General features: G+C 54.7%; 3 protein-coding genes across 6 annotated transcripts; 2 read left to right on the forward strand and 1 right to left on the reverse strand.

Moving 5' to 3' along the window:
• The first annotated feature begins 1841 nt into the window (after positions 1–1841).
• REXO1 (RNA exonuclease 1 homolog) lies at positions 1842–46777 on the forward strand. 2 transcript variants are annotated; one of them, XM_064396273.1, is made up of 16 exons: positions 1842–2155; positions 16993–18749; positions 22242–22343; positions 24583–24784; positions 25459–25622; positions 27724–27861; positions 29612–29735; positions 30809–30922; positions 32757–32894; positions 34880–34993; positions 35584–35657; positions 39307–39417; positions 39739–39854; positions 40035–40173; positions 43377–43497; positions 44451–46777. In XM_064396273.1, exons 1-16 carry the CDS (start codon positions 1966–1968, stop codon positions 44537–44539), a joined length of 3693 nt encoding a protein of 1230 aa, XP_064252343.1. In that variant the 5' UTR covers positions 1842–1965; the 3' UTR covers positions 44540–46777. The 2 variants fall into 2 exon arrangements, with proteins under 2 accessions (XP_064252343.1, XP_064252342.1); XM_064396272.1 differs by lacking the exon at positions 1842–2155 and adding an exon at positions 8344–8695.
• Positions 46778–54647: 7870 nt separating this feature from the next.
• Positions 54648–85769, forward strand: ATP8B3 (ATPase phospholipid transporting 8B3). 3 transcript variants are annotated; one of them, XM_064396483.1, is made up of 29 exons: positions 54676–54750; positions 55575–55701; positions 59466–59539; positions 60006–60097; positions 62466–62579; positions 63611–63709; positions 64126–64187; positions 64718–64790; positions 64879–64949; positions 66127–66209; positions 67469–67627; positions 68196–68284; positions 68855–69048; positions 69752–69960; positions 72065–72099; positions 73222–73378; positions 74027–74215; positions 74665–74777; positions 75629–75793; positions 76084–76195; positions 76455–76530; positions 76927–77065; positions 77475–77742; positions 78209–78432; positions 79302–79385; positions 80002–80244; positions 80436–80574; positions 80808–80938; positions 82668–85769. In XM_064396483.1, the coding sequence occupies exons 3-29, from the start codon at positions 59485–59487 to the stop codon at positions 82896–82898; spliced, it is 3606 nt and encodes a 1201-aa protein (XP_064252553.1). In that variant the 5' UTR covers positions 54676–54750; positions 55575–55701; positions 59466–59484; the 3' UTR covers positions 82899–85769. The 3 variants fall into 3 exon arrangements, with proteins under 3 accessions (XP_064252552.1, XP_064252554.1, XP_064252553.1); XM_064396482.1 differs by lacking the exon at positions 55575–55701 and having other exon boundaries at positions 54648–54750; XM_064396484.1 differs by lacking the exon at positions 55575–55701 and having other exon boundaries at positions 54648–54750; positions 80005–80244.
• Positions 85770–90459: 4690 nt separating this feature from the next.
• Positions 90460–116757, reverse strand: ONECUT3 (one cut homeobox 3). Its single transcript, XM_064396595.1, has 2 exons — positions 115728–116757; positions 90460–93224 (listed from the first exon to the last, which is right to left on the reverse strand). The coding sequence occupies exons 1-2, from the start codon at positions 116755–116757 to the stop codon at positions 92932–92934; spliced, it is 1323 nt and encodes a 440-aa protein (XP_064252665.1). The 3' UTR covers positions 90460–92931.
• Positions 116758–138378: the final 21621 nt, after the last annotated feature.

The following is a 138378-nucleotide window of genomic DNA, read 5'->3' on the forward strand; positions in this document are numbered from 1 at the left end:
GGGAGGGTTGGGTGTGGGAGAGATAAAGAAAACTGCCCCATGAACAGAGAGAACTGCCCCACCTCTGACAGATGGGGACAGAACACACACCCCCAGCACATCTTCCAACCTAAGGCAGCCCTCAGCTGACTGATCCCCACAGGCTCCAGGCCCCTGCTCTGAGCTCAGCCAAAGTGCTGTCACTGTGTGCCTCAGTTTCCCTGCTGGTAAATGCAGGTGTGGTGACTCCCTGGGCTGGGCCCTCATGGGATGTGGAACCATTTCCTGGCCTGGCCTCAGCCTCAGGTCACTGCCCAAACCCGTCCAGTGTCCTGCTGCTCTCCAGGAGGCCCAAGCCGTGCTGGGGCTCAGGGAGCTGGCTTGAGGTGCTCCCTGCTGGGGTGGATGGGCTGTGCTGGGAAGGTGCTCCATGGTGGTGTTAAAAACGGGACCAGACTCCCGGTACTAAAAGTGATTTCAGCATTTGTTATAACAAAAGAAAGGCCTAAAGCATCGGGCCTGCAGGCCGAGCAGGAGCTGCAGTGCCAGCGCTGGGGCTGCTTCAGCAGTGCTGTCCCTGATGCTCCAGGTGGAGCACACGCTCACTGGGTCCAATGCCCCTTTATATCCTGGTTTTGTCCTTTGGATTGGTTTCTTTTTGGATCCTTCATTTGCATGAAGGTTTAAGGGGCTTGATTGGCCCATTGCAGTTCTGTCCAGGCTGGAGGGTGCTGCACTTTACTCGGGTGTAATATGGTACTTTGAGTGCTGTATTCCTTATAACTACCCTTTTAACCCCTTTTACAACAACCAAACTAATAGTACATGTTTAAAAATTACCAACTGTTTTACAACCGCTTCTAACCTATTTTTAACAGTGGTTTATGCTAGGGACTGATCCATGCTGGGGCTGGTGGTCCGTGCTGGAGACAGCAGGCTGGGGGCTGGGGATGGTCCATGGTGGTCCATGGTGGGAATACTGGAAGGTGCTGGGGCTGTGGTCCATGGTGGGAATACTGGAAGGTGCTGGGGCTGTGGTCCATGGTGGGAATACTGGAATGTGCTGGGGCTGTGGTCCATGGTGGGAATACTGGAAGGTGCTGGGGCTGTGGTCTGTGCTGGGATCTGCAGGCTCTGCCGGTGTGCTCCTCCGTGGTCTGTGCTGGGGATGCTGGGCTGGCGGGCCACAGAGCAAGGAGCCCGTGGCCATCACTGTGCCCACAGCCGGGGGGCTCGGCAGCAGGGTGAGGTGGTTCCAGCCCCCAGCCAAACCCAGCCAAGGTTGGATTACAGAATCCTGGGATATCCTGAGCCACGAGAGAACCGCAAGGATAATGGAGTCCAGCTCCCGGCCCTGCAGACACGGCAGCAATCCCACCCTGAGCGCCCTGGGAGCGCTGGCTCTGCAGCCCCACCGGGAACGGGAGCGCTGGAGCTCGCCACGGGAGGCTGAGGGGAGGCTCCTGGGGCTGCAGCTCCTGCCCAGGGCAGGCAGAGGGGCAGGGGCTGAGCTCTGCTCTGGGACAGGGCCAGGAGCCCACGAAGGGCTGGAGCTGTGGCAGGGCTTGGCATGGAGCTCAGGGCAAGGTTCTTGGCCCCGAGGGTGCTGGCACTGCCCAGGCTGCCCAGGGAATGGTCCCGGCCCCAAGGCTGCCAGAGCTCCAGGAGCTCTCAGGGCTGCTCAGGGCGGGCTGTTGTGCTGTTTGTGCGGGGACAGGGGCTGATCCGCGCTCGCTGCCGATCCCCTCACGCCATGCCCGGGTCCCGGCGCAGCTCCCGCCCGCCCTCAGCCCCGCCCCGCTCTCAGGCGCGCCGCGGGCAGCCCTGTGCGGGCAGCGGCGTCGCGGGGTCCTCGCTGCCGCGCCCGGCGCTCCCAAGATGGCGGCGGGGCCGGTACCGGCCGTGTGAGGCGGGAGCGCGTCCCGGCCGCCCGCGGCTCCTCCGCCCGCCCGGCCCCGCTCCCGCCCCCGCCCCGCAGCCGGCGGGATGCTCAGATCCACCGGCTACTTCCGCGGCATCGACTGCCCGTTCCTCAACGCCGGGGGGTCGGGGCCGGGCCGGGGGTGCCGCAGGCCCTACTGCCACTTCCGCCACCCCCCGGTGGCCCCGGCGCCGTGCGGAGCCTCCGGAGCCTCAGGCGACCTCAGCGTGGGGCTCCCGCTCGGACACGGCGCAGGTACGGCCCGGCCCGGCCGCGGTGCCCCCTCACTGTTCCCGGCCCGGCCGTGTTCCCCCGGCGGGGGCAGGCCCGTGCCCGGCCCCGGCCCCTGCCGCCTGCCCGCCGCTCGGGGCCGCGCCGGCCGCTCCGCAGCGCGGCGGTCCCGGCCTGGGTCGCTGTGCCCGGCCGGGGCTGTCAGCTCGCCCGCGCTCCCGGAGGTTCGGAGCTGGGTCGCTGTGCCCGGCGGTGCCGGTGCCCGGGCTCGGTGCGGTCCCGCTGCTCGCCGGGGGTTGCGGAGCGGCGTCCCGAGGCTCCGTGCAGCCCCGACGCTGCCCGGTCCGTTGTTTGTGGCCCCGGGCACCGGGCTCACGTGGCGCTGCGGTGTCAGCGCCGAGCTGCTGACAGCTCCCGTTAGATGCGGAGCGGCAGGCAGGGCCCGGGCTGCGCTCCCGGGTCAGCCTGACCCCCGGGAGGGCCTGTAGGGCACTGCCAGCCTTCCCCGCGGCAGCCTGGCACGGAAAGCCAGTGAATCAGGAGTGCCCTGACTCGGAACAGACCCGCAAGGATCAATAGTGAGCTATTGTTGGCCGTTCTTCAGCAGCTCTTGTCATTTTATTTATACACGTTATTTGCTGTTCTGCTGATTTATTGGGAGGAAAAAACCTTCATTCTTCTCCCCAGAAGAGCCCTGCTGGCTTTCTCTATGTCAAAGCTTTGTTATTTCTGTTAGGTAAATGGGATAATAATGCTGCTGTGGACAGTCTCTAATAATCTGAAGCAGAAATTGCCAAAACAAAGCCTAGCTTGTGTGGGTTGTGTTTTTTTTCTTTTTTTTTTTCTTTTTCTTTTTTTTTTTTTTGTGGTGTGTGTGTGCTTACTTAGCTTTGGGTTGCTCTCAAGTTTGGAAGAGGATTAATTACCAGGCCAGCTTACCACCACTGCTAGTTAAGTTTAAAATAAAGAAGCATTCTCAGGGCTGTCATAGGCAGATAATGGTTAGAAAGACAAAGTTTTTTGGGTTTTTTTTTTGCCAATTTTGGTGTTCTTTTGAATTTTAAGAGCTCCCTTGAATGCATTAGGATGGTTATTTAGATGATATAATTATCTTTCAGTGTGCTGTTCCTGCACATCTTTAAATATTTGAGTGGAGTGTCAGTTTTGGAGCTGGAATTGCCCATTCTGGCCTGCACCAGGTGCTGCTGTGCTCGATTACAGCTGGGGCTGGGGCTGGAGTTAGAAATGGGAAAGGGAAAACCTCTGTGTGCCCCTGGGAAGTGTGTGAGGCTCCCAAAGCTGGCTGGAAGTGTTGGTGTGAGCTGAGTGTGAGAGGCAGGAAAAATACCCCAGTGCCCTGCTAGGCTTGGCCTGGCGTGTCAGAGCCAGGGGGAGCAGGCTGAGTTTTGGGCAGTAAGAATTTCCTACAATCATGGAATTGTAAAGGTTGGAGAAGTTCATCAAATCCAACCTTCAGCCGTTGTGGTCACACCAGCCCCTGTCCTCTAGAGCCACATCCATTGTTTGGACACTTCAGGGATGGGACTTCACCACTGCCCTGGGCAGCCCCTTCCAGTGCTTGATGACTTTTCTATGAAAGAAATATATTTTCTATATATTCTGTATTCTATGTATTCTGTATTCTATATAGTCTTAATTTCTTTGTAGAATTTCTTATAAGTTCTTATAGAATTTCTTATACATTCTTATTCTTATATTTATAATATTCTATTATATTATTCTTTTTATTTCTTAATAGAAATTCTTATATAGATTCTATTCTGTATAATTTCTGCATTTTCTTAATATCCAACTTATCTACAGCACTTAGAGAAGAGGTTTTTTGGCAGGTAAAGCCCCCAGTGTGGTTTCCCAAGGGAAGGTTCTGCCACTTGTGAAAGAAGCAGGATGAGGAGGCAGAGCTCAGGCACTGCTCCCTGCAGCCAGCTCAGAGCCCGTTCCTGCCTCTTCCCAAACTTGGCATCCAGCACATGGCACAGCTGGCATGACAGGGATCTGTGAGCTCTGTCTGAGCTCAGGGTTCGCCTCCAGCCATTTTCTAACGTTGGTTCTGTGTTGGCTCCCACCTGCAGAGCTGCCCCAGCCCTGGAACAGCAGCAGGAGGACGTGGAGCTGCTGAGCCAGGCCAGAGGAGGCCACGGAGATGCTGCCAGGGCTGGAGCCCCTCTGCTCTGAGCCAGGCTGGCAGAGCTGGGGCTGCTCCCCTGGACAAGAGAAGGCTCCAGGCAGAGCTCAGAGCCCCTGGCAGGGCCTGAAGGGGCTCCAGGAGAGCTGCAGAGGGACTGGGGACAAGGCCTGCAGGGACAGGAGCCAGGGAATGGCTGCCAGTGGCAGAGGGCAGGGCTGGATGGGAGATTGGGCAGGAATTGTTCCCTGGCAGGGTGGGCAGGCCCTGGCTTGGGGTGCCCAGAGCAGCTGTGGCTGCCCCTGGATCCCTGGCAGTGCCCAAGGCCAGGCTGGACAGGGCTGGGAGCAGCCTGGGACAGTGGGAGGTGTCCCTGCCATGGCAGGGCTGGCACTGGATGGGCTTTAAGGTCCCTTCCCACCCAAACCATTCTGGGATTCTGTGATTCCAGTTGAGAAATGGGAGATGAGCAATGGACTTGCTGCAGTCTCAGGCTTTAAGAACAGACTCCAGCAGGTCACAAAATGTTCCTGGTTCCTGTAGGAGCAGGAGACACTTTTGCAGTTATTCTGCAGTGCTTGGCTCAGCTTCCTGGGAAGATTCTGGCTGAAGTGCTCCTCTCCTTCCCTGCCTGCCCGAGGCTCCTGGCCTGGAAGGATCTGTAGGATTTACACTAGAGGGTGTAGTAGCTCAGCCAGAACCAGGCAACCATCTTCTGGGAGCATGTTCTCCATCCCCCAGGGCTTGCTCCCTGCCAGGGGAACTGCCTGTCTTGTTTTGAAGTAGCCTCCTAACCATGCACACGGGCAGCTCTGACCTATTTAATCACATCACTCGATAGAGAAGCTTTAAAAGTGTCATTTTTTTTGCCAAGGCAGGTGGGTTTCTACACCAAGAGCTACAGCACAGATTGGTGTTTTCTGGGATGGTGCCTAGAAAAAAAGGATAACATCTAAAGGAGCAGCCTGCTAAGCATATTGATTCGAGGCTGGGGCTGGCTTTGATGTTTGAGGATCACCAGAGGATTGGCAGGAGCCCCAAAACTCTCGGTGCAGTTTCGTAGCTTTGAAAGGAGCTTTTGAAAACTGCAAGTGGAGCTGGCCCTGGCAGGTTGAGGGAGGGGGGGCCATGCACATGTGCCAGGTGGAGCAGAGAGGATGTGGAAAGAGGATTTAGTGGGATGTAGCACTGTTCCCACCCTTTTTTTGCCCACCCTCACGGCTCCAGGCTTCCCAAGGTTCAGGTGTTGATGATGTTGATGATCCCTGTGTTGCACACACGGTGCTGGTGTGCTCCCAGGCTCTGGGGGACAGTGGTGCAGAGCCCTCCATGGCCCTTGGAGATCTGCAGAATGAGTTTTCCCTGACTGCTGCTGGATGTGTCAGGAGTTCCCTTTCCTTCCTGTCTGGAAGCAGGTCCATAAATACAAACATGCTGAGTGAGGGGCACGTTTGAGCCGGGTCTGAAACATGGAATGCTTGGTGTGGGAAACCTATTCCCATATTTAATTCCAGGAATTGCCTGTGTGGTAACAGAATGTGGGTGCCTTGGAGGTTTGTGAAAATTCTGTTCTGGCTGAGCACTGAGGCTGATGGGATTTTCTGTCCAGGACTGGGAATCTGGAGATTGCAAATTCTCATCCTGACTTGGCTGAAGTGCTTTTTCCATCTCTGAGACGACTAAAACCCACCTGCTTCAGAGCAGGATGAAAAGATTATTGAATGTGTGTGAAGTGCTTTGAAAGCGTGTGCTGTAAGGAGGAGGGAAGAGCTGCCTTCAGTCCTAAAAGCGTCTTTTCAAGAGCTGTAGAGGGGAAAAATAGGTCTCTCTTTAAAGTCGAGGTCCTGAGTATGCTGAAAGACATAAAAGAGGCATAATACAGCTCTTCATAAATATCTTAAGGTAGGCAGCCCTGGTTTGCTGGTTTGATGCTGTCAGGGGGTGTTTTGGAGGTGGATGTTTTTGAACCCAGAGCAGAAAGCTGCTTCCAGGTCTGGAGCTCTGAGCTCTTTTGTCTGCACTGATCACAGAATCCTGGAATGTGCAGAGCTGGAATAGACCCAGAGGGATCATCCAGCCCAGCCCCTGTCCCTGCACAGCCACCCCAACACCCCCACCCTGAGCAGCCCTGAGAGCTCCTGGAGCTCTGGCAGCCTTGGGACCATTCCCTGGGCAGCCTGGGCAGTGCCAGCACCCTCGGGGGCAAGAACCTTGCCCTGAGCTCCATGCCAAGCCCTGGCACAGCTCCACCCACTCCCTCAGGTTCTGATCCTTGTGTTCTTGTGGGATGGGAAGAGCCAGCCAGGCTTTCAGCACCCTGCCTGAAGTACTTTGTTCTGCAGTTTTCTGATGTGGTCCAAAGCTCCTGGAGAAGTTTTCTGGCTGTGTGGATTCTCTATCTGGGTGTACAAAGCTTTGCTGGTTAGACCTGGATCAAATCTGTGGAAGGTGTCAGGGACAGAATTCTGCTCCTCTGTGTGACTGGCACAGTGAGCTGCTGCAATACTGTTGGACTCAAGTCAAGTGTGGAGAAATCCTTGGGCTTATCTCCCCAGCTTTAACCCTGGATCCTGTCCCTGGTGCAGGGAGGCACTTCACCTCTCCCTTCTTCTGCCCAAAAGCAGCCACAGAGGATGGCTGTGACCAGGATGATCCCCCTGAGGGTGCTGGCACTGCCCAGGCTGCCCAGGGAATGGCCCCGGCCCCAAGGCTGCCAGAGCTCCAGGAGCGTTTGGACAGCGCTGCCAGGGCTGCTCAGGGTGGGGCTGTTGGGGTGGCTGTGCAGGGCCAGGGGCTGCCCTGAGCATCCCTGGGGGTCCCTTCCAATCCAGGACATTCTGTGGTTCTGTGATACTCACTAAAACCTAAAGAGGCTCTGTAGAAGTTAAACCCCAGCTTGAATCACCCCGTATGGTGAGGGCCATGCTCAGGTTCCTCACCCAGCACTCTGCTGGGGGCTGTGCCTGTTTGTGGGAGCAGCCCTGGCACAGGCTGGGATTTGGAGCCTTGGTGTGACTCACACTGCAGGCCATGTTCACACTGTGTTGTAGAAGGGATGAAAAAAGTCTTTCCCAGTGCATTTTCCTTCCTGGAACTGATGTTGTGCACGATCATCTCAGCAAAGAGCTTTTATTACTGTATTTGCTGCAGCAGAAGTGGAAGCCCAAGTGTTTTCAGTATCATTTCACTGGCAGAGCAAAGCAGGTGTTCAGTGTTGGGTGCTCCAGTCCGTGAACTGGGAGGGGGCATCAATTCTGCTTTCCCCCCCACATCTGTGTTCAGGAGAATAATTACCAAAACGCCACAGTGGATTTTATTTTTAACCAAGTTCTGAAATTAAGAGTGAAGAACCAGTTGGTGGTGAGGTCTTTTCAGCAGTTTGGGGTTCGTGGTGATTTCCCTGTGCTGTCGGTTGGGGCGTTCCTGTGGGTGGGCAGCTGCAGGTGCCCTCGTGCCCAGATTTCAGTGTGGCCTCACAGGACACTTCCTATGTTTGGTTTTTCTGTGGCTGTGGGGAGATTCCGCCCCGCATCTGTCTCCCCACGTGGGGCAGTTCCAGATGTGTGAAAAGCAGGAGGTGGGAGCAGATCTCCATCAAGCCAGCAGGATTTTGGGTTTGGCACAGCTGGAGTTGTGCCAGTGCTGGTGAGTCCCCGGCTCCTCTCTGCCCGCCCAGGAGCCCTGTGTCTGCAATCCCGGGATTGAAAAATTCCTCTCTTCCCTGACATTTGAACACTTCCTTTAATTTATGTTTTTACTCTCCAGCTAAGCCCGCCGCGCCAGCGGGAAGCACAATTCCCTAATCCAGGGCTTCCCGGAGCGCGTTCTGTGCGCTGGGCGAGGCGGAGGCGCCGGGTGCCTCCCGTGGGCTGGGACAGGCAGCGACAGGCAGGCCCGGGCTGTGTCCCTGCCCTGCCACCTCCTGCCGTGCTCCCCGGGCTGTGTCCCTGCCCTGCCACCTCGTGCCCTGCTCCCCGGGCTGTGTCCCTGCCCTGCCACCTCGTGCCCTGCTCCCCGGGCTGTGTCCCTGCCCTGCCGGCCCGGGGGCTGCAGAGCTGCGCGCTGTGTGCCGGGCTGAGGGATGGATGTTTGGGGAGCCGCTGCGCACAACGCGCCGAGCTCAGAGCCAGCCCAAAGCAGCCGCAGGTGGGGAGTGGGGAGAGCAGGAGGAGGAGGTGAGGAGCTCCCCCAGGGTGAGGGCAGCAGTAGCAAAGAGGAGCGCGGTGGGGAGGCCCCTGCAGACGCTCTGAAGGCCGCCGAGCTGGGAGCCGCGGAGGGCGAAGGCGGGCCGGGGGCAGGTCCTGGCCCGGCTCCCACGGAGCGCTGTGTCAGCAGCCGCGCACCGCGTGCTGCCTGCAGCCCGGCCGGCCCCGGCATGAACAAATACCTGCAGTGCTTATCGAGCCCGGGCAGCTCAGGTAACTCTTTCTGAAATTTTTGGCGTCCTGCGGGGTGAGGTGGAGGTTTGGGGGGTGCAGCTGGAGAGGAGCGGCTTGTCCAGGGCGGCTTTCACGTGGTCACCATTCATTGAGCAGGAGCCCTGAGCCGGGGTCACCTGCCCCTGGAATATGTGCACCGTGCAAAAAACCCACATTGGCTTTGGAGGGGTTGCTTTGTGAGAGTTTTCATTCCCCTGTGGATTTTGGGTTTTTACTGAAGAGAGGATTGTGCTGGGGGTGTTGGGGTCTGTGGTTAAAAGGGGCTGTGGAGCTGCAGGTGTCTGAGACCTAAAGGAGCTGCAGAGTTTTAATTCCAGCTTTTGAATTGTTTAAAGCCAGACAAGTTTAAAAAACAGCTTAAGTTTTGCTTTTAGCCTTTCATACATCACAGCTGAAATGTTTTCATGTAATACACCTTGAAAGGTGCTTTTCTTTAGCTTTTAACTTTGTTTTCCAAGTGTCCAGTTGTGACTAAGTTGAAATAGTTGGGCTTCTCTTCTCTCTTCTCTCTTCTCTCTTCTCTCTTCTCTCTTCTCTCTTCTCTCTTCTCTCTTCTCTCTTCTCTCTTCTCTCTTCTCTCTTCTCTCTTTTCTCTTCTCTTCTCTTAATTTTTCACCCACACTAGTTAAAGAATCAGACAGGTGTTGAGAAGATAACTTATCTGGAGCATGCCAGAAAAAGGGTGGAAAATTAAAGGACTGGTTGGTGTTGCTGCTTGTGACTGTGCTGGTTGGAGTAAGTTTTCAAGGTGAAGTTGAATGAAGTTACCAAAATACTTGAATTTTTTTTCTTTGAAAAGAAGACTTGCTCTGCTAATTGCATTTTTGAGTAGATCATTAGTTTTATCCAGCACTTTACACAGGAGATGTGGAAATGGTTTCTGGGCTTTTTTGTCAGAGGAAAAAAACCAGTCTCTGTTAAGTTTGTTTTGGTTTTTTTTTTTCCCCCAAACAGAATTTAAACTTTTCCTGTATTTTGAGGAGTAACTTTATAGCTAAAATGAGAGGGGGAATGGAAAGATCTCCAAAGAACCCAAACATTGAATATCCAGATTTTCAAATGGTGAGACTCCTTCCAGCCTGTGCATGACAGGCTGTGGGGTCAGGGTGTATTTTGGGTGCCAGTCTTTGTCCTCTGCCTGTCCTGGCCAATCCAGCCAGTTGGGATTCTCACATTCTTTCCTAAATTATGGGAGAAATGTGCCAGTGGTGTGATTCCCTCTTAGGAAAATGTCTCAGACCTTGGTGCTGTTTGCTGTTTTCCTGCAGTGTGGGTGGGACTGTGAGTGGTTCTGGGCAGAGCAGGGGGGCAGTGGTGGGTGGGTGTGGGTGGGTCATCCTGTCCTGGCTTTTGCATCCCTGGCTGGAGGTGGTGTTGCTGTGTGAGGCAGTGACAGCCCCAGGTGTCCTTGGGGACTCCCTGTGAGGCCACCAAGAGGGTGAAGCTGCCATGCTCCATGGCTTGAGGACCTTTCAGATTCTTGTTTTGCTGCACCAGAGACAAAACTGCCTGTGAGGAATGATCCTCACTTCCAAAAATGTAAAAGGTTTATTAAAACCTTATCAAAAATACAACAGAAGACTGAATAGAGAAAATATTATAGTGCCAGGAGCAGAGGATTTTTCCCACCATGTGCTCACCCACACAATGGAGGTTTCACCATTTAACCCTTTAGCTCCTCCCAAAGTTCTGTCCATTGGCTCCTTCTTTGCTGTCCAGTGGTGGAGATCACTTCCTTGAATCTCAATTGGAGCTCAGGTGCTGCCATAGTAAATCCCACCCTCCCAAATGTCCCAAACCCAGGCCACCCCCTGAGAACAACACAAGGGGGTAAAACACAACTATAAATCTATAAAACTTCTCTTAACATGTACACAGGATATTTGCCTTTTAATTGGGAGAGTCAAATATTGCATTACTCATCAATCACATGCCCAAAGTTGTGTTGCCTTGAATAAATTGAGGAGGTGGGTGCTGCATCCCAGGTTGATTCTGTCTGAGCTGCTTTGTGGGATGTGCCCTGGTGAGTTTCCTGCTGAGTGGTTCCCTGATAACACTTCCAGCTCTGGAAGGACACTCTGGAGCTGCCCTGGCTGAATGGAGCCCCTTGGGCAGGTCCCTGGCTCAGGAGATCAGGACTGGGGACAAGGCCTGCAGGGACAGGAGCCAGGGAATGGCTGCCAGTGGCAGAGGGCAGGGCTGGGTGGGAGATTGGGCAGGAATTGTTCCCTGGGAGGGTGGGCAGGCCCTGGCTTGGGGTGCCCAGAGCAGCTGTGGCTGCCCCTGGATCCCTGGCAGTGCCCAAGGCCAGGCTGGAGCAGCCTGGCATGGTGGAAGGTGCCCAGGAATGAGATGGGCTTTGAGGTCCCTTCCAGCCCAAAGCATTCCATGATTTCTCACTGGCACTGCCTGCCCTCCGTGTGGGATGGCTGAGCTGAGGAGGCAGCTCAGAGCACAGTGCAGAGGGGCTGTGTGGCTGCTCTTGTCTCTCGGTGTCACCCCTGGGTTCAGCCCCTGGGGACAGGTGGCCCCGCTGGCCACAACACCTGGGGAAAGCAGCACTGCCCTGCTGGGCTCCAGGAGGCTAAAAATACCTTGGAGTGAGAGATGACTGTTCAGATGTTTTCTCAGCCTTGCTAATATCAGACTTTCTTTTCTCATATTTGCACCCTTTTTTCCATTAAAGAAATGACTGTAGAGGTTCATGGTGTACTTTGAGGCTGTGGCACTAAATACCTCCCCTGGAGGGACAAATCCAAGGAGTGGGGTGCCCAAGGATTCTTCTGCCTCTCATGTATCTCAAACCTTGCTTCCTGCTGTTCCTTGACCAGCACAAGGTTATTCTGCTTTTAACATTTAATTTTATAATTAGATTTACTTTTTCAAAAACACAAAAAAGGACCACAACAAATCCTTGGACTAGGGTTGAATTTAAAGTTGAAGAAACATTTCTCTTAGCTCCCCTTCCCTGCCCTCCTAACCCATTTCCTCTGGATGATTATTTGAAATGTACTATTTTAAATCTCAGTGTTAATTATTTCCAAGTGGTTGCATGTTATTGTTAAATTAATTGTTGGAAATTTGCTTTGGGTCCTGGTGAATGAGCTCTGTGCCAAAACCTGCCATTTCTTGTGTGCTCTTTAATTCTGAAGAGTAGCAGAACTCAGGCTGTTGCTAAAACCTCTCTGAAACATTCTGTTCTTGAGGCACCACTGTCCCTTCTGTGAAGTGTTAAATGCAAAGCTCAGAATGATTTTCCAGTGGTGATAATTTTTCTGCAATCACAGGGGTTGTCCCTTTGCTGAGTGCTGGCACTGTAAACACAGCGAGCCCTTAAGCCAACAAAGCTGTTCTGATGATGCAGAATAAAAATGCCTTTATTTTTTCCTTTTCCAAAGAGTTTCCAAACAGCTTTCACCTTCCCCACCTCCCCATGAATGCACCTTTTGTTGCCAGCTGCAGGTGACCCAGGGCAATGGGTGACTTCAGCAGCAGCAGGGCTTGAAAATCAGAAAGAGCTGTAAGATCCTTGTGTCCAGCAGTCAGCCCAGCCACCATGGTCACCACTAAACATGTCCCCCGGTGCCACATGCACACAATTTTTGAGCTCTTGCAAGGACAGGGACTCTATCAGTGCCCTGTCAGGCTGTGCCAATGTCTGACAACCCTTTCTATCAAGAAATGTTCCCAATTTCCAATCTAAACCTCCCCTGGCCCAGCCGTTCCCTCTCCTCCTGTCCCTGTTCCCTGGAGCACAGCCTGACCCCCCGGCTGTCCCCTCCTGTCAGGAGTTGTGCAGAGCCACAAGGTCCCCCTGAGCCTCCTTTTCTCTAGGCTGAGCCCCTTTCCAGCTCCTTCAGCCTCTCCTGGAACTCCAGACCCTTCCCCAGCTCTGCTCCCTCCCCTGGACACCCCCAACCTCTCAGTGTCCTTCTTGTGTGTTCACTGCAAGAAATGTTCAATGTCTTTAGACCTGTGCTGGTCCCTCTGCAGCTTGGCCAGCAAAGCCTTTTGTTTGGAATTCCTAACTGCTGTAAATGTGAAAGTTTCTGATTTTTGCAGCCTTTTTGTCCTGCAGCAGCAGCTGAGTAGCTCTGTTGGATCTGGGAGAAGCCGTTGTCATGCAATTGTCCAGAGCAGCTGTGGCTGCTGCATCCTGAGGTATCCAAGGCTGGATGGGGCTGGGAGCAGCCTGGGACAGTGGAAGGTGTCTCTGCCATGGCAGGGGTGGCACTGGATGAGCTTTAAGGTCTTTTCCAACCCAAACCAGTCTGGGATTCTGTCTTCCACATGCATTCAAGAGCTCGAGTCCTTTTCCAAAACCTGCAGGTTTGTGTGAGCATTACAGCTCACCTGTCACACATTTGGGCTTTGCTGTGTTTAAAGCATCTCAGCTATGTGCTGTGGTAGGCTTGGATAAAAAAAAAATAGGAAGACTTTTCTCTGGAATGATTCACTGTAAAATAAGTTTTACCTTCACACAGGTGACCTTGTCCTCCCACTCTTCTTTAATGTCAGCTTTGTTTACTGCCTTGCCTGTTGCCCAAACTAGAAGGACCAGTGAGGAGTCTGGCTCAGAGAAGCTTTGTAATAATCCAGCTCCACCTTGGAACTGAAGCCTCATGTCCCTCAGTCATCCTGACAGTTACCAGGAAAAAAACCCATCAGCCTGGTTTTTTTAGGTAGAATCTTGTTCTGTGCTTCTATATTTTCTGTGCTGCAGTGGCTGATTTAAGCACAGCTCAGTTGGGTGTGTTCTAAAGCAGTTCTGGGTTAAATATAATGGTCACTGAGGTTCTGCATAGAGACCTCTGTGTCTCTATTAATATATATAAAAATATTAACGATAATATTAATGTCGATAACTTGTTTAATATTAATAACTTGCTTTCTATAGTATTGATGGTAACCTCACCTTCTGTTTCTCAGGAGGGTTATTTCATATGTGTGAGGTACATTAATTTATTAAAATAGTTTGTACTTTAGAAAGTGTTTAGTTCACAATCCTGCAAGGAGTTGGCATCTCCAGCCTCATTATCTCGTGATTCCCGAGGGTCAGAGCAGGCTCAGCTTTCCATCCCTCCAAAAAGAGTTCTGCACTAGGAGTGCTCCCAGAGCAGCTCATCCTGGTCACCCTGCGTGCCCAGCTTCGAGAAGGGAACAGGAATAAAGGAAAACGTGAGGCAGAACCCCCTGAGAGTCAGATCCCAGGGGCAGGGAGAGCCTTCCCTTTCCTGCTCCTGGGAGTGTAGGTTGGCAGCTGAAAAGCTGATTTCAAATGGCAGGTGGAACATCTCTGGTTTGGAGACTTGTGTGCTTATGCCTCATCCTATATGTATACATATAAATAGATATAAAAATAAATATATAAATATATAATTATATTAAATATAAGTAGTTATATATAAATATATAAATAAATACATATATATAGTTATAAATATATAAATATGAATAAACATAAACACAAAAATATATAAATATGAACATATAAACATTTTATATATTTATTTTTATGTAATATATAAATATATATATTTAGATTTCATATATAAATAGATATTTTGTTTTATATTTATTTATAGATTGTATAATTTTTATTTATAAATATTTTGTGTAAATGTTATTTTATATATTATATATATTATGTATTAAAAATTATATATTTTTGTATATGTGTTTTTGTATAAATAAAACCCCTCCTGCCGTGTTTCTGCTGCATTCTCTGCAGATGCCTGATGGCCAGAGGGGATGGTGCTGATGGGCATCCTGGAGCCACTTACACAAGCCTTTCATGGGCAGGCAGCCTTTGATCAGCAGTGCTGGAGAGTCCATCAGGCCTCCCCCGCACTTCCACAGAGCTCTCTCCCTGCCCTGTCTCACAGCCTGTGGCATGTCCTGAGGTTACAAAGTGTGTTTGCATCATTCCTGCCACAGAAAATGTGCCAGGAGTTCTGTGCTGGAGAACAGCAGCCACCATGTCTGTGCTGGGGTTGCCCTCTGCTTTCCCTGATCCTGATAAATTTAAAATAGTTTGGTTTTCTGCATGTACAAGATGGCTTTTGTTTGGTTAGGGTTTGTTGCTTTTCTTTTTGGCAGGTCTCTAGATCCAGACTCTGTGTTCTCTGTTTGCAGGCCATCTGATATTTAGCCCTGCATGAATTATCAGACTTTCAGCTGTTCCCTTCAAATATTTGTGCTGCATTTTTAGTTCTCAGTCCTGATTTAGAGAGCATTGTTTGACTCCTGCAGGCTTCAGTGCACTGATCCTTTCTGCCAGTGTGGAGCTGATGTTTCACACCATGGGCAGAGATGAGCTGTCTGTTCCTTCTCTCTTCTTGGGCTGATATTATCTCTAACAATTCTGATAATCTGTACATAGCCTTGCCTTGGTGCTGCTGCTGTTTGCATATGGTTTGTTCATGTTTTTGCCTTGTTACCTGCTGTTCTTCAAAGGTTTCTAACCAGGAATTGCTCTGCCCCTGGTTTGTCACCTGCTCCCTCCCCGTGTCCCTGGCTGTGCTGGTGTCCCAGGGAGGAGCACACCCTGGGTTTGGAAATGTTCTTTGTGTCATCAGTACAGCTCTCTGCAATAGCTGGAGGGGAGCTGCTTGTAGAAATAGCACCTTGTTCCTCTTGCCCCACGTTTGTGGCTCTGAGCAGGGCTCAGGCAGGCCTGTGGAAGGTGGTGACATCACCTGCCATTGCCCAGAGTCCCTGTTCAATCAGGAACTAATTGGTTTGGGAAAAAAACTGGCAAACCCAAAGGGATAAAAAGTATTTTCTGAAACTGCTGCCTTTGTTTTAACCCAGCCTCTTTCATTCTGCTTCCTTGGGGGCCAGTTCTGCCAGACAGATCCTTTACCTGTTGCCAAAGGAAGCTCTGCATTTATGTCTCCTCTCTAAAAACCCCCAAACCTACCCCTGCCTCCCCCAAAAATACCCCAAAGCCCTCAGTCTTATGAGAATGGTAGAAACAGCTCTTTTAACACTGTCTGTTTCTGATTGTTACAAGAAATTCTCTCATCTCTTTTAGACCTGAGAGGTTTTTGATTTTCTGTTTTCTGTCTCTGCTTTTTGTTTGGTTCTTATGCATATCCATGTTGGAGAGCCAGTTTTGTACTGTCCTTGTAGCAGAGAACAAAAAGCTCCTCTGCAATGTCAGCATCCAGAGATGCTGTGATAAAACAAGGATTGAAAACAGTTCAGAGTCAAAAAGCAGCTGTTAATGTTCTTGAAGCTTCTGTCATTGTTGGAGTCCTGGAATGGTGTGGCTTGGGAGAGACTTTAAAAATCATCCAGCCACCCCTGCCATGGCAGGGACAGCTCCCACTGTCCCAGGCTGCTCCCAGCCCTGCCCAGCCTGGCCTTGGGCACTGCCAGGGATCCAGGGGCAGCCACAGCTGCTCTGGGCACCCCAAGCCAGGGCCTGCCCACCCTGCCAGGGAACAATTCCTGCCCAATCTCCCATCCAGCCCTGCCCTCTGCCACTGGCAGCCATTCCCTGGCTCCTGTCCCTGCAGGCCTTGTCCCCAGTCCCTCTGCAGCTCTCCTGGAGCCCCTTCAGGCCCTGCCAGGGCCTCTCAGGAACCTTCTCCTGTCCAGGCTGGATGTGGAAGAGAGGCCATCAGAGGGACTTCTCTGGAAAGGGGAATGTGGAAAAGAAATATTTTGGGTGTTCAGTGTTCCTGCCTTGGTGGTTGCTCTGATGGTTGAGTTGTGTTGCCCGTTGTAGTTTTTCCTTCCTACCAGCAGCTCTCAGTTTGTCATTTCAGATCAGAGAGGTTTTCCTGCATCTGCCATGAGGATCACTGAGCCTTGAGGAATATTGGAGGCTTTTGGTGAGCTTTAGGTGTTGGCATTGGGAACTGAAATCCTAATCCACAGTTTCTCACTGGAATCCTCTTTCCTCTTTGGTGGCTTCATTGAATTTAGGAGATAGTTCTGTGCACATTCAGCTCCTCTTGGGCCTAATACAGTGATTATTCTTTGGTGCCCTGAAGAATTTTAATTTCTAGAGCTTTTCCATAAGTGTTAAAAGCACTTTGTTAACAGATCTTTAGTCCTGGGAGTAGGTTGTACAATCTGGTTTAGTCTAGGCCAGAGAGCATCGCTGGTGGCTTTTGGTATCCTACATTTATTTATTCTGTGGTGCAGAATGTGGCTTTTGGTTGTGTCATTCAGTGTTGGAGTTTGATCAGAGCAGGCCCTGAAGAGATTTCATTTTAAATTTTACTTGAATTATTGGCAGTAAATGGTATTTTTTCTCTTTCCAGAACGAGGCTATGATCCCTACAACCCTGAGCTGCCCAGGCCCTCGCTGGAGGTGGAGGATGGCTTTCTGGCTGACATTACAGATGTCACACCTGGAATTCTGGAGCTGGAGCTGGTCAACAAGGCCATTGAGGCAGTGAAGAACGAAGTGGAGAGGGAGCAGAAGAAGTACGAGGAGCTGCTGGAAACCACAAAGGAGTTTGGTGCTTCAGAGGGCTCCTCACTCATTTCAAACACACCCGTGTCAGCTGCTGGGCCTCAGAATGAGTCCTTTGCCTCCTTGGAGTATAATCCAGGGAGCTACAACTTCAGCAATAACTCAGACTACAACCCCACTCCTCTGGCTGCTGCTGGCCGCTCCAGTAAATACACTTTGGATTCCTCCCGCTCCAAGGGGAGCTCACTGGAGTACGTCCCCAAGGCTGTGGTGCAGAATAAAAAATACAGCAGCACTGTCACTAACAACAAATACGTGATCGACGACTCCAAGCCTTCCACAGACTTGGAATATGACCCCCTTTCCAATTACTCTGCCAGGCTGTTGGGCAAAGCCACAACCAAGGGATCCAAAAGGGAAAGGGCCTCTGATTATGAGGACTCCTACTCTCCATCACGGAAGAAGCTCTGTGAAGATCCTGATGATGACGAGGTGTTGGCCAGGTTCTCCTCCTCTGAAGATGAGGCTGAGGTGGAATATAAAACAGCTTCTGGTAGTTCACCCTCAAAAGCTGGTTCTGAGAGTGAGTCAAACGAGTTCTCCAGCAAAGAGCAGAGCACAAAAGTGGATGGCTCTGCTTCCCAGGAGAGCAAAGAAGCAGCAAAGCACAGGGAGGACCTTCCAAATTCACAGAAAACCCTTGCCAAGAACTCAGCAGACAAGAACTCAAAGGCAGCGAAGTTGTGTTCTGGTAAGAACAACAAGGAGATTGAAAATAAAAACAAAGACTCCAAAGACAAAACAAAAAAGAAGAAAACTGATGTTAGTAAAGCACCAGGCCTCAGTGAGGCTGGGAAGAAGGAGAAAAATAAAAATGCAGACAAAGACAAAGTGGTCAAGAAAGAAGAAAAATTAAAAACCAAGAATGAAGAGAAAAACTGCAAAGACAAAAGCGTCAAAGTGAAAACAGATGGGAACTTGAAGAAACCTGAAAAACAGAAGTCAGAAAAAGTGGATGGGTGTAAGAAAGAAAAATCCAAGTCCAGCAGCAGCAGTTCAGGAAAAAGCAAGAGCGAGGGTGTCACCAAGGGCACAGAGAAAGTGGGGAGCAGCAAGAAGGATCCGCAGAGCAAAATCACCGGTGTGAAAAATGGCAAGGAAAGCTCTGGTCATAAAAACAAGGAGAAAGGGACCAAGAGCTCCCTGGAGCGCAAGAAGGACAAGGTCAGTTGTGCAGGACAAGGAGACCCCAAGAAGGGTCGGAAGCAGCAGAGTTTGAGTCACGTGGACCTGTTTGGAGATGAGAGTGGAGATGAGGATGACAAAGGCCGGCCTTTGTCCTCCTCGTTGTTTGATGTGAGCTCGGACTTGGATGGGGCTGACTCTGGCTCAGCCTCTGACAGTGACAAGGACAGGACAAAGAAGGTGAAGCGCTCCAAGCTGTCCAAGTCATCATCATCTTCCTCAACATCTGATGACATTGATTATTCCATCCTTGAGAAAGATGTGGACTTTGAGTCAGATCCCATGGAGGAGTGTCTCAGGATCTTTAATGAATCTAAAGATGTGAAAACTGAAGACAAGGGAAGGCTGGGCAAACAGGTAATGCTGGCTTGGGGTTGTTGGTTCTCTCCCCTCCAAAGGTGGAAGGATTCTGGTTTGGTTTAGTGGTGCTGCTTATCTCAAGTAGCTGAAGAGGGAGACTCCATGTGTTGGAAGAATCTCTTCCTTGGTGTGGCTGAGTGCTTGGGAGTGTTTGCACCTGAATTTATCTGCAGGATTGAAAGCTACTTGAAATGCAAGGGTTCAGTCCCCTTTTGTGTGGGAGGCTTTCAGGGTTATCAATTACTTCTGTCTCCATCTGGCCTGAGAACCTTGCGGGTGTTGATGGCTGGAGAAAAAGGCTGCAGGGAGTGAGTTTTGGGGGTTTCAAAGCCAATCTAAGGTTGCCAGCCTGGGCACTGCCTTCTTGTTGCAGCATAGTTTAAGGAACATGGGGACAGGTAGAACCTGGACAGGGTGTTGGTGTAAGTAAGTCCAGTATTTGTCAGACCCTTTGGAGACTCCCCAGATTCATCTTTCCTATTCCAAATGCATACTACAGGTAGTTCCTCAAGATCTCTGGATACCTTGTGGGTGGTGCAAGCAAGAAATGGAAGGTAAAATTTCTTCCAGTGGTACCAGGGGCTTCAGACTAAGGAAGTAAAAAAGTATTTACATAAAAAGAAAAGAGTTGAAGGGCCCATTATCTGTAGCAGGAATTACTGATCAGTGAATTCAGAAAGTGCTGAACCAGGGGCTGCCACTCACAGCCAGCAGTTAATTGTGGCCTGGGGTGACAAAGCTCAGTGTCAGCAGCCAAGTGTGGCTCCTTTGCATCCCTGTGCTGAGCTTTGGTTTCTGCTCCTTGGGGAAGGAGGCTCACTGCAGCACAGGGATCCTTCTTTGGGACATGGGTGTCTGTGGGTGGGATTGCTCGTGGGGCATTTTTTTTGTTTGTGGAATGATTTCCTGCATGGACCCATTGTGGTTTGACACTGGCCAAACACCAGGAACCCACAAAAGTCACTGCCTTGCCCTCCCCTGCTGCAGCTGCACAGAGGAGAGAAAAAGTTCAAACCAAGGGTTCATGAGTTAAGGACTAGAAGAGAATAGTCAAAGGAGATAACTTAGAGGTACAAAGTGAGTTTATTGCTAACAAAATCAGAGGAGTATAATAAGAAGTAAAGTAAGCCCTTAAAACACTTTTTTCCATCCCAGCTCCTCCCTCCTTCCCAAGACATCAGAGGGAGACAGAGCGTGGGGGTTTGGTCAGTTCATCACTGAGATTTTCTTCCACTGCTCTGGGAGAGGAGTCCTTCCCCTGTGAGGCTGTGGGGTCCCTCCCAGGGGAGACAGCTCTCTGTGAACTTCTCCAACGTGGGTCCAGTCTCGTGAGCAGCAGCCCTACTGCACCTGCTGCAGTGTGAGTCCTTCCATGGGCACACAGCCCCCCAAAACTGCTGCAGTGTGAGTCCTTCCATGGGCACACAACCCCCCAAAACTGCTGCACTGTGAGTCCCTTCCACAGGCACACAGCCCCCCAAAACTGCTGTGAGTCCCTTCCATGGGCACACAGCCCCCCAAAACTGCTGCAGTGTGAGTCCCTTCCACGGGCACACAGCCCCCCAAAACTGCTGCAGTGTGAGTCCTTCCACAGGCACACAGCCCCCCAAAACTGCTGTGGCGTGGCTGCCATCCTCCAAGCACAGGCTGCTCCAGCCTGGAAGCAGGGCCCCTTTCTCCACCAGGTCTCTCACTGGAACACAGCCTCCTCCAGGCATCCACCTGCTCTGGCATGGGCACCTCTGCCACAGGCTGTGCATGGATCTCTGGATCCCCATGGACTGAGTGTGGATCTCTGGATCCCCATGGATCCCCATGGGCTGTGGGTGGATCCCACGGGCTGTGGATGGATCTCTGCATCCCCCATGGATCCCCACGGGCTGTGGGTGGATCTCTGCATCCCCCATGGATCCCCACGGGCTGTGGGTGGATCTCTGCATCCCCTGTGGATCCCCACAGGCTGCAGGGGCACAGCTGCTTCACCATAGTCATCATCACAGCCTGCAGAGGAACCTCAGCTCTGGTGCCTGGAGCACCTCCTGCCCTTCCTTCTCCACTGACCTTGGTGTCTCCATGTCGTTTCCCTCACATGCTCTCACCTCCTCTTCTCTAGCTGGAATTAAAACTGCATGCCTCACTTTGTTTTGATTTTCTTCTTAAATCTGTTACCACAGAGGTGTTATTACCATCTCCTCTAATTGGCCCAGCCTTGATCAGCAGCAGTCCATCTTCAGCCACCTCTGTGCTTCCCCCCACTACCAAACACCAGGCCATGCAAAACCAGCACAACCCTGTGTTGTTTGGGCTCAGTAATGTGCCAGGGCTTGGCATGGAGCTCAGGGCAAGGCTCTTGCCCCGAGGGTGCTGGCACTGCCCAGGCTGCCCAGGGAATGGTCCCGGCCCCAAGGCTGCCAGAGCTCCAGGAGCTCTCAGGGCTGCTCAGGGTGGGGCTGTTGGGGTGGCTGTGCAGGGACAGGGGCTGCCCTGAGCATCCCTGAGGGTCTCTAACAGCTCAGGATACTCCAGGATTCTGTGATTGCAGGAGCTGCATGTGGGCAGTGCAGTGCTTTTCTGCCTGGGAGAATTGCTTTGTGGGAGTTTATTATGGGTGTGAGTGAATGAGCAGACTCTGGGGTTCCTGGGGAGCCGAGGGATTCAGGGTGAGGTGCTCATCCCTTGTGGTGATGAACACAGGCTTGTCCCAGGTGGTGCCTGAGCTCATCCCTAAGTCCAACCTTGGCTCTGTTGCTGAATTTCAGAGATTGTCAGGCTCATGTCAGAGTTTTGCCAGGAGTTGTTTTGAGAAACTGAAAACAAGATTGTCTGGAGAGCAGCTGGAGTTTTGAGAAAGAAACTTGTGAAGTGTTTTGTATCAATTAACAACTGATTCCAATTTCAAGCAGATTTCCAAGTGGTTCTCCTTGCCCAGAAGCAGGTCTGAGGTGTCAGTTTGGAGTAGTTTTGGCTGGAGAGGTGCTTCTGCCTCCTGCTGAGTTTCTGGATGTGTCCTGGACTGTGTCACCAGAGTCTTCCTGCAGTGACAGCTGTGGCTGAACCTGCAGCAAATGTTTCCCTAAATGTGGGGTGAGGGCACCGTGGTTTGGTGTTGAGCACGTGTCAGCACTTGCCCAGGGCAGAATGAGTCAGTTCGCACCTTCTTAAAAAACCAGCCCACCCCAAACCCCCTGGAGTCTGAAAATGCCATGGGAGGTGAGGTGTGTGAGTGGCTGGCAGGGGAGGGCTGTTCAAGGCTCCTGGTAAGGCTGATCTGCCCCATGCCAGCTCTTGGAGCTGCTGGGGTGGGAATGTCCTGCTGCTGTTCCTTGGCTTCCTTGGTGGCTCCTGGGCTCACAACAAGGTTCTTGTCACTGGCCTAGGAGCTGGCCACGTGTTCTCACCTGTCCTCTGCTGGGTTAACCCAAAAGGAGACTTTCCACACCTCCCGCATGTGAGGGATCTTCAAGTCTCTTCTGTTTTTTTGTTTTCCAGCCATCCAAAGAAGAAACAAATGAAGAAAAGACAGAAGATAATTTAACTACCTTGTTTCCTGGCCAAAAAAGAAGGATCTCTCATCTTGTCAAACAAGGAAATGTAAGTGCAGATTTAGAAGCAGATTAGTTTAGGCTGTTCCAAGTGAGGGTTTTGTGTCCTGACCCTGGAAAAGGCTGCACTCCCAGGGCCAGGCAGCAGTGTGAGAGCTGTTTGTGCTGGAATCAGTCTATGGCAGTTGTATTTCCTCTCTTTCCAATTCCTCAAAAAACTCCCATGTTTAGGATCTGTAAAAAGTGGCAGCAAAGCTCTCAATAAACCTTCCTAAAACCAAGAGTAGGCTGGGAAGAGTGAGCATATTGTGTTCTTTGTAACCCTTTGGGATAGGTTTGGGGTGTTCATTTTTCTCCAGTGTAGCTTAATTTAGAGATTTCAGTAAAAATTAACTGGACACAATGTCACTCTGTGTCTGCTGGTATTTTTCTGTGCCTTGTGGATCTAAAAGATACTTCAGGAATTTGGTCAGATGTTTAAAACTGTTACCTTACATCTGTTCTGAATCAGCCAAGATCTCTGCAGTATTTGTTTAGATACTCTTCTTTCCCAATTGTACAAATACAGAGAATTAAAACAAACAAACAAAAAAAAAGCAAAGAAGAAGCAAAAAATTCTGATTTTTTTATTCCTTTCTCCCTGGGATTTTAATTCTTGTTTTCTCTGAGGGTTTAATGTGTTTCCCTCCAGGTGCTGATCACAGATTAGTTTTATGTTGCAGCAGGATAAGAATGGAGGCTTGTGCACTAATTTGAGCTGGGTAGTCCAAATTAATTGTTCTGCCTTTCCTCTCTGCCTAGGAAGGGTTTTTTTGCCTTTAATAATTTGAAGCCCTGGGGTCAGTACAATGGGTTTTATTTAACTACATATCTCCAGCCAGTTCATCTGGTTTGATAAGGGCCCTTTCTTCCAAAATGAAGAGATAAGAGACTGAAGCAAATGGCTTGGAAATTCATTAACTCAAATATTTATTGCAAAGAGGCACCTTTTAGACATGTACAAACCTTCAAATATGTTTTCTTAATGTGACAGCTGATCCCAAAATGCTTTCCAAAGATGGGAGCCCCAGCAGAGCCTTTGCTTGGGCAAACAGAGCTGATGGGGTGTGCTCAGCTGCCAGGGCAGCTCCAGGACCTGCATTCCCTGCAGGATCTCAGCTCAGAGCAGCTCCCAGCTCTGCCCAGGAGGTAACACCTCAGCTGCCACTTTTCACCTCAGAATGTGCTTTGCTGTGTCTCTCCAAGTGGAATATTTGCTCAGTCTTGCTCATGATTTATGGCTCAGGGACTGAGCAGGAGAAGGGGAGGGAGCTGAGTTCAGGGTTGGTTGCCAGGGGAAATGGGGGCCAAAGGAATTGCAGGTGAGGCAGAAAATGAGTGGCCTGTCCTGCTTGGAAGTCTGTAATTACAATTTAATGTCTGACTGCACCCAGTTTGGTATCCAGAAGCTGCTGTTAGCATCAGAGGCCGGGAATGCAGGAGGTGCCAGCTTGCCCCCAGGTGTTAGACTGGGTCACACTCCTCACATTTCAAAGGCTGTTAAGTAGAGGGAGAAGTTTGTACTACTGCTGCTTCTCTTGCACTTCTGCTGCTAGGAAACTTCTCTCTTTGCTGACATAATTTCTGGCACTTTTCCTGCAAACCTAAATTTGGCCATCAAAGGAAGCTCGTGTGGAACCTGTTTGTGCTGTAACGGCCGAGGCACTGAGGTGCCTCCAGAAGTGGGCAGGGACTGAGCCTGTTTGAAATTCAGAAAATCAGTTTATGTAATGCTCTGATGCCATAAATACTTCTCTGTGAGCCTTTTAAGCAGTTCCAGGGCTGCAGAGAGGTGCTGTGGTGCAGAGGTGGATGCAGGTGTCCTCAGGGAGGGAGCAGTGGAGCTCAGTGTCATGTGCCAAAGAGGAGTGGAGAATTGGTGACACTTTTTTGTTGCAGTGGAAAGCAAAGTAGGCAGCACAGGGCTAGGTCTGTGTGCTAGGGCAAGGCTGAGGGTGTTGCTAGAGCCCAGGACTGGGCTGGGCACAGCCACTAAAAGCAGCTCATGAATACCACCTGCCCACTGAGGAACGTGCCAGTGAGCTGGGAGGCGTGAATCATTAATGCCGTGTTTGTTGAAGGATGACTCTTTAATTATTTCATTCTGGAAGCCACTTGGGATCTTGTCCTCTCAATACCCTGTACTTGCTGACAGAGGGGTTGAGGAGAAGAGTCCTTTCTGTGGTGAGTGGGAGGCAGGGGTGTGGATGGAGCAGGGGCTGCTGGCCCTAAACGCTGTTTGTCTGCAGGCAGAGGCCCCGAGCAAGCCGGTGGTGCGGCCCTACCGTCCCCCCACGGCCCAGGAGGTGTGTTACCAGAGGATCCAGCTGGCTCAGCAGCAGGCAGCACAGCTGGTTGGGGCTGTTCAAAAGACCTCTCTCTGTTTGCCAGGAGAAAAGAGGAGGATTGCTCACGTGCCAAATGCAGCCCTCACTGCAGCAGCCAAGCAAAGTAAGCCAGCGGTGGGATCTGGGGTCACTGTCCTGTCCTGTCCTGTCCTCCCTCTGGTCAAAGGCTCTACTGTGTGTTTACATTTCTCCTGAGCACGTGTGAAACTGTCAGGGGTTGTGTAGGACTGGCCATGACTTGAATCTTTGCTGGTAGTGTCCAGTGGAAGGTCTGTCCCTGAGAAATCCCACCCTGTTGTGAAAAGCAGCAGGTCAGACTTGTACAGCCTGATGTGTCGTGCCCAGCCTCCCTCACTTCAGCCTCTCCTTTTTCTGTTTCTTCCTTGGATTGTGTTTGCTCTTCATTCCCTCTTCCGTTTAAGCCTGGAGCTGGCAGGAGCAGGAGGGAAGTGCTAATGAAGGCTCATTGCTGTGCCTTTGTAGTGGAAGGACTCAGAGCTGACGTGTGGGGTGTCAGTGCCTCCAGCTGACAGAGTTACCTCTTTAAACTCTGCTGACTCAGTCACCCCAAAACAAACCCAAATGAGACACGTTTCCTGGCAGAAGATTTCTTCATCCTTGCCTGCAAGGTGGTAAAATTGCCCAATTTGTATCCCTTTGGAGACCTGGACTTGAGAAAATCACAGCTTGCAGTACTGGCCTTTGATAGTGAGTTCTTTCTGGCAGCCTGAAGCCCAGTGGCAGGATTTGCACCTGAGTGTTTTGTGTTCCCTGCAGGCCTCGGGAGCAGTAAGGCGGCTGTTGGTGGCAGGAGTGTCACACCTTCCAATGACTCTGAAGCCCCCACCCCTCCTCTGAAGCCTTGCACCTTGGCTGGGATGGCTTCCAAGACCACCAGCACCATCGTGCCCAAAAGGGTAGCACACGTTCCCTCCTTACAGGTAAGGGCAATTTGAATTATTTCTTGTCATTCCCCAGGGAGGGTGGAATGTTTGATCCTGCTGTTCCAAACTTAGCACTCCCTGAGAGTGGTGTTTTGATTATGTTGATTGAGTGGGTTTGTTTCTTCCTGTGGTTTTCCTAGATAGCATTGTATAAAAAATTAAACACTCAAGGGGTAGGAGCTTAAAAAGGTAGCAATACTTAAATGCTGCTCTGATCTCTGTGAAAATTGATCACTTGTCTCTAATTTGAGCCTTCTCTTGTGCTGACTGGCCTGGGTGTGTTTGGGGCTTGGAACCTCCTGTGCTCAAAAGCCAGGGATGGATTCATGGCCTTCCTGGGCTCTGTGGGCCACACTGGTGGTTGTGAATAATGTCCCTCTGTGACCTAGATATAAAATATGAGCACTGAACTTCATGCTGCTGCTGGTGTTTAAGGAAAAGTCTATTTTGTCTTTGTTAGCTGCTTTTGTTTTGTTTCTCTTTACCCCCAGGGATCTCTGCCCAGCCTTTGGGTACATTTCCTGTGAGTTCCTAAGCAAAGTGACAGGACACAGGGAATGGCTGCCAGTGGCAGAGGGCAGGGCTGGATGGGAGATTGGGCAGGAATTGTTCCCTGGGAGGGTGGGCAGGCCCTGGCTTGGGGTGCCCAGAGCAGCTGTGGCTGCCCCTGGATCCCTGGCAGTGCCCAAGGCCAGGCTGGACAGGGCTGGGAGCAGCCTGGGACAGTGGGAGGTGTCCCTGCCATGGCAGGGAATGAGAATGGGATGATTTTTAAAGGCCTTTCCAACCCAAACCATTAAGTTTCTTAAGGGATTCTATGAAGTCCCTCCTTTCCATGAGCACTGGGAAGCTGTTACTTATTAATTGAGAGCAGAATTCCTGCTGGAGCAGCCTGGGGATGGCATAAGGAGCTGTTTGCTGGAGTGGATGGCAGAACTGGTTAGTGCCAGGACTTGATTAAAGATCCCTTTATTGATGATGGCTTGTGTCAAGATCTGTCATAACTTGCTCTGATTATTTCTAGAAGAGTGAAAAGTAATTTTTTTTTCCTTTCCCACCCAAACTGCCACCATAGTAACGCAGAACTTGAAGCTGATTAAAAATAAGAGAAAATAACTGAAAGGATACAATATTTAGCAGAGTTACAGAGGTGCTTAAGGGTATAATATTAGAAGTTGAGAATTTATACATTTAATGAAAAAGAGCAAATCCCCTTGAACAGGGCAGCAAGGTGAGAGTCTGCTGGGGAAAATGAGCACTTTTCCCATTGAGATAGTACCAGACCAGTTGCTCCCCTTGGAACAAGCTCACATCTTCCACAGAGCTGTTTTTATTCCAGATTGCAGCAGATGGCTTGGTTTATGGATATCTCTTGGGTGGGATGGAGAACAACTGACAAAACAATTGGGTGTTTTAGAGATGAATGAACATTTTCCTCTCTGAAAAGGAGGCAAGTGTGCTGTGATGTGGGGGATAAACTGGTGTGGAATGGAAAGCTGCAGTGGTGGGTCATAGCTCAGTCCAACATGCAGCTTTTGAAGAACTTACCATTAAATTGAAGGGGTAAATCCTTTTAGGAACATCATGATTGCCATTAAAAAAGGAAAAAAAACCAAAACCCAATGTAGTCAATTTGCAGGAATGCCCCAGGAGGTGGGTTAAGTGTCTGCCAGCCTGGCAGGAGGGGCCTCCTGTTCTCTCTCTTCAGAGCCAGAGAACCAAACCTGTCTGTGGTGCCCAGAACTGGTGCTGTGTGTCCATGGCTCCAGTGGTGCTTGGTGCCATCCTAACCTTGGACCTCTCACTGGAAATGTCAGCATGCCCTGCTCTGGAATGCTGTGTGTGACTAATGCCACTGGAGTCCTTGGCTCCTGGCTGACTTCAGAGTGAAATGCAGCTGTTTTCTAAAGGACTTAGAGCTCTGAAGGTGGTGAAGCCTCAAGTGGTATTTTTAGTACCAAAAGTGCTGCGTGTTAAGTTTGGCTTTGGGCAGATTTTCAAAAAGGAAGTCACCCCATGATTAATAACAGGAAATGGGAGAGCCTCAGAGCAACCTCCTGGAGCCTGACCAGCCTCTTTCTCTCTGTCTCACCTCCAGAGCACCACTTTACAGAGGCCTGTTATTCCCACAGAATTTGGTGCTAAAGTCCCAACCAACATTCGTCAGAGGTATCTCAATCTCTTCATTGATGAGTGCCTGAAATTCTGCTCCTCCTCCCAGGAAGCCTTCGACAAGGTCTGTACAGATCCCTCTTCTCAGGAGTAATGTTTGCAGCAGGGAATGGCATCCTCTGCCTTGGCCAACACCTTCTAAAATGGTAGCAGATCCAGAAAACTGAATTGCATTTATGCTTGCAGAAACTTGGGGGTGGGAGCTTGATGATCTTAAGGTTCCTTCCAAGCCAAACCAGTCCCTGATTCCCTGAAGACTCCACTATCCACAACTGAGGAAACTGGCATTAAATATTACCAGACTAGGCAACAGCAAGGGTCATTGCAGTGGGGCTTCCAGGAGGAAATCCCATCTGTCCCTTCAGTGGAAAGCTTGCCTGAGCCCTTTAATAACCCCAGGAGAGACTGCAGAGGAATGTGCATGGTGCTCAAAGATCTGCTCTGGTGCAGCCAGAAACACCTCCTGGAATCAAAGTGTGGATTTGGGATAGATGTGTTTGGCTGGGAATTGATTCCTTGGTGCTTCTCAAGGCTGTTAAGGAGACTTTAAGGAGCCTTCTAGCAGCAAGCACAATATAGTAGGACTTCCAGAAGCAGGGTGGAGAGAGTAATTCATTTTCTTGGAAAAGCTTGGCTGTTAGTTGGGTGAATGTGGGGCATTGTGTGGTGTGTTCCAAAACCAAGCAGACACCACGAGGATTTCTTTTGTGGGATTCCACCTTCCCAAGGAGTCACCATTTGCCAAACCTCCTTTTCTTACCAGTTAAGATTCTTCACTGCACCAGAGTGGGGAAAGCTGCCTTGCCCAGGCAGTTCTAAGAACAAGAATCAAGAATTACTTGGTGAAAGCATAGCTTAAGTCAAGGTGGCAGCAGACTTTATACTGGGGGAAAGAGAAGGGATGATACCAATTTAAAATACATTAAAGTTTGAGATTTTTTTTTTTTTTTGCTAAGTAGGAAAGTTTTATTCATCTCTTCAGGAAAGTTTCACATGAAAGTGATTTTCGCAGCACTTTGTTTAAAATAAAATTATTTATTTTCCTCTTTCTTACCTGAGCAAGTACATGTTGGTGCCATATTCTGCTTTATTACTCAATTCCTTGTCAGGCAATTTTTTTTTAAAATCTCTGCTGATAGTGTAGGCTGACCTAGAACAGAGGCCAGGCAGAGGTAAAGAATAAAGCAGGGATTTCTTAGGAGGCCTCAGTGGATCCACCTTGGGCAGCACAAGAGCCCAGCCAGGGCTGCACCCAAGATGAACCAAAATGGTCACAAAATGCACGATAGCTCACAGGGTCTCTCACTTATTTATAAGTTCTGCTCCATTTGCATATTGGGGTTAATTGTCCAATTCCAGCCCCAGCCCATGCAGTCCCATCCTTCTTGTTTTTCTCTATTTATCCCACGTTGTTTGTGCTCTTGGGCTGAGATTTGGATCCTTTGTCCTTGGTCCCCAGCTAGAGCAGGAATTGTTTTGTCTCCCTGCTCTGTGCACAGAGCTCACCATCCCTGATATGAACCCAGACCCACACACTAAAGCAGCACAGAATCTGAAAATAGAAAAGCTCAAACCTGAGGCATCACTACTTGGAGTCTGTATTTAAGAGCCAAACATTTCTTTTCTCCCAAAGCCATGGGAGCTGTGCCTGCCCTATCCTGGAAGTGTTCAAGGCTAGGCTGGATGGGGCTTGGAACAACCTGGGATAGTGGAAGGTGGAAAAAAGTGATCTTAGAGGTTCCTCCCCACCCAAACCATTCTGGGGTTCTGTGAACAGTGGAAGAGTGTGTGGTGATGACTTGTGCTGTTCCCAGGCCCTGGCAGAGGAGAAGGTGGCCTACGAGCGCAGCACCAGTCGCAACATCTACCTGAACGTGGCCGTGAACACCCTGAAGAAGCTCCGCAGCCTCGTGCCCAACTCCCCAGCCAGCACCAACAGTAGGTACCTTGCAGCTGAGCTGGAGCCCTGCTGGGATTGCAAACCACAGAGAGAAACTTGTTTGAAAAGCCAGAGCCCATTTCTCAGCAGCATTATGCTGAGAGGCAAACAGCTCCAGTTTAGCTTTTTATAGCCTGGCAAGCCTTAATGGGCCTTCAAGAGGCAGGTCCTGCAATGCTTTGTTGGCTTTCTCAGCCTAAATGGAGATAATGCCACACGGGTGGAGGGGTTTTTTTAGCACAAGTTCTTTCAAATGAAAAGCCCTGCTAATGGAGTAACTTTCACATGATGCCTTCAAAGTGATAGACTCGTCCATCACCACAGAAATCTGTTACACACATTAAGCTTCAAGAGAGAAACGAAGAGGGTTAAGACATTTCATTATTGGCTCTCGAGAGGGTACATTAAACAATCAATTTGTGCTGTTCTTGTGAATTTTTTTTTCTTTGGTCTCTTCCCTTTTCTCCCCTCTGTCTTCATTACGTTCCTGGCCATTAGGCAGAGCAGCTGAACTTGGAGGCTGGCCTTTAGGAGAGGGCTGCCAGTTAATGATTAGTAAAAAGCCCCTCTCTGCCATTGTCTGATGTGTTGAGCATATTCTGGAGCTCTGAAGCTCTTTTCTGAAAGAAGCTGAAGGATCCTGCGTGGGAGGTTGGTCTGCAGGGCCCCAGAATCCAAGCTGCTTCCTGGGGGTGCGTGGTGCCCTCACACAGCACATGAAGGGGTCAAGTTGTTTCTGTGCTGGCTCCTCTCTTGCTTTTGGTCAGTTGGAGGGCTTGCTGTGCAGAGTGAGCAGGGAGAGCTACAAGTTTCTAGCAGAACTGGAAAAGTGTCTTTGCTGCCCTTAAAATGGCTGTGGGCTGGCAGTGTGAACAGAATACTCTCTGTGGTGCTGGAATGGAACTGCTGGGCCAGCATGTGGCACAAAGAATCCATTTCTGGAGCAAAACAAGAGCTAAAGAGAATAAACACAGTCCTCCTCTTGCCCATATGCAGTGTCCCAAACCAGGACTGGAGTCACCTGCTCTGTACCTGATCTCTGTCCCCCTGTGCTGTTCCCTTCTCCTTGCAGAGACAAGTAACAAGAAGGTGGTGTCCCACGAGGCTGTGCTGGGAGGGAAGCTTGCTGCCAAGACCAGCTTCACTCTGAACCGCTCAGGGAGCCTGAGAGCCGAGGATCTGACAGGTCAGACCCTGCCCCTGCTGGGCTGTCACTCGTGAGGGGGGAGCTGAGCTGTGACACTGACTGGGGGGTGAGGATCAGGCTGGTGCATTCACCTCGAGTTGTGGGGGCACTTTAGCCACCACACTGGCAGAAGGATCCAAAGCTGTTGAGAGTGCCCAGAGGAGGGACACGGAGCTGGGGAAGGCTCTGAGGAGCGGCTGAGGGCCCTTGGCTCGTTCAGCTGGAGCACAGGAGACTGAGGGGAGGCTCCTGGGGGCTGCAGCTCCTGCCCAGGGCAGGCAGAGGGGCAGGGGCTGAGCTCTGCTCTGGGACAGGGCCAGGAGGCCACGAAGGGCTGGAGCTGTGGCAGGGCTTGGCATGGAGCTCAGGGCAAGGCTCTTGGCCCCGAGGGTGCTGGCACTGCCCAGGCTGCCCAGGGAATGGTCCCGGCCCCAAGGCTGCCAGAGCTCCAGGAGCGTTTGGACAGCGCTGCCAGGGCTGCTCAGGGTGGGGCTGTTGGTGATCCCTGTGAGTCCCTTCCCACTCAGGATTTTATGACCTGAAGTGCTGGGATTTCTCAGTTCTCTGGCTGCATCACAGGGCTGCAGAGTCCCTTGGGGGATGGTGACACCACTGACCAGTGCCCTCCTTCTGTCCTCGCTGGGGCTCTGAGGTCACTGCTGCAGCCTGGCTGGCTTTGATGGAGCATCAATAACCATTCAGAGCTGCCTCTTGTGCTTTGGGCATTATTTTACTTCAACTTTCTTGCCCTGAAGCTGTTCTTTACAATGTGCCTGTCAGATTAAAGGCAAACTTAAAAATCTCCATCTCTGCAGGGCTCAGTTTCACTTTCACCAATGTCACAGTAAGGTCGTATCGTAGCCAAAGGGTTGTGCCACGAGCATTTTTCATGTGGGCTCAAATCAGTTATGGGTATTTTGGTTGCCAAGAGATGTAGGCAAATTGTGGAGGAGATCAGAGAAGAGCCAGGGAGGCCATGGAGCAGAAGGAATTGACATTGAGAAAGCTTAAAAGGGCCAATATAGCTCAGCTAAGCAACATCAAAGGGCACCCAGGAATATTGGAAGGGTTTAATGCAGCAGCCAAAGGAGATATTGAGCAGAGAGAAAGAAGTTATAATTATTCTGTGAAATGAAACAAGCAGCCTGAAATCAGTAGCAGGAAGAAACTTCTGATAATGAAGTTTTTAGGGAGCTGTGGGTGGCCTTTGAGGGGTATTTGAGGGCTGTGTTACCAATTATCAGCTGTTGCATTTAAACACTGAAATGGGAGAAGTCTCATGTTTAGAGACAGGACAAGGGGGAATGGCCTCCCACTGCCAGAGGGCAGGGATAGATGGGATATTGGGCAGGAATTGTTCCCTGGCAGGGTGGGCAGGCCCTGGCTTGGGGTGCCCAGAGCAGCTGTGGCTGCCCCTGGATCCCTGGCAGTGCCCAAGGCCAGGCTGGGCAGGGCTGGGAGCAGCCTGGGACAGTGGGAGGTGTCCCTGCCATGGCAGGGGTGGAATGGGATGATCTCCAAGGTCCTTTTCAACCCAAGTTGGGTTGGTTGTATCAGTAACAGCAAGGCTGAAGATGGGCCTTTTGGAGGAATTCTGTTCCAGCTGTCCTTCCCAGACTTAATGCTCCTTGTTCAGGGAGTTTAAAAATCAACTTGGGCCAGATATTAAAAATGACCACCCAACAGCTACTCCCCTATCCCTCCTGAGCTGAGGCAGTAGAAGCAAGTTCAGAATAGTGGGGGAAGTTCAGTTTGTGAAGGCAGGAGACTTGGCAAAGGCAGAGAACCAGGCAGTGCTTTGGTGCAGGGCGCTGAGCTCTGTGTTTGTGTGCAGGAGCTGCCCTGTACCGGCGCCTCAAGGAGTACCTGATGACTGAGGAGCAGCTCAAGGAGAACGGGTACCCAATGCCTCACCCCGAGAAGGCTGGACGGGCTGTGCTCTTCACTGCAGAGGAGAAGAAAGTGATTGACTGTAAGCTCTGCTGGCTCTTTCCTTCTGCAGGGTTTGCTGGACACAGCAGGAGCTGCCCCTTGGTCCTGCTGGGATGGGGAGTGTGGCTGCAGAACTCTGCTGCATGGAGAGTTTCTTCAGCTTTCACATCCTGAGAATGCTGGTTTTGACCCAGAGTTTATCGTTTGTGGGGCTGAGGGAGGTTTCTAATTTCTAATTCCCAGGTAACAAGTGACAGGATGAAAGGAAACAGCCTCAAGTTGCACCAGGAGAGGTTTAGATTGGATATAAGGGAAAATTTCTTCTTGGAAAAGGTTGTGAAGCATTCAACAGGCTGCCCAGGGCAGTGGTGGAGTTATCACCCCATAAATGTTGAAAAAATACGTGGATGTGGACTTGGGGACATGGTTTAGTGGTGACCATGGTGGTGGTGCTGATGGTTGGACTTGATCTTTAAGGTCTTTTCCAACCTCAGCAATTCCAGCATTCTGTGCTGCCAAAGAACAGCAGTTGAGCAGGCTGGAAAGAGGCTCCTGTTCTGCACTTGGTGACCCTCCCCTCTCCTAGGGAAGGATTTTTTCTGTCTCTGTCTGTGTGAGCTGCTGTTAAGGTGGGATAAGGACTGACACTGGGCCAGGCTGGCTTAGGAGTGGATCCTGCTGTGCTGCTCTGGATTGCAGAGTTTTCTATTTGATCTCGTGGCACTGCTGGGCCAAATAGTTCCCCAACGTCCTTTGTGCAGCTGGACAAAATGATCATAAAATCACAAAATAGTTTGGATTGGAAGGAACTTTAAAGCCCAGCTCATTCCACCCCCTGCAACACCTTCACCAGACTGGGTTGCTCCAAGCCACATCCAACCTGGCCTTGAGCCCCCAGGTTTCCTCAGGACAGGATGGGTCCTCCTCTGAATTTCCTGAACTCATGGCGAGATTTCTGCTCCTCAGCCCCTGCCTAAAGCAGCCTGTGCTGCAGCAGGGATAAAACCCAGACTGGTGATTTCTGTTGAGGTGCTTTGCCATGCTCCCCTGAGCATCTGTGTGGAGAGACCTCAGTAAAGTGTGTTAAGTGCTCATCCATGTTAACACCTTGTGCCTACATTTGTCCTGTGGTTGCTGAAGCAACCTGGGCAAAAGCTCTCTTGCATTAACACTGTCAAGTGCTGTATTTGTGAGAGCCCTTTTTTCCCAGGAACCAGCCAGCTTCTTTATATGAACCTGAGCTCATGTTCCTGGTTTTGTTCCTGTAGTTTCCTGCAGATGTTGCAGGATCTTTGAATTTCTCCTTGTTTAACTAAAGCTGGTGCTGCCACTGTGACCAGTTGGGCAGAGCTGGGAATGTGCTAACAGCTTGAATGCTCACACCAAAATGGAATTTTGGTGGGATCATGGAATTGCATGGGGATCAGAACAATGATAGCTCCTTCCCAGTGGCTTTTTGCATCTCCCTTCCCCACATTTTGGGCAGTAAAAGCAGAGGTGGTAGGAGGGGGCAGTTGCAGACTGCCAGGCCCTGCCCTAAGTGCTCCTTCATTTAGCTGCTGGAAAATCCTGACAGAAAAGCTGTGCCCTAGAAGAGGTAGAATGTCATTTGGAAGTGACAAGGCACAGATCCCCTGGAAACCAGGCTTCATTAGCTCTGGTGTCCAAAGAATGACTTATTTATCCTGTTTCTTAAAATAACTGTGTTAGACTCCAACGTAATTTGCTGTGCATGGAAAAACAATGCAGCAAACCTTGCTGGAACTGGGGGCAGCTTATGTGCACCAAAGCCACTGGAGAGTCTTTGTGTTTGGGAAGTGTTTGGGGGGGCAGATTTCAGAGGGATTGCTGTGCCTTTATAGGAGTTTGCAACAACATTGGGAATCCTTTTGAACAGAAAACATCATTTAACAGCATTTGGGGTGGAGTGGTGGTGATGTACTTTTTTTTGGCCAGGTTAAGCAGGTGAGGGGTAGGGAGGGCTGCTCCCAGTGACCTGGCTGTTGTTTCTCTCCTGTCCCCAAGCCTCGTGCAGGATCTGCTGTCGCTGTGGCACCGAGTACATGGTGTCAGCCTCGGGGAGCTGCATCCGCAAGGAGGAGTGCGTGCACCACTGGGGGCGGCTGCGCAAGCAGAGAGGTACAGCCTGCCAGGGATTGGCCCTGCTGCCTGCTCCAGCTCCAAACACAGCCTCTCCCTCAGCTTTGAGCTGGATTTTGGGGCTTGCCACACTCCCAGGTGGTGGCAGTTTTGTGCCTATCACTGCAATGACCTCGCAAAGAGCTGCTGGGCTTGGCTGTCCTCAGAATGTGACACTGGGGCTGCAGCAGGGGTGTGTCATCTTTGTTCTGAAAAATAAAGGAGAAAACCTTCCTGTGCTTTTTGGAAAGAATCAGCCCTTTAAAAGGCTGACTGGGAGCACTAGAGGCCTGTCACTCCCAGGAGAGTTCACTGATCTTGGTTGAATTCATTTGCAGCAAGGCACTAACCTAGTTTGAGCTCGGCTCTGGTTTTCCATCAGAGCATCTGAGTGGCTTCTGGAGTTTGTCTGGCTGAGTACCAGAGACTTAAACCCTTTGGACTGCTGCCTGTGAATGCACAGTTATTTTCCCCCTATGTTTGACACATTTTTGTCATGCTTATCCAGGGGATGTGCACGTGAAAGCTGAAGTTCAGGTCTCCTGTTAACAAGAGCCTTCTCCTTGACCCTTCATCTCTTACTCTTTCAGTGCCAGGTGGGTGGGAAACTCACTACAGCTGCTGCTCCGGAGCTGTGGGGTCACCAGGCTGCCAGGTTGCTAAAGTAAGTGATGGAACAACACCTCTTTATTCTCAGTGACATTTGTGCTCTGCTCACAGTGGCAGTGGCTGGGAAATCCTTGCTTAAGCCTTTGGGAGAACAGTGGCTTCCCTTAAGGGGATAAAACAAGTGCAACTTTTTTTTTTTTTTGCTTTGCAGTGGTAGGAAAATCCAGTATTTGACACTCAACTGTCTGGAGTGAGCTGGGTTCATTTATCCATTTATCCTGAGCTGCCCAGCTCATCTGCTTGAGGGACATAGAAAAGCTCATGTTCTTCAGTGAATCACAGAAGGAATGAGAAATAAGGGATTTCCTTTTAAGGGACAGTGTGCCAAACCCTTTTTCCCATCTTTTCCTTTCCAGATTCCCATGCTAAGGTAACTTTATCCTGGTGGAAAAATCTTTTCTGACAAGTTTTCTGCTTGTTGCCTGTCCTTGGTTGTAATGAGGGGAGGAACCTTCCCAAGGAGCCTGTTGTAACTCCAAAATATCACAAAACTTCTTTTGAGGGAGCCCAGCACTAGAAAAAAAAGAATGAAGAAGCTTCTCAGGTGTGGAGTTTGCTAGAGCAGGGCACTGTCTGGGTGCCTTTGCACAGGTGCTTTTTTCTTTCCCTTGGGCAGCAGGAGAGTTGGTGTCCCAGCCCAGCATCCCCAGTCTGCCTTGTGCCTTTCTCTCAGGTCTCTGGGCATGTTCCTTGTCACTTGTTTTAGTTTTTATGTTTGGCACCTGCCACAAAGGGGAGAACCAAAAGCTAGAGGTAGAAGGTGATTCTGGGCAAAATTCAAGGTTCGTTACAATTTGTTTGTTTACACCATAAAAGCCTGCCCTGCACTTTCAAATTGGATGGGATCAGGTTATTACTGTTCTTTACATTAATTTAGGATTTTTTTATCACTCCTCTGGGCACCCTGTGCCAGGACCTCCCCACCCTCACAATTCCTGCCCAATCTCCCATCCAGCCCTGCCCTCTGGCAGTGGGAGCCATCCCCTGTGTCCTGTCACTCCATACCAGTATAAAAAGTCCCTCTCCCTCCTTTTTATAAGCCCCCAGTTTTCACAGCACCCTTTGGTAGATTCAAGGTTGAATCCACAGCCTGCTCAGCATCAGAGCATGCAGTGAAATTTTTGGAGTATTGGGGAGCACAGAATCCTTCAGTGTTGAAGAAGGGCTTTGAAAGCAGAAAATATTTGTTATGAGACACCATTCTCAGTAACTGGAGCAGTGAGCTGGTTAGAAAAACTTGTGTGTGTTCAAGCACAAGGGTGGAAATCCTTGCTTAAGCCTTTAGAAGAACAGTGTCCTCCTTTAAGGGGCTAAAACAAGTGCAACTTAAATTGTTTTCCTCTGCAATGGTAGGAAAATGCAGTGTTTGAGCTGTGGAGTGAGTTGGGTTTGCTGCAGTTAGGCAGGAGGTGGCAGGAGGGAGCTGTGCTGCTCAGGGAGCCTGCAGAGGCTGCTCTTTGTGCTTCCTTGGCTCTCAAAAACAGGAGCAACTTCCCGGCCCTCCTCCCAGCCAGGAGGAATTGGGCATTTTCAGGACAACAAAAATAACTAATATAAAAAATACCTGGTTTTTTTTGTTTGTTTGGTTTGGTTTGTTTGTTTGTTTGTTTGTTTGGGTTTTTTGTTTGTTTGTTTGTTTTTGGTTTTTGGGGGGGGTGTTTTTTTTCTTTGTTTGTTTTTGGGGTTTTTTTGTTTTGTTTGTTTGTGGGGTTTTTTTGTTTGTTTTGTTTTGTTTTCTGTTTTTTGGTTTTGTTTTTTTTTTTTTTTTCACTTCACTGCCCAGTTCTGTTGTGTTACACAGGGAGGGAAGGCTGAAGCTGCAAGGGGAAGTGTTTGGTGTCTCCTGGCCACTGAGCTCTCTCCCCATTCCCTCAGCAGAGCAGTTCATGCCATGGGTGCAGAGTGGGCGAGTGCAGCCCCTTGCAGCAGGGCAGCAGTGACCCATGGGGCCTTTGAGCAGTGCTGCTGTGGAGCCAGGGGGAGATTGGCCTCAGTGTTGGCCCTGCTGCCTCATTAACTTCAAATGGTGCAGTTCCTGTGCTCTGGCTGCACCTGCAGTAGTGACCTGTGCAGGAAAGTATGCAAATCCTGCTTTGCTTTCCTCTCTGCCCACACATGGCAGCTTTACAAGGACCTCAATTCCTGCTCTCTCCAGCCTTTAATCCTGGGACAAACCAGAACAGTTTCATTCTTTGTAGGGTGAGACCAGTGGGAAGCTCTGTGCTGTGCTGGGCACTGCTGAGGCCCCACCTCAAATCCTGGGGTCAGTTTGGGGCCCCTCAGGACAAGAAGGACATTGAGGGGCTGGATTGTGTCCAGAGAAGGGAACAGAGCTGGGGAAGGGTCTGGAGCTCCAGGAGAGGCTGAGGGAGCTGGGAAGGGGCTCAGGGGGGGACCTTGTGGCTCTGCACAGCTCCTGCCAGGAGGGGACAGCCAGGGGGGGTCGGGCTGTGCTCCAGGGAACAGGGACAGGAGGAGAGGGAACAGCCTCAGGCTGGGCCAGGACAGGTTTAGGTGGGATATTGGGAAAATTCCTTCACAGAAAGGTTTGTAAAGCACTGGAAGGGGCTGGCCAGGACAGTGGTGGAGTCACCATCCCTGGAGTGTTCAGGAAGCATGTGGGTGTGGCACTTGGGGATGTGGTTTAGGGGTGACCACGGTGGGGCTGCGGGGTTGACTTGATGATTTTGGGAGTCCTTTCCAGCCTTATGGATTCAGTGATTCCATGGTTTTGGACATGGCAAAGGAGGCTGTGTCCAGGTTGCTGTGGTTGTACACAAATACAAGGGGATTTAGGGACAGACAAAATGTAAACACAACAATTCCACTGGGGAATAAGGAAGGGAGAGCATCACCTCTGGGTGTGGTGCAGGTTGGTTTTACCTAGAACTGTGTCAGCAGGCAAAAGGACAGTCCCAGCTCTGCCTTGCCCTCTGTTACCTGTTCCTGCTTCCCCTTTAAACTTCCTCCAGCTCAGAAGCCCTGCTTGCCAGGAATGTTTCAGGAGAACGAGTGGGATCTGTGCTGTGGAGGAGTGTGGGAGTACCTGTGTTGCAACAGCAGCTCAATCATGCACTGGCTAAAACCACTTGTGAAATCACTCCCTGAGTTTTCCTGCTGGCTCTTGTTGACCCTGGAGCTTTAGCTGGGAGCAGTGCAGAGTGCTTGGAAATGCCCTTTATTGCCTCAAGAGCTGGTGGGCTGGGCTCCTGTGGGTGTGGGGTGCAGTGTGTGGGTGCACACGTTGCTCTGGAGCTGGCTGGCTGCTCGTGCTCACACAGGGATGTCTGGGCTTGGATCCTGCTCCTGGCCTTGTCTTGGAGCCAGGAGCTGGAGTTACAGCAGAGTCAGGCCTCAGTGTGACCCTTCCTGACCAATTCTGCTCCAGACTGAAAGCTCCTTCTCCCCAGACACAGGATGTCCCTCTGCTCCATGTGCTGTCAGTAGGATGCCACCAGCCCTGATGTGCCACTGGAATTAGGGCTGCCCATGGCTGCGTTTGCTGGGGTTGTGAACTTCTCCAAATTTATTCCTCGTGAAGAAATTATTAAAACCCCACATTTGTTGAAGTGGAGGTTTGTGGGAGTGGGTTCTTTGGCTTCTTGTTCCTGTGATCACCAGCTGTCCCTGGCTTTTCCTTTCAGCAACACGTGCACGATGGGCGCAAGGAGAGCCTGGATGGCTTCGTGAAGACTTTTGAGAAGCTGCCCACGACTGATGGCTACCCTGGGATCTATGCCTTAGACTGTGAAATGGTGGGTCTAAAGCCAAAACAAAGCTTTTTGGGGCTGCCTGAGGTGTGACACGAGTGGCTGAAGGGAAGCTGTTTGCTGACCTCATTCTCTGTTCTGAATATTGGTGCTGGAGGTGTAAATGAGCTCTTATTGATTGCTGTGCTTGGCTTGGGGGCTGTGCAGCCCTGGCAGGCTCTGGCTGGCCCACGCTGGGCAGTGCTGCTGCCTGGCCTTGCTGCACCAGATGTGCTGCATTTTGGGAGCTGCAGCCCTTGGGGAGGGGCTCCACAGATCCCACACTGTTTTGGCCTGTGCCTCTCATCATCTGCTCTGTTCCTGCAGTGTTACACTAAGCAAGGACTGGAGCTGACGAGAGTAACTGTGATCAACTCCGAGCTGAAAGTGGTGTATGACACCTTTGTCAAGCCTGACTCCAAGGTGGTGGATTACAACACCAGGTGAGGGCTGTAGCACCAGCTGAGGAGGGTCTGTGGTGGGACAGAGCTTTGTGCTCTCTCAGGAGCTTGGCGTGGCTGGCAGCACTTGTTGAAACTCCACTCCCTAAGGGCTGAGGGGCTTTGGGCCTTGAGGTGTTTCTTCAAGTGAAGAACCCCCACGTGTGTGCTGTTGCTCTGCAGGTTCTCAGGTGTGACAGAAGAGGACCTGGAGAACACGAGCATCACCCTGCGGGACGTCCAAGCCGTCCTACTGAACATGTTCAGTGCAGACACCATCCTGATAGGGCACAGCTTGGAAAGCGACTTATTTGCACTAAAGGTAACTTGGGCTCTTATTTCACATCTCCCTGTGGTGCTTTCCCACCCTGGGGGGTGTAAGGTGTTTCCTTCAAGTTTAGGAACTGTTTATTTCCCAGGACCAGGAGGGTGGCCTCACCTCAGGTCCTGTGTTTTGGGCACCACAATATAAAAAAGCCATGCACCCATTAGAGAGTGTCCAGAGGAGCTGTGAGGACGTGAGGAGGAGCTGAGGGGAAGGGTCTGGAGGGGCCTCATGAGGAGCAGCTGAGGGTACTTGGTTTGTTCAGCCTAGAGGAGACTGAGGGGAGACTCATTGAGGTCTTCAGCATCCTCATGGGGGGCAAGGGCTGATCTTTTCACTCTCATGACCAGGGCCAGGAGGCCAGGAAGGGCTGGAGCTGTGCCAGGGCTTGGCATGGAGCTCAGGGCAAGGCTCCTGCCCCCGAGGGTGCTGGCACTGCCCAGGCTGCCCAGGGAATGGTCCCGGCCCCAAGGCTGCCAGAGCTCCAGGAGCTCTCAGGGCTGCTTAGGGTGGGGCTGTTGGGGTGGCTGTGCAGGGGCAGGGGCTGGGCTGGGTGACCCCTGAGGGTCCCTTCCCACTCAGAACATTCCAGGATTCCATGGTTTGTCCAGTCTCTGAGCCTGTGTGAAGCTGGTTGTGGTGGAAGTGCAGGGAGTGGGGTCATGTCTGTCACTCATGGTGTCACCTCAGCTTTTAGTGGCTGCTGGTGCCCAGGGTGACAGAGCTGGACAGGGCTCTGAGCAGCCTGGTCTGGTGGAAGGTGGAACAAGATGGTCTCTAAGGTCTCTTCCAACGCAAACCATTCCATGATTCTATGACTGATCCCAAATAATTTGCCTCTCACCCCTGCCTGATCTGTTCTCTGCTCTGTGCCAGCTTTTCCAGGAACTGTGGTGTTACTTTGATGAAGTTACTTTGACCTGTCCTGTTTCCTGCCTGGCCCTCAGCAGCCTGGTGTGCCCATCCCTCAGCCACCTCTGCTGTCCTGCCAGGGAATCTGTCCTGCACTGAGGCCCCAGGGCTTTGTCCTGGGTCACCAGGAGAGCGTGTGGCAGGCAGGAGCCCTTTGTGCTCACATGCCAGAACTTCCCTCAGCCATTCTTTGTCCCACAGCTCTCCTGCTGAAGGCTCTGTGGCTGCCAGCTCCCAGGGCTGGGTTGGAAGCAGGAGCTTTTAATGCCTGTAAAACACTTTACCTCTCCGTGCACCCTTTATCCCAGCCCTGGAGAGGCTTCATCATAATCAGAAAGACATTATTTCCAGTTAGATCAGCTCGAGATGACTGCCTTGGCCTCTTAGAGGCTTGATTTTCTCTTAGCACCTCAGCTGCTGCCAAGAGGAGGAGCCCAGAGCCATCCAGCAGAGCCGTGGGGTGTCACAGCAGAGTGGCCCAGGGCTGTGGCACTGAAGCCATATCTCACTAATGGCTCTGGCAACTTCCAAGTGCTGATGGCACTTCAAGTTTTATTTAAAGCTTTATTATCCTGTTTCCTCACTCTTCCTGATCTACATAAGTAATTACCAGTGTGTCTGGGAGGGTGCCAGGGCTGAGTGCAGTCCAGGGGAGATTATCCATAACATTGGCAGGTTTCTATTCCGAGGAGTGGAGCAGGTTGTTCCTGTTCAAGTGCAGTTGTGGAGCTGTTACTGATGGAGTTACGGGTTGTTCTGCAACATGAGCTGGTGCCTGGAGGCAGAGAGGAGAGGGGATTATCAGGGTCCTGTTGGAGTCATTCCTGTTGGGACAGGACACAGGTTTATCTCTTAGGCCCTGCCCTTCACTCCTGTGCTCAGGACATGGGATTGCCTTCACCCACATTCCTTCAGCTCCCACTGAATGCAGTTCATGGCAGCAGAGAATTCATCTTGTCTTAGCCTGAGAGGAAGAAATCAATGTTAAAAAAGCCAGCCTGCCCTGTGATTATGGACTTTATCAGATGGGGCCTTTTGGCTGTCCCCAGCCCCCTTGGTGCAGGGCAGGGAGCACTTTGACCTTCCAGCATCCTCAGTTCCTCCAGCGTGGTGACAATTCTTAACTGAGCTGTTGGATTAGAGGGCTGGAGCCCCTCTGCTCTGAGCCAGGCTGGCAGAGCTGGGGCTGCTCCCCTGGACAAGAGAAGGCTCCAGGCAGAGCTCAGAGCCCCTGGCAGGGCCTGAAGGGGCTCCAGGAGAGCTGCAGAGGGACTGGGGACAAGGCCTGCAGGGACAGGAGCCAGGGAATGGCTGCCAGTGCCAGAGGGCAGGGCTGGATGGGAGATTGGGCAGGAATTGTTCCCTGGCAGGGTGGGCAGGCCCTGGCTTGGGGTGCCCAGAGCAGCTGTGGCTGCCCCTGGATCCCTGGCAGTGCCCAAGGCCAGGCTGGGCAGGGCTGGGAGCAGCCTGGGACAGTGGGAGGTGTCCCTGCCATGGCAGGGATGGAGTAGAAGCCCTTTAAAAAGTCCCAACTAAAAACACTCTGCTATGATTCAGTGATAGAATTTCCTTGTCCCATTCCACCCTTGCTGAGCTGGTGCTGGTTAAAAACTTCCTGTTGAGTCACTGCTGGTGGATGGGAGGATTTGGGGTTGGTTTGCACCCTGAAGGCCAGGCCTGCTGTGCAGCAGCAGTGTGATGTACATCCTGCTTTGTCACGTGTGCACATCCTGCCCACTTGTGTCCCCACGTTAGAGCCCCAGCATGGTTTGGTTGGAGGGCACCACGAGCATTGCCCAGTCCCAGTGCTCTGCCACAGGCAGGGCTGCCACTCACTAGACTGAGAAGCAGCTGAAAGGTTGCTACAGCTCCCACAGGGGCTGTTGTGCAGTCAGCTGGTTCTTCAGTTTAGTTTTTAATTGGGAAAGGCTCCAGAGCTGTTCCAGCTTCTCCAGGCTGGGGCATTAAGGACTGACCTGTCCTGCTGGAGTTACACGAGCTGGATCAGCCCCAGTCTCTGCTGAGATTCAGGAAACCCCCTGAATGTGAGGTTCCAGGGCCGTGGGGCTGGCACAGCAGTGGGAATGCTGTGTGCCCACACCCTGCAGGGGGACTCATCCTGGATGCAGCCAGAGCCTCCTGCCAGACTGGTTGGGTCGGAAGCTGCCGAGAGCGGTCACGGAGCCCAGAGGTGACCGGAAGGTTGCTGCAGCATGGCTGCTCCCAGGGAGTGCCTGTCTGTCCCTGTGGCAGTGGGGAAATAACCCTGTTGCTGTGCTCCTCCCCAGCTGATCCACGGCACTGTGGTGGACACAGCCATCGTGTTCCCCCACCGCCTGGGGCTGCCCTACAAGCGGGCCCTGCGCACGCTGATGGCCGACTACCTCAAACGCATCATCCAGGACAACGGTGAGCCTGGGGCCCCTCCTCCTGCTGTGCTCTCCTCAGCCCTGCCTTTGCTCGCCCCAGTTCTCTTCCCCCTGGTGTTTTCTGTGTGTGGTAGCTGGGAATGTGCTGCGTAAGAAGCCTCAGCCACAGCTCATTTCAGTGTGACCCCGTTCCGAGGGCAGGGCTCTCCCTGCTTCCCTGCCTGTGCTGAGTGGGACAAAGGAAGTGCTGTGGGAAGGCTGAGGGTGGCTCTGCCAAGGTCAGGTCCTGCCCTCCCTCCTCTGTAGCCAGCTGGGATGGAACCTCCTGTTGGAAGTGGGGCCTGATCCCTCCTGTCTTCCCTGAGCACACTGTGAGCACTGCTGGGGGAGCTCCCAGCTGTTCCATAGCTGATGGTGTCAGGCTCAAGCCCAGCAAAAAGTGTGGATTTAGTGGAAAAAATACATGTTTAACATTGGGAGTGTTCAGCCTGGAGAATAGAAAGCTATGGGAACTCCTTAAAGCTCCTTGTAGGGCCTGAAGGGGCTCCAGGAGAGCTGCAGAGGGACTGGGGACAAGGCCTGCAGGGACAGGAGCCAGGGAATGGCTGCCAGTGCCAGAGGGCAGGGCTGGATGGGAGATTGGGCAGGAATTGTTCCCTGGCAGGGTGGGCAGGCCCTGGCTTGGGGTGCCCAGAGCAGCTGTGGCTGCCCCTGGATCCCTGGCAGTGCCCAAGGCCAGGCTGGACAGGGCTGGGAGCAGCCTGGGACAGTGGGAGGTGTCCCTGCCATGGCAGGGGTGGCACTGGCTCAGCTTGAACAAACCATAAACCACAAACCATTCTGTGATTCTGTGGAATTCTTTAAACCCCCAGCTGTGGCTCAGGGTGCCCCCAGGTGTGGCTGGGGCTGCAGGGAGCAGCTGGCTCTGCCTGGGGCTCCCTGAGCTGAGCTGGGCAGGCAGAGGGGTCACTGCCTCTGTGTTTGTGTCCCCAGTGGAAGGACACGACTCCAGTGAGGATGCCAGAGCCTGCATGGAGCTGATGGTGTGGAAGATCAAAGAGGATGCCAAGGTGAAGCGATGACCTGCGTTGTGTCTCTGCTGTCCTCCTGCACCTCTGTGAAGAAGCAGTGCAATAAATGCCCACGGCCACTCTGTCCCCCCTGCCAGCAGCATGTTCCTGCTCCCCAGCCATCCCAGCAGGACTCCTGGAGTCACAGTGCAGCCCCCCTGCCCGGGTGGTGGCTCTCGGATCCTCAGACTCCACCTGAGGCATTCTCTGTGGTCCAAGCACTGCCTTTTGGGCCTGGCAAGGTGGTTTGGAGTAGCACAACCAGAACTTCTTGGTTCCTAGGAGAAGTTTGTTAGAGGTAGGTTGGAGATGTGCAGAAGGATGTTTCTGGTTCAGTTCAAGGTAGATTGTTTACTTTTTTTTGTTTTTCCCAAATGTAAGTTAAATTGCCTCTGTACTCCAAAGCAGTGTTTGGAGAGGGGGGAGGTGGAAGAAGGTTGGGCAGGAAGCTGTGAGTGGATTGTGTAGCTGGTGTGGGAAGCCAGAGCTGAGGATCAAGCACTTGGGAAGAGATCCTGGTGCAATCCCACTGCAGAGCTGCAGAAGAGGGAGAGGAATGAGGTGGGATCTGGGAAGTGCCACCTGCTGTGCCCCAGGTGATGTCCTTGCTGAGGGCTGGCTGGCACCTGGTTCTGCAGCCAGTGCAGAGGGGGAAACCACGAGTGTCCCACCTGGCCCAGACCTCAGGGAGCCACGAGGCAGGACAGGGACAAACAGCTCCCAGAGCCAGGGAGAGCCTGCACCCCATCACTGCAGGGTGGGACAAGGGTCCTTCCCTGGCCCTCAGCTTCCAGCAGGCCCCAGTGAGCTCGTGTTCAGGGAACGAGGTTTGGGGTGTGCAGGGAAGGGTGCAGCTCAGGGGGGCCTCAGCAGAGTGCAGGACAAAGCAATAGGGGAAAACCCTTCATTTCACCTCGTTTACATGTTGGGAGTTCTGCAGAGGACCCAGCTGTGTGTCTGGCACCTGGACTAAAGCAGCTGCTGGGTGTGACTCACTGGGGTGACTGGATGGCACTGTGGGTCCCTCTGCCCAGCCCCTGCTGCTGGCTGGGGACAGCAGAGCTGAGGGGACAGACATGGACCCCATGTCTGCCAGCTGGGGTCAAGGAGCACTTCACCCCAGAGCAGTGACCCCTTGCCCTCCCTGGCAGCTGAGTTGTGTCCCTTGGTGGCTGCTGTGTCCCTGTGTCCTGCAGAGCTGCCTGTGTCAGTCTGGGGACACTGGGGCAGAGCAGCTGCTGGGGTTTGGTTCCTGTCAGAGCCAGGTCCTGCTCACTCCTTTGTGCCCCTGCTGGGCTCAGGGTCTGGGGACAGCTGTGTGTCCCCTGCTTGTCCTGCTGAGCTGTCCCAGCCTGGGGGCAGGAGCTGGGCTGTGGTCAGGACAGGGATGTCCTGCTCCAGCCCCTCACAGGGCCCGGTGACCTCTCTGCATCCCAGTGCTGCCCTTGGAGGGAGGTGGCTTCCCTGGCAGGCTCTCCAGGAGCCACCAGGAGCAGTGGGGCTGTGCAGGCTCCTGCTGCTGTGGGCCCATCTGTGTTTCCCCTGGCTGCCAGTTCCTTACCCCAGGTTTTGGGGATGCAGCTCCCCCACTGCTCCACATCCAGCTCTGCTCCTTCCCTGCCTTGGGGCTTCCACCCCAGGCAGCCTGGGGACACCTTGTGCTGTCCCTGTGTCCCACTGCCTGCAGGGAACAGTGCTGGTGCTGCCCGGGCTGTGGGAGACAGTTCAGTGCTTCCAGGTGTGGAGGGAAGGTTTGTTCCTGCTCCTGCCTCTTTCCCGTGTTCATTCCCCATTGTTCTTCACCCCTGGCTGCAGCGGTGGAATGTCCCTGGAGCAGCCCTGCAGGCTCAGACCTGGCTCTTGCCTCCTGCCCGTTCCTCAGCAGGCAGCCCCTGCTTCCCAGCCTTCCCTGGCACAGCCAGGCGTGCTGTGCCTGCTCTGGGGCTGCTTGGCTCCCTCCCACTCCTGGGGCAGGGATCCTGCCAGGCCATGCACCCCCTCACTCCCCTTGCTTTCCCCACTCCAGCCCAAACTGAGGCTTTTGGGGTGGGGGGGAGTTGCCTGTGCCAAGGGATGTCCCTGGGAGAGTGGAACCATACCCAGGCACACTGTGGGTGTGGTCAGAGCCAGTCCTGGCCCAGGGCTGCCATCACCTCCCCCGGCACCAGAGGTTTGGTTGGGTTGTACAGAACGATTGTAACCTGTAACTTTTTGTAATTGTTTTTAATAAAAGAGTGTTGACTAGATGCACATTCCTGAGTCTGGGACTGCTCTGCCTGCAGATGGTTGTGGAGGGGGGGCTGGAGCCATCCTGGAGCTGGGAGGGGCTGGAAAGGCTTCCCAGGAGATTCTTTCCAAGCTGGAGAAGTGGGTTCAGCACATCCAAGGTCCTGCACCTGGGTCTGGGCATCCCAGCCCTGAGCACAGACTGGGGATGGACTCGGGGAGAGCAGCCCTGGGGGGAAGGACTCGGGGTGTGAGAGGCTCAGCCTGCCCCGGCCATGGGCACTGCCCCAGAAACCCCCCCTGTGCTGGGCTGAGCCCCCAGCGTGGGCAGCAGGGCAGGGGGGGATTCTGCCCCTGTGCCCCTGTGCTCAGCTCAGACCCCACCTGCAGAGCTGCCCCAGCCCTGGAACAGCAGCAGGAGGACGTGGAGCTGCTGCAGCCAGGCCAGAGGAGGCCACGGAGATGCTGCCAGGGCTGGAGCCCCTCTGCTCTGAGCCAGGCTGGCAGAGCTGGGGCTGCTCCCCTGGACAAGAGAAGGCTCCAGGCAGAGCTCAGAGCCCCTGGCAGGGCCTGAAGGGGCTCCAGGAGAGCTGCAGAGGGACTGGGGACAAGGCCTGCAGGGACAGGAGCCAGGGAATGGCTGCCAGTGGCAGAGGGCAGGGCTGGATGGGAGATTGGGCAGGAATTGTTCCCTGGCAGGGTGGGCAGGCCCTGGCTTGGTGTGCCCAGAGCAGCTGTGGCTGCCCCTGGATCCCTGGCAGTGCCCAAGGCCAGGCTGGACAGGGCTGGGAGCAGCCTGGGACAGTGGGAGGTGTCCCTGCAGGGCTGGCACTGGATGGGCTTTAGGGTCCCTTCCAACCCAAAGCATTCCATGGTTCTGTGACAGCAGCAGGGACAAGACCCCATTCTGCTGCTGGTGGGGGCTGGGGGTGGCCCCTCAGGTGTGTTCCCCCCCCACCACTCTGGCACAGGGTGACACAGGTGCCCCCCAGGCATGGGCTGAGGGGTGAGTGGCATCCAGCCCTGAGGGGTCCCATCCTGTCCCCCCTGTGCCCTTTTGGAACCCGGCTGCTGCCCAATCCAAACCATTCCGTGACTCCTGGATCCCTTCAGTTCACAGCCGCTGTTCACAGGATTCACTGAATCACTTCGCAGACCCCGGTTCAATCCCTGAGGTGTTCACAGCCCCCAGCCCACACAGAATCACAGAATTCACAAAATCACTGTTGGAAGAGACCTCTAACATCATCGAGTCCAGCCCAGCCCCAACAGCTCAACTCAACCCTGGCACCCAGTGCCACATCCAGGCTTTGTTAAACACCCCCAGGGATGGGGACTGCACCACCTCCCCGGGCAGCCATTCCAGACCTTTATCACCCTTTCTGGAAAACACTTTTTCCTGATATCCAACCTGTGTTTCCCTTGGGGCAGCTCAGGGCTGTGTGCTCTGGTTCTGTCACTCCTGTGTGTGGCCCCGGCCGGCTCCCGCTGCTCCCGGCCCCTCCGGGACCTCCCTCCCGCCGGGATGAGCCCGAGGCAGAGGGATGAAATCGGTGCCACTTCTTTTGGACAGAACCCGACCCCACCGCCCTGGACCCTCGCCCTGTGCAAACCCCGCAGCCCCAGGGGTGCCCGGGCACATCCCGGCTCCTCTGCCCCATCCCGAGCTCATCCCCAGCCCCATCCCGGCTCCTCCTGCCCCATCCCGGCTCCCCCTGCCCCATCCCGGCTCCTCTGCCCCATCCCGAGCCCATCCCCAGCCCTGCCCGGCTCCTCCTGCCCCATCCCGGCTCCTCTGCCCCATCCCGGCTCCCCCTGCCCCATCCCGGCTCCCCCTGCCCCATCCCGGCTCCTCCTGCCCCATCCCGGCTCCTCTGCCCCATCCCGAGCCCATCCCCAGCCCTGCCCGGCTCCCCCCGAGCCCCAATCAATCTCCCAAATGGGGCAGGAATGAAAGTGCCGAGCCAAGGAGCTGATTCAGCACGGAGGAAGAGGTGAAGGTAAAAAGTTCAAATAAAGAAATAATGGGCCATTAGATGACCTCACAGGCAATGTGTTTTATTTCACGCGGGCTGATGGCCCGATGGCCCGGCGGTGGCAGCGCTGCTCCGGGGGCTGTGAATTCACGCCTGGCTCGCGTTCTCAGCCACCTCCGCGGGCTTGGGCGGCACCGGCTGCTCAGCAGTGACCTCCCCGTCCCCGAGGGTCCCTTTGCTCCCCCCTTGCAGCTCACCTGATGGCCCGAGGTGACACCGGGGAACCCCTGCAGTGACAAAAGCATTTTGCTTTTTTTCCCTTTTTTTTTTTTTTTTAATTTTTGGCTCTTTTGTAGCCTGCAGGGTGACAGGGATCCCTCGGGTCTCCTCCAGGCAGGTGGGATTTGCAGGGTTATGAGAGCCCTGGTCCCAAGGGAGCAGCACTCACCCAGCCCCAGGCACGTGGAGGGACAGGAGGACACAAGGCCAGGCTGGACAGGGCTGGGAGCAGCCTGGGACACTGGGAGGTGTCCCTGCCATGGCAGGGGTGGCACTGGGTGGGCTCTGAGGTCCTTCCCACCCCAAACCACTCTGGGGTTCGATGACACCAAAACGTGCTCAGGATCTGTCTCAAGGGTCTGTCCCTCCTGTTTTTCCCTGGCAGATCTTGTCTCCCAGGGCACTGCCAGAGCTGGGCATCACCAGCAGAAGGGGTTTTCTTGCTCTCTGAAGCCTTGGCCCCTTTTGGGTGGCTTTGCCTCTGGCTCTGGCTCCAGGGCTGGGCACTGCCCGTCCCCACCTTGGTGCTCAGATGCTGCAGCTGAACTGGGGGAAGCAAAGGAGCAGAGAGAACCCCAGAACCCCACTCCTTCCCCTTCCCAAAACCCTCTGGGATCAGCTGAAACCCAGGAGAGGACAGGCAGCAGCTTGCTGGGGGAAAGGCTCCATTTCCACCCCAGCAAGAGGAGAGGGGTGAGCTCAGAGGTGCTGGTGGGTCACAAATCCCCCCCTTTGTCCCCCTCACAGGGGGGCAGCCCCTGATCCCACGCTGTGTCCACGCCCATGGAAGTCACCTCTGGCCCCAGTCTGAGCCCTGCCGGTGAACTGGTGCTGCTGGTCTGGTCCTGAGAGCTCCAGGGCCCCACAGGGTCCCTGACAGCCCCGTCAGAGAGTCCCAGCCCTGGAGCTGGCCCTGCCCGGCTTTCCCTGCCCCCTGCCCCCACCCTTTCCTTCCCAAGGAGGGAGGGATATCCCACAGCTGAATCAAAGCAGCCTTGGCCCCAAAGCTGCCCCCTCACAGGGGGGAGGAGGTTTTGGGCAGCCCATGGGATGCTCAGGGCCATTGCACATCCCTCAGCACTCAGCACACCCAGCCCTGGCTGCAGGGCTCCGGGACTGGCAACAGGACCTGTCTGGCCACAGAATGGCCGAATCACAGAATCAGAGAATTCACAGAATTCACAGAATCACAGAATCACCGAATCACAGAATTCACAGAATTCACAGAATTCACAGAATTCACAGAATCACTGGGATGGAAGAGACCTCTAACATCATTGAGTCCAACCGAGTCCCAACAGCTCAACTCAACCCTGGCACCCAGTGCCACATCCAGGCTTTGTTAAACACACCCAGGGATGGGGACTGCACCACCTCCCCGGGCAGCCATTCCAGAACTTTATCACCCTTTCTGGAAAACACTTTTTCCTAATATCCAACCTATATTTCCCTTGGTGCAGCTGGGGGCTGTGTGCTCTGGTTCTGTCAGTGCTGCCTGCAGACAGAGCCCAGCCCCAGCTGAGCACAGGCACCTTCCAGGAGCTGTGCAATGATGAGGGCACCCTGAGTCTCTTTTCTCCAGGCTGAGCACCCCCAGCTCCCTCAGTGGCTCCTCTCAGGGTTTGTGTTCCCAGCCTCTCTCCAGCCATGTTCCCTCCTCCAGACACACTCAAGCATCCCAAGGTCCTTCCCAAACTTGTCCTGCAGCATCTCCCCCCAGCAAGGGACACCCACGGGTGTCTGTGTGTCACCCCCTGCCCCTGAGCCACCTGGCACAGCTCACAGGTGACCATCTCATCGATCTTCTCGTTAAAGAGATTTTCAGCACACTTTATCCAGCCCCTCCAGCGCGGGGAGCTCTGGCCCAGGCAGGGGTGAGTCCCTCCCGTGTCCAGGGCTGTGTGTGCAGGCAGGACAGCTCCTCACCGGGGACATCAGTGAGTGACACCCCTCTGCCACAGCCGGTGGGGACAGGACCTCAGAGCAGCCCCTGCTGCCTGCTCTCCTCCTCACTCCAGATTTCTCTTGGCTGGGCCCAGGGCTGGTCCTTGGCCGTGGAGCTGAGCCCGGGCAGCTCGGCCCCTGCTCTGTGCCCTGGGCTCTCCGGGGTGCCCGTGCTCCACAGGGGTGGCCCTGTGCCCAAAGTGCAGTGCAGGGGGGCTGGGGGCTCCCCAAAATCCCAAAATTGGGGTCCCTGTTGCTGAGTGACACCTGTGTCACCTCGGGGACCGGGGTCCCTCTGCAGCCTCCGGCCACCAGGGAGAGGAGAACTGGCCACAGCAGGGAGCAGGGGCTGGGGGTGGGCAAGAAACGGGCTCAGCACCAGGGACCAGCCCTGTCCCCCCCAGAGCTGTCTCCTGGCCCGGGGTGGCTGGGGACAGAGGAAGAGGAAGAGGAGGGTGGAAGGAGCAGGAGGGAGGGCAGCAGCCGCTTGGTGCAGGTTTTGGGAGGGCACTGAGGGCAGGGTTTGGGCGTTGGAGGCAGGTTCTGCGTGCTCAGGGCATCGCTCACTCCGGGCACCGCCTTCGGGCAGCTTGGGACTCGAGTGGGAGCCCAGGAGGGGGCGGCTGGGGGTCGGGGGTGCTCCTGGGGCTGCCCTCAGCCTGGGGAACAGCCCCTGTGCGCAGGGAAACGCTCCTAAATTAGAATTGGCATTAGTGTTAGTGTTAGTGTTAGTGTTAGTGTTAGTGTTAGTATTAGTATTAGTATTAGTATTAGTATTAGCATTAGTATCAGTATTAGTGTTAGCATTAGCATTAACATTAGTATTAGTGTTAGTGTCAGTGTTAGTGTAAGTATCAATATCAGTATCAGTATTAGGGTTAGTATTAGCATTAACATTAGTATTAGTATCAGTATCAGTGTTAGTATTAGTATTAGTATTAGTATCAGTATCAGAATTAGTATTAGTATTAGTATTAGTATTAGTATTAGTATCAGTATCAGTGTTAGTATTAGTATTAGTATTAGTATCAGTATCAGTATTAGTATTAGTATCAGTATCAGTATCAGAATTAGTATCAGTATCAGTATTAGTATTAGTATTAGTATCAGTATCAGAATTAGTATCAGTATTAGTATTAGTATTAGTATCAGTATCAGAATTAGTATCAGTATCAGTATTAGTATTAGTATCAGTATCAGTGTTAGTATTAGTATTAGTATTAGTATCAGTATTAGTATTAGTATCAGTATCAGTATTAGTATTAGTATCAGTATCAGTATCAGTATTAGCATTGGTATTTCCGATCAAACGGGGCTTTGTGGCCGCTCGGATCGGGGCACCTGGAGCCGCTCGAGGAGAGGGAAAACCTGGCCCGGAGGTTTAACCCTTTCCTGGGAGCGCAGGGACTGCCAGGGGGCAGCTCCCGGGGAGGGACACGCGGGGACAAGCCCCGCGGTGCCAGGGCAGGGGACACACGGACACAGCAGGACAAGCCCCGCGGTGCCAGGGCAGGGGACACACGGACACAGCAGGACAAGCCCCGCGGTGCCAGGGCAGGGGACACACGGACACAGCAGGACAAACCCTGCTGTGCCAGGGGAGGGGACACACGGACACAGCAGGACAAGCCCCGCGGTGCCAGGGGGAGGGGACACACGGACACAGCAGGACAAACCCCGCTGTGCCAGGGCAGGGGACACACGGACACAGCAGGACAAACCCCGCTGTGCCAGGGCAGGGGACACACGGGGACAGCAGGACAAACCCCGCGGTGCCAGGGCAGGGGACACACGGACACAGCAGGACAAACCCCGCGGTGCCAGGGCAGGGGACACACGGGGACAGCCACCGCGGCGCCCCAGGGACAGCCTCTGCCCCGGCCTCCCGGCGCTCATTTAATTACCCTGGAAGGGAGGGGGGTGCCCGCTAATTGCACAGCGCGATTGATTGGGAAAATGTCATCTCCACTGGCCTCTGTTGCCAGGGTGACCTCGGCCGCTCTCGTTCCCGGGTGCCCAAAGCCACCCCCGGTGGGGGACACAGGAGTGGGGTGTGGAAGTCCCTGTCCTTGCTCCAAACCCAGCCCGAGGGAGGGAGGGAAGGAGGAAGGAAGGGAGGAAGGGAGGAAGGGAGGAAGGGAGGAAGGGAGGAAGGGAGGAAGGGAGGAAGGGAGGAAGGGAGGAAGGGAGGAAGGAAGGAAGGAAGGAAGGAAGGAAGGAAGGAAGGAAGGAAGGAAGGAAGGAAGGAAGGAAGGAAGGAAGGAAGGAAGGAAGGAAGGAAGGAAGGAAGGAAGGAAGGAAGGAAGGAAGGAAGGAAGGAAGGAAGGAAGGAAGGAAGGAAGGAAGGAAGGAAGGAAGGAAGGAAGGAAGGAAGGAAGGAAGGAAGGAAGGAAGGAAGGAAGGAAGGAAGGAAGGAAGGAAGGAAGGAAGGAAGGAAGGAAGGAAGGAAGGAAGGAAATGTGTACGGGGACATGGGGATGTGGAAATATCAGGAGATGTATAGGGACATGGGGACACATGTGGGGACATGTGTGAGTTGTTTTCTGTAGATTTGGGTTTTTTTGTGTTTCTGTATAGAATTTTCTGTATTTCTTTTTCTTTGTAATAACAGAAGTGGTTAGGGGGGTGTTGTAGTGGGAGGTTGGTACTTTTGATGGTTGTAAAATGGTGTTTGTGGTGCTGTGCATGCTTGGCATTGGGGGTTGTTATTTTGTTGTGTGGAAACTTGTAGGGTGCTGTTATTTTGTTTTAAGGGAGTTTGGTAATGATGTAAGACATTTGTAGAACAGTTTTTTTGTTTGCAGTTGGGACTTCTAAGTTTTTACTCGAATTTTCGGTCAGAAGTTCAGGAGGGTTGTTGTTTTGTTTAGGACTCAAATTTTCGGTCAGAAGTTCAGGAGGGTTGTTGTTTTGTTCAGGACTGTTATTTTGGACATTGCAAAGCTCGTGTACGAGGTTGCACATGTGGACAAGGGGACACGGGGACATGTGTGGGGACACCACTGGGGACATGGGGACACAGGGACAGAGCAGGAGCCGCTCCCGGCTGTGCAGTAAATCCTTTGTGGGCTGCGCGGCTGGCGCTGGGTGATCGCCTCCGGGTCCCTGCGTTAATTGCAGGCAGTAATTAACGTAATGACGGCGATGGCGGGACCACTGCGGGAGCGCAGGATGGGAGCGGGGCGGACCCCGGCCCTGGCCTCATTAGCTGCCGTCACTAACGAGGTGGCCTCGGTCCCCGGCTGGGCTCGCGGTGCTGGCACTGCCCAGCGTGGCTCCCTTGTGCCTTCGGCCTCCTCTTCCTCGCTGCCCCTCCTCCCGCGCTCCTCGGTGCCAGGGCACGGCCCAACCCCCCCGAGCTGCTGCCGCACCCGGGGGGCCCGGGGAGCCCCAGTGACACCAGTGCAGCCCCGAACCCGCCCCGGCATCCAGTCTGGGACCACTGCCCCTCCACTGGGGCGCTGGCAGGGACGCCCGCACGGTGTCACCGTGTCCCGGAGCCCGGCCGGTCCCACGGGAGCGCGGCTCGGCTCGGTTTGAACGGGACAATAAACCCGGGCAGGGAGGCGGGCAGGGCCCGGGGGTGGGGCAGGGGCTGTCCCCGCGGTCCCGCGTGGGGCAGGGCGGTGGCAGCACGGTGGCAGCAGTCCCGGTGGCAGGACGGTGGCAGCACGGTGGCAGCAGTCCCGGTGGCAGGACAGTGGCAGGACAGTGGCAGGACGGTGGCAGGACGGTGGCAGCAGTCCCGGGGGTGGCGGAGCCGCAGGAGCGCGGGGCTGTGCCCGGACATCGGGGCAGGTACGGGGAGCGTGGCACGGTGACATCCACGGCCCGGACAGCGGGGGGACACGGCTGGCAGGTCCCTGGGGTCGCGGGGGAGCCCCATCTCTCCCCGGGAGGAGCGGGGAGCCGGGGCAGCCCCGGCCGGAGCAGCGCCTGGGGACGCGGGGCCGCCTTTGCGCCCCAAACCCCATCTGCAAAGTGGGGCGAGCGGGGGAAACTCACGGCTCGGGCACGTCCTGGGAGCTGGGGAAATAACCCCGGGGAGGCTTTGATGACCCGCCCGGCCGAGCGCGGGGGCGTTTCCGGCGTGCCGGGGCCGGGAGGTGACAGCCACCCCTCGGCCAGCCCCGTGGTGACAGCCACCCCTCTCCCAGCCCCATGGTGACAGCCACCCCCGGCCAGCCCCATGGTGACAGCCACCCCTCTCCCAGCCCCATGGTGACAGCCACCCCCCGGCCAGCCCCATGGTGACAGCCACCCCTCTCCCAGCCCCATGGTGACAGCCACCCCCCGCCCGTCCCGGGCCGCTGCCACTGTCGCCTGTCGCGATGGGTGACACGGGCCGGGCCGGGGCTGGCGGCGGGGACAGCCGGGGTGGCTCTGGCTGCGGTCCCAGTGGGACACTGGGGTCAGGGAAGCAGCAGCACCCCCGGGAGGGTGACGGGGCCGTGTGCCAGCCCGGGAGGGACCGAGGCTGCTCCTGTCGCCGCCGGTTTCGCGTGGGAAGGAGCAGAGGGCACCGAGGGCACCGCGAACCCCCAGCTGTGGGCACTGCTCTCACACAGCTCCTGCACGGAGCGGGAGCCGAGCCGGTGATTTCAGGAACAAAACCTCCTCAGAACTGCCGTGGCAGCGCTCGGGACATAAATCTCGGCGGGTTTCACCGGCTGTGCCAAGCCCGGGTGGCGCCGTGCCCGGCCCTGCTGAGCCCTGCCAACCTCCGGGAGCCAGGGCGGCTTTTTTGGGGTGAGAAAACTCTGCTTTGGGGCTCCTGAGGCTTTAAGGACACCCCGGGACGGGACAGTGCCCCGGGGCCGGGCAGAACGCGGCTCCATCCCGGGTGGGGATTTTGGGAACATCCCCTGGGGTGAGAACTCAGTGCTGGGCTCACAGCGGGCACAGCGTGTCCTGGGCCTTTGCCATCCCAGCCCTCCCTGGCCCCCAGGGAGCCCGGGCTGGGCCAGAGCAGGGTTTGGCTGTCCGGGCTGTCCCCCGGAGTGGCTGGGGCTGGCACGGAGCCCTGGCACCAATTCCAGCCTGTCCCGCCTCCCCAAAGCACACTTTTTATCTCTAATTACTGAGCTGGTGAGTGACTTTCATCAAGAGCTTTCTTGGAACCAAGATTTCTTGGATACCTCCTTGAAAACATTTTCCCAGTGCTTTGATTCACTTTTTTTCCCCTTTCCCTGGCTGCCTTTGCAGGGCACTCAGCCCCATGGAGTGTCCTGCCCGTGCCAGCTGCAGGTGCTGAACAAGGTGTGCTTTTGTTTGGGACACAGGGATGCTTGGAGCTGCTGAGTGGAGCCTGGTTGGGCGTCCTGGTGATCCTGACCAGGCACAAAGGGGCTCAGAGATGCCAGGCACGGTGGGGACATGATGGATCAGCAGCTTCAGGCCTGATCCTGAGCATGAGGGGACCAGGATAACCACAAATAATCCCAGGAATCCAGTGTGGAACTCAGGGCAGGCTGGTGTGGGAGCAGAGAGCCCAGGAAAGCACCTTGGCATTTCTCACCCTAGATATCGGTGTCCTGGAGCGAGGAGGGAGGGCAGGGGGTGCTCTGAGCCACTGACCAGAGCCCCGAGGGCACAGCCAGGGTTACTGGCCCTGAGCAGCCCCCTGGGACCCCTCCCCATCACCCTGGGCTTGGGAAGCTCAGCCAGGGCTCAGTTCCAGACCAAGCCCCCAGGGTGGGTCTGGCTGCAGCTGGGCCTTGGAGCTGCCTTGTCCCAGTGGATGGAATGTGTCCCACCTTGGCCTTTGTCCCCTTTGGAATCCTGGCTCTGGGCTTCCCCCCTGAACCTGGACCTCTCATCAGGAGCTTGGCTGAGGCTCAGGGCTTGTCCTGGGTGCCACCCCTGCTTGGGACCTTGGAATGGGCTGGGAAGGACCTTAAAGCTCATCCCACCCCAGCCCTGCCATGGCAGGGACACCTTCCACTGTCCCAGGCTGCTCCCAGCCCTGTCCAGCCTGGCCTGGGACATTCCAGGGATGGGATCAAGGTTTGTGAGCAGCTGGCTCAGTGTTCTCCATCCCCTGAGGTTTGTCTTGCCTCCTGTAGGGTTTTCCCTGGAGCAGCTGCCTCCCCTGGGCATCCCTCAGCCTGTTTAGGGTCTCTGAGGGGATCCCCCACATCCCAGTCCCAGGGGAGCCCATCCCTGGCAGGAGGAGAGGGGGCAGCGTGCTTGCCAGGAGCAGGGATGGAGGCTTTGCTGTCCCTCCTTTGTCCTTTTGTACACAAAGAGATAATAAAATATATGAAAGCCAGCTGTAAGCACTGTAACAATGCCTTATAAATAATTCTTATCACAAAAATCAGTGATTCACATTATACAATCAATATATTAGCAGCGTTTGAAGAGTTAAGACAATTTTTTAAAACATTTATGCAATATTAACAGCAGTCACTATTTATCAATGTTACCTATAGAAAAGAGAAATAAGAGAGGCTACAGGCTCACTGCCAGCAATCCCCAAAACTCTGAATCATCGGGGATCAGCTGATGACCCTGCAGACAGGATCTGATCAAAGTTCCCCAAATGTTCTGTCTTCAGAGACATTTTGGTACTTGAATCATCAGGAGTGTGGGACACTCCCAAAGGCTCCCGCTCCCATTTGTCCCACAGGTGAGGGGCAGCAGGCAGAGCAGGGATGAGATCTCTCCCACACAGAAATAAATCCCTCAGAAGCCCCTCAGTGCTCAGACTGGCTGTGACCACTGAGTTCAGGCAAAGCAGGATGTGACACAGCAATGCCAGCCTCCCTCCCTCCCTGCTGTGCCCCTCGTGTCCCTGGGTGCTGCCAGCTGGGGACACCTCTCCCTGCAGACAGACAGGGGGCTGATCCCAGAGGGACAAAGGCAGGACAAAAAACCCCTCACAGCTCCCCGTGTGACTCCTCAACACGACAATTCCACAGAAATAATGGCAGCAGAACTCACCAAAAGCTACCACCATGGTTAAAGTGTGCAAAACTTGGACATAAAACAAAATATTGCCCAGACATTTGGTACTTGAATCATACATTGAACACTTGTATCCTTACACAGTGGTTTCACTGTCTGTGAAACACTTTTCACAGTAAGATTTCCATCTGTGTCACATTTGGAACAGCACTGATTTGCAAAGTGTCTCCTTTTTCTGCACCTTGGGCAATGATTCGGTGCTGTCACATTTTCCACAGACTCTGGGCAATATTTTGTTTTAAGTCCAAGTTTTGCACACTTTAACCATGGTGGTAGGTTTTGGTGAGTTCTGCTGCCGTTGTTTCTGTGGAATTGTCGTGTTGAGGAGTCACAAGGGGAGCTGTGAGGGGGTTTTTTGTCCCTCTGGGATCAGCCCCCTGTCTGTCTGCAGGGAGAGGTGTCCCCAGCTGGCAGCACCCAGGGACACGAGGGGCACAGCAGGGAGGGAGGGAGGCTGGCATTGCTGTGTCACATCCTGCTTTGCCTGAACTCAGTGGTCACAGCCAGTCTGAGCACTGAGGGGCTTCTGAGGGATTTATTTCTGTGTGGGAGAGATCTCATCCCTGCTCTGCCTGCTGCCCCTCACCTGTGGGACAAATGGGAGCAGGAGCCTTTGGGAGTGTCCCACCCTCCTGAAACCCTTCCTCCCTCCTTTTTGTTTGTGAAAACGAAGAAAGCAGCACCTGGGGCTGCCCCTGGATCCCTGGGGGTGTCCCAGGCCGGGCTGGGCAGAGTTTGGAGCACCCTGGGCTGGTGGAAGGTGTCCCACGGCAGGGGTGGAGTGGGATCAGCTTTAAGGACCCTCCCAACCCAACCACTCTGGGATTGTGTGTGCTGAGCTCAGGGGTGTCATTTAGGATCCAAGGACAGGGACAGCACCAAGTCCTGGGTGTAAAGGAGGATTTTGTGGGTCACAGCTTCTTCTGGGCAAGCTCTTGGCTGCAGGTGTTTGGGTCTCTTTGACCTGGAATGAGGATGGATGCCCAGCCAGTGGCACCTGTGAGGTGTTGGGACAAACCAACACCCACGAGGAGCAACAGGGAAGTTGATACTTTGGGTAAAAGAATGGAAGAAGTGATCAAAGGAGTGAGATAAGAAATCAGGGCAGGGGCTGACTTCGGGTGGGATTATTTAATAATAAGGTAATTAATGCTTTATCCCTCACTGCCTCCTTTCACATGAGGATCACAAAGCTCCTCACAAACATTAATTAATCTTCCCTACCATCCCTGCAGGAAGGTCACGGGGCCACCAAGCATGAGGGAAATCTTGTCATTGATGGAGGTGGCTGCTCCCCCAGCACGATGGAGCTGGGCTGGCAGGACAGGGACAGCTCCTCACCAAGGACTTCAGTGATTCCCTGTAACTTCCCAGAGGGCAAAAATGTCTTGGAGCTGTCACAGGGAGCTGGGATGGGCCAAGGCTGGTGGGAGAATGTCCCTCCCAGGGGCCATTCCTGCCCTGGAGCCTCGGGGGGCTGGAGCATGCAGCTGGACCCCTGTCCTGGCTCAGTTTCAAAGCTCCGTGGCTGTCCTTGTCCCCAGGCCTGGCAGCGGTGCCAGCATGGCTGAGCAGGACCCGGCCACAGGCTGCCCACGAGGGAAGCAGCAGCTGCCAGGTCAGTGTGACAAGGCCGTGGTTTGGGGATTTTCCCTGCTTTCAGGTGGTTTTTGAGGAAGCTGAGTGTGGGACACGGGTGTGGAATGGGGAAGGTCTGGGGTGAGCAGGGGCACGTGCTGGGAGCAGCTCTGGGATGTTCCTGCTTGGAGGGATGCAGAAACAGAGCTGGGAGAGGGATGAGCAGAACCCAGAGGCTGGGGGCTCACCCTGCAGGGCCTGAGCCCTCTGTGAGCCAAACCCTGAGCCCAAGGGGCGACCCTGAGGCTCGGGGGAGGCATGGGGAGTGCTCCTGCAGCTCTGGAACGTTCTGTCCCCTGTCCCTGGCCCTGAGACCCTGAGAGCCAGCTGTGCCTGCAGCTCTCAGGGTCCCCGTGCCCGGGGAGGCCACCCCAGCAGTGGCCACCCCGGTCCCTGTGCCCGGCCTGGCTCCCCTGGCACTGGGGGATGTCCCCTTGATTTTCCAGCTTTCACCTGGGAGGTGAGGGCCAACGACCGCACCTACCACAGGCAGGCCAGGAAGAGATTTGCCTTCTGCCTGAGCAAGAGGAAATACTCGGTGAGCCCTGGGCCTCCCTTCCCTGGCCTTCCCTGGCCTTCCCTGGCCTTCCCTGGCCTTCCCTTCCCTGGCCTTCCCTGGCCTTCCCTTCCCTGGCCTTCCCTTCCCTTCCCTTCCCTTCCCTTCCCTTCCCTTCCCTTCCCTTCCCTTCCCTTCCCTTCCCTTCCCTTCCCTTCCCTTCCCTTCCCTTCCCTTCCCTTCCCTTCCCTTCCCTTCCCTTCCCTTCCCTTCCCTTCCCTTCCCTTCCCTTCCCTTCCCTTCCCTTCCCTTCCCTTCCCTTCCCTTCCCTTCCCTTCCCTTCCCTTCCCTTCCCTTCCCTTCCCTTCCCTTCCCTTCCCTTCCCTTCCCTTCCCTTCCCTTCCCTTCCCTTCCCTTCCCTTCCCTTCCCTTCCCTTCCCTTCCCTTCCCTTCCCTTCCCTTCCCTTCCCTTCCCTTCCTTCCCTTCCCCGGTGCCCCCAGAGCTGCTGGAGAAGGAGCAGAGCTGTGTGAAGGAAACTTTTCAGGCTGGTGGTCTAATCAAAAGATTTTTCAAAATGTGCTGAGTAAGGAAAACCAGATTTATTTTATTTTATTTTATTTTATTTTATTTTATTTTATTTTATTTTATTTTATTTTATTTTATTTTATTTTATTTTATTTTATTTTATTATTTTATTCTATTTTATTTTATTCTATTTTATTTTATTTTTTATCTTATTATTTTAATTTATTTTATCTTATTTTATTATTTTAATTTATTTTATCTTATTTTTAAATTTTTTAAAATTATTTTATGTTATTTTATTTCATGTTATTTTATTTTATTTTACTTTTAATTTTTGATTATTTTATTTTATTTTATTTTATTTTTTATTATTTTACTCTTTTTTAATTATTTTTTTTTTTTAGCTAAATAACATCAAGTCAGTGAGCTGGGCTTTAAATCAGAGTCAGAATCACAGAATATTCTGAGCTGGAAGGGACCCACAGGAATCCAAGAGTTGGACTCTTGGATTGGCCCACATGGGGAACAAACCCACCAGCAAATGGTTTTGTTCTGAATCTTAAGCTGCCTGGGATCTGATGAATTCCTGTTTTCCTGTCGGAACCCCAGATGATGAGAATTTTAAACTTTCTGTACTCACAAATATTAACCCCCCAAAACCACTCCATTTAACCTAAAGCCATAAAAAAGCTTCCAAAGTTAAATAATAAAATTAAGAGTATAAGTGTGTAGTTTAATTAAGTGCTTAATATCTCATAGTAGAAAAGTTAAAGTTTTAAAATATAGTAATATATATAAAACAAAATGAGTTTTAAAGCAAAAACTAATCCTTCTTCTTCCCAAGTTTGTCGTATTTTGTAATTAAACAAAAAAGTCCACATTACAAGACATAAGTAATTAGTCATTAAGTTAGAAGTAAAAGTAACTTGTAATTTCTTAATTAAATAGGGTTTTTAAAAAATCTTATAAAAATAGATACAAAGCCATCTGTACCTTGTTAGTAAAATACTAAAACTCAGAGCTTGTAAAACTGTGATATAGATAAAAAATAATAAACATCGAAATCTGAACACAAAATACCATCTCAAACTCTTTCAATCCCAACCCTAACCAAAACAGAAAGAGAAAATAAAACCGCAACATTAGCGGTGCTCCATGTGAGGGAAAAAAAATTAATTAAAATAGCATATTATATAAACAAAAATATTAAAATTAAAAATAATATAAAATAAAATTATATATTAAAATTAAAAAAATAAAATAATAATAAAATAAATAATAAATAAATAAATAGAATACTAAAAAATATAAAAATAATATAAAAATAAAATAATATATTAAAATAAAAATATATTAACTAATAATAAAAATTAATAATAAAGATATGCAATATGATTAAAATAAAATAATATCAAAATAAAATAATATATTGAAATTAAAATATAGTAATAATAATATAAAATATACAATAATTTAAAAATAAAATATTTTAAAAATATTTTCATTAAAAGAATATTTATTAATAATGAATTAAATGCTAAGTAATAAAAATTAATAAATTATATAATGAAAATAATACAAATTTAAAAAATAATAGTAAATAATAAATAAGGTGTATTCATAATAAATATTTAAAATATGAATTATTGATTATAATAATAATTATAATTATGATACTACTGATGATGGTGATGATAATAATGATAATGATTATGATGATGATAATAATAATAATAATAGTAGTAATAATAATTTTAGAACTCAACCTTTTCCCTCACGGCTCTGATAATTCTTTAAGGCCTCTCGTGTGCCGTGAGGCTCCTCAGCACAGCAGAATTCCGGCCCTGGCAGAGCAGTCTCTGATTTCCGTGCCCCCTCCCGCAGGGCAATGCCATCCGGACAGCCAAGTACAACGCGCTCACCTTCCTGCCCCTGAACCTCTACGAGCAGTTCCACCGCATGGCCAACCTCTACTTCGTCTTCGTCATCCTCCTCCAGGTGGGGCTGGCACCAGGGCCCGGGCTGGCGCCAGGGAGGGCTCCCTGCAGCCCAGGGCACGGAGTTGGGCCTGGAAGGTTCCCCCGGAGCTTCTCCGTGCTGCTGGGTGTGTTTGAGGAGCTCTGAGGGGCTGAACCCATGCTCAGTGTGGTTAATTTAAATTAAAGCCTCCCAGCAGCAGGGGGACGTGGAGCTGCTGCAGCCAGGCCAGAGATGCTCCAGGCCTCCAGCAGGGAGCCCCTCTGCTGGTTTTATTTCTCTCCTCCAAATTTTTGATTTCTTCTTTCAGTTCTCTTTCTTCTTTTCCTTTTCCTTCCACGTTTTAGTTTAACTTCAGCCCTGGAGCCCCTCTGCTCTGAGCCAGGCTGGCAGAGCTGGGGCTGCTCCCCTGGACAAGAGAAGGCTCCAGGCAGAGCTCAGAGCCCCTGGCAGGGCCTGAAGGGGCTCCAGGAGAGCTGCAGAGGGACTGGGGACAAGGCCTGCAGGGACAGGAGCCAGGGAATGGCTGCCAGTGCCAGAGGGCAGGGCTGGATGGGAGATTGGGCAGGAATTGTTCCCTGGCAGGGTGGGCAGGCCCTGGCTTGGGGTGCCCAGAGCAGCTGTGGCTGCCCCTGGATCCCTGGCAGTGCCCAAGGCCAGGCTGGACAGGGCTGGGAGCAGCCTGGGACAGTGGGAGGTGTCCCTGCCATGGCAGGGCTGGCACTGGATGGGCTTTAAGCACCCTCCCATCCCAAATTTTTTATTTGATTCTATAAAATTGGTTGGGTTTGCATGGACGTGAAGCTCATATTGACCACACCAAAACAGAAATTCATCCCTCCAAAGTCAGAGACCCAGGCGCATTTCACACCTTAGAAAGAGGTGCAAACCCAGCAAAAGAGGTGTCTGTAGCAGAGATGTTGATTTGGTGATGCTGAGGTGGGTTTCTGCCACCCTCGGGCCCTGGCTCGGGAGCCAGGGAGTCACTGTCACCTCAAGTGCCCCAGGGTGGGACAGGAGCTGTGTCAGTGCTGTACAATCTCGTTCTCCAGACTTTCCCCGAGATCTCCACGCTGCCCTGGTACACTCTGCTGTTCCCCCTGAGCTGCCTCCTCATCATCCGGGGGCTGCGAGACCTCATCGATGACATTGTGAGTGGGGGTGGCCCTGGGGACAAGGGCAGGGAGGGCCCTTTGCTCTGAGCTGGGCTGGGGGGCTCAGGAGCTGCTGCCACCCCTCAGTCCTGAGGGATCCCTTCCTCCACCACATCCACACGATTTTGTTTTCCCTAGGGAAAGATGTGATGCCCTGGCCGCTTCCCTTGGGGTCCAAACCCTCATTTCTGTCACTTTTAATAGCTTGACCACGGGCTGGAGTGCCAGCTGGGTCCCCAAAAACATCTGGGGGGAATTCAGCCCCTTTATTCACCAGAACAAACCTTCCCACAGCTCAGAACACAGCTCTGGAGTGAGGAGGGAGGTGGTGGCAGCAGGGGGTTGTTTTTGTGGGACAGCACAGCCTGGCATTCCCGTTCCCATCCCCTGGCCTGTCTGTCTGTCCTGTGCAGGGCCGTCACCGCAGTGACAGGAGCATCAACAGCAGGCCCTGTGAGATCCTGGCTGGCAGGAGGTGAGGGGCTCGGGGGCTCTGCCTGTGCTTGCCACGCCAGGAACGCCTGTGCTGCCATGGAGTGAGAACCCTTGAGCAGCTGGGGAGGGTTTGGTGGGACTGTCCTGGGCTCTGCAAGTTCCTGTCACCTCCCAAAACGTGCCACAGGTCCTCCTGTAGGATTGGTGATGTTCCAGGCATGGGCAGCAGGTTTAACAATGCCCCAGTTTGCTGAGATGTGCTGGGGGAGGCTTTCCTTGGCCACAGAATTCCTCAGGCCGTCAGATCCAGCCCTGGAGCTGTGTCCCTGCCCAGTCCTGCTCCAGGGAAAGATGAGCTTTCCCAGCTGTGCTCAGGGTGCTGAGAGCCCCTGTCACCTGTGGGGACAGGGACATGGATGTGACACACGGCTCCTGTGCCACCCTCGGCGCTCAGCCCTCTGCAGGTGGCACAAGAACCTGGAGACCCAAATCCTGCAGGAATTCAGGACAGGCAGCCCCCAGTCCCACTGCTCTGCAGGGACACAAAGCTGTCCCCTGCGTGCCCTGCAGGTTCTGCTGGCAGGAGTGGCGCGACATCTGCGTTGGGGACATCGTGCGGCTGCGCAAGGACAGCGTCGTCCCGGTGAGGGCTGACCAGAGCTGGCTGTGCCCTGGGGACACCGGTGACCAGGGGCTCACCCAGCTGCTCTCCCCCTTTTCTGCTCCTCAAGGCTGACCTGCTCCTGCTGCGCAGCTCCGAGCCCAGCAGCCTGTGCTACGTGGAGACCGCTGACATTGATGGGTGAGGACAGGATGGGACAGGACAGGGACAGGGACAGGGACAGGGACAGGGACAGGGACAGGGACAGGGACAGGGACAGGGACCCCTAGGGACCCCTCTGGCTGTGGGCTGATGCCTTAAGGAGCTGGAACAGAGGCTGGAGGGAGTTCAGAGGAATAAAGTGGATTTATTGCAGTGTCTTCCAAGGCCACACCCTGGCAGTGCTGGAGCCAGGGTCATGGCTCTGCCTGGATGGTTCCAAGATGGAAACAAAAGGGCTTGGTCACGAGATCTCTCATTTTTATAAGTTTTAGTCCATTTGCATGCAGGAGTTAAGTGTCCAATTAACAACTTCAAATGATGAAGTTTCATCCTCCTTGCTTGCTTACCTGCCCTCCTCTTTTCATGTTGTTTGTGCTTTGGGCCTGAAGTTTGAAGGGATTGTCCTTGAGTCTCCAGCTGGAATAGGATTGTTTTGTCTTCACCAGCCTGTGAAAAGATCCTAGTATAAATCCTGTATCCTATATCCTATGTATAATATATAGATAGGATTGATATAGGATATAGGAGATGATAGATAGATAGATAGATAGATAGATAGATAGATAGATAGATAGATAGGATATAGATAGGATATAAATAGGATATATAGGATATATATAGGAGATAGGAGATATATCTATATCTATCTATATCTATATCCTATATATCCCATATATCCTATATATATCCTTAATATAAAGCTAAAAGCTGCACACCAAAACAGAACAGGAAAACTTAAAACCCAAGGTCTCAGGGGGACAGAGACCCTGGACTTGGAGATCCCCCAGAGCTGGGAGGGTTCAGTGAAAACCACAGGATGTGGGAGAACCTCCAAAACCCAAACCTGCAGACACCCCAGAAATGCGGATTTAACCCACAAATTTTGAAAATGGGAGTCCAGAGGCACCTAAGACTTGTGTGTCCATCTCCCAGCTCCCTCCCAGCCATCCTCCCTGTGCAGGATGATTTAAGGACAGGGTTCCTGGGCCGGGGCTCTTCCTGCACGTGTGGCACGACAGGTCCCTCTCTGGCACCATTTGTGTAATTAGCTGATAATTAATGACCTGTCTCTGTCCTGTGGGCCTGACAGGAGGATGAACAGCTCTGTCACCCCACAGGGTTGTTTTATTTTCCTTTCCCTGGCTCCTGCTCACAGGGAAACCAACCTGAAGTTCAGACAGGCCCTTCTGGTCACCCACCAGGAGCTGCAGAGTGAGGAGAGCATGGCTGCCTTTGATGGTGAGTCTGCTGGCTGGGGGGGATGTGGCCAATCCCACTGGGCTGGGATGGACTCAGCCTTGGGAATTCTCTGCTCCCCATCAGCCCAGCAAGAGGCAGCCAAAGGCCTCATGGGGAGGCACATCCCATCACTTCTGTGATGGATCCATCAGGGCTGGGCACCTTCCCCCTGCCCTGGGTCTTGATTTTCCTGCTGGAAGCAAGCTCTTGGTGCCCAAACCTGAGCTCAGCCCCTGCTGCTCCTCCACAGGAGCAGAGCTCCCCTCTCCAAGGCCCTGGGGATAAAGGGGGTTGTGTTTGTACCTTCTCCAGTGAGGTTCCTGCACTGCACAACCTCCCAGCACCTCCCTTAGCCTTAATCTGAGCCACCCAAATCCCAGCTAGAGATGCCCTGACAATCTCTGGATCTCCCCAAGAGGCCCTGAGTGTTGGATTATTCTCAGCTTTTTACAGACAGGGTAACTGAGAGGCGTTTGAAAAGGTTTTATTCCATTATCAGTCTTGATGAAGGGTGAAACATAAGAGATGTTACAGTCTATACCATTCCACCAGAAGCTAACCTATTTCTTGGTTATAATATTTCATTTTAAAAAACATACATTTTTATAATTTTCCATTTTATAATACTTTATAACCTTTTCAGCCTGTTAGCATTTGCCACACAATGCTGCTAATACCTTTAACACTAATAACCTACATTTTTACCATTACAAATCCATTTCTCACACCCGAGCACCCCTCTTTGGGGGGACTCATGGGGCTGAGAGGGGAGAAGGCTCTCCCTGCCCCCTGCCCTTCCCTGTGCCAGGGCGATGAGATATCTGTTTCCTGGCATGTTGGGGTCCACTCTGGCTAGCTACAGGGTCTTGCCCACACCATAATTCACAGATGGAGGTAAAAGGTTGAGAAGCACTCTTCTCCACGTGGGAAACGTTCTCCTTTATTCCAAGAGACACACCAGGTGGACAAACCCATGGGAGAAAGAGAGTGTTCCCTGGTGGCAGGGAGCTTTTATGCCCCAGAATGGAGATAGAGGGAGAGGTCCACAGTCAACGGGATACCAGTGAGGAGTGGTGAGGGGAGGGATAACCCAGGAGGGACCACCAGGGATACTGGGGTGGGTGAGGGAAAGTGATGGGGGAAAGGGATAACAAACCACGTGATAAAACATAAACTACACCGCGCAATACAAAACTATTCTGTGCAAATCCCCAACCCCCCGTTGCAAGAGAACAACTAACACTGGTGCACCACCGCAGGGCGGGTGACGTGCGAGGAGCCCAACAGCCGCATGCACGCCTTCACGGGCGCCCTGCGCTGGCGGGGCCGCAGCCACGGCCTGGACGGCGAGCGCATCCTGCTGCGGGGCTGCCGCCTCCGCAACACCGCCCTCTGCTACGGCCTGGTGCTCTACGCAGGCGAGTGTCCCTGTGGCTGGGGGGGTTGAGCTGCCCGAGTTCTTCCAGCAGCCCCAGGTGGTGTTCCCAGCTGGCACAAGGCGGAGGAGATGCCGCGGTGTGTCCTGGTGGGAGGTGAGGGGGTGCCAAGCCTCTCCTCATCCCGGGTTATCCCCCCAGCTGCACCTGTATTTGGTATAAAATGTCTTGGGTTTAACATGTTCGGAGAATCAGAATGGTTTGGGTTGGGAGGGGCATCAAAGCCCATCCAGTGTCAGCCCTGCCATGGCAGGGACACCTCCCACTGTCCCAGGCTGCTCCAAGCTCCATCCAGCCTGGCCTGGGACACTTCCACTCATCCCAGATCAAACCCACCCACCTCAGGCTGTGGGGAGCTGTGGGGAGCAGAGGGGTGAGAGCTGCTGTGAACATCACATTTTGGAGCCTGCAACCACGGCTCCATGGACACTGAGGGAGGGAGGGTCTCCTCAGGGGAGGGGAGGGGTCATCATGGACAAGCAGCCTCACTGACCTGCACCTGAACCTTCTGGGGACTTGAATTTTTACTTTGGAAATGTTTCCTGCCCAGGGTTTGATTCCAAAATCATGAGGAACTCCGGGAAGATCAAGAGGAAGAAAACCAAGCTGGACCACCTGATGGACCGGCTGGTGATCGTGGTGGGTGTGGGACAAACACCTCTGCCCTGCTCCTGGGGTGGCTCACAGGGCTCCTCACAAGAGGCCTCTTGCTTGGGTGGTGCTGCTTTTCTTCATCTTTCAATATCAGGCCCAAAATATCTTGTGTTTAACATGTTCAGAGAACCCCAGAGTGGTTTGGGTTGGGAGGGACCTCAAAGCCCATCCAGTGGCACCCCTGCCATGGCAGGGACACCTCCCACTGTCCCAGGCTGCTCCCAGCCCTGCCCAGCCTGGCCTTGGGCACTGCCAGGGATCCAGGGGCAGCCACAGCTGCTCTGGGCACCCCAAGCCAGGGCCTGCCCACCCTCACAGGGAACAATTCCTGCCCAATCTCCCATCCAGCCCTGCCCTGTGGCACTGGCAGCCATTCCCTGGCTCCTGTCCCTGCAGGCCTTGTCCCCAGTCCCTCTGCAGCTCTCCTGGAGCCCCTTCAGGCCCTGCCAGGGGCTCTGAGCTCTGCCTGGAGCCTTCTCTAGAAGATTCTGGTGGGCTCTGTGGTCCTGGGGCTTTCTCATCTTGGGACCTTCTCATGCTGGTTTCCCACCCCAGATCTTCCTGCTGCTGTTGGTGACATCCCTGGGCCTCGCTGTGGCCTCTGGGTTCTGGGCCAGGACGTTCCAGGAGAAGCACAGCTACCTGGCTGCCCTCTACCAGCACACAAGCCCTGCCCAGCAGGCCTTCCTCAACTTCTGGGGCTTCACCATCCTCCTGAGCATCATCATACCCATGTCCATGTACATAACGTAAGGACCACAGTGGGGATCAGGGCCCAGCACCCCCCCTGCCCTCGCTCCTCACCTGGAACTGGGGTCACAGCCCCAAAATGAAGGTCCAGGTGTGGCCCAGGTCATTCCCAGGGGCTCCCTTAGCCAGCAGAGGGGAAGGGTGGATGGGGTGTGTGTCCTAAAAACACCAAGGATGTGCTTTGAGATCTTCCCAGGGCAAAAGCAGAACAGGGATGTGAGCCCTGGGCATCCCTGGAGAGGGACCTGGGGGAAGAGATGGAGGGATGGGACACAGGGAATGGTTTCCACTGCCAAAGTGCAGGGATGGATGGGATAGTGGGAATCATGGGCAGGCTGAGGATGTCTCTGAGGAAGGTGCAGGATCTGAGATATTCCTGGGCTTCCTATGGGCAGCAGCAGGGAGGAGAAGAGCACAGCTGCCTTGTGCAGCCGACAATCACAATTCATGCTGGAAAAAGCTGTTTCCAAACTTTTGGGCCCTTCACTGGACCTCCAGACCTGTGAATTTGGTCAGCAAGGGCCACAATTCCAGAGGGGACCCAATGGGTGATGAAAACCCTCTGGCCTCCCCTAAGCCCAGAGGAGTAGGATCAAGGTGGGGATGTCCACCTGCCTTTCCTTCCTGTGTCAGGTCCCCAGCACCCTGGGCTGTGAGGAGCACCACCTCCTTCTCCCTGTTTTCTGCTCCTGCACTCCCTAGGTTTGAATTCATCTACCTGGTGAACAGCTGTTTCATTAACTGGGACCTGGAGATGTATTATGGTGCCAAGGACATCCCAGCCGAGGCCAGGAGCACCAGCCTCAGCGACCAGCTGGGCCAGATCCAGTACATCTTCTCGGACAAGACGGGCACCCTGACCCAGAACATCATGAGCTTCAAGAAATGCTGTGTCAACGGGACCATCTACGGTAACCTGGGCTGGGGTTGGTTTGTAGGGGCTCAGATGAACCTGGAGCTGGTTCCTTCCACCCCTCCTGAATGCTTGGGACAGGGGGATTGGTGTTGGTGGGAATTCTCTTTGTCTTCATCTGTGTTTTTGGGGCGTTGCAGGTGCACCATTTATTATTGTGTCTTGGATTGAAAAGTCTGCTAAGGAAGGCAGGAGCCTCCCCTGAAATGGGAAATGTAAACCCCTCCCTCTGAATTATTATAATTTTGAAATTTAAAGGCTCTCAGGCAAAGATATGGGAGTAGGAATAACAGTTCTTTGTTGGGAAAATTAAAATACAAATGCAATAGTACAAACAAAAACTCAAAAAAACACTGCCAGACTCAGAGCAGGAGCTGACCCCCTGTGTGTCAGGGTGGTGGCACAGCCCCATCCCATGGGGGCTCAGCCCTCCTGCAGTGCCAGCTGTGCTTCTGCTGGAGCAGGGATCCTGCACAAGGCTGGAGTTTTCCTCTACAGCTCCAGGGCTGCTGGAGATGGGCCTGCTCTTCCTCTGGGAATGCAGGGCAGGAGAAAGCTGCTCCTCTGGGAATGCAGTGGGCAAAGGCTGCTGGGGTGTTCCAGGCTCAGATTGGATCCAGGTAGGAATGCTTGGCTCCTGCCCTGGGCACAGCATCTCCCCATGGGAGGATGGAATTTGATCAGCCCTGCAGGGACACTCAGTGGCCATGGACAGCAGAGATCTCCTGGAGGGAGGGTTGGGTGTGGGAGAGGTAAAGAAAACTGCCCCATGAACAGAGAGAACTGCCCCACCTCTGACAGATGGGAACAGAACACACACCCCCACTAACATCTCTCAACCTAAGACTGTTGTTGTCTTTAATGAAGGAATGGGATTATTGTTGGGTTAAGAATTATTTATTGTTTAGATAAATATTCATTTTAGAAGTTGTTAGATTTTAAAGGAGTAAGTAGTTGGTTATAGTTTAAAGTAGTTATAAGTTTTTTGTTATAAGAAAAGATATGATTTTTTCATTTAATAGGTAGTTATTATGAGGTTTATTTTTTATTTAATTATATTTATTTAATTTTGTTGTATTGTAGATATTTTTGTTTAATGGGTTTTTGTTATATGTTTATATATGTTTTAATATAATTTTTAGTTTTAGTGTTAGTTTTAGTTTATTTTAAATTTTATTTTTATTTTATATAATTATATTTTTATGATAAATTTTAATAATTTTATTAACATAGGTTTTTCTTAATTTAAGGTATTTTTGCTCATAATTATAGAAATATAAATTAATGATTTTTTATTTAATATTTGTGTATTTTATTTTCATATTAAGGTTTTTTAGGTTGTAGATTAATTTTTTCTATTTATGGAATTTTTTATTTTTTATTTTGTTATAAATTATCATTGTCATTAAGCTGTTCAATTAGCGTGAATATATGTAATTGCTCTTTGCTTTTTTTTTATAATTTTATTTGTCTGCTTGGAGTTTTTTGGTTTTTTTAACCTTTTTTGTACATTTAAAAATTCATGATTATGCTGGAATTCTGCTCAGTTTTCCCCATAAAGCCTTGAAAATTGCCAGGACCTTCCTCTTTTCATTGCTGCACTTACTCCAGCTCTTGGCTTACTTTGGGAGCCATCATGATGTTTAATTAGTGACATTTAATGAGCAGGGCAGGACCAAGCTTTAGCATGAAGCCCTGTTAAGTAGCATGTGTTTGAGACAAATAGACAGTGATAAAAGCAAAAAGGAAGGCCAAAATTCCCTAGCAAAGCTTTTAGGCAGAAATAAACCAAATTTTCCCTGCCTGGTGTAGCACATCCCACCCCTGTGGAGCAGCATCCCCTCATCCCAGCAGGCTCTGGCCAAATGCAGAATCTCCCAGGAAATGCAGCTGAAAGTAGACCTGAATTTTCAACTTTAAAATCATGGTGAAAAGCTGAACAAAAAGCCAAAAAAGTGAGGATATCCTAGTGGAGTCCAAGCTGAGCAGATGCTGAGCTGGTGCCTTTTTACTGTTTTTTTGGCCAGCAGGAGTCCCTCCAGAGAAGCTGCTCCCAGCCCCCTGCCAGCCCTCTGTTAACAGGATTATTTTTATTTTGGCAGGTCCAGGCACAGGCCATGAGAACAAACAGCCACTGGTGAGTAAACCCTCCTCCCATGTGCCATGGGGGTGACACTGGTGACAGTGGTGGCACCAGGCACAGCCTGGTGCTGAGGAGCTCAGCTGGCTCCCAACAGGGTCCAGGCTCTCAGAAGGGTCTGATGAGTTTGTCATTCAGGACAGGGGAACGGGGGTTATAAAAGGATGCAGTTCTGATTTTTAGGGTTTTTTCACTGCCAGCTGTTTTACACTTACCCCGTTGGTGTGGGCAGTGCAGAGCTGGGCTCAGCCCCTGGCCTGGGTCTGTGCCCTGGGGTCTCACTGGCAGGGAGGGGAAGGGCACCTTAAAAGTGTCTTGGTTGGAACAGACAGGTGTGTGCTAAGGAGGGCAGGAACCTCCCCTGAAATGGAAAATGTAAACCCCCTCCCTCTGAATTATGAAGATCTTGAAATTAATGGGCTCTCAGGCAAAGATATGGGAATAAGAATAACAGTTCTTTATTAGGGAAGAAAATTTAAAAAAACCACCAAAAAAAACCCCAAACAAACCAAAAAACAATACAGTAATACAAAACCCTGCCACAGTCAGAGCAGGAGCTGACCCCCTGTGTGTCAGGGTGGTGGCACAGCCCCATCCCATGGGGGCTCAGCCCTCCTGCAGTGCCAGCTGTGCTTCTGCTGGAGCAGGGATCCTGCACAAGGCTGGAGTTTTCCTCTGCAGCTCCAGGGCTGCTGGAGATGGGCCTGCTCTCCCTCTGGGAATGCAGGGCAGGAGAAAGCTGCTCCTCTGGGAATGCAGGGGGCAGAGGCTGCTGGGGTGTTCCAGGCTCAGATTGTATCCAGGCAGGAATGCTTGGCTCCTGCCCTGGGCGGAGCATCTCCCCATGGGAGGATGGAATTTGATCAGCCCTGCAGGGACACTCAGTGGCCATGGACAGCAGAGACCTGCTGGAGTGAGGATTGGGTGTGGGAGAGGTAAAGAAAACTGCCCATGAACAGAGATAACTGCTCCAGAGATAGGAATAGAACACACGCACCTATTTCCAATCTAAGAGACAAGGACCACAGAGTGTCACTGTGTCACATCCTGGTGCCCTGGGGACACAGAGCCCGTGCTCGGTCCCACCAGGCTCCTGCATGCTGCCCGTGTCTCCTGCAGGGCTCGGGGCTGGGCCAGGAGCACCCCGGGGAGCAGAACTCGGATGTTTGCGATGTGACGCTGCTGGAAGCCGCCCAGAGGGACGATGACCCGGTGCTGAGGGAGTTCCTGAGGCTGCTGGCCCTCTGCCACACCGTCATGGTGGAGGACAGGGGCGGTGGGTTGAGCTGCCCCTTGGGGCTGTGGGGCCGTGGTGGGGTTTGGCGGTGCCCAGCAAAGCTCAGCTGTGGGGTGGGAGGACTCAAGGGTGGCTCATGCCACTGTCCCTGTGCCATGGATTTGTGTTTGGGGGAGTTTTAGAGCTCATGGGTGGGAACAGAAGCACAAGAGGGATAATCATGTCTGGGGCAACGAGCTAAAGGGGTCATAGAATCACAGAATGGTTGAGGTTGGGAGGGACCTCAAAACTCATCCAGTGCCACCCCTGCCATGGCAGGGACACCTCCCACTGTCCCAGGCTGCTCCCAGCCCTGCCCAGCCTGGCCTTGGGCACTGCCAGGGATCCAGGGGCAGCCACAGCTGCTCTGGGCACCCCAAGCCAGGGCCTGCCCACCCTCCCAGGAACAATTCCTGCCCAATCTCCCATCCAGCCCTGCCCTCTGGCAGTGGCAGCCATTCCCTGGCTCCTGTCCCTGCAGGCCTTGTCCCCAGTCCCTCTCCATAAGAGACCAGCAGGACTGGGCTTCCCCAGCCTGGCAGCTCAGGCCCAGGGTGTCACAGCTGGGCAAGAACAGGGCACTGCAGCTGTCCCAGTGGGGTTTGCTGGGAGTCTCTGTGTGTGTGTGATCCCACTCCCCTCCTGCAGACCAGCTGGTTTACCAGGCAGCCTCCCCAGATGAGGAAGCGCTGGTGTTGGCAGCCAGGAACTTGGGCTACGTCTTCCTGGCCCGGACTCAGGACTCCATCACCATCAGGGAGCTGGGCAGGACCAGGACGTACGAGGTGCTGGCCATGCTGGACTTCAACAGCGACCGCAAGAGGATGTCTGTCCTGGGTGAGAGGGCTGAGTGGGCTGCCCCAGGTCCTTTGGACTGTCCCAGGTCCCTTGGGCTGTCCCAGGTCCCTTCTGTGCTCAGCCCTACAAGGGATGGCCCTGGCATGGCTGCAGGTGGCCACAGCCAGCTCCTCAAGGTCATCCCTGGTCATCCCTGTGGATTTGGTCACCTTGGTCAAGGTAGCCAAGAAGAGTTTGAGCAGCCAAGAGAGAGGAAGTAAATCCAGGGCTCAGAGGAGTTGTTGAGGAACTGACAGTCCCTGATTCTGCCCCGTGGTGGTGCAGATCTGGGGATATTCCTGTGCTTCCCATGGCCACAGATGGGAACCACCAGCGAGCCCTCGGGTGCCTTCTGGGGGCCAGCACGGGCCAGCGTGGCCACTGTGCAGGGACAGTGATGCATGGGAGCCATCTCTGAGGGGACCTAAGGTGTCCTCCCCCCCTGGCAGTGCGAGACCCCCAGGGCACCATCCGGCTCTACACCAAGGGCGCCGACACCGTCATCCTGGAGAGGCTGCGGAGCCGAGGGCCCAAGGAGACCCTCACCGAGAGGGCTCTGGACGTGAGTGCCACCCCAGCCCGGGGTGACAGCACTGCTCTGCCTCCTGCTGGCTTTGGGCTGGGGTCCTGCAGTCCCTGCCCTGCTGCTCTTCCTCGCTCTGCCTTAGGGATTTTGGTTCTGCCTTCTGCTCTAGGAGCCTCACCTGCATGTGGGACAGGGGGTAAGAGGGCATGGATTCCATCTTTGGTGTTCTGCATGGACCAGCTGCATCCAGGGGTGCTCGTGGGGATGCTGTAGGATGGGGAGAGTCAGAGTCAGAGCCCAGGTCCTGGAGTGTCTCTGGCTCTGCCCATGGCTGGCCTGGGGTGGTGCCCTGGTCCTGTGAGAGTCTCCTGGCCCTCTATTGCTGGTTGGGGATCTATGTACAAATCACCAATGGGACGGGACTGCTGGGGAACAATTCTCGAGCTGTTTTATTTTCCAGCATCGCTCTCATTACATGGTTATGACAATGGGAAGATGCCAGCAGCTCACATCCCCAGCAGCAGATTAAGAACTCAATGTTACAACTCACTTTAGAAGTTTTTTGACCAATCACACAAATCAAAAGCATACTGACAGTAGTTCTATCCAACCACTATAAGCACAGGTACCTTTGGTTCAAACAATGCTTGCTTATTTTGAATACAATACCTGCTTATGAGCCTTAAAACACAATGCACAGAGCTTAATTAATAAACCTAGAACTTCCTAATATCTCACTAGATAGACTTTTCTGCAGCTTAGGGAGTTATTCTAGCCAAGTGTTAATACACAGCCCACTGTTCTATTTGTCCTTACTTTCTACTCTTCATACAATTTCCCACAATCTGCTGGGGAGGGAGGAGAGTCCTGACGTGTGCTCCCTGCAGCGCTTTGCAGAGGAGACGCTGAGGACGCTGTGCGTGGCCAGCAGGGAGGTGAGCGAGGCCGAGTTCCGCGCCTGGAGCCGCAGGCACCGCGAGGCCGCGGTGCTGCTGCACGGCCGTGCCCAGGAGCTGGACAGGCTCTACGAGGAGATGGAGCAGAACCTGCAGGTGGGACGGGGCTGGCGTCAGGAGGAGCTCTGTGTGCCCCCAAGGGCAGGCATGTGGGGTTTGGCTCTCCAGGATGAGGAGGTGAAGTGCCCAGCCCATTCCCTGGGGGCAGGACAGGAGGAGTTTTCCCTGAGGGGTGACTTTGTGACATGCCAGTGGACTCTGGGGTGTCAAGCTGTAGATGTCAGGTTGTGTCACCCCCAGCAAGGGCTGCTGGTTGGATCCAGGGGTGATTCCTACCTCTGTGTCCTGCCCTGCCCCGTGCCATGACACCCAGTCACCCCCTCCAGCTGCTCGGGGCCACAGCCATCGAGGACAAGCTGCAAGAAGGAGTCCCCGAGACCATCCAGCTGCTGAAACTGGGCAACATCAAAGTGTGGGTGCTGACAGGAGACAAACAAGGTCAGTGGAGGCACCTCCAGACCCCCACAACACATTTCAGCTTCTCCCCTGACCAGGACAAGGGAGGAGAAGGGCCACTGGGAGTGGGCAGGAACTGGTCCTGCTGCTCCCTTTACTCTCCAATAGCAGCACATCCCACCTGCCAGGGGAAACTGAGGCAGGGGAAGGAGCTGCTGCCCACCAAGGGCTCTTGGAGCCAAGGGCTGGGGCTGCCCTGGGCTGGGGCAGCACCAGGGACCATGAGAGCTGGGTGTTGCAGAGACCGCGATGAACATCGGCTACGCCTGCAGGCTGCTGACAGACGACATGGAGATCCTGGAGGAGAAGGAGGTCAGGTGAGGAATCGTCCTCTCCTGGCTCAGGACATCGCTGTCCCTGCTGAGGACACCCTAGGACAGAGGAACTGGGGTAGGGTGGGCACAGCTCAGCTCAGCCAGAGGAGCTTCTCCTTCCCTGTGCCAGCCTGGATGTCCATGGTCTTCATCTGATGCTTTTCCAGGCCTCCTCACCTGCTCCTTCTCCCATCCCGTGCTCTTCCTTGGCAGGCTTTGCCCAGAAAAGGTTTAGGCTTCTCTCCAGCCTCTAAACCAAGCTGATTTCTGATATGAGTGAACCTCCTCTTTGTTCCTCCTGTTCCCACCACAGTCCCATCTCCCTACCTTTGAGATGACCAAGGCCTCACCAGCATCCCAGTGTCCCCAGCTCATGTCCAACCGTCCTTCCTCCCACAGCGAGATCCTCCAGGCTTACTGGGAGAGCAACAACAACCTCAGTGGCCGTGGGGATGCCCCGTGCAGCCGCCGCCTCTCCCAGCAGCGCCCAGAGACTCCGTGCCACAAGAGAGCCATCATCATCAGCGGGGACTTCCTGGTAAGGTGGCACCTGGATGCTGTTCTCTGCTCCCTGCCTGATGGTTGTTCCTGCCCTGGTGGGATCAGAGTCCTGGGTGGCACCAGCACGGGCAGGACGTGGTGCTCCTCCTGCCCCAAAAGGTGGGAAAAGCCCATTTGGGGCTGGGGAGGGAAGGGTGGAGAGGAGATCAACCTTGCACTGAGCATTTGGTGTTGGGGGCTTTGGCCAAAGCTGCCCAGTGTTCTGGGCTGGGTGGTGATCACAAGCTCTCGTGGTCACACTGGGACATACTGGGCTCATGGCCACAGCACCCACTCTGTGATGAGCTTGGGGAAAACCAGAGTCACTCTTTTGGGGCATTTAAGAGCATTGCTGAGGGCTCTGAGGGCTATGGGTGAGGTCCCAGCCGTGTGTGCTCTCCCCCAAGGACAACATCCTGCGCACAGGAGAGGTGCTGAAGGAGAAGAAGGGGTGGCCGTGGCGGTGGCTGTGCTGTGGCAGGGCCGAGGCCGCACAGGACCAGGCAGGTCTGCTGGAGAAGGCCTTTGTGGACCTGGCCACCAGCTGCCAGGCCGTGATCTGCTGCAGGGTGACCCCCAAGCAGAAAGCCCTGATGGTGCAGCTGGTGAAGAAGCACAAGAAGGCTGTCACCTTGGCCATCGGGGACGGGGCCAATGATGTCAACATGATCAAAAGTGAGGCTCGGGCAGGGGGAGGTCGGGGTTCTGTTGGTGTGTCCCACTGGTGATGGTGGTGCCCCATTTGTCATCTCCACCACCTCACCCTCCCCTTTGGGGTGAGGAACTGGGAAGGGAAGCCCCAAACCTGTTCCCCATGTTGCTGTGCTGGGAGGGGAGCGAGAGGCACAGCACAGGGACCAGCCCAAGACAAGTGAGGGTGGCTCACGTGCTTTTGTCACCTGGGATGAACCTTGATGAACCCTCAAACCCCAACGTGGGCAGCTGGCAGAGCCACCCCTGCCCCTCCCAGCAGCCCTGACACGGGGCTGTGCTCTCACACCACGCCTGGAACATCCAGGACATGGGACAGAGGGGGTTCCCTTTGTCTGTCACCCCTGAATTCACATTCCCGGGGACAACCCACGGGGACATCAAGACCCCAGCTCCCCCAAACCTCCCCGTGTGTGTTTGCCACCCGCAGCCGCGGACATCGGGGTGGGCATCAGCGGGCTGGAGGGGCTGCAGGCCGTGCAGTGCAGTGACTACGCCCTGGGCCAGTTCTCCTTCCTGCAGCGCCTGCTGCTGGTGCACGGCCGCTGGAACTACCTGCGCATCTGCAAGTTCCTCCGCTGCTTCTTCTACAAGACCTTCGCCGGCCTCCTGGCCCAGGTGTGGTTCGCTTTCCACAGCGGATTCACGGCCCAGGTGAGCGCTGCAGGGCTCACATCCAGCCTCTGGAGGTCTCTGCAGCAGAGTGACCACCCCCCTGCTCAGGATCCCCTGCAGGGATCGTCCCTGGGGCTGCCCAGGAGGACACGTGTCCACATCACCCCCTTGGTCCCCTTGTCTCCCTTGCCATATCCAAATTCTGACTGAGGCACAACTGGTTATCTGCATTTCACCTGGCTGGATTGGGAAAGCATCCCGGGGAAATTCAGGATCTCCTTGTGTGTCATAGTTGAGACAGAGACAATACAAAGCAACACTCCATTTCAGAAGGCTTCAAAACCATTTTTATTATAGCATGCATATTTTTATACATTCTTACAAAACTCATAAGTTTAGACTTTACTCATTGGTCAGGAAAGACCAGCAAAGTGCTTATTGAAGTAGCCAGTTGCAGGTTTGTCTTATTTATCCTTCTTTCTTTCTTGATTTCTATGTCAATGACCTTGGTAGAAAATTCTTTCAGGGTAAACATGGATCCTCTTCTCAAACTTCTCTCTGGCTCACAGAAGTTGCTGTAAAACCTCTTCTGCACTTGTGAGCTGCACTTCAGTCTTGGACATGTGCAGGATCCCATGTGGGTTTAAGCTGGGTTCCTCCAAAATGGGAGCTTTGGTCCCAAGGGCCATCACGGAGTGTGACTTGACCACTTGACCAGCAGCACGTGGAGCTCCAGCCCCATCTCCGTCTGCAGCATGACCCTACAGACAGTGTGGGGCTGGTGCAGGGGATGGGGCAAGCCCAAGGGGATTTCCATGTGTGGATCTGAGTGTCCTGGGGCCTGTTCATCCTTTGTGAGTCTCTCCAAAGCACCTCCAAGCTCACAGCTTCTCCCTGTTCCCTTCTAGCCTCTGTATGAGGGCTGGTTCCTTGCACTCTACAATATTTTCTACACTGCCTACCCCGTGCTGTCCGTGGGCCTTTTCGAGCAGGTACGGCTTCCCCGGGCTCCCCCAGCCCTGTGCCACCCTGGGCAGCTGGGAGCCAGCCTGGCACTCACTGCCCCATCTCCACAGCCCTTTGTGCCACACACGGCACTGGCAGCTCCGTGGGCATTTGGAGCTCACCCTCAGTCCTGGGTGCCTGTCCCCAGCCACCCCAGAGCCACTGGGCAAAGGGACCCCCTGCAGCTCTCCCAGAGGGTGTGTGGGGTGGGGCAGACCCATCCTGCTCCCCCAGTCCCTGCATCCCCTCTAGGAATCCCTGCATCCTCTCTGGGATTCCCTCCCTGCCCCAATCCCTGCATCCTCTCTGGGATTCCCTCCCTGCCCCAGTCCCTGCATCCTCTCTGGGATTCCCTCCCTGCCCCAATCCCTGCATCCCCTCTGGGATTCCCTCCCTGCCCTAATCCTTGCATCCTCTCTGGGATTCCCTCCCTGCCCAAATCCCTGCATCCCCTCTGGAATTCCCTCCCTGCCCCAATCCCTGCATCCCCTCTAGGAATCCCTGCATCCTCTCTGGGATTCCCACCCTGCCCTAATCCTTGCATCCTCTCTGGGATTCCCTCCCTGCCCCAATCCCTGCATCCCCTCTGGGATGCTCTCCCAGCAGGATGTGAGTGCCAAGAAGAGCCTGGAGTTCCCTGAGCTCTACGTGGTCGGGCAGCAGGACGAGCTCTTCAATTACCGTGTTTTTGGTGTCACCCTCCTGCACGGGGTGGGCACCTCCCTCATCAGCTTCTACATCACGCTCTGGGCCTTTGAGGACCACGTTGGCACCAAGGTGGTGGGTGACTATGAGTCCTTCTCTGTCACAGTGGCCCTGTCAGCGTTGCTGTCGGTCCTCGTGGAGGTGAGCACTGATCTGCTCTTGCTCATCCTGCCCCACAGCAGATCTTTAGGGTCCCTGGGCTCTGGCACTATCCCCAGTGGCTTTATGGCTGGGGGATGATCTCCCTGGGATGGAGGAGGGATTTGGACAAAGCAGCTGAATGGAAGAGGGTCAGCAAGGCCCTCATGAGACTGCGTGCTCTGTCCCCACAGATTGTCCTGGACACTCAGTACTGGACAGTGCTGTCCTTCCTGATGGTCACAGCCAGCCTGCTCCTCTTCTGCCTCTTCTCCTTCCTGACCCAAACTGTTGATGCCTACAGGATAGCCCCTGCCATCTTCCGCTTCCCAGGTGAGGTGCCCTGGGGATCCCCTCAGCCCTTCCCTTCCCTGGCTTTGGTGCTAGGAGCTGTTTCCCACCCTGCAGATCATCTCCTCATTCTTGAACTTCTACCTTGACTTCTAACTCCACTTTAGGTGCCATCTCCTCTTCAGAGCCCGCAGAACTTTCCTGGCAGGGGCCCAGCACTTGTTCCCTGTTCCCTCTCCACTTTCCCTACCCAAACACCACACCTGTGTTGACAGATGCCAGCTGGAATGCCCTGACTGACCCCTATGTCCTGCTCGTGGTCCTGCTGTCCCTGGTGGTCAACACCCTGCCCTCGCTCACCGCCCACGCCGTCCGTGCCATCCTGGGCAGAGCCACCACCCAGCAGGTGAGGGCTGGGGGCACTGCCAGGGCAGGTCCTGCTTCCCACTGGGGTCTGGGATTGGTGATGGCAAGGGGAGGTTCCCCAGGGAAGCCTGGACTGTAGTGCTGGGACGTGTCACCTCTCCTTGGAGGTCCCACTCGTGGTGGTCCCTCGTGACACTGGCACCAACTCTGACTACAGGCCCAACCTGGCCCGGGCCAAGACAGCTGACCCAGCTCTTGGACAGGGTCTGCTTTTGGTTGCAGTAAGCAATTGTCCTCCAGGACCCCCCAGGAGGGTCTGGTGCAGGTCGTGGTGCCACCCCAGCCTTGGTGGAGCTCACCCCCACCGGGGTTGTGGGTTGTACCTTCAAAAGAGTCCAGGTGGAAGGAGGGGTTGAGATTGTGCTCCAGAGCTTTGTGAGCTTTGCAGCCCCCCGGGAGAGTCCCCATGTCCCTCATCCCATCATGGAGAAGGAGGTTGTGGTGGAGCTGGGATCCAAACCCTGTCCTGGTGGGGATGCCTTGTAAAGGCTGAGCCAGAACAGAGCTGGACAGAGCTGAAGAATAAACCAGGGATTTATTAAAAGGCCACAATGGATCCACCTTGGGCAGCACAAGAGCCCAGCCAGGGCTGCACCCAAGATGAACCAAAATGGTCACAAAATGCACGACTGCTCACGGGGGTCTCTCACTTTGATCAGTTCTGCTCCATTTGCATATTGGGGTTAATTGTCCAATTCCAGACCCAGCCCATGCAGTCCCATCCTTCTTGTTTTTCTCTCTCCAGCCCACGTTGTTTGTGCTCTTGGGCTGAGGTTTGGATCCTTTGTCCTTGGTCCCCAGCTAGAGCAGGAATTGTTTTGTCTCCCTGCTCTGTGCACAGAGCTCACCATCCCCTGATGTGAACCCAGACCCACACACTAAAGCAGCACAGAATGTGAAAAATAGAAAAGCTAAACCTGAGGCATCAGTGTAGGGTGTGCCTGTGCCTACCTTGTGTCCCACCTTGGGCTGAGGGCTTGCCTGAGAGGCGTCCACAGCCTGTGTGGGAGCAGGGGTTGACATTGTGTTCCAGAGCTGCACGAGCTTTGCAGGTCCCCAGGAGAATCCCCATGGAAAATCAGGTCATTGTAAAGCTGGGAGCCAAGTCATGCCCTGGTGGAGGTGCCCCTATGCTCCCTTTGATGCCTCAGATTTGGCTTTTCTATTTCCTAGATTCTGTGCTGCTTTAGTGTGTGGGTCTGGGCTTCACATGAGGGGATGGTGAGCTCTGTGCACAGAGCAGGGAGACAAAACAATTCCTGCTCTAGCTGGGGACCAAGGACAAATGATCCAAATCTTAAACCCAAGAATATAAACAACATGGACTAAAGAGAGAAAAACAAGAAGGATGGGACTGCATGGGCTGGGGCTGGAATTGGACAATGAACTCCAATCTGCAAATGGAGCAGAACTGATCAAAGTGAGAGACCCCATGAGCGGTCGTGCATTTTGTGACTATTTTGGTTCATCTTGGGTGCAGCCCTGGCTGGGCTCTTGTGTGCCCAATGTGGATCCATTGTGGCCTTTTAATAAATCCCTGGTTTATTCTTCAGCTCTGTCTAGCTCTGTTCTAGCATCATCTTGCTCAGCCTCTGCATCTTTAGCTCAGCTCTAGCTCAGCCTTCACAAGGCATCACTTCACGTCCCCGCTTGGGCTGAGGGCTGTGCAGGGAGATGTCCCCAGCCCTGATCTCTCGCTGTCCTTGCAGAAGCTCCTCCTGCAGGCCAGGCGGGACGCGGAGCCCGCGGTGCAGCTGCGCTCGCACGTCCCCCGCGGCTCCCTGCGCCGCTCCAGCTACGCCTTCTCCCACCAGGAGGGCTACGCCGGCCTCATCACCCGCGGGGACAGTCTGCGTGCCAGGGCCACCCACGGCACTGCCCCGCCTGCCCTGCGCCCCCAGGGCACCCCGGCTGTGCCCTCCTGCCAGGGGCCACCCTGAGTCCTGTCTGGTGGCCTTGCAGAGGGGCTGGCCCAGCCGGGGGGGCTCCTGCTGCGGGCTCCGTGACCCCCACGCTGGGGGCACGTGGCTTTGCAGAGCTGTGCGGCTGTGACAGCCACTGCCCGCTGCCACCAGGCTCCCTGACCAGTGCCACCAGGGTCACTGACCAGTGCCACCATGCTCCCTGAGCAGTGCCACCAGGCTCCCTGACCTCTGCCACCACCTGCCTGCTGCCACCAGGCTCCCTGACCAGTGCCACCATGCTCCCTGACCACTGCCACCAGGGTCACTGACCAGTGCCACCAGGCTCCCTGAGTGCTGCCACCAGGCTCCCTGACCAGTGCCACCAGGATCCCTGACCTCTGCCACCAGCTGCCTGCTGCCACCAGGCTCCCTGACCACTGTCACCAGGATCCCTGACCAGTGCCACAACACTCCCTGCCCGCTGCCACCAGGCTCGCCCTCTCCCTGTGACCCCTGCCTGGCAGCCCACCCCCTTTGCTCTGCCGAGCCCTCGGAGCCTCTGGTGTGAGGCTGATCCCAGCCCAGGCTGAGCCCACAAAGGCAGTGCTGCCGGCCCGGAGCTCATTAACCCAGCTCGGGATTAATTAACTGCCCGATGGAGAGCAGCAGGGGGCTGGGGGTGCAGCCCCTCAGCCCTGCTCCTTCCCACCCACAGGGCACTGAGCTGCAGTGGCTGCAGGAAGAACCTTGTTTGTGTTCTCCACCAAGGGCTGCTCAGTCCTGTGGCTTTTCTGTCAGGCCACAGAATCCTGGAGTGCTTTGGGTGGTGTTGGATTATGGTTTGGTTTTTTTTTTTTTGGTTTTTTTTTTTTTTTTTTTAATTTAGAGATGGGGTAACTGAGAGATGTTTTAAAAACTTTTATTCTATTTTTAGTCTCATGAGAAAAGAGACAATACAGATGTTATAATTTATGCTATCACAATCAGAAGATGACTATTTCTTAATTACAACATATTATAAGCATTTTTTTTGCAACACTGTGTTGTAAATGTTTTCAAGCCAATAATCTAAATTACTCCTTGTGGTTTTATTACAATGCAACTTTCATTGTTCTATTTCTTTAAAGTATCTCGTCTTATTTGTAAGGCCATCCTTTGAAACTTGTTTCTAGTTCTGTTTTTCTCTTAACAATGTCTGTCCTATTCCATGACATTTCTAAGTCAGCATTTCTTATCTCAAGGTTTGCATACAGGTGCACACTATTTTCTACACATTTATTTCCCACTGTGGGACCTTAAAGCTCATCTCATGCCACCCTGTGCCACGGGCAGGGTCACTTCCACCAGCCCAGGTGCCTCAGACTCGAGCAGTGTCACTTTAAAATATCTCCTAATTTCTGGAGAGGCAGCCAGGTATGATTGACTGATTGATTGATTGATTGATTGGTTTTTCTTCTCCAGCCAGACCAGCCTGGCTCCTGCAGCCTCCTTGTCACTCCCCAGCACTCCCAGCTCCTGCCTTTGCTGTCCCTGCGCTGGGGCAGTGCCCTCTGTGTGCCCTGCCCCATCCCCACACACTCCCCCAGGTCTGGTGTCCCCACCTCTGGGCACAGCTTTTGCTCACAAACTCTGCAGAGTCCCAAAAAGCCCTTCTGGGGGACGTGGAGAAGCTCTGCCTGCTGGGCACAGGGGACAGGTCCCACAGAGCCAGGGCCACCAGCAGTGGCTGCTGAAGAAGTTGTGTGTGAACAATGGACTGGTGACCTCGTCACCCTTTTTATGGGTTTTGGTTTTTCATTAAAAGGGCTTTTTAGCTTTTCTCTCCTCTCCTGGAAATCTCTGCTGTGCCACAGAGCAGCACTGAAAGGTCCCGTGGTCCCTCTCTCTGTGCCAGCCGTGCTCATGCCATGGCAAAGGCACAGGAGGAGAAGAAATTTGGGGAAAAGATGCACAATTAAATCATCCACGGGGCTTGGCCCTGCCTGCAGCTCACGGAGTCCATGGGTTTGTTTTACAAGTGCTTTGGCCTCATCTGCACCAGGTTTGTGAGAATTAAAGTGTTTCCCTTGGGTTCTGGCCAGAAGGGATTGGATGGTGCCAAGAAATAAAAATCTTTCCTCTGGAAAAGCTCTCACTGCTGCAAGTGCCAGGTGGAAAAGAGGGGGAGAAACTTCCCCAGTGTCCTGGGCAGGATCCCTGAACCTCCCAGGCCAGGAGTGAGGTGGTGAAAGGGGCAGGGGAGGGAAGTGACCCCCTCACCACCACAGGACACCACACACGCCAGGGTGAATGACTAGAAAATAATTTATTGAAGAAACAGAAAGCTGCAGAAATACAACACAGTCATGACCAGTAGAGGATGAACAAATAGAGATTAATTTTTTTCTCTCTTTTAAAACCTGTTGACAGGCTGGAGTTAAGTTTCCTGATAACTTCCCCTGCGTGAGTCATTGCAAAGAACAAGGAACAAACTCCAGAGCACACAGCACAGTTTGGATAAAGTGCCTGACACATAAGACTCTTTTTTATTTTATTTTTTTTCTTTTTTAACGTTTGTAAATAGCTTAAACAAATATAGTTGCAAGACACAGAGGAGTAACAATTGCATTTCGCTGTAGAACAAAACTTATCCCATGAGAGTAACAATGAAGCAGCAGCAAAAAAAAATTAAGTTAATTTAATTAGAACGAAAAAGTCATTTAAAAACTCAGAGATGTGGCCCTCAGACTGCATGGGACCAGGACGAGCCTCACCTATTGCTATACACAAAAATGAGCAATGTTTTCTGGAGGAGGCTGGGCTGGCAGAGCCGAGGCTGTGGGTTCTCCCTGGCCAGGCTGCATTCTGTCTGACTCCTTTGTTTCCTTTAGAAATCAAAGGGGAAAAATACAAAGAAACCAAACCAACACAAACCCAAATTCTGTTGTTTGCATTTTTAATTTCCTCTCTTTAAAAACGCCAGACAAACGTGTGGGAGGCAGTGGGTTCCTCGTGGCAGCTCCTGCAGGTCCGGCCCCACGGCTGGGTGTCCTCTGAGACAAGGGAAAGGAGCCAGCTCCATGCTGGGGACACGTAGTGGTGACAGGGACAGGCAGACGGGGCAGTGACAGCCCCGTGGTGAGGGAAAGAGGAGCTCCAAGTCTTCCCCACCCAGGCTTGGGATGTTCAGGAAAAAGGATGAACGGTGAATTTTTGGCAAAGCCATTTCTCTCGCTCTGTGCCCATGTCCTACCTGCACAGCTGATGTTAGAGCAGAGAAGCTCGGCTCTGGTGGGGTAAAAATGTTTAGAACTGACCCCGGGAGCCTCCTGCTTTCCCAGTGGGGTGAGGTCAGTGCTGCCCCACTGCTGGCAGCGAGGTTTCAAAGCATAAAAGCCATAGTTGGAAAACTTCCACTCCAGGAAGAACTGGAGCGACTGGGGGCATCACAGCTCATGGAATGACCCAAATCCCCGAAAACTTCCACAGTCCAAGCAGGAGACACTGGCCAGGATGAGCCAGTAGGTTCTGGTGGGAGATCCCAGGTCTCCTCCTCTTCCTCGCTGCCCTCCATCGCCCTCGGAGGTGTTCCCAGGGCCCCCTTTTCACTCCTGCTCCCCACAGCACAAAAATGCCCTTTGGGTGCAACTCTGGTCAAGAGAATTGTCTTTAGGACAGAGCTCGGATTGTCATTACCTGCAGGGAAAAAAAAATCTTTGGTATCGTGGCAAGTTGCTCCTGAAGGCATTTTGGTTGGTGTGGGCAGCCAGATCCAGGGTGGGATCAGCAGAGCCAGAGTCCTGGTGGCCACAGGACAGGGAACAGGGCTCAGATTTGGCTTCTCCAGGGTTTCCCAAGCCATCATCCCAAGATGGAATCAGCTGGTCTCAGTAAGCTCCAAGGACTTGTGACTGGGGTTGTGTCCAAATCTGCTTGCAGCTGGAATTGTGGTCTTGGCTGTCAAGCTTCTCACGGTGGAAAAGGTCTTGGAGGAGGAGATGGGGCGTGGTGGGGGTGCTGGGCTCTCCAGAGGACAGAAGGGTTGGCCAGCAGATGAGAGGTGCTGCTGGAACCAACATCATCTCCTCCTAAAAGGCAGGTCCTTGGTCAGAGGGTCTTCCACCAGCACCTGGTGCTGAGCACCAGACAAAGGCTGCAGCCTGAAAAGCACCTTCCTTGGCTTTTGGGGACCACCTTGGTGGGGCCTGAAGGAGCTGAGATCTCTTTCCTCATGGTGAGCTGAGCTTTGGGTCCACCTCGAATGGTGAAGAGGTTGGGAAGGGCTGAGGAAGCAGCAGTTTCAGGGAAATGCTCAGGGAATGGCACCACTGCCTCCTCCAGGTCCCCATCACCCTCCTGGCCTCCAAAGATGTGGCTTCCCAATGCTCCTGTCTGTAAGCAGGGAGAGGAGGAGGAGCAGGGGGAGGAAGGAGCCACTCAGGGGTGGACTCTGGGCACTTCAGAAAGCTCCAAAGCCCAGGAGGGTGATGCCCAGAAAGCTCCAAAGCCTCCAAAGTGCCCTGAGGCCATCTGGTGGGTTGGGATCCTCCAGGGGCTCCTCCACTGCCTGGACTCTCCTCCTTCCACCAGGGCAGTGTCTTTGCACAGAGCCAGGCTGGTGGCACAGGGAAGCCTGGCAGGGACAGAGTGCTGGCTGTGCCCCTGACCCAAAGCACACCTCTGGGGCCAAAGCCCCCAGAAATGGGTCACCCCAAAGCCCCCAGAAATGGGTCACCCCAAAGCCCCCAGAAATGGGTCACCCCAAAGCCCCCAGAAATGGGTCACCCCAGGCCGTGCCTGGTCCAGCTGGGCCTTGATGCAGCAGCATCCTCAGCACCCCTTTCTGTGCAGGGACAGGGCTGTGAGGTCGTCCCAAGGATGGGGATTTGGGAGCATCACCTGGAGAGGCCTGGCCCCGAGGGGGGTTTTGGGGGGCCCAGGGCAGTTTCCCTTGTCTCAGAGGACACGAGGAGCCGCGTGGCTTTGCCAGCTCAGGTCGTGGTGGCAGCTGATTGTCTCTCCTCCTCTTGGCTGCACTTGGGATTTGACCCACAGAGCTGGAAAAGCAAAAAAACCGAACCCAAACCCCACAATTTCCCCCCCAAACAAACAGAAAACAAAGCAGAGCGAGGAGCCAGGCCTCAGGGGGAGGCAGGAGGGAGGGTGGGCACGGCAGGGTCCCGTGTCCCAGATTCCCTTACCCTGTTTGCTGGGCACGGGGCCAGGCTGTGCCCCCGCCTCCCCCCGTGGCTGCCAAGCCATTTTCAGGGCGAGGAAAGGAACAAAAGAGGTGAAGGAAGAAACCGAGGGGGTACATGATGACTTTCCCGTGGTTGTGAGTTGGAACAGAACCATGATCCATGCAGAGAAATCTTCATCAACCAAAAACTCGTGGACAAAAAAAGCACAGTTTGTCCCCTCCCGCTCCCACCCGACCACCCCTCCCCCAATAATTATTACATTACTTCAAGAAAGAGTATATTTTTCATGCATAAATCAAATTCTCATCTTGTCTTTTTTTTTCCTTTTTTTTGTCTTCTTTAAATTACATTTGAACACAGAACACATATAATAAATACTCTCATACGACATGACTCAGAGAAAAGTAACACATCTGAACGCAAAGGTATCGTCATCATTATTAGTTTTTCTTTTTTTTTTTCTTTTTTTTTTAAAAGGACTTGTTTAAATATGAAATCTGTAAACTCCAAGGGTCCTTTTTTTTAATCTTTCTCTCTCTCTTTCTCTCTCTCTCTTTCTCTCTTTTTTTTTAAATCGTGAAACTATCCAGCTTTCATTTCCTTAACATTCAATATGTCTCCCATTGAACGCATCAAAGAAATAAGAACATGCCGTCTTCTGCAAAATTATAATTTAACAGTATAAAGCTTCAAGTCACAAATTCCAAAAACTAGCTAAGTAATTTTTTTTTTTATCACATAAACTATACATTAAATATTTTGAGGTATTTCAGAGAACATTGTCAAAGGCTTGTAAGGTCTGTGCTGGGTGGCAATGAAGGCTTTCTCCTGCACAGAGAACATCTTTGGTATCACGAGCCAGGTGGGGCTGGGGACAAGGGGGTGGCGTGGCCAGGAGGGTGGCCCTGGCCAAGGCAATAGTGTGGAGGGGGGCAGGGGGGGCAGGGAGGTGACAGGGAGGTGACAGGGCCCTCTCAGGCTGCCCAGCAGGATGGGGTTGCTCTCACCAGGGGCGTTGGAGTCCTGGAATATCTTGGATTGGAAGGGACCCCCCAAGGATCACCAAATGCAGCTCCTGGTCCTGCACAGGACAACTCCAAGAATCACACCAGGAGTGGCCCTGGGCTAGTTTGGTCCAACTCAAAGGAGTCTCCTTGGCCTGACTGACCCAGGCAGGTACAATTCAACCCAAGTTTTCCCTAAACTGGGCATTCTGGACATTGCTGGGGAGCTCTGGCAGGTCCTCCTGCTGCTTTCTGCTGAAGCCAAGGGCAGAATGGAGCAGACCTGGCTGCTCAGGTCCTCCCCAGTGAGCCAAAAACGTCCCTCTGGGGACTTGGAAACAGCTCCTGCTGGAAGGATTCAGGGCTCCAACCCCTTCCTTAAAGAAAGAGTTTGGAGAAAGCTCAGGGTGAGGCTTCCACTGCTCCTGCCTTCATCTTTCCAAACAGAAATGCCACAAACTGTGCTACCAAAAGTGGGAACGAAGCTCAGATCTGAGCTGTGTGAGGCAAAAACACCCAGAGCTGAGGAAACTCAGCTTTGTCACCTCATGAGGAAACTCAACTGTGTCACCTTGTGAGGAAACTCAGCTTTGTCACCTCGTGAGGAAACTCAATTTTGTCACCCCGTGACGAAACTCAGCTTTGTCACCTCGTGAGGAAACTCAACTGTGTTGCCTCGTGGGCTTCTGCAGGTCCAGCACTGAGGCTGGAGAAGGTCATGGAGCACAGCCCTTCCTTGGGAGCAGCATCCCTGGACACCAGGTCTGTGCTCCTGGGGCAAGAGGGGCTGCATGGAGGGACCCTGGGGACCAGCTTGGGGACACAGGGACATCTGAGAGTGGGGACATGCCGGGGAACCAGCACCTTTCCCTCAGCCAGGGGGATGTTTTCTCTTCAATTAGGACAAGGGTTGGGTTTTCTTTCCTTCATCCCAACACCCAGAGACTACGAGAGCCCTGGGACTCTGTCCCTGCCGAGAGCTGAGGGCACACTGAGTCTTTAGGATCAAAGCAGAGGAGCAAAGAAATGGCCACACACCTTTGGTACAAGAAAAAGGCACTCATCTACCACGCTGCCATCCCGGAGTCGCTCGCTCGCCTCCTCCCTCGCTCTCTGGGGACAGGACAGGGCTGGGGCTGGGGCTGGGGGTGGCCAGGGGGCCACGGGGAGCAGGGAAAGTGGCGTTTCCAGCACAGACCAGACAAGGCAACAAAATCTTTGGTATCAGACGTGATTTTCAAATCACAAAAATTGAAAACTCAAGTGAGGTAGCCTTTAGTCTCGGGTTCTCACTAGAAATGTCTTTGCATCCTTGAGGGCCTGTGGCATTTACTCTTTTTTTTATTTTCTTTTTTTTTTCTTTTTCTTTCTTTTCCTTTTTTTCCCTTTTTTTTTTTTTTTTTCTTTTTTTCCTGTTGTGTTTTTCACTTCCCAAACCAAGGCCCCCTTCCTGGCTTTGCAGCCCTTGAATACTACTCGATGGGGTTCAGGAATCCACCACCATCATCACCACGTCACGACAAGACGAAGAAACAACATTAGGGGAAAAAATCAGTGGCGGGGAGCGGGGTCCTGGGGGGGATGAGATTCCCGTGAGGTTTTGGGTTCTGGTTGGCAAAACACGCTGTGGCACCTGCCCCTCCCCGCTGTGCCCTCTCTCCTCCCTCTGTCCCGCCCTCTGTCCAGCACTGTTGGTCAGTTTGGTGTGGCCGTGTCCAGCCTGACACCCCCAGCCCTCCACCGCCCACCTACCCCAGCAGCTCTTTGGTTCAAGGCGTCCTCTGACCCTGCCCGCTCAGGGCTTCGTGTGCAGGGCTTTTTTCTTTCTCTCTTCTTTCTTTTGTCCTTTCTTTTTTCTTTTATTTTGGGGGTGCTTTTTTTTTGGTTTTGGTTTTTGGTTGTTTTAGTTTTTTGGTGAACACATACCCTTTTCTTTTCTTTTCTCTTTTTTTTTTTCCTTCTTTTCAACAAGGTGCCTTCCTGTGACACAACTGATCACTCTCAAAGTAAAGTGAATCGAAGAAACCATAGAACACAGATGGTACTTTTTACCCGCATAAATTCAAGTGTCCCTTTTTTTTTTTTTGGTTGATGGTTGGTTTTGGAGGATTTTTTTTTCCCCAACTGGTGGGGGAAGAAGGGGACCTTGCCTCCCCGTTCATCCCCAAGCCTCTCCCAGCCCTTCCCAGTTCCCAGTGGCATCTCCTGCTCCTCCCGAGGACAGCCGGGCTGCAGGGAGCCCTCGGGGGGCTGGGAGAGGGCTGATTGTAAGGGTTTGGCCTCGTGATTGCTTTTTTATATGGCACAAGTCACCATCGAGAGCTCGGAGGAAACGATCCCTTTGAAGCTAAGTACCATTGCTCCAGAAATTCGAGTTTAAGGCAGGTTGTTAATTGGCACAAAAAAAAAAAAAAAAATCTGGTGTCTTTTTGGTAAGTTGCCGGTCTTTGTTGAGCTTGTTTGGTTGTGGTTTCTGTTGTTATTCCTTTTTTTGGAGGAGGGAGTTGGTTTTTTTTCCCTTTCAATCTCGTTGGGGAGTTTTCCCCCTTCTCACACCCAGGGCTGGATTTTGCCACCAGATCCCTCGGATTTTTCTTTCCCACCGTGCACCGACGTTGGTTCCCAGGAGGGAATTTTTTTTTTTTTTTTGGTTGTCGTTGTTGTTGTTGCGTTTTTGGTTTTGTAATTTCTTTGGTAACAGAGATGAAGAGGAGGGATGGGAAGGGGCAAGAGTGTGTGTCGAGGGGTGGATGGGGCGAGAGGCAAAGCCAACAATTCTGCTTTGTCTGTGTCCATTCCTCAGCCGGAAAGTGAAGCAGAAATCCAGAGGTGAAAGGTGGAGCCAGTCACCGGGACAGATCAGATCCTTCACTCCGAGTCTCTCCTCCCGTCTCCTTTCCAACAATTGTTATTTTAAATACCCGATTTCTGTAGCTAAAATGTGCTTCTGTGACCTGCTGGGGCGCCAGGCGGCGCGGAGCAGCGGGGGTCCCCTCGGGGCGGGGGTCCCTGGAGGCAGGAGGGGACTCCTTCACCGTGGGGCTTCTCTGGGAGGGATCTGGGAGCGGGGTGCTCTCGTGGGTGGGGGGCTGGGAGGGGCCTGGGGTGTGGGTGCTCCTGGGGGTGGCCGGGATGCCCATAGAGGGAAGGGGGGAACAGGGATGTTGTCAGCCAGGTTTCCAAAACCCTCAAGGGGTGGAAGTGGCATGGGGTGATGGCACAGAGGGTCTGGCTGCCTTGGGGAACCCCTGAGCAGGGGAAAACCTCCAGCAATCAGCTGGCAGGAGCCCGGGAGCCCTCCAGGCACTGGGAGCTCTTCCCCTGCTCAGTCCCCTTTGAACCACGCCAGGCTGTGGCACAGTGGGGCTGTGCCAGAGCCCAGCCTGTGACACCCCTTCTTGTGTCACCCCCACCTCTACCCCTGCCCCGGGGGAGCCACAAGGATGGCTGTGACAGAGACCAGGTCAGGACAGGCCCCTCTCCCCAAAAACCTTCCTGGGCAGGGGGAGACGAGGCTCTGTGACCCCCAAGGACCAGGGGTGCTTCCTTCCAACAGAGCCCTGCTCCTCCCTCCATCCCACACCACCCACGGGCTTCCTCTGAGCCCTCCCGGGGACGGAGCTGACCTGGCCACAAACCCTGTCCCTGCTCCACGAGCTGGCAGGAGGTGGCAGCAGGAGGTGGCAGCAGGAGGTGGCAGCAGGAGGTGGCAGCAGGAGGTGGCCCGAGGCCCACGCCCATGGGTGACACCCAGCTGAGGGTTTGGGAGGCTGACAAACCCACCCCAAAAGCACCCACCCCGGTCAGGCCATGCGTGTGAGTCTGGGGTTGGCTTTGTCATGAGGGGGACATCCAGGAAGGGGCAGGGAGGGCTGGGGGACATCATCATGCTTTGGAGAAAGTGCTTGTAGACGACGAGGGGACCCCGGGGTTGGCGCCTGGCTCCTCCTGCCAGCGGTTCATGCAGCGCCGGCGGGCGTTCATGAAGAAGTTGCTGACGGTGTTGAGCTCCAGGCCCAGCTGCTGGGAGATGGTCATCTGCATCTCCTTGGACGGGCGCTTGTTCTCCTTGAAGATGGCGATCAGGGTGCGGCGCTGCAGGTCCGTGAAGACCAGGCGCTGCTTCTTGGGCTGCAGGCTCCTGTCCTTCTGCTGCTCCTGCTCCTTGCGCTTGCAGGCTGGAGGTGTTCAAAAGACACAACAGCGCTGTTAATTTGGGCTTCCCCACCCCGGCCCGCTTGCAGGTTGCCCGGCTGCCTCCCAAAATCCAGGCCCTTCCCGCCAGGAAACTGGCTCGTGTCCCACTGCTCCCTCCTCTTCCTCCCTGTGCTCCTGAGAAGGGACAATTGTGACACCAGGGTGACAAAAGCCTGTGGGAAGCCCAGGGAAGGTCTCACTCCTCATCACCCCTGTGGGTGTCCCTGCAGGTGTCTCCTGGCCACCACATCCAGCTGCCAGATGGAAATGCAGGGGACAGGGACATTGTGGAAGGGTCACTCCGCAGCCTCCATCCCACAGCATCAGCTTGGAAGGACCCACCATGGATCCTCCTCTCTGGGAAGGGGTTTTCCTGCCTGAGCCTCTGGAGGCTCCAGGAAATTCTGTCTCCCCTGGGTGCCTTTGCTACCGGATCCTCTGGCACATTTGTCAGCGTTGATTTAAAAGCCTTCCCTGCAGGTTTGGCTGGAGGCAAAGGTCAGCACAGAGGGGCAGCCAGTGGGGAAGCCAGGAAAGCCCCCCTGACCCCAGCACACTGCATGAGGGCAGAGGGGGAACAGAGTAAAATAGATAAATATATGAATTTTAACTGTGGGGATATCAAGCACACTGTTGGTGGAAGGGGTGGGACAAGGGGACCTTTGCTATGATATTTTCTTAGAAAACTGTAAAATGGTGGAGGTGGCTGATCCAGTCCCTGCTCAAAGCAGGGCTGACCCTGAAGCTGTTGAGGTTTGATCTGGGTGCTCAGGGACTCAACCAGACACAGAACTGCAGGAACCTGAGATGCCACGGACAAGGCAGGGCATGGATCTGACCCCGCAGGGCTGGGGACAAAGCATTTCCTCCTGGGAAGCTGAGAAAAGAGAGAGCAAACTGTGGGCTGAAGACGTCCCAAAGGCAGTCCCGCTCTTGCCTGGGTCAGCAGCAGTTTTCGCCTTTGGGCTTTCTTGGTTCAGATTTTCTGAAGGATTTTGCAAGGTCCCTTGAGACATTTGCTGTCTGGGTGGCAGATTTCAGCTTGGCACTTGCAGGAGCCTCTTGGGCCTGCAGGGCTCAAAGCAAGTCCCAAGCTCCAAGCACAGAGCTCGGAGGGGCCAAGATGCTGCAGGGGCACAGGACAGGTATTTCCCTTGGGCCAAACCCCTCCCTGCTCTGCAAACACACCTCCACAGCCACAGGGGAGGCAATGTGCAGCTCAGGAGTAGTGGGAGGCTGTTTGGAGCCATTTCTTCCTCACTGGAAAATAAGCAATCTCCTCCTCCTGTAGTTCCTCAGCTGCCTCCACTACAAGCCCTCTTCACATCACCTCGAACTGAGAGAGAAGGATGAGATCCACCCCTTCCACCCAGAGCTGGGGAAATCTGGAGCTCACTGAAGGAGACAATTAATGCTGCAGATGGAGCTCTGTGTGCCAGCTGCTGGGCTCAGTCCTGGCCTGGACCCCACGCCGTGCTGGGAGCCACCAGCTCTGCCCCCATGGAGCAGGGGTGGGAGGCACCGAGCTGGACACCAGCAGCCACTCTGAGTCCAAACCAGCCTGCCCTGGTAAAGCCAGGGGAGAACCTTCCCCTGATAAAAACAGTGGAGAACCTTCCCCTGGTAAAGCCAGGGGAGAACCTTCCCCTGGTAAAAACAGGGGAGAACCTTCCCCTGGTAAAGCCAGTGGAGAACCTTCCCCTGGTAAAGCCAGTGGAGAACCTTCCCCTGGTAAAGCCAGGGGAGAACCTTCCCCTGGTAAAGCCAGGGGAAAACTTCCCCTGGTAAAAACAGTGGAGAACCTTCCCTTGGTAAAGCCAGGGGAGAACCTTCCCCTGGTAAAGCCAGGGGAGAACCTTCCCCTGGTAAAAACAGTGGAGAACCTTCCCCTGGTAAAGCCAGTGGAGAACCTTCCCCTCCCCTTCCCCCTCCCCCAGGCAGGTTTGGCTGCACACCACCATCCTCAGGGACAAAGGGACACTCTGAGTGATGCCAGGGGACCCTGTCCCAGGGGTACCTTACTCAAACAGCCAGCAGAGAATGTGGAAACCTACCCTATGACCATCAGATGCTTGCAAAAAGAACAAACAAAAAAAAACCTTTATAGAAAATTTGACTTTGTTTTTCCCCCAGACATGAATTTTAAAAAAGAACCCCCCCAAAGTCCCCCCAAGGCAAACAACAAACAGAAACACTCCCCCACAGTTGTGCCCCTTGCCCACCCTCCCCGACCCTCCCGGCACCCCCAGCATGCTCAGCTCCTCCTGTGTCCAGGGTGGGCTCCTCACACCCCACCCACGGAGCCTCTGCCCTGCAGGATGGCCTTTGGAAGGTCTCCCACATCCCCACAGGACCTGTGGGTGTGACCCAGCTGTCACCCTGGCAGTCCAGTCCGTCCTCTTGCTCTCCTTTCTGCTGGCACCCATTCCCACCCATCCAGCCCAAGGTGCAGCCTCTCAGCTTTCCAACCTCCATCCTTTTTCAGCAGTGATTGTTCCAACCCAGTCTCCCATCAATAACTCTGAGCTCCGAGGCAAACACAAACCACCCGGGTAAGCCTGGGCTCCTGCCGTGGGAGCAGTGCCATTGTCCAGGCACAGGTGACATCCCGCTCCTCACCCCTGCTATTTCGGGTTATTTTTGGCCTGCGCTGCCGCTGGCGGCCGCATCGCCCATTTCCTGTGCTGGTTTGTTTATTTATTAATTTCCCTTTCTGCTGACGCAGCCCCGCTCCCCTCTCCCCAGCTCAATCTAATTACAGCTCCGCACAGCAGCGATCGATGGCGGCGCTGCTCAGATCTATTTACGGCAGCCATCAACCCCTCCTCGGAGGATCTTTTTCCCATTCCCCATCCCCTGGGTGCTGCTTTCCCAGGCAGCCTGGCTGTGGCTGTCCCCATGTCCCCGCAGGCAGCCAGGGACGAGGGCCAGCCAGGTGTGGCATTCACATTCTCTGAAAAATCCCTTCGCCCAGGATTTTTCTCCTGGGAAGCTGAGAAGCCTCAGAGAAAAGGAAAACAATTCTTATCTCATTTGCTTCTCCTGTGTTTTGCTCATGTGGAATGTGGTTGGAGATTGTTTACCCACAGGTGATTGTTTCATTGGATTCTGGTGTGAGTTGTTTTGATTCTTTGGCCAATTCTGGCCAAGCTGTGTCAAGACTCAGGAGTTTTCATTATTATCTTTTTAGCATTCAGAAAGTATCCTTTCTGTATTCTTTAGTATAGTATAGTATTCTATAATATCATATAGTATTATAAAGTAGTAAGTTAGCCTTCTGAGAACATGGAGTCAGGCACATCATTCCTGCCTTCGTCGGGGCATTCCCTGTGAATACAACAGCCAGGGGCACAGCTCTGCCTCCCACCCACACCAGCTGTGGGTGAGGTATTTGTGCTCCAAAATCCCTTTCCCCCAAGTTCTAAGATGCAGACAGCCCAGCCATGAGTTAAAGTTGTTTTTCCATCATGTCCTTCCCGGCTCTCTGGCCTTGGCTGTGGGGACGGGGACATTTCCAGCCCTGCCTCTGCAGTGTCCCCAAACGACAGGGTTCATTTATTCCTGGGCTTGTCCTGCTCCTCTGGGGCACAGAGGGCCCTGGCAGCACCAGGACCAGCCCGGCCCCAAGGCTGCCAGAGCTGCAGGAGCGTTTGGACAGCGCTGCCAGGGCTGCTCAGGGTGGGGCTGTTGGGGTGGCTGTGCAGGGACAGCACTGATGATCCCTGTGGCTCCCTTCCAGCTCAGGATATTCCAGTCTCCCATGGCTCTGTTGGCCAGTAATGGGTTGGGCTCACCCACAGTGGGGTTTTCTCCTCTGTCAACCCCTCCCCTGCTCGTTTCACCCTCCAAACCCAACCAAGGAGCCCAGAAGTGACAAGGGGGGGTGGCAGGCGCAGTGGGACCGGGTTGGTGATGGCACAGATCCCTCCACACAATCCAAACAACGCAGCTCTGACCCAGCTGCAGAAAAAACACAGCAAGCAAAGCCAAGGAGGAACCTGGGGCCGGGAAGGCAGGAGGAAGGAGCTCCAGAAAGCAGAGCCATCCCTCCCTCCTCCCCAGAGGCTCTGCCCAGGGTTTCTGCCTCCCGGGAGCCTCATGCCAGAGGCAGCGCGTTTTCCTTGACTTAACCTTGACAGCTCCGAGCAAAACATCTCCCAAATCATTTCAGAGGGGACATAATGGAGACAATCAAATGGCTGCTGCTCAGGAACTGCGATTATGCCTCGCAGCGTGAACCCCGCCAAGCATTTAACTAATACCTGATGGCTTCGCAGGCTTGCACAGCCTGTCAGACCCTGCTTTCTCTGTTATACCAGCAAACCTCTGCTTTTCGGCCCCAGCGTGCTCTTCCCTCTCCATTCACTTGCAATACAACCTGTAATTTTCTGCCCACTTTGCTTAAGTGCTGGTGATTTGTTGAAATCACAAAAGACAGCCAGGGGCTTTCAGAGCCAGCACACCGGCTGTAAGCAAGGATGGGGGGGGGGAATTCTGCACAAAACCCACCAGCTTCTCTCTTTTTCTCCTTGTCAAATCATCTCCCGGGGGTGGAAGAGAACTGAGGAGCATTTATGGGCTCCGAGGGAGGTGGAGGAAGAAATGGAGAGGGGGAGCCTGGGTGTGGTTGGCCAGGTGGGGACAGGTTTCCCTGGTGCAAAGGTGGGATGGGCTGATGTGGGAAATGGATTTGTAGAAAATTCTCAAAGCCTGGCAGAAGGCTCACACAGTGTGCACCTGTATGCAAAGCTTGAGATAAGAAATGCTGACTTAGAAACACCGTGGAATAGGACAGACATTGCTGAGAGAGAAATGGAGCTAGAAACAAGTTTTAAAGGATGGCCTTACAAATAAAACTGGATACTTTAGAGAAACAGAACTATAAAAGATGCATTGTAGTAGGACCCACAAAAAATAATTTTAGATTTTTAGTTTAAGGCATTTGCAGTATGATGTGGCAAAAGCTGATAGGCCAAGAAACCTATCTTATAGTGAAAATATGTTATGGAAGGACAGTAAAGAAAAACTCCATATATCCTATTGAAACCTAGCTTATAGTGTATTGTAATTAGGAAATAGTTGGCTTCTGATTGTGCTGATGTGAATTATAACATCTGTACTATCTCACCCTTGGAATGAGACTGAAAATGGAACAAAAGTTTTTAAAACACCTCTCAGTTGTCCCATCTCTGGGTCAGAAAAGGGCCTAATCCAACAGGCTGATTCCACTGGTGGCCACTGGGTGGGAAATGGGAAATCCTGAGCAAAGCTGGCTGCTCTCTGTGCCTTCAAGATGGGCCCAGCCCCTGGACTGCCTCAGTTTCCCCCTCTCCTTGAAGGGGCAGAGGGATCTGAAAGGAGGTTGGAGCCAGGTGGGGTGAGTCTCTTCTCCCAAGTAACAAATGGCAGAAGGAAATGACCTCCAGTTGCACCAGGGGAGGTTTAGATTGGATATTAGGGAATATTTCTCCATGGGAGAGGTTGCCCAGAGATTGCCCAGCCCTTGCACAGGGTGCCCAGGGCAATGGTGGAGTCACACGAGCACATGGTGGGAAAGATCCTCTGCTCTCGGTGCTGTAATATTTTCTCTATTCAATCTTCTGTTGTATTTTTGATAAGGTTTTAATAAACCTTTTACATTTTTGGGAAGTGAGTACCATTTCTCACAGTGCCAGCCATGGAATGATCGGAGCAGGGCCTGCCCTGCAGTGCCCATTCCCAGGATCCCCAGCCTTGAGATGCACACGATTAAAAAATCACCTCCTGGCCTCCAAAACCTGGGGGGAATTTTGGGTGCTGTGGTCCTACAGCATCTGATAAAAAAACCCCATCAGAGGCCACTCAGAGTCTGGGAGATGCGGTCAGGAGCTGCAGAGCATCCCAGAAATTCCCGGGAGGGCTGACACGGCCCGGCCAGAGCTGCCAGCCCCACACGTGTCCCCGTGGCTCGTGTCCCCCGGTGGGGCCAGGCTTCCCCGGTGTCCCTGCAGCTCGGCAGGGACGAGGGAGCCCCTGGCCATTGGTATGCAGCCAGCGCTGCAGGGGGAGCCGCTTCCCCGAGCCCAGCAAATTAAATCTTCCTCTGAGCGCTGCGAATGAGGAGATGAGATGAGATGAGAGGAGACAAAGCGCTGCTGCCTGCACTTCCCTCCCCTCCCCTCCCCTCCTGCCCTTCCCTGCCCTCCCCACACCGAGGTTTCGGTGCCTCAGCCCAGGGAGCAGCTCTGATCCAGCTGAGCTGGATCCAGCATTTGTTTTGCACTATATTTTTTTCTACATGTGCTTTTCTTAGAGGTTGGAAATTTGTTATTGACCCTAGCGGGGTGATCTTTAGGTTTTAAAATGGTGATAGGTGGTAAATTCTTGGTGAGAGCCCTTGCAGCTGAAATTTGCCTATGAAGTTAGTAAATTAATGTCTGTGTATGTGTTAATGGGCCTGGGATGTTAGGATAGTGATGTTCTTTGGCTCTTCCAGTTTGATCTAGAAATAATGCAATGGCTCTGGCTCCAGCAGCCACCCACACCCCACACATCCCCCACAGCCCCGGGGTTGGCATCCGGAGGAGGGAAGGGGCTGGAAAGGGAAGCACAAGCCCTCTGTCCCCTGCTCGGGTGACAAGGGTCCTTCCCGAGGCGGGGGTCCCGGTTTGGGGCCATCAGAGCTGCCCCGGCACGCAGCAGAGCCCAGGACTGCTCATTTCCTCTCCTGCTCTTCTCAAGCCTGGCCTGCTCTTCCATGGGCGGCATTTTCGCTTTCCCAGCGCTGGGGCAGAGGAGTTGGTGTGGTTTGAGGGCGGCTGAAGCGATACAGAGGAGCTGTGGCTGCTGCAGCTCTGTTGGCTCCATCCCTCCACATTTCCCTGGTTTTCTCCTTGTCCTCCCCAGCTGAGCTGTTCTGGCCCTGGTGGCAGCCACCAAACCCCCTCAGGGTCACCAGAACACTTTCACATGACTTAAAAAGGTGAGTTCGTTGTTAAAAGCATTTCCTTTCTGCACAGGTTTCATCTCCCCCTTGCTTTTCCAGACTCCTTTGTGAAGGCAGACCTGGTGCCCTGCTCCGCTCTCCCCCGCACCCAGGGGAGCCGGGATCAGCTCACAGAAGTCACTTCCCCCATTTATCCTATTTCCTCCCTTTCCGGGCCTTTTTTTGGGCCAGGATCAGCCGCTTTCATTGCTCCGGTGCTGCTGCCGGGAGCGGAGCGTGCCGCGCCGGGCTGGGCTGGGCTGGGCAGGAGCCCCGCGGCTGCTCGGAGCTCCTCGCTCCTCTCCCGAGTCAGCAGCACTTAGCGTGACGAGAGCAAATTGGTGCTAATGAAGTGCCGGAGTCGGGCGGCAGCGCCCGCAGGGATGCGCCTGGGAAAGCTCCATCCCCTGGAATGGGTTTTGCTTGGAGCCGGCTGTGCTCAGCGCTGCTGCAAGAGCCCCAGCTACAGATTCTGGGGGAAAGGGAGTTTGGGGTTGATTTGTGTCACAGCTTCAGGCAGGGCTGGTGTTGGGTCAGATATTAGGGAAGGGTTCCTGCCCCCGAGGGTGCTGGCACTGCCCAGGGAATGGTCCCAAGGCTGCAGAGCTCCAGGAGCTCGCAGGGATGCTCAGGGTGGGGTTTTTGGGGTGTCTGAGCAGGACTCGCACTGATGATCCCTGTGGGTCCCTTCCAGCTCTGCACATTCCAGGATTTTTCCATTCTGTGAGGATGAGGTAAACTGGACAAGGAGCCTGTGATGGCAATCCGGGGTGGCATCCCTGTGACACTGAACTTGTTAGTCCATGGATTTTCATTCAGGTTGATGGTGTTGCTGTGCTGCAGGATGAGCTCTGTCAGCTGAAAGATCCACTTCCAAGTTTGCTTCTGAAGGACCAGTCCTGCAGCTCGAGTTGTTCCAGAATGTGTACATAATATTTACTGAATAGCCCAATAAATTGTAAATTAATAAATTAAAGTGCTAATTAAACACAGGGGATTTGTAGATCTACAGTCAGCATTTGGCGCACACACTCTGAATTTCAGATAAATGCAAACTGTGTGAAAGAGAAAACATTTGTGGCTGAGGGTCCTGTGCATTCCACTCTGTGCCCACCCTTCACACAGGACAGGAGCAGTGAGGAGCTCCCTTTGGGATTTCCTTTGGGATTCCCTTTGGGATTCCCTTTGGGATTCCCTGCTCCTGCCTCCAGCTGCTCCTGGAACTCTGAGCAGGGACAACGAGCGAGCTCAGTGGCAATGGCATGTCCTTCATCAGATGATCAGAGTGTGCTGGCCCTGAGCTGCTCCCAGCAGAGCCGGTGCCCAGAGAGGGCCCAGAGCCATCACCAGCCACAAAACGTGTGCTGGAGACAGGGAAAAAACAGTGGAGGGGAAAACCCAAGTTTCCTGCATGTCCTGATTAAATCTGGTCCTGAGTACATTTATGGAGTGTGAGATGGGAAGGTCACAGAAACACAGAATCACAGAATTCCAGAATCACTGGATTGGAAGAGACCTCCAAGCTCATCGAGTCCAGCCCAGCCCAACAGCTCAACTCAACCCTGGCACCCAGTGCCACATCCAGGCTTTGTTAAACACCCCCAGGGATGGGGACTGCACCACCTCCCCGGGCAGCCATTCCACAACTTTATCACCCTTTCTGGAAAAAACTTCTTCCTAACATCCAACCTATATATTTTTTTCCTGATATCCAACCTATATTTCCCTTGGGGCAGCTTGAGGCTCTGTGCTCTGGTTCTGTCAGTGCTGCCTGGAGACAGAGCCCAGCCCCAGCTGAGCACAGGCACCTTCCAGGAGCTGTGCAGTGATGAGGGCACCCTGAGTGTCCTGTGCTGGGCTGAGCCCCCAGCGTGGGCAGCAGGGCAGGGGGGGATTCTGCCCCTCTGCCCCTGTGCTCAGCTCAGACCCCACCTGCAGAGCTGCCCCAGCCCTGGAACAGCAGCAGGAGGACGTGGAGCTGCTGCAGCCAGGCCAGAGGAGGCCACGGAGATGCTGCCAGGGCTGGAGCCCCTCTGCTCTGAGCCAGGCTGGCAGAGCTGGGGCTGCTCCCCTGGACAAGAGAAGGCTCCAGGCAGAGCTCAGAGCCCCTGGCAGGGCCTGAAGGGGCTCCAGGAGAGCTGCAGAGGGACTGGGGACAAGGCCTGCAGGGACAGGAGCCAGGGAATGGCTGCCAGTGGCAGAGGGCAGGGCTGGATGGGAGATTGGGCAGGAATTGTTCCCTGGCAGGGTGGGCAGGCCCTGGCTTGGGGTGCCCAGAGCAGCTGTGGCTGCCGCTGGATCCCTGGCAGTGCCCAAGGCCAGGCTGGGCAGGGCTGGGAGCAGCCTGGGACAGTGGCAGGGGTCCCTGCCATGGCTGGGGTGGGATGGGATGGGATGGGATTTAGGGTCCCTTCCCACCCGAACCGCTCGGGAATTCTGTGACAGCGGCAGGGACAAAGCCCCGTTCTGCCGCTCGGTGGTCCCTCAGGTGTGTCTGTGTCCCCCCCGCTCCCCTGGCCCGGGGTGACACCGGCCCCTCCCTCTGAGGGTGAGGAGGGGTCCCAGCCCCCCCCGCCATTTCGGAGCGCTGGTCCCGCCCGCTCCCCCCGCACCGGCAATGGTTCGTTCCGCAGCCGCTCCGCGCCGTCCCCGCCGCGCTGGCGCCCCCCTGCGGATGGCCGGGCGCGCTCCCCCCCGGGGCGCACGCAGTGGTACAGCCCGCCCCCGCTGCCCGATGGGCCGGCCCTTGCTCCCCCCTCTCCTTCAGGGCAATGGGCCGGTCCGGCCGCTCCGCGCACACGGGATGGAGTGGTCCATCCGCACCCCGAGGGGGGGACGGAATGGGCCCCCATCACTCCCTATCGCTGCCCGTCACTGTCCCATCCCTGCCCATCCCTGCCCATCGCTGCCCATTGCTGCCCATCACTGGCCATCATTGCCTCCATCACTGCCCCATCGCTGCCCATTATTGCCCCCATCACTCCCTGTCGCTGCCCATCCTTGCCCATCCCTGCCCATCCCTGCCCCATCATTGCCCATCACAGCCCATCACAGCCCATCCCTGCCCATCCCTGCCCTGTTACTGCCCCGTCCCTGCCCCAGCCCTGCCCCACTCCACACATGGGGCACTAAAACCATCCCAAATCCCCACGCAGCCGCACAACCGCGTCCCCGAGCCCACCGGGGCCCCGCTGTCCCCGGGGGTGTCCCCGGCTGTCCCCCGGGCCGCGGTGGCCCGGCCGGCGCTAAGCCAGTGGCTCTTAATCCACCGGGCCGGCGTTATTAGCTCAGCTCCCCAGGCATTTCCCGCAGTAATTGCGCTGATCTGCCAGGGATTATGCGCTGCCACCGGAACGATGGATGATGTTTTAATTTGAGCTGGGCATCTCCGGGGAGGGCAGGGCAGGAGCGAGACCCCCCGAGCGCCGGGGAGGACGCGGACGCGGAGCCCTTTCAGAGCCCCTCTGTGGGGGGAAGGGGCTGCTCAGGGGTGTTTTGGGGCGAGGGGCAGCCGGAACCCGCAGCCTGGTGGTCCGTGAGATGATGGGGTCCCAGCGCTGGGACACCAGCGATCCCAGCTGGGTGGGGATGGCGTTCAGCTCCCCCTGCGCGGCTGGGGAGGCTCTTCCCAAATCCCAAATCGCCGCTGGGCTGGGGTGAAGGATCACCGAGCCGGCCCCATCCCGCCGGGAGGGAAACCCACGGGGAAAGGGCTCCTGCCTGCTCCCCTACAAAGGCAGCGCAGAAACTCCCTCCCCAACGCTACCCTTAAAAGTGACCCCCACCCCGCGCTGTTCCTTCTGGTAACGCAGCAATTAATCACGGGGAGGATGGGATAGATTTGTAATCAGCTCCCCGCTCCCACCGCCCCCATTTCGCAGCCCCGGGTGTTTTTCCTGGGCCCCCCCGCCCCGTTCCGTGCGGGGATGGGGCCGGCGCAGCCCATTGATCCTGCCCGGTCGATTTTATTGAAACTCCCACGAGTGGCTTTAACTGCGTGCTGGATATTGCTGGCACATCACTTTGATGGCGACGTGACCGGCGGGAGCTCGCGGGCAGGTTTGCGGGGAGGGCTGCGGGAAGGGGGCTCCATCCCGCAGGAGCTGCCCCGTTCCCTGTGCATTCCCTGCCTCCATTCCTTATCCTATTCCCTGCCCCGTTCCCTGTGCATTCCCTGCCTCCATTCCTTATCCTATTCCCTGCCCCGTTCCCTGTGCATTCCCTGCCTCCATTCCTTATCCTATTCCCTGCCCCATTCCCTGTGCATTCCCTGTGCATTCCCTGTGCATTCCCTGCCTTAATCCCTGCCCTATTCCCTGCCCCATTCCCTACTCTGTTCCTTACCCCACTCTCTGCCCCATTCCCTGTGCTTTCCTTGCCCCATTCCCTTCCCCTGTTCCCTTCTCCCATTCCCTCTCCCCATTCCCTGTCCCATTCCCTGTCCATTCCCTGTCCCCATTCCCTGTCCCTGTTCCCTGTCCCTATTCCCTTCCCCCATTCCCAGTCCCATTCCCCGTCCCCATTCCCTCTCCCCATTTCCTTGCCCCATTCCCTGTCCCTATGCCCAGTCCCCATTCCCTGCCCCATTCCCTCTCCCCATTCCCTGTCCCTATTCTCAGTCCCATTCCCTGTCCCCCATTCCCTGTCCCCCATTCCCAGTTCCATTCCCTGCACATTCCCAGGGTTTCCCCCCGCAGGTGGGACGGTGCCCTGGGACAGCAGAGCTGGGGAAGGGGCTTGGGATGGTTACAGGGAATGGTTTCTGCTGGAAAGGGCTTTGGGGGTAAAATGGGCTGAGAAGGAAAGGAGAGAGTGAAGGGGGGAAAGGGGAAAAGAGAGCAATGACTTGAAAGGAAAGGGAGCAAAGGGAAGGAAGAGAGAGAAAAGGGAGAGGAGGAAAAGGAGGAGATGCAGAAGAAGAGCAAAAAATGGAAAGAAAAATAAATAAGAAAAAAGATAAAGGAGAAATACAAGGAAAAGAAAAAGAGAAATATAGGAAAAGGGGGGGAAATGGTAAAGAAAAGGGAAAAGAAAAAGGGAAACAAAATAAGAGAGAAAAGGAAAGAAAGGGGGAGAAAGGGAGATAAAGAAAAGGTAAAGAAGAAAGAAAAAAGGAAAAAGAAAACAAGGAGGAGGAAGAGTAAAGGGAAGAGAGGAAGGAGCGAGGGGCCCCACGGGTGGCACAGCGTGCCCGAGGCAATGCCCAGCTGTGCCCGAGGCAATGCCCAGCAGCCCCTTGGCTTCCCCTTCCCTCTCCTGCCTCCTTTCTCTGTTCTTGCACAGCAGGAGACACTGCCACGGCTCTGCTGGGTGACAGTGACAGTGACAGTGACAGTGCTGGGGGGCTCTGCCAGGTGACAGTGACACTGCCAGGTGACAGTGACAGTGACACTGCCAGGTGACAGTGACACTGCTGGGGGGCTCTGCCAGGTGACAGTGACACTGCCAGGTGACAGTGACAGTGCTGGGGGGCTCTGCCAGGTGACAGTGACTCTGCCAGGTGACAGTGACACTGCTGGGGGGCTCTGCCAGGTGACAGTGACACTGCCAGGCGCTGCCCCCTCCCACCAGCAGCACTGGGGTCCCTGGGCTGGGCTCAGCTCCGGGAGCACCGGGATGAATCCCTCATCCAGAAGAAGCACAAATCCTCCACAAACCCCCTGAAAACTGCTGGGGTGTGAGGCTGAGGGGGGGTCTGAGCCCCTAAATGTCCCCCAGGGCCCCTTTTCCCAAGGATGAAGAACCTGGCTCATCCCCAGGTAACCACAATGGGGCCACCACCTCACCAGGGTGACAAAAAGCAGAGCACAGAAATCATCTGGGCTTTTCTTGCAGGTGGTGAAGGCAGAGGAATCAGCATTTTGGGGTGAAAAAGGCTGTTAGGGTTTTGGGGAGATGCTTTCAGAATTTTTCCAGGGAAAAACAGCTGGTTTGGAATCATCTTTCCTCAAATAAATGCCCTGATTTTTATTATTTTCTTTCAATTTCTGTTTTCTGGCTGCCTGTGTGTGCAGGCAAATGAGTGGGTGGCTTTGGGCAGTCTGGTAGAGGAGCTCCCAGGGAAACACCAGGGTAGGGATTCACTGCCTTCCACTTGAGAAATGTCCCCAGAATCCCACAGCTTGGCCCCAAAGAAAGGATTAACATCAGGCATTGATCCAGGCATCCATTTCCAGAGGCCTTGGGGTGACTCTGAAGCCTGGCAGGGCAGTGCCACCATCCCACCCTCCTCCTGCCCCTATTCCCTGCTCCTATTGCCTTCTCCTATTGCTTTCTCCTAGTCCCTGTCCCTATTCCCTGCCCCATTCCCTTGCCCCTTTCCCTGTCCCTATTCCCTTCTCTTATTCCCTGTCCCCTATTCCCTGCTCCATTCCCTGTCCCATTCCCTTCTCCTATTCCCAATCCCCATTCCCTGTCCATTCCCAATCCCATTTCCTGCCCTGTTCCCTGTCCCCTATTTCCTGTCCCCATTCCCTGCCCCATTCCCTGCCCTCATTCCCTTCTCCTATTCCCTTCCTGTATTCCCTGCCCCATTCCCTGTCCCATTCCGTGTCCCATTCCCTCCCTGTATTCCCTGTCCCATTCCGTGTCCCATTCCCTTCTCTTGTTCCCTGTCCCCATTCCCTGTCCCATTCCCTGCCCCATTCCCTGCCCCATTCCCTGTCCCCATTCCCTGCCCCATTCCCTGCCCCATTCCCTGTCCCATTCCCTTCTCCTATTCCCTTCCTGCATTCCCAGCCCCATTCCCCGGAGCTGGGGGGGATGGGGAAGGGAATCCCCATTCCGGGGAGGCCCTAGAAGCACAAACCCCTTTGGATCGAGCATCACATTCCAGCCCAGCTGCGGCTCCATCCACACGGGGAAACCAGCCCAGATCCACCCCGCACCCCGGCTGGAATTTATCGGGGGTGCCGCGCCGGGACAAACAAGAGACCCTCGGGAAAAATGGGGGAAAATGGGGAAAAAAAACACGGAATAGGGCCGGGTCTGTGTGCAAGCAGCAGGGGTGGGGGCTGCCGCTGCTCTGCCCGGGCTCCGCTCTGCCCCGCGCTGGGAGCAGCTCCCGGAGCGCCGCGATCTCTGTCAGCCCCTGATGCTATCGCCCGTCAGCAGCTCCCGCTGCAGCCGCGATTTTATCCCTAATTTTATCCCTAATGGGGAGGCCTCGCTCGTTACCTGCTCGTTATCGGCCATCGGGAGCGCGGATCCCACAAAGGGACCTGGAAAAGCTCCGGGCACCGCGGGGTTCCTCGGGGTTCATAGCCCGGCACTGCCAGAGCTCTGCGCTGCCAAAGCACCTCCTGCTCCCTGCTGCCCAGGGAAACTGAGGCACGAGCGGGGTTGTCAGTCCATGGCCTCGTCACGGCTCGTGTCCCTTCCACGTGGTGGCTTTGGGACATTTCCCGGGGTCAAAGCCACCCTCGCCATGGTCTCGTCTGCCCCAGACTGCGCCCGGCTCACACCCTGGGTGATGCTGGGGACACCTGTGGCCCGAGGTGTTTCCCTGCTCTTGGTCCATGTGGGGGTTCTGTGGGGTCCCTGGTGCCCACGGTGCCCTCAGGGCTGTGCCACACACCGAGCCCGCTCGGCACACCCAGGCCCGGATATTTGTGGCTCTCTGGAGCAGGAGAGCTCAGCTCTGCCCCAGCCTGACGGGAGACAGCCCCGAGCTCAGCAGAGTGGGCTTGGTACCCCTGCCCATGGCAGCAGCACCGGAAAAAGCTGCAATTTGCAATTTGCTCTTCTTCTTTTTTTTTTTTTTTTGGTCAAAATGTTGGGATTTCCTCCCTTCTCTGCAAGCAAGGGGAATACAGCCAGTCCCAGCCTTTCCACAGCAGCTCCTGCTTTCCCCTCCTGTTCCATATGGAAATTTTCCATTTCCTTTTCCCAGGCTGGGCAGAGCTGAGCCACCCTCAGTCTGCCAGGGGTGACGAGATTTCCCAAATCCCAAAGCAAATCCAAGTAATACAATCAACCCTGCCCATCTCAGCCCAGCATCCCTGCATCCCCCCATGCGGGCAAGGCTTGACTTCAGCACCTGTGAAACGTCTTGAACCCAACTCCTCCAGACATAAACCACCCGTGGAATGGCTTTAAAATCACTTCTGAACCTCCTCTCCTTGCACTGCACAAACCACCGGTGTTTAGAGCATTGATGCAGATCCCTAATGGAATATATAGATATCCATTCCATTAAATATGTTTCAAGCATGACTCTAATAACTTAGCAAATTTATATCTATATATATAAATAACATAAGCAATAATTTAGCAAATTTATATATACATATATATGTATGCATAAAAATAACTTAGGAAATATATATATGTATATATGTGTGTGTGTATACACACACACACACACACACACACACACACATATATATATATATATATATATGTATAAAAATTTGCTAAGTTATTTGGGTCATTCTGGAAATCCTACCCACATCCACATGTCCATACAAACATCTCTCAATTTTAACATTGAGCCTTTATTTTTTAAATACCCTGGTCCCCCCTTCCAGCACCAGAGAATCCATGTTGCCTCTTTGCTTTGCTGTTTTTTAACAACACCAAACATTTCAAAAATCCATTTCCCCCATCCAAGCCAGACTTGCTTTACATCTTGCTGGATACAGAGATCTCCCTGTATCATTTGAGCTTTTAACGAGATTTTTGAATTTGCATTAAATCAGCAAATTTTGCCGCTCAGTGGCCTCAGTCCTGCACGGAGCCAGGATTAAAAAACTCCAAAAGCTGCCAAAAGCTGCTGCTCACCAGCACCTCCCTGCGCCGCTTCTGGATGAGGATGGAGGGGAACATTTTGGACTCCACCTTCCCATCTGGGCCGGTTTCCAAAGCCAGGGGCTGCCCCAACCTCTCTGTGCCACCCCTGGGGCTGTGCAGGGGTAGGGCCATGGCCAAGGGCACGTCCTGGCTGGGTCAGACCCTGTCCCAGGCTGATGGGACATGTCCTGGGTCGGTGGGACATGTCCTGGGTCGGTGGGACATGTCCTGGGTCAGTGGGACATGTCCTGGGTCGGTGGGACATGTCCTGGGTCAGTGGGACTCATCTGGGCTCCTTTAAGCCTCAGCTTCATGCTAAACTCCAGGAATTTGGACATCTCAGCTCAAACCCAAAAAAGAAGCCAGGCCAGAGCCATGAACGTGGATGTGGGGTGAGGGCAGAGCAGAGCTGCCCAACGCCTCCATTCCTGCTCAGGGTCAGCCTCCCTCTGCTTGAACCTTTCCAAAAACCTCAGGGAACCTCAGGAGACCCTTCCTCTCCTGGGAACATGACTGCTCCAGTTCCACCCGAGCCAGGGAAGCAGCAATTCCTGCAGGAACACAGCCTGTCCTGCTGGGATTCTCTCCCAGCATCCCAAATTGCACCCAGGCTCTGGAGCAGGAGGAGCATTTCCACACCCCCACGGAGCTGCCAAGGCTCAGTTCTTTCAAGCCAGGCTCTGATGGAGTTTATTTCATTTCAAATCCTATTTTTGTGTTCGTGTTCCCACTCAGCCATCACCACCCTGCTCCAAGCCCAGGACGGCCTCACACCACGAGCCCCCCGTGCCGGGAGCTTTCTGCAGGGATTTTTGTTTCCTTCACACCCAGGTGATGCCCAGAGCAAGGCAGGGCATTGCCAAGGCAGGAAAACACGAGCCTGGGCCCTGCCTCTGCTCTTCTCCTGCCTTCACCATCCCTCTGCTTCCTCTGCTTTTTTGGCACCAAGGGAGCTGGGCAGAGAACGCAGTGAAGGGAGCACAGAGCTTCCTCCTCAGCCCCGCAGTGGGGCACGGCTGCCCCCCCAGAGCCACAGGCTCCCCGGCCCTGCAGCTGCCTCTGAGCAGAATGAGAAAATATTGGATTTGTTTTGTGAAAGGAAAAAAAATAAAAAAATAAAAAAAAAAATAAAATCCAATATTCTGTCTGCGATCCCAGACTCCGTGCCTGGTTATGGCAGAAAAATGCTGTAAATCTCCCCTTTCCCCACCAGCTGGGAGAGAAAAACCCATTTTCTTTTAATATTCTTATTTTTCTCCTGGTCTAAGCCCCATCATTTTGCAGTCAGCTCTGCAATCTCTTTGTTGAGCAGGGCTTAAACCTGCTCTCCCGGCTCCCCCGACCCCGGGAAGTCGCCTCGCACACCCTTCCCAGCAGCTCCCAGGCAGCGGCAATGAGATTTTAATAGATGTATTTTCAAATTAGTTCTGGGCCTTTCAAGACTTATCAGTTAAATGAGGTTTTTCAAATTGATTCAAAGGTCACTCCGAGAGTTTTCTCTTCTCTGTTATCTCTCCCTTATGGTTTCAGTGGCGATTGACAGGACAAGGAAAAAAATTATCACCCCCGTGTTGTACACCCAGAAAAAGATAAACCCGACAAAAACCCACCCGAAATGCGAACCCAAATTAAAAGGAGGCGGCAAGAAAAGGTCCAGGCGTGGCTCCCGGAGCCGGGGCGATGTCAGAGCCCGGGGGGGGTTTGGGGAGCAGCGTTTGGGGGAGCAGAGCCCCGCGGGCGCGGGTGGGCGGCAGGCGGCACCCCAGAGGGGAGGCTGTTTCCTGGGGTGGGGGGAAGGAACCCCATTTAATGTTTAACCCGCGGGAGGTTTATTGGCCCCTTCTGAGGCGCAGATTAGGAGCAAACAGAAAAACAGCCGCGGGCGGAGCGAGGCGGCCCCGCCGCGCTGATAAGGCGGCGGCGCGGAGCGCGGAGGGTGCGGGGAGTGCGGGACACGGGTGCGGGAAACGAGGGACAGCAGGAGCTGCGGGACACGGGGTGCGGGACACGAGGGACAGCAGGAGCTGCGGGACACGGGGTGCGGGACACGAGGGACAGCAGGAGCTGCGGGACACGAGGGACAGCAGGAGCTGCGGGACACGGGGTGCGGGACACGAGGGACAGCAGGAGCTGCGGGAAACGAGGGACAGCAGGAGCTGCGGGAAACGAGGGACAGCAGGAGCTGCGGGACACGGGGTGCGGGACACGAGGGACAGCAGGAGCTGCGGGACACGAGGGACAGCAGGAGCTGCGGGAAACGAGGGACAGCAGGAGCTGCGGGACACGGGGTGCGGGACACGAGGGACAGCAGGAGCTGCGGGACACGAGGGACAGCAGGAGCTGCGGGAAACGAGGGACAGCAGGAGCTGCGGGACACGGGGTGCGGGCAGTGAGGGACTCCAGGAGCTGCGGGACACGGCGCAGGGACAGCAGCAGAGCGCGCAGCGGCCGCCCCCGCGCAGCCGGGGACGCCGGGGGTGGCTGCTCCGTGCGGGAGGAGAAAATCGCCTCTAATTCAACCGAACCCCAAAACGGATTGCTCCAGAAGGGATCCTAAAGCTCATCTCGTTCCAACTATATTTACGAGCTAAAAAAAAAAAAAAAATTAAAAAAAATACAGCGAAATAAAATAGTGATTTAAGAAACAAATTAAGAATTTCAAGTTTAAAAAAAGGAAATTAACCCAAACCAAAACAAAAATAAAACACACACTTTTTAAGGTTTGGGTTGTTTCTTTTTGTTCCCCAACTGGGACAAAGCTTTGCCTCCTTTTTCGAATCTTTTTCCGACTCCCTGCGTGGGCAACTCTCCCGGGCCGGGAGGAGCCGCTGCGAGCCGGGACCCCCAAAATCTCGTTTTCGCCCATTTTACGGCGACAAAACCCATTTGCCCCAGGTCCTGCAAAGCTCTCCGCGGCTGCGGCGCCTTTTTCCCGTCGCCTGCGGCCACGCGCGGATCGAAAGCAACGAAACCGTCCGCGGATTTCTGCCGCTCTCCCGGGCCAGACGCGGGCCAGAGCGGGCCCAGAGCCGGGCCAGAGCGGGCCCAGAGCCGGGCTAGAGCGGGCCAGAGCCGGGCTAGAGCGGGCCAGAGCCGGGCCGGGGCCGGGGCCGCCCCGGTGCTCGGTGGCCGCGGGCCGGGAAGAGCCGTCGTTGGGCCAAAGTCGTTTGAAAGAGGCTGAAATTAAAACAAAACTTGTGAAAAATAATTTTAAAAATATATCTTTCCCGAGGTTTTATTCAGCGCCATCTTGTCCCTTTTTCTATCACCTATGTGTATACATTTCGCGGTATTAATTAGTGACATTAATTATTGGTGTTGTCAAAGCCCTCGGGCATTTGCCTCGGCCCAGCCCCGCGGTCGTGCTCGCAGTTCCGGGGTGGTTTTGGTGTTTGTGCTGAAAAACAACACTTGGTGCTGCGGTGGAAACATGTTCGGGGAAGGGATTCATAGCAGGAGAGGCAGGATTAAAAAAGAAAGGAAAAGAAAGAAAGAAAAAGGAAGGACAAAAATGGAAAAGAAAGGAAGAAGGAAAGAAAAAAACGAAAGAAAGAAGGAAAGAAAGAAGGAAGGAAGGAAAGAAAACCAAACAAAACGAACAAAACAAAGTGAAAACAAATAAACAAAAAAATTAAAACTAAGAACGAAAAAATGGGGTGGGGGGTGAGGGGTGGAAGTATTAATGGAAAAACAAAACGAAAGGTTGGAGAGGGAAAAGGAGAAGCGAATGTAAAAGCAGCAGGAGCTGCCCGGGCCCTCGGGGCCAGCCGCACCCCACGCGCGGGCTGAATTCCACGCACAGCCGGGAAAACCACGGCAGGAGGGACCCCCGAGCAGGGCACGAAGGAGGGCGGCGAGCAGGGAGCGCCGTGCCGCCTCCCGAGAAATAATCACGGGCGGATTTCCTGCTCCTGAGCGCCGGAATAAACCGGTGGCGGGGAGGGGGCTCCCACGGGAGCGGGGCTGGGACGGGAGCGCGCCCAGAGCCACGCGAGGGACACGCGAGGAGCGAGGCCCAGGAGCGCTCCCACCTCCCGCATCCCCCTCGGGGAACGAGCCCGTGCCTTTTCCGCCCCCACGGCGAGAGGAGCCGGGGTTTAGCGGGTGGGGGTCACATCCGGGCAGGGACCCCCAAAAATGCCACCGTGGGAGCTCGCGTCACCCACAGGCCTCGCGGGGCGGTCACGAAGTTGGTGGGGATTAATCTGGAGCGGGCCCGGGGGTCGCAGAGATGAATGGCCCGAGGGGACGCGCTGGGCACCGCCAGCTGCTGCCCAGATGTTTCTCCGTGGGACCCCTCCTCTTCTGCGGAGCCCCTGGGGGCGAGCGGGGCCGGAGGGAGCGCGGGGCGGCCGGAGCCGCAGCCCCCTCATCTCCCAGCTGAATAATTAATGGTTCATCTGCGGAGGGGCGGCGGGACGGGGGGAACTGGGCTGGAAAGAGGAGAAAAGCGGCGGTGCCATTTCTAGGGGCCCGGCGTGCTCATCGATCCGCGGCTCACTGACTCGGACTAATCCATCAGATGGACTCCTGCGGCCCCGGACCGGGACCGGGACCAGGGCTAGGATCGAAAATAGGAACAAACAAAAAGAGAAGAGGAATAAGAATAGCACCGGGACCAGGACCAGGAACAGGAATAGGAACAGGAATAGGAATAGCCGGAACAGGAATAGAACAAGGAATAGGACCAGAAAGAAAAATAGGAATAGAACCAGGACAGAAGCAGGAATAGGATCAGAACCAGTACCAGTCCTTGCCCCGGCCGTGCCACACGTAGAACACATTTTTTTTTCTTATTTTCTTTTTTTCTTTTTCTTTTTTTCTTTTTTTCATTTTCTTTCTTTTTTTTTTTTTTTCTTTTACCGGGAAGGAAAAATTCCTCTCGCCGCCCAGGTCCCTTCCCTGCTTGCCGGGGGGCGAGGGTGGCAACGATCCGCACCCCTCCAGGCCCCAGCCCGGGGCAGCCGGAAAGAATTAGGGGACTCCTTCCGAGGCCTCGGGCTGGGGATTCGCCTGCATCGAGCGGGGGGCTCGGGCCCGGCCCCCCCAGCGCGACCCCTTCCCCCGGAGCCGCCGGGCCGGGGCTGAGCCCGGGGGCTGGGGCGGACCCAGGGCCGGGCCCGGCGGGCGAGGCGGGGGCAGGAGCGAAACGAAAGCGGGAGGCAGCGGGGCTCGGGGCCCGAACAAAGCGGCGGGAGCGGGGGCAGCTCGGGCAGGCACAGGACGGGAGGCTGGGCTGGTGCTTGGTGGATTTTTTCCTGTTTTCACGGACAGCAACTGAAGAAACCCCGTTCCCCGGAAATCTGGGGGGTTAATTCCTGTAAATAATGGGGACATGGCGGCCCTGGCGCTGGGGGAAACGGCGCCGGGGAAGAAAAATAATTTTGGGGAGAATAAATCTCCCACGGCGGCGCGAGGGGCAAAGAGGTGACAGCAGGGACAGGGACCCTACGAGCCGGTTCGGGGACAGGGATCCCTGACCCGGACCGGGGACAAGAACCTCTCCAGGCCGGCCGAGGAGAGAGTTCCCCACGAGCTTCCCCCAGCTGCGGCCGCCTTTTTATCATCACCATCACGGATATTTTAAATTATTATTACTACTATTATTTTTGAATTATTCATTATTATTTCCAATTCTGGCGAGGCAGAAGCCCGAGCCCGCTGCTCAATTAGCCCCAACAACGGGGGCATTAAACGGCCGATCGCGGCAGTGTTTAAATCTTTATTTACCAGAACCTTGTAAAGCCAAGAACAATTTGCATTCTATTAACTGCTTTTCAATAGGGCATCGACTGGAACTAAAAGATGCCACTACCCTGCCCTAATTAAAGAGCAACTGAATTACACTAAATACATATGAACGCTGCTCTTCCCCATAAATAACGGCGGGTCCTCGTCGCTGGCTTTGCCCGTCCCCACGGGGAGCTCGGATTTCTTAAAAAATAAATTAAAGATCGCTAACGCGTGTTTTGTCCGCCACGGCTCGGCCCCGCGGAGCCAAAGCTCCGGTCGTTTCCGGGGGAGCGGCGCTGAGCCGGGGCTGGCGGGGAGCCCCGGGCACGTCCCCGCTCGCCGCTGTCCCCTCTGTCGCACCCTCCGGCCCCTTCCCCGCGACCCCCGCCCGCCCTCGGCGCAGATCGCCGCGTTTGCCCGGCACAGCCTCGGCCCAGCCGCGGGACTCGACCCAGCCGGGACACGGGGCAGGCGGGCTCGGTCCTTCTGCCCGGGGCAGCCGGTGCCCGGAGGGAGCGGAGCGCGGCCCCGGTGCCGCAGCCCCGGCGGGGTGGCCCGGAGGTTCCCCGCTACCGAGAGGCGGCGGCCGGAGCGACGGCGGAGGAGTTCCGGGGTACTGCCGGCGCCGCGGGGCCGGTTCGGCGGCACCGAGAGGGAAATGCCCAAGGCGGGAGGACGGGCGGCGGCCAGCGGGCACCTCTGGGCTCCGTCCAGCCGCGATCCCGCATCTCTCGCGGGCAGCAGCAGGCCCGGGGAGGCGGGAGGTCGCCTTAGGTATAACTCACCTTAAACACAAATTCCTTCCCTTTGGTCTGAAGGGCACAAACCGGGTCGGTAACACCGACCGGGCCCGGGCCCAGCTCGCCATGGCAACCCCGGAGCCCCCGAGGGTTCCCACGCGTGTTCGCAGCACCCCCTGACCCACCCGCCCGGAGGTGCGGGGCGGGCGGCCCGAGCCGAGCCGTGCCGTGCCGTGCCGTGCCGTGCCGTGTCCTACCTGCCAGTCTGAGCGCCGACATCCTCTGAAATTCCGGCTCCTGCAACCATTTCCACATCCTGCGGAAAGTCTCCCGGCCGGACTTGAGCTTACTCCAGGGCTTGGGGTTCCGCAGCAGGTCCGAGAGGGTCCCCTGGGAGCGGCACAAGATCCTCTGCGCGAAGATGGCCTGCGGGATGCTGTACCGCTTCAGCTCGGCCGTGATCCGCTGGGCCACCTCCTTGGTGTTGATCTCCTCCACCTGGCCGGAGCCGCCGGGCTGGGAGCCGGGGCCGGGCGCCGGGCGCTCCCGCTCGCCCAGCAGCGAGGCTCCGGGCTGCCCGTGCGGGTGCCCGTGCGGGTGCATCCCGTTGAGCGGCGGCATCATGGCCGAGCTGGGCGCCGCCAGCCCCCGCGCCAGGTGCTCCTCGCCCCGGGACAGCATCGCGGCGTGAGAGTCGAAGCCGTTGGGCGAGAGCATCTTCTCGTTGGGCAAGTGGCCGGCGGGGCCGTAGGGGGCCAGCGGCTGCTGGGCGTTGTGGAGGCTGCCCAGCCCGTTGGGCAGCGGCGACAGGGGCTGCCCCATGGCCGGCATGTCCTTGGGGTAGTGGCTGTAGAGGTTGCCCATGGAGGCCAAGCTCCGCTCGTCGCGCATGAGGGTGAAGCTGCCGCTGACGTTGCCGGCCAGGCGCTGGTGCGGGTGGTGGTGGTGGTGGTGGTGGTGCGGGTGGTGGAACTTCTCCGAGACGGTGGAGATGGGCGGCAGGTGCTGCAGGGGAGTCAGCGTGGTGTAGGTGCTGCTCAGGCTCATGCCGGAGGGCGACTCGCAGGACATGCTCATGGCGGGGTGCAGCGGGGCTCCCAGGCTGTGCTCGCCGCGGTAGTCGCCCCCCTCCAGGATGGAGGCCATGCCCGAGACCATGGCGGGCCGGCCGTGCGGCACCAGGTTGCGGTGCGAGCTCTGCCGCCCGTGCGCGGGGCTCAGCAGCTCGGCGGGCTGCGAGTGCGGGACTCCGTGCAGGCTGCCCAGGTTCTCCATCGCCAGCTCCATGGTGGCCGCCGGGCTCTGCCGCTGCCTCGCCCGCTCGCTCGCTGCCTTCCTCCCCCACCCCCCCGCCGCCGCCGCCGCCGCCTCCTCCTCCTCCTCCTCCACCGCCGCCCCCCCTCCCCGCGCCGGCTGCCCGGATTAATTCAGACTCCGCGCCCGGGGATCGATGTCCGCGCCCCGCGGTCAGGCCGGCATGGCGCGCCCGCCGCCCGCCCTGCCGGGCGCGGGGCTGGGGGCGCGGGGCTGGCGGGGCTGGCGCGGGGCGCGGGGCTCGGTGCGGGGCGGCTGCGGAGCCTCGGCCGCCGGCTCCCGGCAGCCTCGCTCTGGCCGCGGCGTGACGTCACACCGCCCCGCCCCGCCCCCCGCGGACCGAGCCGCCCCCCCGCTGCTCTCCCGGTGCCGCCGGGCCCGGGAGCGCCGGCACCCGGACCCCCCCCGGGTCACCTCCCCCGCCCCGCGGTGACACCGCCGCCCCGGGTGACCCCTGCCACCGGCGTGACCCTCCCCCGGACCGGGAGTCGCGCCCTGCCCGCCGCACCCGGTGCCCAGCGCGCCCGGCGGCGCTGCAGGTGCCCGGTGCCCGCCTGCGCCCCCGCACAGCTGGCTGGCCCCGGGCCACTCCCTGTGCGCACATCTGTGCCAGCCACCCCTGGATGTGCCTGTCCCCAGCGTCCCCCGACCCCGCTGCCTGCCCCGTTCTCCACCCCGTGCCCTTCCCAAGGGCCTGGCTGTCCCTTTCTACCCCAAAGATCCTGTCCCGCACCCCCGGGGTTCCCCACGCGTGTCCCCCCCGTTCCCATTCCCGGGAATGGCGAGGTGGCCTTGGCACGGGGAGGGGAGGTGACAGGGACACGCTTGGAGAGACATACGGTGCTGCAGGGCCCTGAGCAGCGGTGGTGGAGGAGAGAAAAAAAAAAGAAGGAAGGGAGGAAGGAAAAGGAAAGGGAAAGAATAAATTGAAATGGAAAATGGAAAACGCGAAGGGAAAATGGAAAATGAAATGGGAAAATGGAGAATGGAAAGAGAAAAGTGAAAGGGAAAAGGGAAATGGAAAGGCAAAGGAAAGGAGGGTGAGGAAGACTGGGTGAAGAGCCGACGTGAGCCGGTTTTAGGCCGCCGGAGGGGTGGTGCTCGGTGTCCTTCCAGAACGGTTTTCAGCTGGCCCCGGCCCCTTTATCCCGCGTGGGCTCCCCGGGCAGTTCTGGCCTTTCCCGGCCCTTTCCGCTCAACCAGCTCCACACATGCCAGTTTCCCAAGCTTTATTGAACAGACCCAAAAAATAAAAATAAAATTCATAGTTTCCTGCGGGTGGGGCCCCCAGCCCCGCGGGGACTGCTCAGGTCCCGGCCCTGCCGGGCTCCAGGCGGCTTCCACAGCCGAGGCACGGCGGGGAGCAGCTGGCAGCTCCGGTGCGGGGTGGCAGCGGCGGGACAGCAGGGCCCGGCCCTTCCGGGGGTGTTCGTGGGGAGCCAGCCGGCCCCCGCCTGCTCGGGGAGTAACTCAGCCCAATCCCGTCCAAATTCAGTGTTTTTAACACAAGCCATTTCAAGCCACCTCACCCCATCTCAACCGATCCGTTCCATCCCATCCCATCCCATCCCATCCCATCCCATCCCATCCCATCCCATCCCATCCCATTCCATCCCATCCCATCCCATCCCATCCCATCCATCCCACAGTTTTCTATCCCATCTGGCACCTTCTCCGGGAAGTCAATTAAATGCCCAGTTCATTAAAATAAAGCCCCGCAAATTCCCGGGACGTGAGAGCAAGGGTAGATGATGATCGGAGGGGAGGGGCGTCCTCCCTCTGCCCCTTTTCTGCCCCTCACACCCCGATCCAGCCCCTGGAGCCGGGGTACAGAGGGACCCGGCCCCCCTTGGCCTCCCTCTCTGTTTGTGCCTGCCTGGAACGCCGGGGGCCGCGAGCAGGACCCCTGAGACGGGGGAACCAGCCGGGAGGGGGGGTTCGGGCAGGTAACGGGACCGGAGCCGGGCAGGGAGGGGCAGAGCGGTCTGAGTCCAGCACAGATTGAGGGGGGAGGCGAAGTCGAGGTGCCAGGGGTGGGCAGGGAGCCCCAGAGCCAGACAGAGCTGGGTAGGAGTTGGACAGGGGCGCAGCGATGGACAGAGGGGGACCTGGGGCTGGGCAGAGCTGAGCAGGGGAAAGCTCGGAGCTGGGCAGGGATGGGCAGGGGTCTGGAGCCGGGCGGTGCCAGAGGGTGCAGAGCGTCGGTGTCGAGGTGAGCGGCGAGGAGGAGGTGGGGAACAAACCAGGGATGAGGCATCCGCGTCTGGAAGGGTTTCATTGAGTGTAATAATGGCGATAGCGCATCGACCGCCCATCGATAGATCTATCCCTGCAGCTGCCGTCCCGCACCGCGGCCCCGTGCCGGGCTCCCTCCATCGCCAGCCCCGCCGGGCCCGCAGCACCGGGAGCCCCCCGGGACGGGCGCTGGACTCTGCCCTCCGCCGAGCCTCGCACCGAGCAAAGAGCAAAAAACAGAGAGACTTTTTAGTAATTAGTGCGACATAATTGAGTAATGCGGTAGCCCCGCGCCCCCCTCCTGCCCCCCCGGCCCTTCCCCGATCGATGCAATATCATTAGGGCGAGAGGCACCGAGAGGCGCGGGGCCGGGCCGCGGGGAGGCGGCGGGAGCTCCCCGGGCCGGGTGCGGGTCCGGCCCGGGCTGCGGGGGAGCCGCGGGGCTCGCAGCCTGCGCGGCGGCTCCGGCCCGGGGGAAGCCTCGGAGCGCTCGCAGGCTCTGGCGATGGGCCGGGACGCGGCGCGGGGGAGAGGCCCCGGCTCCATTCGCCAGCTGGATGCTATTGATCCCTTCCCTCGCCACCTCTTTCTTCCCGAGCTCCCTCTCCCTATTTAATTCCCTTCCCTCTGCTCCTCCGCAGCCGCCCGGGCAGCGCTCCGAGCGGCGCCGGGCGCTGCGGGCACCCGGGGGCGCAGAGCGGTAAGTGCGGGGAGGGGGAGCGGGGGTCGGGGCAGCGCCCACCCCCCGCAGCCCCCAGCCCCGCCGCATCCTCGCAGCGACCGCGGAGCGGGGGCGCGGAGCCAGCAGCCCCCTCCCCAAGCCCCCCAGCCTCCCAGAGCTGCGCTCGGCGTCCCCGTCCCTGCCCCGCTGCCCCCGGGCCGTGGGGGCTCTTGGGGCGGCCCCAGAGCCGGGGGAGGCACCGAGCATTGCTGCCGGTACCGTGCCGGTACCGTGCCCGCCGGTGCTGCTGCGCGGCTCCTGGGCTGTTTTGAGTTCAAGTCTGGTTTGTTTTTCTTTTTCTTTTATTTTTTTTTTCCTCCCCATTGCACTTAGGACCAGCGCGAAGGCACACACGCCCCGGCCAGGACCAGCCCCAACGGAGGGGCCGCACCGCGGGCGGTGCTGCCGCCGAGCAGGCACCGGGCACCGGCCAAAGCTCCGGGTTTTACCGGGCAAGGGAAGAAAATTAGCCGGAAAGCGGCTCCACGCACCCCGCCGGGAGCCAAAAAGTTCCTTAAAGTTCTTTAAGGCTTCAAAATAACAGCACCATCGCCTGGCAGGTGAATTATTTAGTGCCTATAGATCCCTCGCAAACCCTTTCATTTCGGTTCCAAACCTTCCCCAGCCCAGCCTTTGCCTATGGATGTCTCGATTTTCCAACAATCAAGCGGGAGGCAAAGAGCGTGGCAATTCCTGCTAATCGATTTTCCATACAATGGGCCCCAGATGATGTTTTAAAATGTGAGAAACTAAAATGTGTTGGTTTAAATAAGACTTTTGCAATCAATAGCTTTTAAAAAAAGAGTCTTTGATACCGGTTCTTGAAGGGGATTCAAACGCTTTCGCTTCCAAAACAAAACAAAGCAGGAAAAAAACCAGCCACGCCGGAAAAGTTCCGCCTGGATTTGGGGTCACTCCAGCGGGATATGGCGAAAGGCGCTCGGGGGGCGCAGCGCCGGGGCCGCGCCCCCCCAGTCCCGCTGTCCCCTCGGCGGGGCTCAGCTCCCCCGGGCCGGCCGCGGGCAGGGCCAGCCCCGCGGTTCTGCTCCTTTCCCTGCCCGTCCCGCCCGTTCGGGTGCGATTTTCCCTTCCCCGCTCTGCCAGCCGCGCTGCGCTGCGGTTTGCTGCGCCCCGGGAAGGAATCCAGCCGAGGAAAAACTCCGGCCCTTTCCCTACCGACCGCTTCCTCGGCTCAAAATTCCGGCCCCCCTCGGCCGATCATCGAGATCTGCGCCCTCGCAGGGTTTTGGTTTTGTTTTTTTAAATTTTTCAGACAGTTTTAGCTGCAAGATCAGGCCCTCTCCCCACCCCTCCCGACTTCTTTTCCTTTCCCTTTCCCTTTGGCGGGACAGAATATAATTTTTTAACGCCCTACTCGCGTGAAAATTTTCATTCTCTCTGCAGATCCGGCCCAGGAGGATTTTGGGGACAGGAGCGGAGCGGGGGCCCGGCCGGGAGCTGCCCCCTCCCCCGCCCGGCTCCGCCGCCCGGTCCCGGTGGGTCGGGCCTGGGCCGCGCTGGGAGGGGGGAAAGCAACAAAACCGGGGGGAAACGGAGCGGGGAGACCGGGGGGGAGAGCTGGGGGCTGACCCGGCCCCTCCACGGCTTTTCTGGAGACTTTTCTCGTTTACCCGGAAACTTTGGGCGACCTCGAAACTCCGCGGGCGGCAGCGGCGGGGTGGCGGCGGCGGCGGGGAGCGGGGACGGGGGGGGTTCCCGTCCGATTTCGCCCCGGGGGGGCAGTTTGAGGACGGGCCGTGTCTCTTTTCGATGTAAGCCCCGCAGGTTTTCCCCGAACGGAGCGGCCCCGCGGAGCTGCGGCGCATCCCGGGCCGGGCCGGGCGCCCCCGGGGCTCCGCACCCGCCCGGGCCGGGGAGCGGGGCCCGGGTCCCCCCCGCTGCCCCCGCGCCTCCAACACCCCCGCCAGTCTCCGGGAGCCTCTTTCAGCCGCAATTTGTTTTCAAAAGTTCCCCGCAGAGCACCGCTGAACTTTACACCCTGGCAGCGGCACGGAGAGGGCTCGACCCCATCGGAGCTTTCGGGGGAAAAGCGTGGAAAAATCTCTGGGATTTCGCCCAGCTGCGAGACAGAAAAATTATACAATCGAATTTTAATTTTTTTTTTCTTTTTTCCCCTAATTTTTGCCCTCCCTCCCGTTGTCTGTCTGCCTTTCCCCGCTCAGGCCCGGCCATCCCCGGGCCGGGTTGGGGTGCGGGTGTCCCCAGGGGGGGCACTCGGAACGAGTTCGCCCGTGCTCTGCGGGACGGGACCCTCACACCTCCGGGCTGTCCTTGTCCCCCTGCTCTGCCTTCTGCCACTTTTTGCTTCTTCTGCATTTTGGAGACCTTCAGACCCGCGTCTCCGAGCGCCCCAAAAGCTCTCGGGGGCTCGGGGGCTGGAGGCAGAATCCGGGGCCGGTAGAACATTGAGGGAACGGGAGGCACCGGGAGTTTTCCGCCGCGCCGCATCCCCCGTGCACCGCCAGCACGCGAGCCTGACGCAGTCATTTTATACACAATAATGACAATCTCTATCCTATACATAATATTCATAGAAAGCGAGGAGATTTATTTTATATAAATGCGATTTTAAAAATACATAGTATATATTTTTAATTTTTCCCCTTGTGTTTCTCTGTTTCCCGCAGATATTTTCCTGTCTCTTCAGGCTCCTTCACCTGGCTCGGGAGAAGCCGTCTCTTGTTTTTTTCGCTAAGATCCCGGCTTTGGACACTTCAGTGCCGCTGCCGAGGCAGAGGGAAGGCAGGGCCTGCTGCGGTCTGAGAGCGGCCGGGACGGGGAGCGGGCCCGGCCCCCCCGGTGCGGCCCGGGGGCTCAGCCCCGCAACAGGTACCGGGGTACCGGGGAAACCCTCCCGGGGCTGCGGGGACCGGCCCGGCCTGCGGGAGGAGCCGAGCGAGGCAGCGCTGGGCTGAGGGAAAATGGGAAATGAAGCTGGGATGGACGGGCAGGGACAGAGACAGGGTGAGGAAAATGGGAAAGGAGACAGGGAAGGGACAAGGCAAGGATGGGAGGGGACACGGCAGGGAGGGGGATAAGGAAAATGGGAAATGATGCGGGGGTGATGACAAGGCAGGGATGGGGATGAGGGAAAGCAGAAATGGAAGCAACCGGCGGGGACGAAGCAGGGACAAGGCAGGGAGCTGCCACCCCCAGCCAGAGCAAGCAGCTGCCCCGGGGACAGGCAGGGGGTCCCTGCAGGCTGGGATGCCCCTCGCCCACCCGGACCCAGAGCGCTGGTCACCAGAACAGTCCCGAGAGGCTCAGAGCCCGCCGGGGCCGTTCCCCACACCCGGAGCAGCCAGAGCCAGAGCGCGGCAGGACCCGCCCCAGGGAAATGCCCCCGAACCCCAACACCCACCGAACCCCGCCACCCCCCGCACAAAGCCACCCCCGGTGGCAGATGCCACCCAAGAGCCAGCCTGGCGGGGGCACGAGGTGCTGGCACCCCTTTCCCCGTGAGCTCCTCTCTCCCGCAGCAGTAATTGCTGCTGTATTTATCCAAACTGGGAGGGGGTGCCAGAGAAAGACTTCGAAGAGTAATTTTCCGGGAATTCTCCTCGGTGTAATTGTCTTGATAATAAATCCAGACGCTTAGCCTGTGTATGAATTGCTTTTTACCATTTTCATTTATTATTGAACACAGTGGGGAGAGGGGGAAAACGCAACATGGCTCTTTCTTGTGAGAGACAAGGGGCGAAGGGGCTGAGGAGACAATTTCTCTGCAGATCCGGGAAACCTGGATGTGTTCGTCATCCTGCGCTCTGCTTTGCTGGGTTTTTCTCCCCTTAATGCTTAGCCCGTTTCCCCACCCCCCACTTTTTTTGGGGTTATTGAAAACTAATTAAATAACCCGTTAGCTAACACGTTAAATTAAGATCCACTCTTGGATTTAATGATGTCTCCGGAAGAATTGACAGAAATGTGAAGACAGACTGTCAATAGATTCCTTCCCCTGGTTAAAGTGTATAAATGTGATTAAAACAGATCTCCAAGAAGGGTGTCCCGACACACGGGATGGAGCCAGCGGGGCACCTGCGAGCTCTGGAAGGAAACATCTCCTCAAGTGGCTGCTGAGCGGGGACACGGGCGGTAGGACAAGATCGCTGCTCCCTGGAAGCTGAGGAACCACCCTGAGCCATGATTTGGGCTGGAGGGAGAGCCTGGAAAAAGCTCTGGGGGAGAGGGGAGCACCTCACAGCCACTGCCGGGCTCAGTGCAGCCCCAGCGGCTCCTCCACCCCCGGCCCTCGCAGCGCCCCAGGGCAGTTTGTGCCAGCAGCACGGACTCAAAGCTGAGCCCAGGCGCAAAGCTGAGCCCAGGCGTGCAAACAGCCGGCGTGGTGAGCACACACCCACGGCTTTCTGCCTAAGCTCTCAGGTAAAGGTTACCTTAGCATCCAGGCTGGAAAAAATCAATGGCTGATACAGCATGAGACTCGGAGAGACAACATACATCTATCACTTAGGGATTCGATGGGCTTAGAATAGTCTTGTCAACAAATGATTGTTTAAACAGAATATCTCAACTGTTTATGGCACCCTTAATCCATACATCCGAGCACCACTGGAACAAGTCGGGAGCGTGGATTGCTCTGTGGAAACCTCTGTCGTTAGGTCCGGGGCTGCAGAACACTTAAGCATGTGCTTAAGTCTCTTAGACTTCAAATTAATCATGTACTTAAGTGTTTTGCTCGGCCAGGCCTGGCTTAAGAACAGGGAAATACCTGTCATTATGTTAATGGATGAAGTTTTTGTTTCCTGCTCTTCATTTGTAAAGGGCAGTGCTCACTCTGCGCTCTGGACACGGAGGCTCCTGGCTGATTTCTGCGGTGTGCAAACAGAGCCGGGGCCACCCGGCTTATTCCACAGCTCTGCTTCTCCCCGGGCACTGGAGTCCTTCATGGGGCACCTCAGGGGGTGCAAAGAGGGTGCTGGGCGAAAACCCCCAGGGCTGGGAGCTAAATCATGTGGAGAGGGCTGCAAAAAAATGCTGCGGGTGAGTGGAGAGGGAAAAGAAGCTGGAAAAGCACCACAGACCTGGAGCAACAGCTCTGATGTTCACAGGGAGCTGAGCTGGGAGAGAGAAGTTCCAGATCCAACCACCCTGGAGATCTTCTGTGGAGCCCCCCAGAGCCCCCAGAGCCCCCAGAGCCCCCCAACAGCGGGAGGTGTGACCCACGGGGGGCAGAGGCAGCTGCTGGGGAGATGCTGTCACAGGGCCCTCGTCCCCACGTGGGTGTGATGGTGCCTTGTGCAGGCTGAGCCAGAACAGAGCTGGACAGAGTTAAAGAATAAAACAGGGATTTATTAAAAGGCCTCAATGGATCCACCTTGGGCAGCACAAGAGCCCAGCCACGGCTACACCCAAGATGAACCAAAATGGTCACAAAATGCACAACCAGTCATGGGTCTCTCACTTTTATCATTTCTGCTCCATTTGCAGATTGCAGTTCATTCTCCAATTCCAGCCCCAGCCCATGCAGTCCCATCCTTCTTGTTTTTCTCTCTTCATTCCACGTTGTTTGTGCTCTTGGGCCTGAGGTTTGGATCCTTTGTCCTTGGTCCCCAGCTGGAGCAGGAATTGTTTTGTCTCCCTGCTCTGTGCACAGAGCTCACCATCCCTGATATGAACCCAGACCCACACACTAAAGCAGCACAGAACCTGAAAAACAGAAAAGCTCAGACCTGAGGCATCAGGTGGCCTGGCTGTGATGTGGGGCTCCAGGGAAGAGGAGAAGCCACCACCCCTGCAAGTGTTCCAAAAACCTGTGCAGATGTGCTCAGGGCCATGGTTTAGTGCTGGGCCTGGTTAATGGTTGGACTCGAAGATCTTGGAGAGCTTTTCCAGCTTAACTGACTCCTTGAAGTGCCAGCAGTGCCACTCCTTGCATCCATCACCTGTCCCGTCTGCCAGGGGGATCTCTGCCTGTGGGCCCAGCTTCTCAGCACTTGTCTCATGTTAATCACACAACAAACTCATCACCTTGGGAAGGTGAAGCGTCTGTTTCCTCAAACAAGCTCCCAAGTGAACTTGAAAGGAGTCTCTCAGGTGTTCAGGGGGCTTTGCAAGGGAACAGGGACTTTTAGAAACAGGGCTTGAAGAATAAAACCTTCAATGTTACTCCTAAAAATGTGGAGTGAACTTTCTTTTCTGCAAAATGAATAATCTCACATTGTCAAGGATCTCTCTCTCCTTCCTTGGAGCTGTCCTCTTCCTCCGTCTCCTTGATCTTCTGAGAGAATCCCAAAAGTTTTGGGTTGGAAGGGACCTTAAGGCCCACCCAGTGCCACCCTGCCATGGCAGGGACCCCTGCCACTGTCCCAGGCTGCTCCCAGCCCTGCCCAGCCTGGCCTTGGGCACTGCCAGGGATCCAGGGGCAGCCACAGCTGCTCTGGGCACCCCAAGCCAGGGCCTGCCCACCCTCACAGGGAACAATTCCTGCCCAATCTCCCATCCAGCCCTGCCCTCTGCCACTGGCAGCCATTCCCTGGCTCCTGTCCCTGCAGGCCTTGTCCCCAGTCCCTCTGCAGCTCTCCTGGAGCCCCTTCAGGCCCTGCCAGGGGCTCTGAGCTCTGCCTGGAGCCTTCTCTTGTCCAGGGGAGCAGCCCCAGCTGTTAAGCCAAGCCCCTGGTTAAGCTTCACCCCTGATGGTTTCACTGGAGGGGACTGGGGTAATTCTGTCCCAAGATGTCACCTCCCTCTCATCCCACAAAATCCACATCCCAAGCTCAAACCCAGCAGCAATTTCCTGCTAAATGAGCCCATGGGCACCTTCACCTCCCCCTGATGAAACCTGGCCTGGTGCCCATGGCAGGGGGAGGCTGGGGTCTCCACACTGGGGACCCCACGAGGGGCTCCAGCCAGGAACCAACCCAACCCCAGCCCCTGAATCCACCTGGATCCAGCAGCTGCTGGAGCTGTTCAGACCCCGAGAGCTGGGAAAGGTGCTTGGGAGCCCAGGGGAGCCTCCACCGTGCCTGGGTGCTGCAGCTGAGGAGCAGCAGGAGGTTTCTGTGGCAGGCAGCACCAGGGATGTTTTCCTGAGTCCCTGCTCAGCTCTCGGGGCCGGCGCAGAGCTCGTCAGATATCGAGCAGGGCCGTCAATGCTGCAGCTCCAAGGGAAAGCAAAAATCAGTTAATGGTCTTGCCAGCCCTGCTCTGGGCGTGGGGAGTCCTCACAGAACCCGGGGTGGGGGACTTGTGGGGGGCTGCTCAGTAAAGTGGTCATTCAGCAGCCACTGCCGTGTGTATAAACAAAATATCCCAAAAATCCCAGAGGGAAGAGGGAAATCACTGCCCCCATTGGAGGAAGGGCTGCTGTTCATCAGAGCCTGTAAGTACCTGCTTCAGCCCCCCGGGAATTTGGAGAAGGGGTTTAGGATCCTCCTCCTGTAAGGATTTATGGGAATTTGAATGTCTTCACATAGGAAAAAGTCCCCAAGAAATGGAATAAAGAAATCTCAACCTTTACAGACATTGTCAATCAAGGCAGGGGGTTCTGACAGGCTTTAGAGTAGCAGCTAAATTTAAGTTCGGGCGGTTTTTCAAATTTCCTTTTAGTGTAAATTAATCATGATTTTAAAACAAAAATAAAATCTCACAGAGCTGGAAAAGGAAAATGATTCCCTTGGAAATGCTGAAGTGGAATAATCTGATGACTCCTGGTCTTTCAAAATGAAATGTTTGAAAAGGCAGATTTCAGGAAGCAGTGGCTGTTTTGGAAGAATGATTTCTTTTGATAAAGTGACATTTTTTTCCGATTTTCCAAAGTTTTGGAGTATCCCTGACCTCTGCTTGGTGTGGAAAGGCTTCAGAGGCTCCCAGGGACAGAGCCCTGCATCAATAGGGCTCTCAACTTGTCCTCCAAGGTTTGTGTCCTGCCCTTCCTCTGGGTGGAAAAAATTCACGTAGGACAAGAAAATGCCAAAAAGCAACTGCAGAGGAGGAGAAAATTGCAGCAGGCAGAGTCAGGAGGACTCCTCACAACAAAGGATTTGCCTTCTTTGGCCACCCAGAATGGGGAATTCTACCCTGCCTGGATGCCTGGGTGTAAAATCTGAGTAACTGCCTTGGCCTGAGTTATGCTCAGCTCTTCAGGATGAAAAACTACTGGAATTTTTAATCTACATTAAGATAATAATTTATCTTTCAGTATAATAATATATCTTTAAAATAGGAGAATAATCTATCTTTAAGATGGGGTAATAACACTCATGTCCTCTGCTGCTTCTTCCTTGGGCTGAAGGTCAGATGAGGGTCCACAGAGCTGCCCAGAGTGTTCAGGGGTTCGGATCAAAGCCCCTCCAGGTGGGTTTCTTGTCCCCACTGCGAGCCAGAGCCCACCCAGATGTGAGGCAGGCCCTTGTGGACTCACCTTTCCAGCAGGAAAAAGCTTCTCCCCCCTGTTTGACCAGGAACTGTTGTGATGCAGAGCCCCAGAGTTGAGTGTTGAACCCCAAAATTAATGCAAGGGGTGACCCAGGGAGCTGCTGGCCCAGTGACAGCGTGGACATGTCACTGTGGGGGACCCTGGCCTTTACTGGGGTCAGAGCTTGTGCCAAGGCTGAGGGTTGGCATCAGAACTGTCCTGAGCCAGCTCTGAGCTCGTTTTCCATCTGGGGAGCATCTCTGGATGGGAGTTGCCTCCTGTGGGAGCTGAGCAAAGGGGCTGGGTTTGGTGGCCCCACAGACATGTGGCTTTTCCCAGCTCCTGCAGGAGCCCACCTGCACTCGTGGAAATGAAGCCATGGGTGCCTCCCAAGGGGAAACGTCCACTTGTGGTCCAGTATTGACCCCTCTGTCCTCTGGCCGTGTGAGATAACCACAAAGCAAGGGTTGCAAACCCTGCTAGGAAGAGTTTGGGCTCTAAATGTGACTTCCTGCAGGGACTGCAGTAACAGACACGCACGAGGTGCCTCCACCTGGAGCGGGGTGGAGCCAGAGCAGCATCAACACCTGCACAGCAAATACTCTGCAGCACCTGGGAAAGCACCTCCTGATCTGCATCTGATGGAGGAGCAGCCAAACCTGGGCACTGCTTTTAGGATGAGCTGCAAAGACTTCGCTGTTGGGGAGGCCGTGGGAGCCAGAGCTCCAGGCCTCCTGTGGCCATTAGGATTTGCCTAATGAAGGGCTCTTTGGGAGGAGGGATGGACCTTGTCTACACACAAAATTGCAAGCCAAAATTGGTCTTGTGTAGACACTCTTAAATCATTTTAAAGCAGGTTGGTATTGGTTTGTATAATTCGATTCCTTTACCAAAGCGAAGCGAAATCGATGCAAATGGGGTTTACATTGATCCCAGTACATCCGCACAAAGGTTTTGCCCCAGTTTAATGAAATCAGTTTAAAAAGACACCTTTAGCTAACCTGGCATAACTTTGTGTCCAGCCAAGGTGAGCGAGGCGGGGAGCAGGGAGGACAGGAGTGTGCAGTGCCCCAAAGAGAGGCGGTGCTGGCTTCTGGCGCAGAGGCTGTGGCGGCGAGAAGTGATAAGGAATGGGTCAATAGAGTTTTCTCAAAGATTTTTTTTTAAAGAAAGGTTAAATGTGAGGTGATATCGATTTCCCTTTTCTCCTCGTCCCTCCTCTCACCACCCCCCAGCCCCTTCCCTTCCTCCCTGCCCTTTCCCCACCTCCCCACCGCCCGGAGCCAGCCTTGGAGGAGGACTCGCAGCCCAAAGTGGCCAAGTGACCAGGGAGGACCACGGCGCTGGCCAATGGCCATCCCAAGGAGCCCCTGTTGCTTAGCAACCCGCGGCGGAGAGAGGCAGGGAGCGCAAAAAGATGGATTTTCAGATTGCAGCAGCCAAGCAGATCAATTCTGCAACATGGGCTACAGTGGCCAAGCGGAATCTCTCTTGCTCCCAGCAGGTATTGATCCAGCCATGCTATAGGCATTGAATGAGCTCTAATAAGTCCTGAGTAAACAGGAACAAGGACTTAAGTGATAGCCCAGCAGTCAAACATCAACTCCCTTTGTCTTCTTCTTCCTCCTCTTCTTCTTTTTTTTTTTTTTTAATTGCTGAAGGGTTTGCGAGAAAAGGACAATAAACTTTATTGATAGAAAAATAGAGTCAGAATATCACTTCCTTCTCAGCATGGGAGGGTCTGGAGGGGGAAAAAGTCCCTGCCTTGAAATTCCAGGTTGGCTTTGGAGAGCAGTGACCTGTGGACACACATGGTGAATGTGGCTCCCAGCTGCCCTGAGCTTCCCTGGGCATGGCCAAAACTCCATGGCAAAGTGTTTCAAAGGGAATTTTTATGGAATCCCAGACTGGTTTGGATTGGGAGGGACACCAGAGCTCATCCAGTTCCATCCCTGTGCCATGGATACCTTCCACTAGACCAGGTGGCTCCAAGCCCCATCCAGCCTGGCCTTGGACATTTCCAGGGATGGGGCATGGAAGTCATAGTGGAAAACATGGAATTTTTCCAGGGACAGCCTCCTGTCCAGAGCTGACATGGAAGGGAGCTCATCCAGGAGTTTGGGCTTCAGGTGGAATCTCCTCCAGATCTCCAGGGGAGGAAAGGGGAGCCAGGTGAGCTGTGTAACCCAGGCCAGCCATGGGGAAGGGGCAGGGAGCAGGGAAATGACCCCTTGGGAGATGCCAGGGTGGGCAGCAAAGCTGACAAAGAGCCAGAAGGGCTTGTCCAGAGCTGTGGGGTGCTGAGGAAGCAGCAAAGCTGGCCGTGGCTGTGGGGGGCTTTGTTTGCTGAAGGGAGATGCCCAGCCAGGATGGAACCAGGCGAGGAGGAATCTGAGCTGATTGAGGACTCTGAGGTCAAGGAAAGGAGCCCAGGATGGAAGGGGGCATTTTGGGGGACATCACCGAGCTTGAAGGACCTGACTGTAAAGGAAATGTGTGGCTGAGACCACGGAAAAGCCCAAAATAACTCAATTGACAAAAACTTGAATTGGCAGGTGCCAGGCACTGGGAAAGTGCCTCAGTTTGACAAAACCCCTCAATTGCTTGGACTTTCCCAGCTGCTCTCTACCCAGGGCTGCAGTGCCCAGCCCCTTGGAGCCCAAGGGCCTGGAGAACAAACACCCCATGGCCACGTCAAAACCTGCTGCCTGTCCCTGTCCCTGTCCCTGTCCCTGTCCCTGTCCCTGTCCCTGTCCCTGTCCCCCTCCAGTCCATTGGTCCTGCGTTGTAGGAAATGGATTTGTAGAGAATTTTTAAAGTTTGATAGGAAGTTTTCATACTTTGAGAATTCTCCACAAAGCCATTTCCTACATTTCCCCCTCTCTCTTGAACGGGGAGAGATTAGACACCATCTTCTATAACAATTATCTTCTGGTTGTGATGGTGTGAATGATAACATCTGTATTGTCTCACCCTTCACACGAGGCTGAAAACAGAATAAAAGTTTTTAGAACACCTCTCAGGTGCCCATCTCTGATTCAGAAGAGGATTTAATCCAACACTGTGCCTCCTCCTGCACTTTCTCCACCCCTTTTTCCTTCCCCTCCCTGCAGTGAGGAGTCCCCCATGCTCGGGACTCTCCATCTCCTGCTCCCTGTGCCTCATCTTTACCTGTTCTCTCTTCATTTTCCTGAAATATCCTAAATTTCCACCTCTGTCTCCGTGCCCAGAGAAGCCTCCAGCCCCTGCTGTCTGCAGCTGAGGAGCTGCTGCCACAGGGAGGGCCAGGATCCCATCCCAAGGGCTGGGTGCTGCTCTGCCTGCCCGTTCCCAGGTGACACCAAGGAAACACCTGGAGCAGCTCCAGGTTTATCCTGGTGTAACTGTGTCATGGTTTTACATGTAAAATACCGTACCCCAAAAACAAAACCTTTTTACACCTTTTTACTTTCTCCAGTAAACTTATCACGTTGTTATTTTCATTGTAATGTTATGTTTTATTATTCCATCAAGTTGATTAAGAGCATTTTTCTGTTATCCCGTTCCCTCACTACTTTACCTTTCTCCTAATCCCATCTCACAACAAAAAGCAAGTACTTTAGTAATTAACCAACACCAAACCCACCACTCTTTAATACATCAGCTAAAATACCTCAAAATTATCAAAATCTCAAATTAACAAACCAAAACCCCTACAGGCTGGGATCTCAGGCAGGGCTGTCTCCAGCCATTACGGGACTGGGGAAATGAGAGCTCTGTGCTTGCACTCCTGAGCTCTCCCAGCCACATTTCAGCAGCTTCATCCTAACAGGGCTGATAATTAATTGATCTGATATGAAGGTGGCTGCTGCCCGTGCTCCTGGCCACAGCTCAGCCCTGCTTACAGGAGTGAGACTGAATTCTGAGCGCTGAGAGGGAGCAAAGGCAGCCCTGGGCAGGGGCAGGAGTGTGGGGTGCCCCTGGGGGTGTTTGTGGGGCTCTGTTACTCTGGGGGTGGGAGAAGGAGCAAACAGCTGAGCACTCGCCCACCCCCAAAGATATTTGCCATTTTCCAGGATGAGGGAAGATTTAGTCTCTTTTTCTGAAGGTTTCTGCATTTCAAAGTAATATCAGAAGGGCTTGAAGCTTAATCTTTGTTACCCAGGAGGCTCCAGGAATCAGGCAGAAGGAGGGAAAAGATCGGATCAATCCTGCAGTATGAATTTATTCCCAGGGGTGTCCAAGGCACCAATATTTTCTCTCCCCTGCATTAAAGGGGTAACACCAGCCCCACACAGGAGCCCCTCACGTGTCAGTGCAGGAGCTGGAACAGTGACTTGGTGTCTGGGTTTGACCACCTGGGGTGTGCTAAGGAGGGCAGGACCCTCCCCTGAAATGGGAAATGTAAACTCCCTCCCTCTGAATTATTATAATTTTGAAATTAGAGGGCTCTCAGGCAAAGATATGGGAATAGGAATAACAGTCCTTTATTAGGAAAACTAAAAACATAAATGCAATCTGTTGGAGGTGGGGCAGTTCTCTTCTGAGTGTCCCTGCAGGGCTGATCAAATTCCATCCTCCCATGGGGAGATGCTCCGCCCAGGGCAGGAGCCAAGCATTCCTGCCTGGATACAATCTGAGCCTGGAACACCCCAGCAGCCTCTGCCCCCTGCATTCCCAGAGGAGCAGCTTTCTCCTGCCCTGCATTCCCAGAGGGAGAGCAGGCCCATCTCCAGCAGCCCTGGAGCTGTAGAGGAAAACTCCAGCCTTGTGCAGGATCCCTGCTCCAGCAGAAGCACAGCTGGCACTGCAGGAGGGCTGAGCCCCCATGGGATGGGGCTGTGCCACCACCCTGACACACAGGGGGTCAGCTCCTGCTCTGACTCTGGCAGTGTTGTTTTGTGTTACTGCATTTTTAATTTTATTTTTATTTTCTTCCCTAATAAAGGACTGTTATTCCTGCTCCCATATCTTTGCCTGAGAGCCTTTAAATTTCAAAATTATAACAATTCAGAGGGAGGGGTTTACATTTTCCATTTCAGGGGAGGCTCCTGCCTTCCTTAGCACACACCTGTCTTGTCAAGCCCAGACAGCAGGTCCCAGGGCTGCTGGGCTGGAGATGTGGGAGGAGCAGAACACAATCACAGAGCCACACAATCATTGAGGTTGGAAAAGGCTTTCCAAGAGCATTGCATCCAGTCACTACCCAGCACGGCCAGGTCCACCTGAGGTCTCTGTGGGGCCGGGATCCTCCTAACCTGAGTGCTCTGTTGTGGATAATTTTTGAGCTGTGTATGTAGGGCCATTGTCTGGTTTTACTTCTTGGGGTACACCAGGTGAAGAAAACTCTTGTAAAAAATGTTGTTAAGTATGATTGGCTGTTTCTCTTGTGAATGCAAAGGTAAAAACTGCACCTGAAAAAGTATCTATTGATACTTTTATATATATATATATATAAATATTATATATAATTATATATTATATATATAAAATATAAATTTATATATAAGTTCTTTTATGTACATGAATATTTTAAAATTTTCTAAAAGATGGATATTGATAGTGTCTGTTTGCTTTTCAACTCCTTTCAAAACCAACACTCTGTGGCTGAGCCTCAGCTCCCTTGGGGAATCATTATCTGCCAGAGGGGCTCATCCTGACCACACATCCAGGGCAGGCAGGGGCTGCAGGGTCCTGGGAGGATCCTGGTCCAGTTGAACATTACACCCTGGGGAGGAGCCCACGGGGAACCCAAGCAGCACCCAGGGCTGAGCACGGCCAGGCAGGGCAGCCTCCAGTGCTCAGGGCTCAGCTCCTGCCCCCAAAGCCGTGTCCTGGGTTTGTGATCCAGCAGCTGGGGAAACACAAACCCAGCCATTCTCTGCACAGCAGAACCAGCTGGAGCTTCACCTCCTCAGCCCTGACAGGAGTGTGAGGCTCCTGGTGTCCCACGGGACTTGGTGTCCCCTCCTGGCATGGGCTGTGTCGGGGAGGTGCTCCCAGTCCCACTGCTGCAGGTCAGTGCTTGGAGTGGTCTGGGGAGACCTGACCCACCCACAGGGCCTGGTGGGGGCTGTTTGCTCTGGGATCCTCCTCCCTGAGCTCTGGCCTTGGCCAAGGCCTCCTGGAGGGGATCAGAAACACCAAGGGCACCTGGTGGAACCCTTCCTGCCCTGGGAAAAGCTCCTTCTGCAGTCACAGGAGGGGGATGCATCCTTCCCTCCACGCTGCAAGGGCTGGGCCAGCATCTGGCAATGGTTTTACACAGCCAGAGGGCAGGGCTGGATGGGAGATTGGGCAGGAATTGTTCCCTGGCAGGGTGGGCAGGCCCTGGCTTGGGGTGCCCAGAGCAGCTGTGGCTGCCCCTGGATCCCTGGCAGTGCCCAAGGCCAGGCTGGGCAGGGCTGGGAGCAGCCTGGGACAGTGGGAGGTGTCCCTGCCATGGCAGGGTGGCACTGGATGGGCTTTGAGGTCCCTTCCAACCCAGTTCTGTGGTTCTGTGAGTCTGTGATTTCCTTTTTCATACAGTGAGGGGAAAAAACCACCTCCTTTTCACTCATTGCACTCGAAGCTCAGGCTTTTCCTTCACAGGTCAAATTTAGATCATCCTCAGGAGCTGCATTAAAAACCACATTCAATCCACCTGAGCACCAAACTGGGTGCTGCAGGGGAGCTGCAGGGGAGCTCTGTGCTCTTTGCTGAGTTCTGGGCAGGGCAGCAGGGCCAGGGGCTGGGACAAGCAGCCCGGGGTATTTATGGCTCTGAGTGCAGGCTCCAAGCAGCGCTATCAGCTTCCCACCACAATGCGCCCAATCGTTTGAAATTTAAAACAAAATGTAAAACAAGGAATAATGGTAACAAAAAAGGCTTAATTAATTGAAGTAAATTGCATCACAATAGCGATTTCTCAGTAACTTGGCTAAGTGCCCCATTATTCTGATTTCACTCAGTATTCATGGATACTGAATAAATCACGGGCCCTGCACTTACAGCCTGTGCTGAGGGGCAGGGGATGAGGTCCTGCCATCTCCTCCTGCTCTCCATCGATATCCCAGCACTTCCCAAGTGTCTGCCTTAAATGGCAGACAGAGAAATGACCATCAAAAGGAATTAATTGTACAGCAGGGCTTTTTTGGAGGTTCTTTTTCTTTCTTTTTAACCTTTGCAAAAAATTTTCCCTGGAGATTCACCAGGAAGGTTTTTTCCCAGGTTGCTTCCCCTCAATGCTGCCCTGGTCTGGTTATCAATATCCTATTACTGCCACTTTATTTGAAATCATTTATTTTCTCACTGCTTGAGCTGCCTCCCAGCAGTGATGGGCTCAGCTCTGTGACTGGCACCTCCCTGGGCATTGTTGGGTTTGCTGGAGGGGCCAGTGAGCTGGTGAGGGCCAGGGACAGCAGCTGGGTCACCCAGCAAGCATTCCTGCTGCTCCTGCCTACATCCATGCTTATCCAGGGCTGGTCCAGCCCTGGGAGCAGCCTGGAGCTGCTGAGTGCCAGCCTGGAGCAGCTTTGATGCTGAAGGATGGTTCGGGTGGTTCCATGAGAAGCTGAGAGGGAAGGATGCCCCTAAAGCTGAGCTGAGGAGGATGCTGGACCCCATCCCTGCAGCCACTGGGGCTGGAATGGGGTCCTGCACTCCGGCATTCCCGGCACGGACACATCCCTGCAAACAAAACCGCTGGGATGGGGTCCTGCACCCCGGCATTCCCAGCACAGACACATCGGGGCACCACGGGCTTTGTTCTCCCACTCTCGCTGACCACTGCTGGATGTACCAAGGCTGAGCAGCCCAGAGGCGCCTTCTCCGGGAGGCTGAGGGTGGAAAAGCCCCTGCGAAGCGCCGCAGCCCTTCCCTCCTCCCCGCCCGAGCGGGGCTTGGTACGGCCAGCATTGATCCGATCGCCGCTCGATGGGATCAGCAGCAGGGAGGCTCGGGGGGGGACAGACCCCGCCACAAAGAGGTTTCCTCAGCCTGTGGCTCGGTGGGATCTGCTCCGGGACCGGCTCCCAGCATCTCCTCGGTGTCCCCGGCTGCTGCCACGGTCCCCTCTGTGCCATGGAGGAGGTGGCGCGGTGCAGCCGGCGCGTTATCCCTCTTTTCCTTCTCTCTTCCCCTCCAAAGCATCATCCCCTCTCCTCTCGAGCGTCCCCGGAGGCCCCAGCCCCAAATCCCAGGCAGGGCCGGCCCAGGCACCTCCCCGCTGTGCAATTCCTGCGGAGCGGGGCTGCTGCCAGGGCCCGAGGAATCGATAAATCGATGGCAATCAGGATCCCAAGGTGCAATCATAATTAATGTTCATCCCTGATGGATCATGTCATGGTTCCGCCGTGCTCACGTGAGCCGGGATGATAAACCCGACTGTTTAATGGCGCTTTTGCACATCCCCTCCCGCTCCCGGTGCTCGGGGTGTCCCCTCTCCGGCAGGGGGACAGAGCTGACCCCGGAGACCCCAGGAGCCGTTTGGAGAGAGGGGCAGAGGGGGCTGCGTGAGCCGGGAGCAGCGGGCACAGGGGGGTCGTGATCGGGGGAGACAGCACCGCCCGGGCTGGGCTGGGCCGGGATGGGATGGGGTGGGATGGGATGGGATGGGATGGGATGGGATGGCATGGCATGGCATGGCATGGCATGGCATGGCTGGGCTGAGGTGGGCTAGGCTGGGCTGGCACACTGCCGGACTGAGCACACTGCCCCAGCGGAGGGCACTGCGGCCAGGGTGTTACTGCCGGGTGCCACAAGCACACATGGGGGTGTGGGGAGCTCCCTGCCCAGCTCCCTGCCCAGCCCGGCACCCCCAGAACAGCTCCCAGTCCTGCAGGGCTGTGCCCAGCCCTGCGGCTGGCACAAACCCCTAGTAACCCGGCTCGGATCTCGGATCAATCCACCAATGCTCAGAGCGGGTTAAACAGCGCCGTGCTCACCTCGGCCCGGTTAAAGCATCATTCCTGAGAGATCCCTTTGTGCCGCCCTGGGGCCCTGGTGACAGTGCCCGTGGCACTGGGGACGCGGGGGCTCCCTCGGGTGGGGAGCTCGGGAGTGGATGAGCCCCGGCACCACCTGTGCTTTCCTGCCGAGGTGCAGAAGCAGCAGGGGAACCCAGGGATGCCCTGCCGGTGTTTCGCTCCCCGTTCCGTGGCTGTGCTGCTGCCCGGTGATCCCTGCCCGGGCAGCCTCACTTCCCGGTGGATGCTCCCCTCTGCAGGGATCAGGGGTGACACTGGCTCCGATCCTGACCCCGTGCGGGTCGTGGCTGCTGCCTCAGCACCCTCCACAGCCAGCTGGGAGATGCAGCGCCCGAGGCTCGGCTCCATCCCTCCCACCCCGCGGGGATCCAGCCCCATCCGAGCCCCCTGGAAAACTCCGAGCCCTCCGCAGCTGCAGACCTTTGTCTGCATGCCAAAATCCCTCCTTCCCCACTTTTGGGGAGCTGTCCGGGGCCATTCCGGAGGGCGCAGAAGTTGGGAAGCGCCCGGGGAGCGCAGCAGCAGCAGCCGGGCCCGGCGGGAGCCCAGGGAGTAGAGCCGGCTATCGATTTCCCATTGATCCCATGCAACCACACTCTGCAGCGGCTGCTGTCCTACATTTCAATCCCACACCTTCTCCTCTGACTTTAATGGGCTTCATCACAGCCCAAAGCTTTATTTAACCGAGAGGGGAGGGAAGGGCGGGCGCTGCCAGAAAGCGGAGCAGCCGCTCCCGGGTGCCCGCCCGGGCACAGCCGGCTCCGCCGGATCCCTCCCAGCTCCCAGGAGAAGTTCTCTGGGTGCTCTGGGGGACGTGGGTGCCCCCACAGCCCTGAGGAGAGGGTGCTGGGGTGTCGGTGACAGCACCCAGCTCTCCAGGTCTCTCAGCCCGTCCTGGCTGTACCTGCCCGAACAAAGGGGAAGGGCAGAACGCAGCTGCACCTTAGCGGGGATTGCGGAATAACGCGTGTGCGGGAGTCCTGCCGCCCCCCGGGGCCCAGATGTGAGCTTACAGACGACACGTACACCCCGCGACAGCTGCAAGATGAATATGGAGGAGCTGGGCCCGGTTAGGGATGCCTGCGCCTTCCCTGGGCGTTCCTGGAGGATCCATCAATGCAGATCGATGTTCCGGCCCTCCGGAGCGCTGGATCCGGCTCCTGCCAGCAGCCTGGGGGCTGGAAGCACGGACACGGGGCAGCAGAGCAGGAGAGAGGCAGCTGAGCATGGGGGCACCCCTGGGAGCCGGGAGGGACAGGCCAGGGTGGGCAAAGCCTCCTGGACAAGGGTCCTGAGGGGTG

The sequence above is a fragment of the Passer domesticus genome, chromosome 21 (assembly GCF_036417665.1).
Source record: "Passer domesticus isolate bPasDom1 chromosome 21, bPasDom1.hap1, whole genome shotgun sequence".
Lineage (NCBI taxonomy): Eukaryota > Metazoa > Chordata > Aves > Passeriformes > Passeridae > Passer > Passer domesticus.

What these genes read in the sequence shown, in the direction of transcription:
- REXO1 (XM_064396272.1), top strand. Translation starts at nt 8,359, where the DNA reads ATGGATGTTTGGGGAGCCGCTGCGCACAACGCGCCGAGCTCAGAGCCA. An exon ending in CCCAGGAAGCCTTCGACAAG is followed by an intron (nt 27,862 to 29,611) that starts GTCTGTACAGAT and finishes TGCTGTTCCCAG; the next exon opens with GCCCTGGCAGAGGAGAAGGT. An exon ending in GAGAGCCGAGGATCTGACAG is followed by an intron (nt 30,923 to 32,756) that starts GTCAGACCCTGC and finishes GTTTGTGTGCAG; the next exon opens with GAGCTGCCCTGTACCGGCGC.
- ATP8B3 (XM_064396482.1), top strand. Translation starts at nt 59,485, where the DNA reads ATGGCTGAGCAGGACCCGGCCACAGGCTGCCCACGAGGGAAGCAGCAG. An exon ending in GAGCATGGCTGCCTTTGATG is followed by an intron (nt 66,210 to 67,468) that starts GTGAGTCTGCTG and finishes GCACCACCGCAG; the next exon opens with GGCGGGTGACGTGCGAGGAG. An exon ending in TGCTGTCGGTCCTCGTGGAG is followed by an intron (nt 80,245 to 80,435) that starts GTGAGCACTGAT and finishes CTGTCCCCACAG; the next exon opens with ATTGTCCTGGACACTCAGTA.
- ONECUT3 (XM_064396595.1), bottom strand. Translation starts at nt 116,757, where the DNA reads ATGGAGCTGGCGATGGAGAACCTGGGCAGCCTGCACGGAGTCCCGCAC. An exon ending in GTCGGCGCTCAGACTGGCAG is followed by an intron (nt 93,225 to 115,727) that starts GTAGGACACGGC and finishes GAACACCTCCAG; the next exon opens with CCTGCAAGCGCAAGGAGCAG.